The 119,467-nt window shown below is 44.8% G+C and overlaps 3 protein-coding genes and 1 non-coding gene across 10 annotated transcripts in view; 1 reads left to right on the top strand and 3 right to left on the bottom strand.

Annotated features, from left to right (window-relative positions):
- Positions 1 to 28,049: 28,049 nt before the first annotated feature.
- Positions 28,050 to 69,102, bottom strand: LOC141178647 (uncharacterized). 4 transcript variants are annotated; one of them, XM_073660540.1, is made up of 14 exons: positions 68,705 to 69,102; positions 63,264 to 63,458; positions 55,696 to 55,903; positions 55,387 to 55,566; positions 53,149 to 53,272; positions 52,968 to 53,065; positions 52,679 to 52,769; positions 38,624 to 38,781; positions 36,661 to 36,810; positions 36,355 to 36,531; positions 36,148 to 36,271; positions 35,967 to 36,064; positions 35,678 to 35,768; positions 28,050 to 32,189 (listed from the first exon to the last, which is right to left on the bottom strand). In XM_073660540.1, exons 3-14 carry the CDS (start codon positions 55,771 to 55,773, stop codon positions 31,084 to 31,086), a joined length of 2,475 nt encoding a protein of 824 aa, XP_073516641.1. In that variant the 5' UTR covers positions 55,774 to 55,903; positions 63,264 to 63,458; positions 68,705 to 69,102; the 3' UTR covers positions 28,050 to 31,083. The 4 variants fall into 4 exon arrangements, with proteins under 4 accessions (XP_073516641.1, XP_073516642.1, XP_073516640.1 ...); XM_073660541.1 differs by having other exon boundaries at positions 69,025 to 69,042; XM_073660539.1 differs by having other exon boundaries at positions 55,696 to 55,819; positions 63,264 to 69,102.
- On the bottom strand, positions 34,582 to 34,699 carry LOC141178735 (U5 spliceosomal RNA). Its single transcript, XR_012254854.1, has one exon. It is a non-coding gene; the product is annotated as a U5 spliceosomal RNA (small nuclear RNA).
- An 11,290-nt stretch (positions 69,103 to 80,392) lies between the features above and the next one.
- The window catches only part of LOC141178645 (uncharacterized), a 50,733-nt gene continuing 11,658 nt past the window's right edge, over positions 80,393 to 119,467 (top strand). The window contains exon 1 of one of the 2 annotated variants that reach the window (XM_073660536.1): positions 80,393 to 80,605. The gene's annotated coding sequence lies outside the window, so the exon portion shown is untranslated. The remainder of the gene's footprint in view (positions 80,606 to 119,467) is intronic. The other variant, XM_073660537.1, reaches the window with a different exon arrangement.
- The window catches only part of LOC141178644 (uncharacterized), a 1,052,471-nt gene continuing 1,034,332 nt past the window's right edge, over positions 101,329 to 119,467 (bottom strand). For all 3 annotated transcript variants that reach the window (XM_073660534.1, XM_073660533.1, XM_073660535.1), the window contains exon 7: positions 101,329 to 103,244. In XM_073660534.1, the coding sequence (XP_073516635.1) occupies positions 101,572 to 103,244 (1,673 nt within the window). In that variant the 3' untranslated portion in view covers positions 101,329 to 101,571. The remainder of the gene's footprint in view (positions 103,245 to 119,467) is intronic.

Below are 119,467 nucleotides of genomic sequence, written 5' to 3'. Positions count from 1 at the left end.
TGCACTCAGAGCTTCAGCGTGAGAATTTCCCCACGCTGTCAGTGACGTGCATGAGGTGAGCTCATGTCCAATGAACTCAGCTCACTTCATGTACATCACTGACAGCGTGGGAGAATTCTCACGCTGAAGCGCTGAGTGCAGGAGAATTTTCCCACGCTGTCAGTGACGTGCATGAGGTGAGCTGAGTTCATTGGACATGAACTCGGCTCATCTTTATGCCGTCACAGAGGGACGCTGAGGAGCGCAAGCATGCCTGCGCTTCTCAGTGTCTGCGGGATGACAGGCTGGATGGCAGCGTTCTGCTGCGGTCCAGCCTGTCATCTCGATGTAGCAGAGCTGAAGCCATCGTGGGATCCATGGGAAGGTAAGGATGAGGTTGGTTTATTATTTTTCTTTTATTGCAGGAGATCGTTGGCTTCAGCTGGAATGGGTGTGATGGTAAGTATAGTTTAATTTAGAACAATAAAGAATTGTGTCTTTATTTCAATTAAAGGACTTTTTCTGGGTGTTTGTGTTTTTTTTAAATACTTTACTAGAAATTCATGGTGGTCATGTCTAATATTGGCGTGACCCCATGAATTTCGGGCTTAGGGCCAGCTGATAATGCCAAGCTGGCCTTAACCCCTTTATTACCCAGTGAGCCACCGCACCAGGGCCCTGGATGAGTTGGGTACAGCGCCAGAAGATGGCGCTTCTATGAACGCGCCATTTTCCGGGGCGGCTGCGGACTGCAATTTGCAGCGGGTGGGGCCCAGAAAGCTTGGGCCTCCCTGCGCTGCGGATTCCAGCCCCCAGCTGCCTAGTTGTACCTGGCTGGACACAAAAATAGGGCGAAGCTCCACGTATTTTTTTTTTTTTAATTATTTCATGAAATTCATGAAATAATTAAGAAAAAAAGGGCTTCCCTATATTGTTGTGTCCGGCCAGGTACAAATAGGCAGCTGGTGGTTGGGGGCAGCCCGTTCCTGCCTGCTGTACCTGGCTGGACACAAATATAGGACGAAGCCCCACATCAATTTTTTTTAAATTATTTCATGAATTTGCTGAAATAATTTAAAAAAAATTGACGTGGGGCTTTGCACTATATTTGTGTCCAGCCAGGTACAGCAGGCAGGAACGGGCTGCCCCCAACCGCCAGCTGCCTATTTGTACCTGGCCGGACACAACAATATAGGGAAGCCCTTTTTTTAAAAAATTATTTCATGAAATAATTTAAAAAAAATTGACGTGGAGCTTCGCACTATATTTGGGTCCAGCCAGGTACAGCAGGCAGGAACGGGCTGCCCCCAACCACCAGCTGCCTATTTGTACCTGGCCGGACACAACAATATAGGGAAGCCCTTTTTTTCTTAATTATTCCATGAATTTCATGAAATAATTAAAAAAAAAAAATACGTGGAGCTTCGCCCTATTTTTGTGTCCAGCCAGGTACAACTAGGCAGCTGGGGGCTGGAATCCGCAGCGCAGGGAGGCCCAAGCTTTCTGGGCCCCACCCGCTGCAAATTGCAGTCCACAGCCGCCCCGGAAAATGGCGCGTTCATAGAAGCTGGATGCTGTACCTGGCTGGCATACAAAAATATGGCAAAGCCCACGTCAACATTTTTGGGAAAAATTAATTAAAAAATAAATAATAATTTAGGGACTGCATCTTTATTAACTCCGCAAATGTCATTTAGTGTTAAAATAAAGGATTTATTTAAAAAAAAAATTGGCGTGGGATCCCCCATAATTTTAGTCTCTAGCGGAGGTTAAGCAGACGGCTGGGGCAGATGTTTGAAGCCTGGGAAGGGGGTAATACCCACGGAGCTTCCCAGACTACTAATATCAGCCCCCAGCTGAATACCTAGCCTTTACTAGCTATTAAAATGGGGGACCCCCCCAAAAAAATGACGTGGGGTCCCCCCTATTTTAATAGCTAGCAAAGGCTAGGCAGACAGCTGGGGGCTGATATTAATAGCCCAGGAAGGGTGCCATGAATATTGGCCCCCTCCCAGGCTAGAAACCCCAGCTGTCAGCCGCCCCAGAAATGGCGCATCCATAGGATGCGCCAATTCTGGCACTTAGCCTCGCTCTTCCACACTGCCCTGGTGCAGTGGCAGGGGGTAATAGGGCTGGGGTTCATGTCAGCGCCAGCTGCCATGAAGCCCAGGTTAGTAATGATGGGCGTCTATAAGACACCCCCATTCCTAACCTACAAAGTGTTAAAAAGAAAAAACACACTACACCCAGAAAAAAATAATTTATTTGAAATAAAACACACCATTTTATTTAATTCTTAGTTTACTAAAAAAAAATAGTTACCTGTCCACGTTCCTGCGCTGATCTCCCATGCACAGCTGTCACATCTGGAGATGGTGACAGCTGTGCATGGCTGCTGTAAGCTCACACTGCCGGGAACACGTCCGCTCCCGGCAGCGGGAGCCACTGACTGAGGTCACCGGAGTGCATTCAGTCAGCGCTGCTCCGGAGACCTCCTTTACGGCACTGCTGTACCGTGGGAATTTCTCACGATACAGCAGGGCCGTAAAGGAGTTGACCGGAACAGCGCTGCCTGAACTCCGGTGAACCCGCTTATGCAATGACGGGGCTGCTTTACGGCCCCGTCATTCTAGCGGCGGCAGCGGTTCAGAGCGGTCACATTCTATGTGGCTGCTCTGAACTGGAGATCTTCGTGGGACACTCGTGGACTACTACGGAGGGGTAAGGATAAAGTTGTTGTTTATTATTTTATATTTTATTACAGGAGATCGATGGCTTCGGGGAATTAGGTGTCTAGGTGAGTATAGGTGTAGTTTTTTATTTTTTACTTTATTTTAGGTGGCGATCGGCGGGGACAGGTAATGTATGAACTAATTTATTGTAGGTAACCACTGGCCACCAATGACATGTATTTAAAATTTATTGGGGACACAGTAGGGCAATTTAAATAGCCGGATCAGGCTGATGGGAACTACTGCTCCCATCGAGCTGATCCTGCTGGCACGAGTGGACGGGGGACAGACATAGGCCGATGGGAGTAGTAGTGTCACATCGGCCTATGTCTGCCTGCACGCACTCACCCGCACACATCGCACAGACACAGCGCACACACCCCCAGACATCGCACAGACACCGCGCACACACACCCGCAGACATCGCACAGACACAGCGCACACCCGCACACATCGCAGACACACACACACACCAATCATGACGGGTCTGGGAGGTGAGGCTGACCTGTGCGACCGTGGGAAAGTTCATGTGAGTTCATGCAATGCAGTCAAGCATGAACTCACATGAACCCTCTGAGGGCACCGCGGCGACTTCAAATGAACAGCTGATCGGCATCACCTGATACCTCAGCTGTTCATTTGAAATAACCGGCGGGAGACCGCAGCACAGAACGGGAAAGCCCGCGGTGAAGTCTTTTCACTGCCGGCTTCCCCGCCCGGGTCCTTCGCTCCCCGCTCCTTGGTGCTGAGCTCCCCGCCCGGTCCTAACTTACGATCGGGATGGGAGGTGGCGAGGGGAGCGGAGGATCGGGGTGGGAGGCTGCGGGGAAGGAGTATGGGGCTGTGTGATTGTTTAAAAGCTGGCGGCTTTTTACCGCCCGCTGGCTTTTAAACAATCAGGAGAATTCTCCCACACTGGGATGGCATTCTGATGACAGGCTGGATCGCAGCTGAGCGCAGCCATCCAGCTTGTCATCGTTCAGAGACACTGCAGAGCGCAGCATTATGGGAACTTCCGATTCCGGTATTCGATATTGTAAAAGTATCGGAATTAAGTATCGGAATTCCGATACCGCGAATATCGGCCGATACCCGATATTTCAGTATTGGAATGCTCAACACTAGTGCTCAGTCAGTGTGCGAGCCCTGAGCTGGGAGACTCCTCACAGCCATTTCTATGGCAGCTTATTGTGGGGAGAATAATCACTTACCTTTCATATACACACATTGGCCAGTAGATGGCAGGAAAGTCCAATTTACAATGCAATGTATTATATCTCCTGACTCACAGTGCCTACACTGGAACAAGTCTACTATCACACTACAACTGTCTCATTTAGCAGCAGTAGAATGGGTACCAGGATGCCACAGAAACATATGAGGAGATATATTATTTTACAGTACTGTATTTTTCGGACTATAAGATGCACCTAGGTTTTAGAGGAAGAAAATAGGAAAAAAATGTAAGCAAAAAATGCGTTGACATTGCTGATACTGGTATAGGGGTAATGTACCCCAATTCTAACAATATCCCCCATCTTGGTATATATGCCCCCCTTCCTTTTATACGTGGCCCCCGCCCCCATCCCCATCCTGGTATGCCTGGCATCCCTCTATCCTGGTATGCATGGCACCCCTCATCCCTATCCTGGCATGCATAGCACCCCCCCATCCCTATCCTGGCATGCATAGCACCCCCCATCCCTATCCTGGTATGCATAGCACCCACCCATCCCTATCCTGGTATGCATGGCACCCACCCATCCCTATCCTGGTATGCATGGCACCCCTCATCCCTGTCCTGGTATGCATGGCACCCCTCATCCCTGTCCTGGCATGCATAGCACCCCCCATCCCTGTCCTGGCATGCATGGCACCCCCCATCCCTGTCCTGGCATGCATGGCACCCCCCATCCCTGTCCTGGCATGCATGGCACCCCCCTCATCCCTGTCCTGGCATGCATGGCACCCCCCTCATCCCTGTCTTGGCATGCATGGCACCCCCCTCATCCCTGTCTTGGCATGCATGGCACCCCCCTCATCCCTGTCTTGGCATGCATGGCACCCCCCTCATCCCTGTCTTGGCATGCATGGCACCCCCCTCATCCCTGTCTTGGCATGCATGGCACCCCCCTCATCCCTGTCTTGGCATGCATGGCACCCCCCTCATCCCTGTCTTGGCATGCATGGCACCCCCCTCATCCCTGTCTTGGCATGCATGGCACCCCCCTCATCCCTGTCTTGGCATGCATGGCACCCCCCTCATCCCTGTCTTGGCATGCATGGCACCCCCCTCATCCCTGTCCTGCCATGCATGGCACCCCTCATCCCTGTCCTGCCATGCATGGCACCCCTCATCCCTGTCCTGCCATGCATGGCACCCCTCATCCCTGTCCTGCCATGCATGGCACCCCTCATCCCTGTCCTGCCATGCATGGCACCCCTCATCCCTGTCCTGCCATGCATGACACCCCTCATCCCTGTCCTGCCATGCATGACACCCCCCCATTCCATTCCTGCCATTCATGGCACCCCTCATCCTTATCCTGGAATGTACGGCCCCCTCATCTTTATCCTGTTATGTACGGCCCCCTCATCTTTATCCTGTTATGTACGGCCCCCTCATCTTTATCCTGGTATGCATGGTCCCCCTAATCCCCATCATGCTGCACATAAAAAAAATAAAAATAACACTCCTACTCACCTTTCTTCTCTCCTCCAGCGCTGCGTCCTGTCTGCCCCACTGATCTTGCCATGTGAGCCACGCCTGGCGTCACTACCATGCGCAGCTCACAAGGAGAGATCAGATGCCGGAAGTCACTGCTCCCCACGCCAGGACTGTGTGAGCGAGGAGCAGTGACTTCATGCTCCTTAATAGCCGACGCACAGCTGCAGCGCGGCTCCTGCTGGGAGATCGCGTGTGCCCGCTATTAAAGGGCATGCATATTCACCCCCTCCCCACGACCATGAGCATAGAGAGAGGTTAAATATTCATTCATGCTCCCATGGGTGTGGGGTGTGGGGAGCACTGAATATTCATTTTCTTTAGCAGCGGGGATAGTGTAGGCTGCAGCAGGCGGCTGCTGCCTCCTGTGCCCCACTCCTCCGCCGCTACCACTCCCCCCACACATCATATATATACCCCCTCATCCCCCAACATTCGGACTATAAGACGCACCTCCCATTTTCCTCCAAAACTTTGGAGGAAAAAAGTGTGTCTTATAGTCTGAAAAATACGGTATTTAGTTTTCTTCTTTACATCTAGTAATAAAACCTATATATTTTAGGCCACAGGCAACAAGCAGTTTCTTCCTTGGAGTCTGCAGCTGAACATGTTTCTCAAAGACTCATCTTCCATAAAGCTAATTCTCGTCTCATTTACCGACACTGGAATGGACATTATCAATACTGCAGGAGATATTCATTACACGTGACATGAGGAATAACTACTTCATCATGAGGACGACATCTTCCTTTTCTACTACAGCTCTAGAAACATATTTGGCCAGAGTCCGTCACTGACTACATCACCACTGGCCGTCTATATGAATGTTTCCCGTCTTCCCCGCACTTTAATCTTCTATCACATTAGATCTCACGTCTGATTCACACACAGAAGTTTGAGGCTTTGAAACATGGTAAGGTTTTTAATATTAGACAGAGTAGGACTATCCCGAATAGGTACACCTTGCCATGGTAGCTTTCATGCTATTTTTGATCAAAAACAGTGTTACTAAGAACCCTATTTTATTTAAATGCACTTTTGCTTTTTATTTATTTACAGCAGGGTTTATGATCATTTTTCTTCTTGTAGTTTTTTTCTGATTAATGGCCATTGTAAACATGCATTATGTGCTGAATGTATGCCAATTTAAACCAAGCTCAAATTATTGTTTTTCTCATGGGCACAATAGTGGCCGGGTGGGCTGCCGCTATGGATAATACGCCTCCAACTATCCAACTATGATGTAGTAAAAATCTCATAGGTTCTGGATTTATTAGTATCTGCACCAAGAATGGGGCAAAGTGAGTATTTATTAATCAGCCCTGGGGTAGTCGGTGGAGTGGATGAAACCATATTGTGGGTGTAGGGGGCAGTACTGTGGGAAAACCTCCCTAAAGTAAAATCTTAAACATTTATTAAATATATGCATTAAAAACTGGACTAACAGCACATATGTTCTTAAAACTAGCAAAATTACAAGCTGAATGGCTTGTTGTGGATGTATATAAACAGATGTAAATAATGATGCTGCTGAATAATTGATACAGTCACTACCTGACCCTATCCTGTACCTAAACAAAGCGGATACTGCCTAGCCGACGAGGTTGGCACCCTCAACAATGGTGACCCCGCTCACTGGTGGCTGTACCTCAGAAGCCCTTGTGACCCCTTGCTGTTTTTGTAAGTTTGCCCACTGACAAAGACATGAACAGTCTATAATTTTAAGGGTAGGTTAATTTTAACATTGAGAGATAGAATATCCAAAAAAAGTCAAGAAAATCACATTGTATAAATTAGATAAATTTATTTGCATTTTGCAGTGAGAAATAAGTATTTGATCCCCTACAAACCATTATGAGTTCTGGCTCCTACAGGCCAGTTAGGCGCTCCTAATCAACTCGTTACCGGCATTAAAAACAGCTGTCTTACGTAGACACCTGTATAAAAGACTCCTGTCCACAGACTCAATCAGTCAGACTCTAACCTCTACAACATGGGCAAGACCAAAGAGCTGTCTAAGGATGTCAGGGACAAGATCATAGACCTGCAGAAAGCTGGAATGGGCTACAAAACCGTAAGTAAGACGCCGGGTGAGAAGGAGACAACTGAGCAATAGTAAGAAAATGGAAGAAATACAAAATGACTGTCAATCGACATCTATCTGGGGTACCATTCAAAATCTCACCTTGTGGGGTATTCTTGATCATGAGGAAGGTGAGAAATCAGCCTAAAACTACACAGGTGAACTTGTTAATCTCCAAGAAAACCATTGGTAACACATTACGCCTTAAAGGTTTAAAATCTAGCAGTGCCCGCAAAGTCCCCCTGCTCAAGGAGGCACATGGCAAACTTCAGACGAACCTGCACAATGAACACCTGGATGATTCTGTGAGTTATTGGGAGAAGGTGCTGTGGTCAGATGAGACAAAAATTGAGCTCTTTGGCATTAACTCAACTCGCCGTGTTTGGAGGAAGAGAAATGCTGCCTATGACCCAAAGAACACCATCCCCACTGTCAAGCATGGAGGTGGAAACATTATGTTCTGGGGGTGTTTCTCTGCTAAGGGCACAGGACGACTTCACCGCATCAATGGGAGAATGGATGGAGCCATGTGCCTTAAAATCCTGAGTGACAACCTCTTTCCCTCTGCCAGGACATTAAAAATGGGTCGTGGCTGGGTCTTCCATCAAGACAATGACCCAAAACATACAGCCAAGGCAACAAAGGAGTGGCTTAAAAAGAAAAACATTAAGGCCATGGAGTTGACGCTCCGAGTTGCCAAGTGACAGCCTCAAAATCTGAATGATTTAGAGATGATCTGCAAAGAGGAGTGGACCAAAATTCCTCCTTACATATGAGCAAACCTCATCATCAACTACAAAAAAAGTCTGACTGCTGTGCTTGCCAACAAGGGTTTTGCCACCAAGTACTAAGTGTTGTTTGCCAGAGGAATCAAATACTTATTTGTCACTACAAAATGAAAATAAATTTATCTAATTTATACAATGTGATTTTTTTGGATATTCTATCTCTCAATGTTAAAATTAACCTACCCTTAAAATTACAGACTGTTCATGTCTTTGTCAGTGGGCAAACTTACAAAAACAGCAAGGGATCAAATAATTATTTCCTTCACTGTGTGCATGTTTTTCTCAATATCTGAAATTAAATCAGAATAAACCTTTCCCATTTTAGGTCAATTAGGATTACCATAATTTTTAATATTTGTCAAATTCCAGAATAATGAGAGAGAATGTTTTAAGGCATATTTATTACTTACTGCAAAGTCAAAAGTTTACATATACTAAGATTACTATGCCTTTAAACAATTTTGGACTGCCCATATGATCATATTGTTACGGGTCCGGGTGGTGGATCCTCTGTGCTGAGATATGAGGAGGGACTAGGGGGGCGTAACTAAGTGTCTACCCGGACGGACCCTGGCTACACGGCGGCTTAATCGACTCTGTGAACCAAGGAGGGGCCGCAAAGGTGGACCAGGAGCCACACTGGGACTGACCTCAAGTGAGAGCAGGCGACTGCCACGGGACTGATGGTCAAAGCCAAGAGGCACGACAGATGAGCATGGCTGATAGACAATGCAGGTAAACGGGCAGGCTTGGCTGGCAGACTGACAGGCGGACACGGCTGATTGACAGGCAGGCAGCACTGGGACCTGAGGGCTGGAAAGAGTGTTTAGAACACAAACCACTACTTTGCACAGGCACCTCCATTTTTGAGGAGGTGCTTTAAATAGGGGCAGTCCTCCGGCCATTGGCCGGGGACTTTTTAGGACGGCGCGCGCGGCCCCTTTAAGAGTACAGTGCCCGGGGATCTGCGAGCGGTGCACGCACCCTGGGAAGACGCTGCGGTGAGACCAGAGGAAATAGCGGGGGACGCCGAACCATAGCCGCGGTGATGAGTAGATCGACGTCTCTGCCGCGCAGGAGGCAGAGACGCTTACACTACACATATCACGTGTTTGGAAGCTTCCGATAGGTTTTTTGGCAACATCTTAGTTATTTAGAGACACACGTATGGATGTATTTTAATGCACACCTGACACACACTGCTTCTTTGTGTAGCATCATGGGAAAGTCTAAAGAAATCAGCCAAGATACCAGGAAGAGAATTGTGGACTTGCACAAGTCCAGCTCATCCTTGGGTCCAATTTCAAGATACCTGAAGGTGCCTCATTCATCTGTACAAACAATTATACGCAAGTACAAACAAGATGGGAATGTCCAGCCATCATACCGCTCAGAAAGGAGACGGGATCTGTGTCCCAGAGATGAACGTGCTTTTGGTCCAACATGTGCATATCAACCCAAGAACAAAAGCAAGAGACCTTGTGAAGATGATGGTGGAAGCTGGTAAGATTGTGTCAATATCCACAGTGAAATGAGTGCTGTATCAACATGGGCTGAAAGGCCACTCTGCCAAGAAGAAGCCATTACTCCAAAAGAAACATAAAAAAAACAGATTAATGTTGGCAAATGCACACAGGAACAAAGACCTTAATTTTTGGAGGCATGTCCTATGGTTTGATTAAACTAAAATTTTGGGCATAATTACCATTGTTACATTTGGAGGAAAAAGGGAGAAGCTTGGAAGCCTAAGAACACCATCCCAACTGTGAAACATGGGGGGTGACAGCATCATGTTGTGGAGTTGTCTTGCTGCAGGAGGGACTGATGCACTTCACAAAATAGATGGCATAATGAGAAAAGAATATTATTGGCAATACTGAAGCAACATCTCAAGACATTAGCCAGGAAGTTAAAGCTTGGGCGAAAAAGGGTCTTCCAAATGGACAATGACCCGAAGCATACTGCCAAAATGGTAACAAAGTGGATTAAGGATAACAAAGTCAATGTTTTGGAGTGGCCATCACAAAGCCCTGATCTCAGTCCTATTGAAAATTTATGGGCAAAGCTGAAAAGGCTGCGAGCAAGGCGACTTACAAACCTGGATCAGTTACACCAGTTTTGTCAGGAGGAATGGGCCCAAATTCTGACCGATATATTGTGAGAAGCTTGTGGATATCCCAAATGCTTGACCCAAATCATTCAGTTTAACCCCTTTACCCCCCAGGGTGGTTTGCACATTAATGAGCAGGACAATTTTTACAATTCTGACCACTGTCACTTTATGAGGTAAGAACTCTGGAACGCTTCAAAGGATCCCCCTGATTTCGAGAATATTTTTTTTGTGACATATTGTACTTCATGATAGTGGTAAAATTTCTTCGATATCACTTGCGTTTATTTGTGAAAAAAAATGGAAATTTGGGGAAAGTTTTGAAAATTTCACAATTTTCAAACTTTGAATTTTCATGCCCTTACATCAGAGAGATATGTCACATAAAATAGTTAATAAATAACATTTCCCATATGTCTACTTTACATCAGCACAATTTTGGAAACAATATATATTTTTTTTTAGGGAGCTATAAGGGTTAAAAGTTGACCAGCGATTTCTCATTTTTACAACAAAGTTTACAAAACATTTTTTGGGGGTCCCTGTCACATCTGAAGTCACTGTGAGGGGTCTTTATGACAGAAAATATCCAAAAGTGACACCATTCTAAAAACTGCACCCCTCAAGGTGCTCAAAACCACATTCAAGAAGTTTATTAACCCTTCATGTGCTTCACAGCAATTAATTGAACGTGAAAGGAAAAAATGAACATTTAACTTTTTTTCACTAAAATTTTACTTTAACCCTAAATTTTTTTTTATTTTTACAAGCGTACCAGGAGAAATAGGAAACCAAAAGTTATTGTGCAATTTCTCCTGAGTATGCTGATACCCCACATGTGGGGGAAAGCCATTGTTTGGGCGCACGGCAGGGCTTGGAAGGGAAGGAGCGCCATTTGACGTTTTCAATGCAAAATTCGCTGGAATTGACAGCGGACCCCATGTGCCTAAACAGTGGAAACCCCCCACAAGTGACCCCATTTTGGAAACTAGACCCCTTAAGGAACTTATTTAGAAGTGTGGTGAGCACTTTGGACCCCCAAGCGTTCCGCAAAAGTTTATGACGTAGAGTCATGAAAAAAAAATCATTTTTTTTTCCACAAAAACGATCTTTTATCCTAAATTTTTTTATTTTCCCAAGGGTACCAGGAGAAAGTGGACCTCAAAATCTGTTGTCCAATTCCTCCTGAGTACGCTGATACCCCATGTATTGGAGAAAACTACTGTTTTGGTGCACATCAGGGCTAGGAAGCGAAGGAGTGACGCTTTGGAATGCAAACTTTGATGGAATAGTCTGCGGGCATCATGTCACGTTCTCAGAGCCCCTAATGTGCCTAAACAGTGGAAATGGCCAACAAGTGCCCCCTTTTTGGAACGGATACCCGATTTGTGAATCTTATAATGTAGTGTCATACGTCAGTTGTGTAGTGTTCGTCAGGTTGTCATACGTCAGAAATTAATTTAGTAGTCCATGGAAGTATGGTACTTTTTGAAGCATTCTTTCATGCACAGGCCAGGTTTGTCGGGGCAGGTGTCACATTGATGAATGGTGTCCTTGCGTATTCACCTTTTATAAACACACTCGGCACTTCTTTTGTGACCTTTTTTTCCGCTGTGAGGCATCTGCCCTGGGAAATGCTGGTCTGGTACAATTCGAGGACCTTCAATTCCGGAAGTACTGGGGCCCGCTCAGTCACCACTGCAAAATATCAGGGCCTTGATAACTACCTCCTGGAACTGAAGGTACAACGTAGAAGTCTGGCCTGCACATTGTGATAGAAGGAAAGCGTTGTGCATTGCCATCTGTACAATGTGCACGGCCAACTTCTTGTACCACACCTTGGCCTTTCTCAAAGCACTGTACAGCTGGAGGACTTGATCAGAGAGATCAACTCCCCCCGTGTACTTGTTGTACCCCACTACACAGTCTGGTTTGATGACCTGTGTAGTGGAACCTTGTACAGTGCTGAGGGTGCTGCCATCACCATGTATGGTGGTCAAGAAAAGGACATCCCTCTTGTCCTTGTACTTGACCACCAGAAAGTGGTCGCTACATTGGGCTCTGCTCTCACCCATTCTGAGCAGCTGCCCAATTAGCGTCTTTGGGAGGCCTCTTTATTTTTGCGGACAGTATCGCAGGCTGCGGTACGTAGCGCAGAGAGGGACTAGAAAAGAGGGGCACCAGTATAAAAGTTAAAGTATAAGTGATAACCTTTATCCAGCAGTGTGTGCAACAAGTCCCACACAATTTTCCCACTCACTCCCAAAACAGGGGGGCATTCAGGGGATTTAATCCGGGAGTCCTTCCAGTCATAAACTCTAAATTTGTGAGTGTACCCTGAGGTACTCTCACAAAGTTTATACAGCTTGATTCCGTACCTGGCCTTATTATTGGGCAGGTACTGCCGGAATCCAAGCCGCTCCATAAAAGCCATTAAGGACTCCTTCACGCAGATGTCCCTTTGGAGCACGTACACTTTAGCAAACTTGTTGTTGAAGTGGTCGATGATCGGCCAAACTTTGAAAAGATGATCAAAGTTCGGGTCATCGCGTGCAGGACACCTTGCATTATCGTTGTAATGCAAGAACTTGTGGATGGCCTGAAAACATTTCCGGGTCATGACCATTTGTAACACTGGAGTGTTATACAAAACGTCAACACTCCAATATTGCCAAAGTTCTGGCTTCTTCAGGATCCCATATGAAGGACCAGGCCCCAAAACTTCATTATTTCTACTGCGTGTATAGGAGACCAGTTAGAAAATGATGAAGAGGGGTTTTGTTCCAAAAATTGATGAGCGTATAAATTAGTTTGGCCCACCATGAGGTTTACAAGATCCTCAGAGAAAAAGACTTTGAAAAAGTCTAGTTCTGTGAGGCCGGTGGTGTCAAACCTGATTCCTGATTCCGCCACAAAATCAGGAATCAGTGGCTCATAATTTTGGGGGGCAAGGTCCACATGGGGTCAGTAGTAGGGGGAGGGCGCTGGTTCATCTCTTCTCCTGGGGCGTCTGAGTGGCGGTTCAGCAGCACCTGAAGGACTCCCACTTTCCCGGCTCCATGTTTTAAAATTGTAAAGAATAAAGGATCTTCATATTCAATCGCTTGCTGGAGTGCCACCTTCTATCTGCTAACAGGATATCAAAGGAAAAATCTTTCTTTGCGCAGAGCACCTGCTGATTAGCGATCCCTGGCTATTTGTGACTGACGCTCACTGGACTGCAAAAAGGTATGCGATTGGAATAAGATCTGTGGTCACTGATCAGCGCTCGGCCGCTGCACGAAGCGCAAAGAAAAAGGAAAACGGACAACAGTCGAGCGATGAAGTGATGATCAGCACTTGGAGGCAGAAAGGGGTATGGGAAGGGGGAGAGGGGGATTGGGGTGGATGAGGAGGGATCAAAAAATCCTACTTAAAGTTGTTGTCTTTCAGATGTCGTCTATCAGATGTCTTCTGTAAGATGTCTTCTGGAGCAGGAGCATCGATTGTGGTGTCACAGGCTTCTGTGGCCCAGCACGGAGCACAATCGGACAGCGTGACCGGCCTCTAGGAAAAAAAATGGTTAGTTGAAAAAAAAAGGTAAAGTAGCGAGCACGAGTGCTGATCGGTGATTTGCGTCACCGATAAACTCTCGGTGGCTGCTGGATGTACGCACGGAGGTGGTGCAAAGTGAGGGGGGAGGAGAAAGAATTGACAGGGATGAAATAAAGTCGTGAAATGCAGCGAGCTTGGACGTTGATCAGTGAAGTAGTCACTGGTCAGCGCTCGGCCGCTGCAGGACGCACAAAAAAACAAACAAGGAGGGGTTTGGGGTGGATGAGGGGAGAACAGAGATGGACTTACCAAAGTCTTCTCTGTTCTTCTTTCAGCAGCAGGTCCAGGAGTAAGATCTGCAGCAGCAAGACACGGAGCAGGAGACCCAGGACGCAGCAGCAGGACGCCAGCGCAGCAGCGACTGGAGCAGGTGAGAAGGTCTTGTGGTGTCACAGGTGCTTCTGTGGCAACACAATGCCCAGCACAGAGGTGATCATACGTGACCGCTCCGTAGAAATCCTCACCAAGTGTGAGGAACTGCAGGGCGGTCAAAGGGGGAATGATAGGGTAGTGACAGCCAGGTCACAGGCCAGTCACCTCCCGGTCAGGAACTCTGATTGGTGCGATCGATGATGGCATCGATCGCACCAGAGATGGCTGGGGCCTGGGCAGCATCACAGGGGGTCACAGGGAGGTGACAAGTCGGTCACCGCCCTGTGACCGCCTTGTCACCTGTGTTCAGGTACTCTGATTGGAGCGATCGATGTCATCATCGATCGCTCCAATCAGAGCTGTCTGGGGCCTCTGCTGACATCACAAGGGGTTATGGGGCGGTGACAGGTAGGTCTCAAGCCGGTCACCGCCCCGTGACCGCCCAGTCACCGCGCGGTGGCGCTATGATCGGTGCGATCGATGTGATTGGCGATCACACCGATCATAGCGGGTTGGGGAGAGGGCTGGGGTTTCTTAGCAACAGCCTAGGATCGATGCTCTTATGAGCACCGATCCCAGGCTGCACATCACTGTTTCCGGCAATCTGATTGCCAGAAACAGTGAGAAATGCTGTGATTGGCTGTTCAGAATTGTAAACTAAACGGTCCCTAATTGACCGACACTTTCTGAAAGTTATTGTGGTAGTAGATCACACGGCACTCCCAGGTCCGAGTTGACTACAAGTACACCCTAGTGTTTTCTGAGGATATTAAAGATATGGTCACTCTGATTGTCCAAAGTTCCTATTTCTCGTGTTATCCCATCTTTTTCTTGGTTAGGTATGAAGGAGTATCTGTACCCTTGTTCCATGAATCTGGTGTTCATGTCTATTGGCCGTATATTAAAATCTGTGATATTAGAGCAGCTTCTTCTCAACCATAAAAATTGGCCCTTGGATATTGTTTGTTTTTTTTTGTTGTTTTTTTTTAGGGGGATGGGGTGGCGGCTATCCCACTTCAATAGTTTACTAGTGCTTGTAAGTATTTTGTAGATAAGTGTCGCTAGGGTCCCATCCCGCTATATCTTATTTAGAACATCCAGGAAAGGCAACTGGTAATAATTAACCTCTGATGTAAATCTAAGGCCGACTCTATTGATGTTGAGTTCCCTGACAAATTCAAGAAACTTTTCACTCGTCCCTGAGTAGATAATAAGAATGTCGTCAATATATCTATACTATGTCCCAGTATATGGATGCCACCACTTATGATCATTATGAATATTGTGATTTCCTCCCACTAGTCCAGGAATAGGTTAGCATACGAGGGGGCACAGGGGCTCCCCATCACAGTACCGCTGAGCTCGGGGGAAGTACTTCCTGTCAAAAAGGAAGAAGTTATGAGTAAAAGTGAATTTTAGAAGATCCTCTATGAAGTCATTATGTCTGCTACACTTTATTGATCTCAATTTCAAGAAACGTCTTACACCTCTGATGCCATCCTCATGCTGTATATTACTGTACAAAGCCTCAATATCTAGTAAGGCCTGCTCCCCTACATGCATGTATACATGCTCGAGGGTATACATGTAGGGGAGCAGGGAAAGGGAAGACCATTTTCCAGAAAGTTTATTCCAACCTCAGGCAGTACTGTGGGAACATTATACTGTGTGGGGGGCATCATACATACTGCATAAGGGGCATAATGGGGGCATTACACTGTGTGGGGGCATCATACATACTGCATAAGGGGCATAATGGGGGCATTACACTGTGTGGCAGCATCATACATACTGCATAAGGGGCATTACACTGTGTGGCAGCATCATACATACTGCATAAGGGGCATAATGGGGGCATTACACTGTGTGGGGGCATCATACATACTGCATAAGGGGCATAATGGGGACATTACACTGTGTGGGGGCATCATACACCCTGCATAAAGGGCATAATGGGGACATTACACTGTGTGGGGGCATCATACACCCTGCATAAGGAGCATAATGGGGGCATTACACTGTGTGGGGGCATCATACACCCTGCATAAGGACCATAATGGGGGCATTACACTGTGTGGGGGCATCATACATACTGCATAAGGGGCATAATGGGGACATTACACTGTGTGGGGGCATCATACATCCGGCATAAGGGGCATTACACTGTGTGGGGGTATCATTTATCCGGCATAAGGGGCATAATGGGGGCATTACACTGTGTGGGGGCATCATACATCCAGCATAAGGGGCATAATGGGGGCATTACACTGTTTGGGGGCATCATACACACTGCATAAGGGGCATAATGGGGGCATTACACTGTGTGGGAGCATCATACATCCTGCATAAGGGGCATAATGGGGGCATTACACTGTGTGGGGGCATCATACACCCTGCATAAGGAGCATAATGGGGGCATTACACTGTGTGAGGGCATCATACATCCTGCATAAGGGGCATTACACTGTGTGGGGGCATCATACACCCTGCATAAAGAGCATAATGGGGGCATTACACTGTGTGGGGGTATCATACATCCTGCATAAGGGGCATAATGGGGGCATTACACTGTGTGGGGGCATCATACATACTGCATAAGGGGCATAATGGGGGCATTACACTGTGTGGGGGCATCATACATACTGCATAAGGGGCATAATGGAGGGCATTACACTGTGGGGGGCATCATGCATCCTGCATAAGGGGCATAATGGGGGCATTACACTCTGTGGGGGCATCATACATACTGCATAAGGGGCATAATGGGGGGCATTACACTGTGTGGGGGCATCATACATACTGCATAAGGGGCATTACACTGTGGGGGCATCATGCATCCTGCATAAGGGGCATAATGGGGGCATTACACTGTGTGGGGGCATCATACATACTACATAAGGGGCATAATGGGGGCATCATACATACTGCATAAGGGGCATAATGGGGGCATTACACTGTGGGGGGCATCATGCATCCTGCATAAGGGGCATAATGGGGGCATTACACTGTGTGGGGGCATCATACATCCTGCATAAGGGGCATAATGGGGGCATTACACTGTGTGGGGGCATCATACATACTGCATAAGGGGCATAATGGGGGCATTACACTGTGTGGGGGCATCATACATACTGCATAAGGGGCATAATGGGAGTATTACACTGTGTGGGGGCATCATACATACTGCATAAGGGGCATAATGGGGGCATTATGTAGCACCCTGAGGATTCGGCTGCTACAGGAGTATTGCACCTCAGCCAGAGGTGTGATATTCCACTCCCGGGTAGGGAAGGAGTGTGGAACTGAGCTCGGTAGGCTGCATGCACTACACACATCCCATTTCCGGAGGGCAGACCAACGGTACTCCCACTTAGAAATGTGCAGGTACGACCGAGTCTGTCCTTGGCTGGAGTGGGAGGGGGGTGGAACATCCCAAGTAGTATAGGGGCAGATAGGGGGAGCAGCCTGGGTAAAGTTAGGAGCTCATTGGGTGCTGGTCACCTGAGCTCACACATAGAGGGATATATAAGGTGGGCATCAACTAAGAACAGGGTCAGTTGCAGAGAGCAAGTCAGCGAGCAGAGGAGAAGAGAGACCCAGAGTGAGAGAGGAGAAAGAGAAGGAAAGACCCAGAGGGGGAAACAGAAAAGAGGACTCCAAGAACCCAAATTAAATCCCCGGGTGAAGAGTCGGCACAGGGTACCGGATCCCAAACTGGTGGGGGCAGAAGCACACCCTAGCCAGAGACCGGAGGCCGTGGGCAGCATCTGCCACGGCCACCCACCACATCCACCCCGAAGGCATACCGCGTGGAGGGTCAGGGAACCCAAGGCCAAGGGTCTCCCAACAGAAGGCCCGAGGGAGCTGGACCTAGGTGGATCACTGGTGGGGACGGCCAGAGGAAAGGACAGAAGGAGAGCTCAGGGTCACGCTCCGGACTTATTTGGGGGTTGGCTGAATCCAGGACCTGGTGGACGCAGCACGGCTCGGGTGGTCACTTGAAGCTAGAGTGACCGGGAAAATCAGCAGTAAGTAAATACCCTAAACTGCACAACCCGACTCTGTCTCTGATTGCCGTCTACACTGCACCACCACAACCCCCATCCTCTGCACCTGATCCCCCTGAGGCTATACCCCTCCCGTTGGGGGTTATCCTATCAAGCTGCACCAACACCATCAGCCTCAGCGGACCCTGCTGCAGCGGCGGCCACAGTGACCGCAACACAACGGGTGGCGTAGTCGACAATAAAGAACTTAATAACATCTGTAGGACTGCCACATACAACTGAGTTTGACACCCTGGGCACGGACCGGGTCACAGCCACTCGGAGACTACAACCCCCATCTGATCCGGCTCCGGGTATTCCCCTGAAAGAAAGGAATATGTCCCAGGGGGCGCGTCAATTACACTGTGGGGGCATCATACATACTGCATAAGGGGCATAATGGGGGGCATTACACTGTGTGGGGGCATCATACATACTGCATAAGGGGCATTACACTGTGGGGGCATCATGCATCCTGCATAAGGGGCATAATGGGGGCATTACACTGTGTGGGGGCATCATACATACTGCATAAGGGGCATAATGGGGGCATCATACATACTGCATAAGGGGCATAATGGGGGCATTACACTGTGGGGGGCATCATGCATCCTGCATAAGGGGCATAATGGGGGCATTACACTGTGTGGGGGCATCATACATCCTGCATAAGGGGCATAATGGGGGCATTACACTGTGTGGGGGCATCATACATACTGCATAAGGGGCATAATGGGGGCATTACACTGTGTGGGGGCATCATACATACTGCATAAGGGGCATAATGGGAGTATTACACTGTGTGGGGGCATCATACATACTGCATAAGGGGCATAATGGGGGCATTACACTGTGGGGGCATCATACATACTGCATAAGGGGCATAATGGGGGCATTACACTGTGTGGGGGCATCATACATCCTGCATAAGGGGCATAATGGGGGCATTACACTGTGGGGGGCATCATACATACTGCATAAGGGGCATAATGGGGGCATTACACTGTGGGGGGCATCATACATCCTGCATAAGGGGCATAATGGGGGCATTACACTGTGGGGGGCATCATACATCCTGCATAAGGGGCATAATGGGGGCATTACACTGTGGGGCCAGTAAAGGGGTCCTGTACTATGAGAACAATACGTTTCCTCCCTTCCTGTCTCCATAGTTGGGTCGTATGTATCTATTACAGGAAACAGAACAAAAACCTTATGATTCTTATAAAGGGGCAACACAAGACCCCAAAAGAGTCTCCGTGGTGAAGGGGTTAATGCCCCCTGCGCCCAGTAATGGGGTCTCCACATACCTCCACCTGCAGAGCCACCACCACATATATGGCTGCTCTGTGCGCACAGGAGCTGTGATGAGGTCACAGGAGGGGAGGAGTCAGGGGTCACATGATCAGGGGCCTCAGTGGATGCAGGACTCTGCTGTGCTGGTTGTCATGGTGCTGGATGAGCTGAAGTTTATGTGTGGGGTCAGGAGGGGTTTACAGTGTGGATGTAGCAGAGCCGTGTGTGTACGAGGTGTACGGAGCAGAGCCGTGTGTGTACGAGGTGTACGGAGCAGAGCCACGCGTGTACGAGGCGTACGGAGCAGAGCCGCGCGTGTACGAGGTGTACGGAGCAGAGCCGCGTGTGTATGAGGTGTATGGAGCGGAGCCGGGCGTGTACGAGGCGTACGGAGCGGAGCCGCGTGTGTACGAGGTGTACGGAGCAGAGCCGCGCATGTACGAGGTGTATGGAGCGGAGCCGGGCGTGTACGAGGCGTACGGAGCGGAGCCGCGTGTGTACGAGGTGTACGGAGCGGAGCCGCGTTTGTACGAGGTGTACGGAGCGGAGCCGCGTGTGTACCAGGTGTACGGAGCGGAGCCGCGCGTGTACCAGGTGTACGGAGCGGAGCCGCGCGTGTACCAGGTGTACGGAGCGGAGCCGCGCGTGTACCAGGTGTACGGAGCGGAGCCGCGTGTGTACGAGGTGTACAGATCGGAACTGTGTGTACGGAGCGGAGCCATGTGTGTACGAGGTGTACGGAGCGGAGCCGCGTGTGTACGAGGTGTACAGATCGGAGCTGTGTATACGGAGCGGAGCCATGTGTGTACGAGGTGTACGGAGCGGCCAATAGCAAAGCCCTTGAGGTGTGATGAACATACGACCCCCTAAAATAACCCCATTTCGGACACTGTGCCCACGAGGGAAGTCATCTGAGGGTGTAATGGGCGTTCTTACTTTCTTATCCCACAAGTTTCTCACTGATTTCTTTACCACTCGGTTGGGTATAAATAATATTACATTTGCTCAGAGCCGCAGCGAGGGGCGGACATACCGCCGATGCAGCCGCACCCGGGCCCAGAGGTGGAGGAGGGCCCATGCAGGAAGGGGCGTACTGCTCAGGCAGTAGACCACGCAGCTGCTATGGAGCCCCTTGACTGAGGGCTGATGCTGCTTAACCCTGTCCACTCCCACCCGTAATGATTTTTGACACCCTGGGCAAAGTGCGGCCATTGAAAAATGGGGCATGTCATGCAGGAGAGAGGCTGGTGGCCAATGAACGCTTCCCCATCAGACTGATAAGAGCGCTCATTGGCTGCTGTGTCTGTCCTCCTGCGTGGACTTACAGTGGGTCTTCTGTCTCCTGCTGTTCCTTTCCCAGTAGAATTTCCTCTAAGAGTAGGGGGTTGGGCGAGGAGAGTCCACAGCATCGGACAGCACGTAGGGGCAGGAAGCTGAAATCAGTCCTGTCTGCTGTGTTCCCTCCTCCACAGTGCGTTCTGCAGCCCTCTCCAGAAGACCCCAATATCATAAAAGATTAGTATATGAGTGTATGTATATGTGTGCAGGGCTGCCACCAGGAATTTCAGGCCCCATACTGGCAAAAACTTTTTAGGCACCCTGGAGACTCCGCCCCAGCTCCACCTCCACTCATCGATCCTTCCACAGTCACACCGCCCACTCTTGGAAAAACTCCACTTCTACACCACATCCTTATCAATCACACATTACGGGTATGTGCCCACGCTCAGGAGGCGTCTGCGGCCCCGAAGCTGCGGGATAGCCGTGCGGCTTCTGCCCTCATTTTATGCAATTGAGTGGTGCAATTTTTTTTTGGGACATGTGGAGTTTCCTCATAGAAGTTAGACTGTGGAGAAAGTCCACATGTGGACCCGCAAGAGAAATTGACATGATGCGGGTCTGAAAGACGCGACGCATGCCAGTTTTCGTGGGTGATCCATTGGTGCACAGAGTCGCATAGTGGACATGGGATTTCTAGAAATCCTATACACTATGCTGTAACACCTGGCCGCTGCAGGTTTGTTGCTGCATAAGCTGCAGTGTCAAACCCACAACAGCTCCTGACCATGTGCACATACCCTAACAGTTCCCATAGAACACCAGATCACATACAGTACCTTATGAAAGTATTTGGCCCCCTTGAACTTTTCTACCTTTTGCCACATTTCTGGCTTCAAACATAAAGATATAAAATTCAAATTTTTTTCGGAACAATCAACATCAAATGGGACGAAATTTATTGGATATTTTAAACTTTTTAAAAAAATTTAAAAAGTGGGGCGTGTAATGTTATTCGGCCCCTATACTTTCAGTGCAGCAAACTCACTCCAGAAGTTCAGTGAGTATCTCTGAATGATCCAATGTTGTCCTAAATGACTGGTAATGATAAATAGAATCCACCTTGTGTAATCAAGTCTCCGTATAAATGCACCTGCTCTGTGATAGTCTCAGGGTACTGTTTCAAGTGCAGAGAGCATCATGAAGACCAAGGAACACACCAGGCAGGTCCGAGATACTGTTGTGGCGAAGTTTAAAGCCGGATTTGGATACAAAAAGATTTCCCAAGTTTTAAACATCTCAAGGAGCACTGTGCAAGCGATCATATTGAAATGGAAAGAGTACCAGACCACTGCAAATCTACCAAGACCCGGCCGTCCCTCTAAACTTTCATCTCGAACAAGGAGAAGACTGATCAGAGATGCAGCCAAAAGGCCCATGATTACTCTGGATGAAATGCAGAGATCTACAGCTGAGGTGGGAGAGTCTGTCCATAGGACAACAATTAGTCGTACACTGCACAAATCTGGCCTTTATGGAAGAGTGGCAAGAAGAAAGCCATTTCTCAAAGATATCCATAAAAGTCTTGTTTGAAGTTTGCCACAAGCCACCTGGGAGACACACCAAACATGTGGAATAAGGTGCTCTGGTCAGATGAAACCAAAATCAAACTTTTTGGCCACAATGCAAAACGATATGTTTGGCGTAAAAGCAACACAGCTCATCACCTTCAAAACACCATCCTCACTGTCAAACATGGTGGTGGCAGGATCATGGTTTGGGCCTGCTTTTCTTCAGCAGGGATAGGGAAGATGGTTAAAATTGATGGGAAGATGGACGGAGCCAAATACAGGACCATTCTGGAAGAAAACCTGTTGGAGTCTGCAAAAGACCTGAGACTGGGAGGGAGATTTATCTTCCAACAATACAATGATCCCAAACATAAAGGAAAATCTACAATGGAATGGTTCAAAAATAAACGTATCTAGGTGTTCGAATGGCCAAGTCAAAGTCCAGACCTGAATCCAATCGAGAATCTGTGGAAAGAGCTGAAAACTGCTGTTCATAAACGCCCTCCATCCAACCGCAATGAGCTCGAGCTGATTTGCAAGGAAGAATGGGCAAGAATTTCAGCCTCTCGATGTACAAAACTCCTCTTCCCTCATCCCCTATAGTAATTGTCCACGGGAGAAGAGCTGACACTTTGGCCAGTTGCCTCTATGCAAATCAACACACACATGAGAAGGGCCTTGTAAGCAAATGCTGGCCCAAAAGGTGCTACCAAACCCAATTGACACAGCCTTGTGATAGATTTACAGCTAACTGAGAAGGTTGTATTCTCAGTGCTTCAAAGGGAATGTAACAAAGGCCTGCAAAGCGCCCAAAGCTGATATGGAATAACTAAAGTTCCATATGTCCGATAATAATGGGGCCTATATTTTGGGTGGCAGGGTCAGCTAAGGAACAATATGGATATTTTCCCGTCTCTGTAAGCCCCTCTGTGGCGCAAAAGCAACAAAATAGCAGACGGTAGGTATACCGTCTGTGGTCTCTGGAGAAAGGTAAAATCATAACGGAAAATATGGTATCACTTTCGGGCCTCTATGATCAACCCATGATAAGTTATCGCAAAAAACAGATATCTAATAAAAATATGAAGGCTGGAGACCAGCCCCCGTGATGTCATCACAGGGGGTATGTGGGCAGGTCTCCCCTTAGGCATAAAAGAATCCACGGAGGATGGATCAGCACTTATGTTGGAAGTTACATCTTTTGTGTAGCACGGGTCACATTCGCTGAACAGCATCGGAGTGCTTACCTCCAACTATACGGAGTCGCCCCTGCGAACTGTATAGAGTAAGTTGAGAATTGGAAGACAACTGTAATGTGTTACCTGAGAAAGGTTTTCTATAGAGTGTGGTGTCCACTTTATGAGATGTTACTATATTTATTTAAATGGTGTTGAACAGCAATGATGGCCAATGCGTGAGGGATGGAGGAATACAGGTTGACAACATTGCTGGTGACAAACCTATATTCTTCCTGCCACACGAACCTGTCAAAAACCCTCACGACAGACGTAGTATCTTTCACATAGCCTGGTGTTTGAATAACCAGAGGATACAAATGTTCACCAGCCATTGGCTTAAATTCTCATTCAATGAACCCATACCCAAGATAATAGGGCGAAGGGGGGGGGGGGGAGAGATACCCTTGTGTGTTTTGGGGAGCCCATGAAAATTGGGTAAAATGGGATAATCAGGTAACAGCCAGCGCTGAATTTTGTTATTAAACACCGACAAATAAATGCCTTCCTCCAGAATACTGGACAACATTGTTTTATACAAATTGGTAGGATTCATAGAGAGCACCGGAGCAGATTTCATATATCAACAGTTCTAATAGCACATACTCTGGGGCATCAGAACATGTCGTGTCCATACATAATAATGATCTCACACATTTTTCTTTCTTTGGTCTTGAAAAAGTTAATTATCCGGTAATGGGTGGAAACAGACAGAAACACCTTAATATGCGTGAAGCCTTCTGGATTTGATGTGTACATTCTAAATACCCTTCGGGTAATGAATTTCCGCAATGACCTGTTTTACATCTATTGATGAAATTCATACTGGTTTATTCCCAGCAGCCATCTATATGGTGACATTCCAGGTTTTCTGAATTTATTTTGTGTTTTTCCGGTTATTATTTGCCGGTGTACTTATTTGCCTTTCTGTATATTGCGCTATCATCGCTGATTCATCTTCGCAGAACGCACATAAATGATGCAAATATCTTAAAGATTTTTCAGCAATGACGGAGTATTTCCATTGCAATGTTCTGCAGCTTATTTATTTTCCATTTCTCATATATTTATTTTTGTCAGTTTTCTCGCAATATAATTCAATTATTTGTTTTTCGTTGATACAGATAGAAATTCCCGCTACATCCACAGCTTCACGATTCAGTTCTGCATCAGATATTTGTTTTTGTCAGTTTTATTATAATGTAATTACCTGTTTTTCGTTGATACAGATAGAAATGCTTCCTCCATCTATAGCCTCATGATCAGGTTTTCCATCAGACTCTATGCAGACGTCTCCCATTGCCATTGATCTGTTATACATTCAGCTCTTGGATATCATGGATTTGTACGCTCCATCTAATCTGATTCGCCATTACAATGCTCCACAGTAATCTGATTCGCCATTACAATGCTCCACAGTAATCTGATTCGCCATTTCAATGCTCCACAGTATTCTGATTCGCCATTACAATGCTCCACAGTAATCTGATTCGCCATTACAATGCTCCACAGTAATCTCACCAGTGTTCTGTATTTGTTCTCGTCTGTTTTACAATGATGCATCTATTTGCCTCCCGTTGATATGACAGATAATGCTCGGTATATCTGCGGCTCTATGATCCTTTGCCAGGATATTATACTTTGCACCAGATCAGATGTGGGTGGATTTCCTTGTAAATCTTCTACTATGTAATCAATTTTGATTTGCATAATTTTTTCCCCTCTATATGTTCATTGTTATAGGTTTATAGTTTCTCCATATTGGTTATTGTGCATATTATTTTATATTATATTTTTACGTGTGTCAGATCGATAAGAACAATATTTCTATTCACAATTTAGACATTGATATGCTTTTTCTCTGTTTATTGGACATTGTTATTGCGATGCTCTATACTGAATCTATCATCCATCTCATGCATACATGTTCCTGTCTCTCTATAATCAGTATATCCTCCCACCTTCCGTTGCTATAGTTGATGGCATTTGAGATGTTCTGACCCGGTGATCTCACACCTGTACACTTAATCCCGGTGTTGTGTTCCTATATGGGATAATCCCTGGCAGCTAACACCGGAGGTCTTCACACAAATGTCCTGCAATAAACAGTTTATATACAGAGGGGGATACGGATATGCATGAATAAGAGGATGAGGTCTAATTCTATCTTATTTTTCACCATCATGGTGTTTTGCATTTCTGGCTTGTTGTGTGACGCTTGTAATAATCACCTTGTCTGTATTTGATCTCGTTGCCTTCAATGTGAACTGTGGCTGGGATTTTCTTCACACCTTTTGCAAGTCTAATTGATTTCTCATTTTGTATTATGTGACTCCATTGTGCTTGTATATATATATGACTTCATTGTCCTTTTCTCATCTGCTATGACTAAGGGCGCAACCCTAGCGCCAGAAACGTGTAAGAATTTTAAATTTTTAGTTTTTTTTTTAAATGATCCAATATATTTTTCTCATATTTTACCTGTTGGAGTGCCGATTTTCTCCTTTTCGTTTTCTTCATATGGCTGTGCTCACCAGCCGGACCGGCACCCTTCAGTGGACTATCTTCACCCTGTTTGGATTCAGCGTTGCAGCTCCCTAACCCTCCCTCCTGTTTCTTTACAATATTTTAACACGTATCCTAGGCCTCGATGTTCCCCATACAAACTTGCTCTTAGAATTGTTGAGACGGGAGAAATCTGAGGAACGCAAACCGGAACGGTCTGAAATATATAAAGAAGATCTGGTAAAATGTCCATTTTGATCACACTAATACAACCAAACCAGGACAAGGGTTTCAAGTTATAATTCATTAAATTTTTAACCATTTGTTCAAGGACGGGGGATATAATTTAAACAATACAGATCATCCAAGTTCCCCAGAATTTGTATACCCAGGTACTTAATTGTGTCTTTTTGCCACTTAAAGGGAAAGTTAGAAATGAGTTATTGTGTCAGTTCAGCGTTAAAAGTTATGTTCATGGCTTCTGTTTTAGAGTAGTTGACTTTAAAATTCCTTACATGGCCGAGTTATTCAAATTCCTTTATTATAGAGGGAAATGAGATCATTGGGTTTGAAACATAGAGCAACAGGTCGTCTGCATGTAGAGCTAGTTTATAGTGATGTGAGTCTATAGTAACTCCACTAATATCTGGATTTGTGTGTAATGCTACCGCTAAATGTTCCATCACCAATGTGTATAGGAGAGGTGATAAGGGACACCCTTGTCTCGTCCCCTTTTTAATAGAAAATGTGTCATATAGAAGGCCGTTTACCCTATCGCTTTAGGATCAGTGTAGAAGGAGAGAATTTTAGATAACAAGAAAGAGTCCAACCTAATTTGTGGTAGGGTGCTCTTCAAGAAAGTCCAATTCACTGTGTCAAACGCTTTTTTAGCGTAGGCAGAAACAAGGCACATTGGGATCCCCTGTTTTTTTGCATGTGAAATTAATGTTTTATTTTTATTATCACGAGCTTCTCTGTCCTTAATGAAGCCAACCTGATCGTTGCTGACAATTGAGGGTAGATTGTGGGAGAGCCGTGTTGTAATTACTTTAGAGAATATTTTGACGTCTACATTATTTAATGATATTGGATGAATATTAGGGCAGGTATTTGGTCCTTTTCCAGGCTTTGATAAAACCGTTATTTGAGCCTTAAGTGATTGGGGGGCAAAAGGGGGAGTCTTCTGAGATATTATTGAACACTTTGGCTAAAAATGGTAATAACTGGGGGGAAAACATCTTATAAAATCTATTATTGAATCCATCTGCCCCAGGGCTCTTCCCGATAGGGAATGATTTATTGGCCTGTCCTATCTCTTGTTCAGTGAAAGCTTTGTCTAGTATCTCCTCCTCAGGGGTCTGTAAGGAAGGAACGGCAGTGTCCATAATATATTTGTCATTTTTAGTTTCAAGAATATTAGGTGGTATGTCGTGGTATTGTCCATGAATATTATATAGCGAACTATAAAAGCAACTAAATGCTTTAGCTAGGTCAGTGGGGTTATGAATTTGTTGTCCGGGGGCCCCTTTTATTTTGGATACGTATGTCCTTTACACGTGTGGATGTAACCTCCTTGCCACTGAGCGACCACATTTATTTGTGAATTCGTACGAGTATCTTCACATGTGATCTTGGCATTTTGTATACGTTTGATCTAGTAAAGACCTTCGCTCCTTTCTTTTTTTTCAATCAGATCATTTTTATTTAACAAAACAAAGAATTACCAACATTTGTTTTTTTTAAATAAACTTTGTGACAAAAAAAAATAAAGAGAAAAACCAGTAAACAATACGACAACCGGTTTACAATGATATAAATCCCAATATCGCTCTATAGTACAATGGTTTGGAACAGTAATTTGCACATAAATATCTGAATACTTCATGACTGCTTATTTTTTTCCCTATTGAGACAGCAAAAGAAAAAGAATATATCTAAGAAGGGACAATTGTGTGGACTGAGACAATTATTATTTGCTGACACCTTGGGTATAAGGATATAAATTCCTGGTTTACTATAAGGAAATGGACAAACGATCCAGTATAGTATTTCTGTGAAGGTTCTTTGAAGCAATACCTGGTGTATTTAACCATTGTTCCCATATTTGTATGGATTTCTTGAGAGCGTTCCTTTAATATAAGCTCCACTTTCCAAGCATAGAGTGTTATTTTTCCTGGATTTTAGTTCTGTTATCGTTTGGGGAGAATTGTCTATCCAATGTAGTGCCAACAACTTTCTGGCTTGGAATAATATTCCTGAGCTAGCTATTGCCATATGGGAGTCTGGATCTACGTCCTCTCCCAGGAGTCCTAGGATACAGATTTTAGGTTCCAACTGAAGTTGTATCCCAAATACAGATAGTACAAGAGCGATCACCCCCTTCCAGGGGGGTGAGGTGGCCACACATATCAGGATTGGGGGATGAGGGGAACCAAGCATACCAGGATTGGGGGATGAGGGGTACCATGCATACCAGGATTGGGGGATGAGGGGTACCATGAATACCAGGATGAGGAATGGGGTGCCATGCATACCAGGATGAGGGGTACCACACATACCAGGATTGGGGGGGTGAGGGGTGCCATACATACCAGTATAGGGATGAGGAGTGCCATGCATACAAGGATTAGTGGGTGAGGGGACCATGCATACCAGTATTGGGGGGTGTGGGGTGCCATGCATATCAGAATAGGGATGAGGGGTACCATACATACCAGATAGGGACCAAGGGTACCCTACATACCAGGATAGGAATGCGGGGTACCATGTAGACCAGGATAGGAATGCGGGGTACCATGAATACCAGGATAGGGATGAGGGGTACCATACATACCAGGATAGGAATGCGGGGTACCATGCATACCAGGATGAAGGGTACCATGCATACTAGAATAAGGATGAGGGGTACCATGCATACCAGTATAGGGATGAGGGGTGCCATGCATACCAGTATAGGGATGAGGGGTGCCATGCATACCAGTATAGGGATGAGGGGTGCCATGCATACCAGGATAGGGGATGGGGTGCCATGCATACCAGGATAGGGATGAGGGCGCCATATATACCATGATTGGGGATGAGGCGTGCCATGCATATCAGGATGAGGGATTGGGTGCCATGCATACCAAGTTTCTGGGATGAGGAGGCCATACATACCAGAATTGGGATGAGAGGTGCCATGTATACCAGGATGAGGGATGAGGTGTCATGCATACCAGGATAGGGATGAGGGGTACCATGCATACCAGGATAGGGATGAGGGGTACCATACATACGAGGATAGGAATGCGGGGTACCATTCATACCAGGATGAGGGGTACCATGCATAGCAGAATAGGAATGAGGGGTACCATGCATACCAGAATAGGGATGAGTGGTGCCATACGTACCAGGATAGGGGATGGGGTGCCATGCATACCAGGATAGGGATGAGGGAGCCATATATACCAGGATTGGGGATGAGGCGTGCATTGCATACCAGAATGAGGGATTGGGTGCCATGCATACCAGGTTTCTGGGATGAGGAGGCCATACATGCCAGATTTGGAATGAGGGGTGCCATGCATACCAGGATTGGGGATGAGGGGTGCCATGCATACCAGGATTGGGGATGAGGGGTGCCATGCATACCAGGATTGGGGATGAGGGGTGCCATGCATACCAGGATTGGGGATGAGGGGTGCCATGCATACCAGGATAGGATGGTGGGGACAGGATGGGGGCAGCAGAAATACCAGGAGGGGGGCAGCACATACCAGCATGGGAGACCATATACCAATAAAAATGCTCGCCACCCGGGCGTAGAATGGGTTCAATAGCTAGTTACAATATACAGGAGCATGATCTGACCAAACAGCAGTTCCTACCTGAGATGTAGGTTGCCATGTAGGCAAGTGACAGCTAATTAAGAAAAGGACTATATGGCTATGCATAATATGTAAAGGAGAATAATAGGTATAATCCTTTACGTCTGGATGTAGTATCTTCCATACATCGACCGGTTGAGACCAAAGCACAATTAGCAAAGCTTTTGTTTGTGTTTTAGATTGGTGACTCCAGCTCAGGGACGTGTCTAAAGAAGGATCCAAGACAAAATTAAAGTCACCTCCAGTGATAAGGTCCTCCGCAAAATATTTTAGTTTGTTTAAGTAATGACGACTTGTCTTAATTTGGTCACTTACAGGCTGGAGCTGTCTGGCATCATGAGGGTTTAGACTGCTTCTTTTTCCATGCTGAGGTGAGGCAGTAATAGCTCCGGAGCAGGAAGATAAGACCTTCCATAAGAAACTCTGCATACCAGACATGCTGACAGAGGTGGAGGACCTCAGATTAACCTCTGATCTCTTCTTTCTTTCCCATATCGAAAGTCATGTTTGAGGCTGTAAATTGCTTATAATTCCGCCAAGAACACGGTCTGAAGAGAGTACTCTCAGTGTGTGCATTCTCTTGGTGATATGTCCAGGCCATGTCCTTCCTGTTGATGTACAATACGTCTGAAGGTGGCGTTGATTGGCAGCAGGATTGTGTGATGTAACAGCCTTACAGAAACGCAAGTTGTGACACCAATGGAACGGCGCCAGAACAGGAAGTGCGTATGAGTGTTTTTATTTTAACAAGGCCAAACATGAGGAATGAGAAGGAGTTGTCCTAGTAGCGGACAACCCCTTTATGAGGATACAATATTCGGTTAAAAATGAAAAAGGCTTCTCCCCTGTATGACTTCTCTGAAGTTTGTTAAGAGTTGATTTCCGTGTAAAACTTTTCCCATATTAAGAACATGAAAATGGCTTCTCGTCTGTGTGAGTTCTCTGGTGACTAAGAAGTGATGATTTCTTCACAAAACATTTCCCACATTCTGAACAGCAAAAAGGCTTCTCCCCTGTGTGACTTCTCTGGTGATTAACCAAACTTGATTTCCGGCTAAAACATTTCCCACATTCTGAACAGGAAAAAGGCTTCTCCCCTGTGTGAGTTCTCTGGTGCTCAACCAATTCCGTTTTCCGGGTAAAACATTTTCCACATTCTGAACAGGAATAAGGCTTCTCCCCTGTGTGAATTCTTTTGTGCGTAACAAAACCTGATTTCCAGCTAAAATATTTTCCACATTCTGAACAGAAAAAAGGCTTCTCCCCTGTGTGAGTTCTCTGGTGCTCAACCAATTCTGTTTTCCGGCTAAAACATTTTCCACATTCTGAACAGGAAAAAGGCTTCTCCCCTGTGTGAGTTCTCTGGTGCTTAACCAAATCTGATTTCCAGCTACAACATTTTCCACATTCTGAACAGGAAAAAGGTTTCTCCCCTGTGTGAGTTCTCTGGTGCTTAAACAAATCTGATTTATCTTTAAAACATTTCCCACATTCTGAACAGCAAAAAGGCTTCTCCCCTGTGTGAGTTCTCTGGTGATTAACCAAATCTGATTTCTGGTTAAAACATTTCTCACATTCTGAACAGGAAAAAGGCTTCTCCCCTGTGTGAGTTCTCTTGTGCTTAACCAAACACGATTTCCGGCTAAAACACTTTCCACATTCTGAACAGGAAAAAGGCTTCTCCGCTGTGTGAGTTCTCTGATGTCTGATTAAACTTGATTTCTCTGTAAAACATTTTCCACTTTCTGAACATGAAAATGGCTTCTTTGTTTTAGGATCAATTTCTTTTTTATTGCTTATTTTGTGACTTTGATTTTCCTTAGTAGTCGATAATGAATCAGAAGACAGGACCTGTTTCAAATGATCAGATGACAGATCTTTGCTGTGAAGGGATGATTGTAAATCTGGAGAAATGTCATTCACTTCAATTGTATCTTGTGTGATCTCAAGATCATCTGATTTAAAAATTGAAGATGTCAGCTGTCCCTCTGATCTCCTGGTACAGTCATCTGCCAAGGATAAAACCAATTATTATTTATGAATAACATATCCTTAAAATTTATATTGTTGAATATTTCTACTTAAAGTCTACGTAAAAATGTACTTTATGTAAAAGTATCATTATTTACCAAGAAAACATATCACAGAAAAATCAGCCTTACCAACACCAAATCAGATAACAAATGCATTAGCATTTTAGTGTTGGTTGGGTGTACTGGGGTGTCTGTCCATGTGGGGTGCACTTATATAGTGCTGGGCAGCCTTCCTACCCAGTATGGACATCATCAGTATCCTAAGCCAGACACTGTGCATCAAACCTACCTGTGTGACTGGCGTCCTATGCAAGCTTCATCTGTGTGCATCTTTAATACTAGGCAACCACCCCCTCCATGAATTGGTACGATTATTGGTGTTAGTAAGGCTGTATCTTTTTCTGTGATTTTTTTTAATTTTGCCCTATGTTAGCCGTCATTATTCACCAAGACAATAACAGTTCACAGTCTAATAGAAAACCTCATAGCATGAACCAGTAGAGCATGGTGTTCATTCTGCCTCCCAAATATGGAATAAAAAGCCACAAAACAATGTTATGTAGGCAAAACTAATATCAATAAAAACTTCTACTCATCTCACAAAAAACAAGTCCCCACTCAGGTCCATCACCTGTCAATGGAAAACCAGAGGTTTCCACATTATTAGTGGCTCAAAGGCTTTTGAAAAGCAACATGGCTTCCATAAACCAATCCAGCAATATCCGCACCCCCAAAGTCAGATCTCCCCCTCACTTCTGAGCCTTGCAGTGTGCCCAAACCACATTCAGCATCCATGTATTTGGCAATACTATAGTGAGAAGAACCCACTTAATTGATGTTGTGTGTCTCCTTTAGCACAATATGGGCACTATGTGTTGGGTAATGAAATTATATATTTGTAATTTTCACTCTCCAACATCCACTGCGTGCTAATGTCCGGAAAGTGCCTGTGGAGTCAAAATAGTCACTACTCCTATAGATTAATTCACTGAGGGTTATAATTTCCAAAATGGAGTCACTATGGGGATTTCTACTGCTCTGGTTTTCTGCCATTTTGTCATATTAGGGCTTCTGCAAATGGTGTGTCCCATCTCCTCTGGGATCTGCTCCTGTGACGTCTGCTTCTGTCACCAGGAGCCGCCTTATTCATCCTGCAGGTGGCGCTGGTGATGGAGGAGACATCAGAACCAGAAGCTCTGGGCGGCGCAGGCTCTGTCCAGCCTCTAAGATTAGGGTGCCTGGGACCTGTAGCACCATCCAGTCTGGCAGTATGGGTGTGTGTGCTGTCCAGCTGGAGTAATCTGCTCCTTACTTCAGCCATTTAGAAAGCACTACACCCTACTAAAGCTGGAAGCATATTGCTGGAAGCTGCCAGATACAGACAGCCTTGTCCTCCTCTGGTTCAGTCCTCTGTGCTCAGCTCCCAGCTTGTGTATTTGTTTCCTCTTATAGCCTCAGCCCGTTTACTGACTACTCTTGTGTGATTTTGTATTTTCTCTGACCTCCATGTTCTGACCCGGCTATCTGACTATTCTTCTTGCCATCTCACACCACAGAACATTAGGTAACACTGTGGCCCAAGCTTAGGGGGGTCTCTGTCTAAGTCCAAATCCATGTAGAGGGGGTAAAAGGATGATGAGCAAGGCAAACCCTGGGATCTGGAAAATGGAGTAGATAGCGCTAAGCCTGTTTGTGGTAGCCATCTTTTGAGCTGTCAGGTGACAACGAACAGTGTCCCCAATACATTGTGTCTGCACACCATCCCAGCAAAATCTGCATTCAAATAGCTAAATGGCGCTCCTTCCCTTCTTAACCTGCCATGTGCCCAGACAGTAGTGTACAATTGCATACAAGGTATTGTCAGATTCAAGAGAAGTTGGAATATTATTTGTAAGGTCCATTTGTTTCCTATTATCCTTTGTGAAGAATTCCAAAGTTATCACCACATAAAGTGACACACGTCAGATTTGAAAAATGTCAGAGATAGGTGCTGGGAAAGGAAGTTGTTTCTGCGCTCTCTGGAGTCACGACAAAGCATTATTATGGATAAAAATGTAGGTTAATTGTCTACGCGTTTCAGAGACCACCGACTCCTTCCTCAGGACAAACCGTACATAACCTCTTTAACGGGTTTAGTGGTTTAATAACATAGCGGGTTTGGGGGAGCAGATGAAGCTCTCCATTTTTCAGCTCTTTGTGGTTGTTTTTTTCTTTCCATTTTTGGAGCATCCTTCAGTTAAGGGTAAAAAAAAAAGCAAAAGCATTTAGTCAACGCCCAGAATATAAATACCCCGATACCACAAACCATTCAGCAGTTTTGCAGACATTGTGTAAAATCAAAGTAAAATTCCCGGCAATCTTTCAATTTGTGTTTAAAAAAAAAAAAATTGAAAAAATATCTTCACAAAACTCAGTTTTGCTTCTCTCCATGGAAATCTTTAGCAAAAGGCGAAAGATTTTTACATTCTGAAGAGAAGCCAGAGTATTTTTCCATAGATTTGAAAAATGGGCCCAGATAGGAACACAAAATTGGCTGCAGGAAGGGGTTAAATCAGAGTATTTTGGGCACTAACTACTAAAGTAAAAACTGTGAGTATAGACAATAACACATCTACTGAAATGATCAAACTCAACAGTCTTCATCAGAGAAAAATGAGTAAGTAGTGGTGAAACCTCTCTGGGGTAATTAGAGTATGGGGCTCGGTGGCTCTTGGCAATCTAAACTATCGTAAGGGCCAATATTTTCTGTCAGAGGAGTTTCAAGAAGAAATATTAGACGTTCAAAGAGAACTTTTTATAATAGTGCAGAGCTGAGGTGTCTTAAATTTAGCTTAGAGATATATCATGGCACAGGTGTAATGTTTTGGTTTTTTTTGTTTAGTTTATCACAATCTGGTTTGAAGTTAGTCGGTTTTAAAAGAAACTGAAAAGTCAGGATAAAGGGAAACTCTGTTGTTATTGTACAGAAATTCACACTTGGCCCTCACTGCACATTTAATGTTGTAGATCATAAATGTGAAGTTTGGCCAGAAAGACTGGACCTGGTCTTGTAGGAACCATATGAGGACATTCAGCAGCACAGAATGGAGAGAAGGTAGATTCATCCAATAAGATATCAGGGATCTAGGAAGCCAACAGCATCATTACCCTCCGCTTTCTCTTACAGGCCCATCATAATATTATTCTTCAAATGATTTTCTGGCTTTGTGGTTTACAGATCTGGGCAGGTAACGTCTCCTAATCACAGGGAGTAGGTGGATCCTCCAGGTTGTAAGTTCTATGGAAAAGGGTTTCAATGCCCAAAATCATTTGAACAGTTTTGGGTGGAAGAGAATGTTGTGGTCTAGAGGCAAAATGGTGATCACACGATTGTGATACGGCCGGACTACACAACCGATAAAGCAGCCACAGCCGGTGACTGAGAAGAATCTGTAACTTCTCAGCAATTAGTGGTTACTACTCACCTGGGTAGTCATATGTAGGAATCTCCTCTTTACACCACTTATCACCCCTCACATATGTCTCTGTAGTATTAATATGGGTCAGATCTTCACCCTGAAACAAATATTGTAAAAGTCACAAACAGATGCAGAAGTCCCATCTATGATCAGCTCTAATCCTGCCATCTTCACCGTTCTCATTACACAAAAGGAAAACACATAATACTGGTGGGTAAAACAAGACTGAGCACAAGACCTTCACAGCCATCTACACATCATAGGGGAGATCTCATGACACCTTCTCTCCATCTACCTGATGATCCTGAGGAACACTGTGATCTTCTTGTTTATAGTCCTGTGGAAGAAGAGGATGGGGACATCTCTCTGGTGTTGTCCTCTTACTGGATAGATCTGGAAGAAACACATACAGGGACTGAATTTATTCTTTACATACAGATAATTATAGGCCGTGTGTATTTAGTCCTGTCCATTACCTGGTGATGTGAGGGGCTGGGGAACCTCCATCATGACGTCTTTGTACAAATCTTTGTGTCCTTCTAAATACTCCCACTCCTCCATGGAGAAATAGACAGTAACATCCTCACATCTTATAGGAACCTGACACATACAATGATACCGTCATCCCCCCGATCCTTTCATAGCGTTACTGTATAATGTCCCAGCATTCCCAGCACGGTCACCTCTCCAGTCAGCAGCTCAATCATCTTGTAGGGGAGTTCTACGATCTTCCGGTCATTGATGTCATCATGTATGAAGGGGTGAGATGGAGGCCCTGTGATTGGGCTCAGGGGTCTTTCCCATCCCTCAGACACATGGACCTGACAGCGCTCACTAGAGGTCTTCACTAATATGTAATCCTGGTTATGGAAAGACATATAAATAAATCTCACTACAGACATTTCCAGAGTCCTCACCTCTCCAGTTCTGTTCATCTGTTATTCCCATAGATAAGAATGATGTAATGGGACGTCATCAGAATCTCTCACCTCTCCAGTAAGACGGAAGAGGATCTTTAGGGTGAGGTGTAATATCCCCTCCGCCATCTTGTCTCTGTCCAAATCCATCTTTGATGGGTCCATTAGGAAAATTCTCTTAAATAGAAGATCTTCACTGAGAGGATCTGATATTGTAGGGACCTGAATGAGAAGATGATGAGCAGATGTAACATCATAAAAATCCTGTGTAATAATACAATTACTGGAGATAATAAGGGAAACATATGAGATTTATTATTTTACAGTATTTAGTTTTCTTCTTTACATATACTAATAAAACCTATATATTTTAGGACACAGACAACACGCAGTTTCTTCCTTGGAGTCTGTAGCTGAACACATTTCTCAAAGACTCATCTGCCATAAAGCTAATTCTCCTCTCATTTACAGACACTGCAATCGGCATTTGCAATACTGCAGGAAATATTCATTACACGTGACATGAGAAATAACTACTTCATGAGGAGGACATCTTCATCTTCTACTACGGCTCTTGAAACATATTTAGCCAGAGTTCTTCACTGACTACATCTCCACCAGCCGTCTATATGAATGTTTCCCGTCTTCCCCGGACTGTAATCTTCTATCACATTAGATCTCATGTTTGAACAGAAAAAAGGCTTCTCCCCTGTGTGAATTCTCTTGTGCTTAACCAAACCTGATTTCCGGCTAAAACATTTTCCACATTCTGAACAGGAAAAAGGCTTCTCCCCTGTGTGATTTCTCTGATGTTTGATTAAACTTGATTTCTCTGTAAAACATTTTCCCCATTCTGAACAAGTAAATGGCTTCTCCTCTGTGTGACTGCTCTGGTGATTAACAAGATTTGATTACTGGTTAAAAAACTTCCCACACTTGGAACAAAAAAATCTATTTTCTGCTGTGTGAATGTTTTCATGCTTAAGGCTATGTGCCCACGATGCAGAAATGCTGCATATTTTTTACGCTTCTCCCTGGCAGGAAAAACGCATGCATTTTTTACATGCGTTTTTCCCGCCAGGTAGAAGCGTTTGTCAAGCGTCTTTGCATGCATTTCTGCATGCGGGTTATCAAGCGCTTTTCCGAGCGATTTTAGCATCACTTGGAAAAGTGCTTGACAACTTGTTCACACTATATAAATCCATGCAACCAGCATGGATTTATAGTAGTGTGACCAAGTTAGTTAAAAAAAAAAGAATAAGAATGTTAAAAAATAAAAAAAATAAGTTTATACTCACCTTCCGATGTCCTCCCGGTGTTATCTCCGTTGCGTCCGGTGTGTTGGGCAGCTCGCTCTGTTGTGAAGGACCTGCGGTGATGTCATTGAGCCATGTGATGGGTCACATGACTCTGACGTCATGGCAGGTCCTTCACAACAGCGCGAGCATTGCAAGAGACGGGACGGAGCAGACAAAACACCGGGAGGACATCGGAAGGTGAGTATAAACTTCATTTTTTATTTTAAATTCTTTCTTTTACAGTTTCTATGGTACCCAGGTCTGGATGAGAGTCTCCTCTTCTCCAGACTTGGGTACCATCCGCACATAGAAACGCATAATATCCGTGTGTACAAATGTACTGACACGGATATTATGCGTTTCAATGCAAGTCAATGGCGGCGATTACGCTGCGTGTCCGCAAAATGAATGGACATGCTGCGGATTTTTGAGCGCAGCATCAACGCTGCGGAAAAATCCGCAGCATGGGCATTGACATTGCGGCTTGTCATTGGGGACCCTGGGGGGCGGATTACCAAGCATTTCCCAAGCGTTTATGCTGCGGAAATTTCGCAGCATAAACGCTTGGAAAACGCATAGTGGGCACACAGCCCAAGAAAAGACTTTTCGAGGGAAAAACTTTTTCCATATTCTTAACATGAAAATGGCTTCTTTGTTTTAGGAGCAATTTGTTTTTTAATGCTTATTTTGTGACTTTGATTTTCCTTAGTAGTTGGTAATGAATTAGAAGACAGAACCTGTTTCAAATGACCAGATGACAGATCTTTGCTGTGAAGGGATGATGGTATATCTGGGTTAATGGCATTCACTTCAATTGTATTTTGTGTGATCTCAAGATCATCTGATTTAAAAATTGAAGATGTCAGCTGTTCCTCTGATCTCCTGGTACAGTCATCTGCCAAGAAGAAAACCAATTATTATTTATAAATAACATATCCTTAAAATTTATATTGTTGAATATTCCTAATTAAACTCTCCATAAAAATGTACTTTATGTAAAAGTATCATTATTTACCAAGAAAACATATCACAGAAAAAAATCAGCCTTACCAACACCAAATCAGATAACAAATGCATTAGCATTTTAGTGTTGGTTGGGTGTACTGGGGTGTCTTTCTATGTGGGGGGCACTTATATAGTGCTGGGCAGCCTTCCTGATGTAATAGTATGGGCATCATCACTATCCTAAGCCAGACACTGCATCACACCTACCTGTGTGACTGGCGTCCTATGCAAGCTTCATCTGTGTGCATCTTTAATACTAGGCAACCACCCCCTCCATGAATTGGTAGGTTTGTGAGTGGTTGCTTCATCAGTATTTTGCACCTGCGCTGCCCCCCCCCCCCCACACCTTTATCATTAGGGTCTTCTGCATCCTGCTAGTGCATTTGTTATATGATTTGGTGTTGGTAAGGCTGTATCTTTTTCTGTGATTTTTTTTAATTTTGCCCTATGTTAGCCGTCATTATTCACCAAGACAATAACAGTTCACAGACTAATAGAAAACCTCATAGGATGAACCAGTGGATCGTGGTGTCCAACTGTTTGTTAATTCTGCCTCCCAAATATGCAATAAAAAGCCACCAAACAATGTTATGTAGGTGAAATAATACCAATAAAAACTTCTACTCATCTCACAAAAAACAAGTCCCCACTCAGATCCATCATCTGTCAATGGAAAACCAGAGGTTTCCACATTATTAGTGGCTCAAAGGCTTTTGAAAAGCAACATGGCTTCCATAAACCAATCCAGCAATATCCACTCTCCCAAAGTCAAATCTCACCCTCACTTCAAAGCCTTGCAGTGCCCCCAAGCCACATTTAGCATCCATGTATTTGACAATACTATAGTGAGAAGAACCCACTTAATTGATGCTGTGTGTCTCCTGGAGCACAATCTGGGCACTATGTGTTGGGTAATGAAATTATATATTTGTAATTTTCACTCTCCAACATCCACTGCGTGCTAATTTCCGGAAAGTGCCTGTGGAGTCAAAATAGTCACTACTCTATAATTTCCAAAATGGTGTCCCTTTATGAGGATTTCTACTGTTCTTGTTTTCTGCAATTTGGTCACATTAGGGCTTCTGCAAATGGTGTGTCCCATCTCCTCTGGGATCTGCTCCTGCGATGTCTGCTTCTCTCTCCAGAAGCCGCCTTATTCATCCTGCAGGCGGCACTGGTGATGGAGGAGACGTCAGAACCAGAAGCCCTGGGCGGCGCAGGCTCTGTCAAGCCACTAAGATTAGGGTGCCTGGGACCATTAGTACTATCCAGTCTGGCAGTACGGGTGTGTGTGCTGTCCAGTTGGAGTAATCTGCTCCCTGCTTCAGCCAACTGGAAAGCACCACACCCTACTAAAGCTGGAAGCATATTGCCGGAAGCTGCCAGATACAGCCTTGTTCTCCTCTGGTTCAGTCCTCTGTGCTCAGCTCCCGGCTTGTGTATTTGTTTCCTGTTCGGAGAATCTCTAATCCCGTTTATTTTACTTAGCATTATATATTGTTTTGAGTATATCAATAGCCAATCACCTACAGCCGTACTACAGGCTTAAACCAATGTTAGTACGATTATTACAGAAACACACATATGGTCATATTATCGTTAGTTCGGCACATGATGGAAAGTTGCAAGGTTATACATCCCGGCTCAGACTAGATAGATAACAGGAGCAGGGTGTTTCATAGAATGTTCTTGAGAGAAAAGGTTCTTGTGAGAAAATTGCATGTGAAGCAGGAGAAAAGAATGTAAGAATGTATGCTATGCAAGGTGTAATAATAACATCATTTTAGAAGCTAGCACAAAATGAAGTAACTATAGCATGAATATCGATATGTCCTTTACATCAACCTTGTAACATAATAATTTGACACTCACTTGGTCAACCGTGAAGGGTCATTGCTGCCCTCCCTCAACAGCTTGGTGCCGTGACTCGGATCCCTAACCAGGGACGCCCCACCACCTCTGGACGTCCACAAAGAGAGACTTGCTTTCGGCCTCCCCCACTGGAATTGGGACTGATCATCCCCCACAAAAGCCACAGTAAGTGCCCGAGTTCTTTACTAGTGATACTGACCATTTGGCGTGGTTTCCACGTGGTGCGTGGTTGTTTGCAGTATGTCTGGATATCTTGGTTGGATATAGTCAAAGGTGAGACTATAGGGGTGTAGTCCCATTAGGGGTCTGATATTGATAACTTTTAAAGTAGTACCACCTCGGATTGACAAGTGAATATTGTATGAATCTTCCTTAACTTCTGACAAAGATTCTTAGGAGACTGAACACTATTAGTATCAGTCGCGGCAGGTGATCGAAGATTGGGTAGGACACGCACACAGATATAAGTATATTGAGTGTCCGGAGGGCTGCAGACGCGAGCTCTCCTCCTTTCACCTAGTACCGTACGTGACTTCCCCGAAGGGAGGGGCGAGTCAGTGGAACAGTTGAGGCCGGCCGGACTCATACTGTGCACAAATCAAGGATCTTTGTCAGTCGAAAGGCAGCAGTGCAGTGATTAATCAATGTTTCTGTGGAGCAGAAAGAAAGTGTCTCCCCCTCAGGAGGGAGAGGATGTGATGACTATCATGGTCGGTTGAGAGGGGAAAAGATCATTTAAGAATGAACCAAAAGTGTTTAAGTTGTTAAACTTTCCCGTGGAGGGGAGACTTCAGCCTTCATTGTGGGACGAAGGAATCCGGCAGAAAAGGGGAAGATTAGTTGACTGTGGATTGTTGGAAGATGCTGAAAAGTTTAAGAAAGTTGCACATGAGATTTGTGGTGATGGATATGTTGAAATAGAGGAGGAGCCTGGTTATTTCAATTATCTTTATGTCAAGAAAGTAAAATTATCTAGCACTGTGACAAAGACTGGCTGTTTTGTGCTACAAAATGAAGCTGATGGGGTAAAGGTAGAGGAGGAAGTAGATTCCCCTTCCCAACTTATGTGTCCACAAACTGAATCTGAAGCCCCTAAAGAAGCATCCCCTACCCCCACAAATGTAGCCGTACCCCAGCCCCTGAATCCGGAAACTGAGCAATTTATACCTAAGTAGATTAAATACCCTGCACTTCCCACTGGTGGCCAGCCACCACCATATAACCCAGATGGCTGGCTTTGTAAAGTGTGTTGGGTCACCAATCCGGGATGGCGCGAGATGTGTTATAATTGTGGAACACGCAGACCCAGTGTTGTAGCACCAACCTTCCCATTACTTAACGCTGACGGTGGGTATTATGAACCATTGCCCCCACCTGCTCCCGCCATGGTCCACACTCCATTCGGGGAGACCCAGGGACCTCTGAACTCTACCCTATTCACCCTCTCCCGAACTGGGGAAATAGAACATGGACACGAGTACCAGGAGGTGGCGTCTGTTTTGCTGAATGGTCCTTCGGAATTTTCCACTATACTGAGAATAGGCATGGGGAGTACACCGCAACAGCAAGTTGGGATCATTGTAAACGCAGCAAATGCAAAACTACAGCATGGGGGGGGGGGGGAGGGCTAGCTGCAGAAATATGTCGTATTGGGGGGCCTACAATACAAACTACATCCAACGATTACAAAATATGATCCCCTGGATGTACCCAGGTCACAACACCTGCTTACAGAAACAATTCAAAACACCATAGCATATGCATCACAGCTTCATGCGGTCCCAACCCTAGCCCTGCCATTTATTTCCACCGGTATTTTTGGATATCCAAAACAAGACGCAGCCAAAATAATAGTCGGGGGTATAAAGTAATACATCGCCACGCATCCAACTAAATTGAGAGAGATAAGACTCTTGGCCATCGACAGGGATCTCGTTTATTATGCCGCTCAACTAATCAAACCCGATATCTGGTCTCCCCCAGTGTTCCCCTACCTCCAAGATCTCCCAACAATCAGTACTCATGCTGATTTCCCTCCAGCTCCACCCCCTCTCACAAAGATGGAGGAAATGGAGGAAGCGGACCACAATACCAGCCCACCCAAATATACCCCGTTTACCCCAGTACAGACAGATACTCTGTGTAACCGTCTCCCGGATCCCGAACATTCCCCAGTGGCTTTTTACAGGGGCATGGCCGCAAATAGAGAGATATATTCAACAACAAGGCAAGATCTTTTACACCTGCTCCGTGTAAAAGCCGGTGAAGGATATTATCCCATGGTAGAGGCAGCTGTCCCATATAATAGAGCATTAGACACCAATACGTATGAGAGTGGGGTTGACTTCTGTCAAGCCCTTAAAATATGGGCTCAGGATAAGTTGGCTGATCAATCCACTACCCTCACAGATGTCACTCAAGAGAAGGGAGAGTCGGCTGAGAAGTTTTATGGGCGCCTTATGCAGGTCTATAAGGACCTTGGGTTCTCCTTACATACTAAAACTCATTGCCAGCTGTTAGTATCCGCCTTTATCCAGGGGTTACGGACTGAAATCAAGGATGCGATATTGGCTGTATGACCAGATGTTGAGTCAGCCACCCCAGGAGATGTCCTAAAGGTAGCAAAAAGCTTCCAGAAAAGTGTCGCCCGGACCGCTTCTGCGGTTAAGCCCAAATCTAAACCCGCTGCAGTGGCAGTTGCGGCACCTGCAGTACCCGCAACACAGTATCCTCCCTTACAGCCCCACTATTACCCCATGGCGGTACCTGATCAGCGAGTAATGTATCCCGGGAAAAGGCCACTAGTGAATTCCTGTCTTCAGTGTTGGATGTGTGGCCGGACGGGACATTTCCAAAGGGACTGTCACACCCCTGCTAGCCAGTGCACCGCCCAAGCCCCCTATCTAGAAATAGGATGCCCGGCCCACGAGACTCACGAGAAAATGTCCTCCAAGACCATCCATTCTGAAATTGAGGCCAACCAGAGTCTGCCATCGTGATGCCCGTAACCACCCCTGGGCTCTGTTCATCTGTAGTTATCCCAATAGGAGGGAATCCGGTGAAGTTCATGGTAGACACTGAGGCGGCCAACTCCATTTTAAAATCCACTGAACTGCCCCAGGGTCTCCCAGTCCAATTTTCTAACGACAATCTAATATTGATCGGTGTAGATGGCAGACCTAACAAACACACTCTCACTAAACCTATTCCGATTGGCCCATTTCCAGAAGTAATGGCACAATTTGTCATATCCCTGATCTGCCCGGTAAATCTTTTAGGAGCAGACCTCTTGTCTAAATTCCGATCCCGAATTCAATACCAGGACAATGGTCAGATGATCCTTACTTTAAAGGATCCAAACTCTGATGCACACAGAGGAGGTCTGCATCTTACGGGCGCTACCCACGGTTATGATTAACATATCAGATACGATTGGAAATCTCCCAAAAGATCCCAGGTTAGCTCCATACACAGAGGAAATCCCTTCTCATCTGTGGTCACAAGGCCCAGACGACATTGGGTGATTGCCGGTAGAACCAATACAGGTGTACCTCAAGCCCGGAGCGCCCTTTCCCAAGGTTCGCCAGTACCCGCTCACACATGCACAAGAACAAGGTCTACACCAGCAAATTCACACCTTGTTAGAGAAAGGGGCACTAATCCCCTGCGTCTCCCCGTGTAATACGCCGTTGTTCCCCGTAAGGAATAAATCCCAACCGGGGCAGCCGCCCGCTTATCGATTGGTGCAGGATTTGAGGGCAGTAAATGCAGCGACAGTCTTGGAAACTCCTGTGGTGCCTAACCCACATACACTTCTCTCACAAATACCATCTACCGCAGCCTGGTTTACAGTAATTGATTTAGCAAACACCTTTTTCAGCATTCCACTACATAAAAACTGTCAGTTTCTGTTTACATTTACATATCAGGGCAGGCAATTGACTTGGACGGTGATGCCGCAGGGAGCGCAGAATAGCCCTAATCAGTTTGCAAAGAACATGTCTAGCTGTCTGCTGCCGTGGCAGCTGGACAACTCTGAGGTAGTACTATTACAATACGTTGATGATCTTCTTTTGTGTGCCCCCACGGAGCAAGTGTCCATCAGGGCCAGTGTTAGCCTCCTCAAGCATCTAGCAAAACTGAATTGTCGAGTCTCAGCCTCGAAACTTCAGTTTTGCCTCGGTCAAGTGGTTTTCTTAGGCCACTGCCTTACTCAGGGTGCCAGACATCTCACAGAAGAAAGAAAGACCATCTACCTACTACCATTCCCAAAAGATCCCATAGAGCTGCAATGGTTCCTCGGACTATGTACATATTGCAGACAATGGATCCCAGGCGCTTCACGTCTGATGGAACCCCTATATGATGCATTAAAAGAAAACACTCTGGCTGGTGTAAACAACAAGGACCACCAAGAACTGCTGCAACAAGCCTTTGAGCAACTAAAATCAAGGATAATGACAGCCACTGCCCTTGGAAACCCGGATTATGTTCAACCTTTCCATTTGTATGTCTCCGTGACAGGAGGGCATGCAGCCGGAGTACTCACGCAGAGACACTGTACAAAGCAGCGCCCGGTCGGTTATTACTCAGCGCTTCTGGACCCGGTAGCCAGGGCCTCCCCCAGCTGTCTACGAGCGGTTCACGCCACACAGCAGTTACTTGAAAAAATGGCGGACATCATCCTTGGACATGAGACTCACATTTATGCTCCACACAATATTGCGGCTGTTTTGGGTTTACAGCAACCTAAACATCGGTGCACACTGAGACACCTACGGCTGCAGTGTACGTTGATTTTGACAGAAAATGTGAAATTACATTGGTGCACCACCATCAACCCGGCCACCCTGCTACCAGCACCTGAAGGAGAGGGGAAAGATGCTCCACCACATGATTGTCTGGAACAAATTACTGCGGAGTCAACTCCACTTGTTTTAGTGGGGGAAGTACCCTTTGATGACCCAGGACTTACGTTATATACGGATGGATCCAGATATGCTGACACCTCTGGCAGGTTTCATACTGGATATGCTGTCACAACTGAAGATACATTGGTAGAGCCTGCAGCCTTACCTCCCAGTATGTCAGCACAGGAAGCAGAGCTCAAAGCTCTGATTGCTGCTTGTCAACAGGCTGAAGGAAAACGTGTGAATATATTTACTTACTCGAGATACGCCTTCGGGATTGCACACGACTTTGGGGAGATCTGGGCAAGGAGAGGCTTTGTCACGACTGCAGGTTCTCCTGTGAAAAATGCTGAAAGCGTCAGACAATTGATGGAAGCGGTACAACTACCAAGACAGTTGGCTGTTGTAAAGGTAAAAGCTCATACCCGACCAGATGCCCCTGAAGCAAGAGGTAATGCACTTGCTGATCTCCATGCTATGCAAGCAGCTCTTCTTCCAACATCCATGTCCATGGCTGTTACGCGGCAGCAAACCAAACAGCTAAATTCCGTGCCAACCCAGGATCAACCTGCAGAAAATCATCAACCGGTCCCTCCAATCACAAAGCTACGCTGCACATAGCAAAAAGTCTCTAAAGAAGAACACCAGTCATGGAAGGAGGCGGGTGCTAAATTGATAGATGGGCTATGGAAAAAGGGACAACTGTATTGTTTGCCTCGACTCCTATATCAGGCCGTTGCAGCCTGGGCCCATGGACCGGTGCATCGAGGGAAGAATCAAGCTTTGCTACTGGTACAGAAACTCTATTGGGCCCCAGGAATTTCCACCGTGTTGAGCGCACAAAAGAAAGGTTGCTCAATATGCCAAAGCTGCAACCCAGGCAGATTACAGAATGTACCGACAAAACACATTGCTAAACCAGAGTATCCGTTCCAACGATTACAAGTTGATCATATCACTCTCCCTAAAGCAGGACGATATGAATACTGCTTAGTGGTAGTGGATATGTTTTCCAGCTGGCCAGAAGCATTCGCCGTTCCAAACATGACTGCCAAGAAGCTGGTCTCTGAAGATGTTTGCCGGTATGGAGTCGCAGAAGTTATCGAAAGTGATCAGGGACCAGCCTTTTCCTCATGCGCATATCAAGAAATACTTACCATGATCGGATCAACAGTGGCGCTGCATACTCTTTACCATCCTCAGTCAAGCGGCAAGGTGGAGAGATTGAATAGCACACTGAAAAGGCAATTGACCAAAATGATGCAGGAGGATACGGCCCAGTGGCCTGAACTCCTTCCCATTGCACTATACCACATACGCACCACCCCCATAGGGAAACAAACTGTCACCCTATGAGATACTATTTGGGTCACAACCAGCTATAGCTCGATTTACCCCACAACAATTATCAGAAGAAACAGATCATGTTGTGCAATATGTGATTCAGCTTGCCAAAGCCTTAACTAACACCCATGCGTTAGTATCATCTTCTATTCCAGATCCAGCTGATGCAGAAGGTTATCATAACCCTCAAGTCCGGAGATTATGTGTATGTGAAGAGACATGTACGGAAACACAGACTAGAACCATTGTATGACGGACCATACCAAGTGCTCCTTACAACCCCAACAGCAGTAAAACTTGAAGGGAGGTCAACATGGATCCATGCTTCACATTGCAAACGTCAACCATCCTGAGATGTTTTATGATAATATGTATGGTTAGATTAATCAATACCTGGAATAGCCTACAACAGAGTACTGACCCTTTTAATAACAAGTTCATTACTCACCACCAGATTTTGGTACAAGAATTGAGTCAATTAGAGAACAACCCGATCAGTGACTGTTGGATATGTACTCACTCACCAGTTTCAGCCACTAGTATGCCTTTTCTTGCGGTCCCAGTCACTCTGGAAGAAATACTAAACTGGCCCAATTGTAGCGACGCCCTTGCTAATAACGCTACTAAGTTTAGTAGATTATGGAACACCACTGTATCTCCCCTGGTGGCAAGGAAATCTTACTGCCACCAGTAGACACCTACAATGTCTTGCCCTTAAAGGAAACAAATGGGTGCCCAGAAACAAGTCTTCCTTGACTAATTTAGGCTTCATACCAACTGAAGGTCTACAAATCAGTTTTAATGCTACTCCTAGTACGGCAGATGCTTTTAAACCGTCATTGTTGGAAAGATACATTCATAATCACTCATGGGTACATGCAAATCTGTTTATAAAAGGTACCAATGATACATGTTATAAAATATCTGGTAACATCCCTTGCAATGAATCTTCTGAATATAAGCCTAGTGATCCAACATGTGGCAATCCGGATATTGGATACTGTAGCCCCCTGGGACAAATGCCTTCATGGTGTATGTTATCAAATAACACAGTTTTTATCGATTTGGTACATAAATTAGTATTACTGCACTCTGCTTTATGGGATCTGCCATCAGCCACAAATTGGGTCTGTGGGAATAATGCGTATAAATGGCTCCTAGTCAGAGTAGGGGGGACTTGTACGTTGGCCCGGCTAACTCCAGCCATTTATCTTATTCCCCATAGTAAAGTAGATATGAGAACCATCCCTCTTCATACCATCTATAAATGTGCCAAGGACAACACTCCACGCCCATCAGTAAGACCTCATTTAGTACAAATGAGTATGCCCAATAAGATAGCCAGTACTGTCTTCCTCTACCCTATAGTAACACAAATGTGGGACAAATTAGTGGAAGTCACTGACTACTTAGATGACCAGATTTGGAGTGTGCTGGAAGTAATTAATACTACTGTTGAGGTGCAGAATCAACTTATTATAGAGGCTAATCAACATACTTTAGTGCTGGACTATTTGACAGCAGCTCAAGGAGGGATGTGTCAGGTTATAGGCCCAGCCTGTTGTCACTATATTGACCCCGGCTCTACCATACGGTTAAAGACTAAAATGGAAGACATTAGGAAACTCAGGGAAGAATATAACAAACATAACGAATTGACCAAAGACAGTTGGTGGTCTGATATGTTCTCCTTTTTAAATCCTGCTAATTGGTTTAAAGCAGGTCCCCAACCTTTTTTGCACCAGGGACCGGCTTTAAGCAAGACCAGTTTTCCATGGCCCGGTGGGGGTGGGGGCGGGGCTTTGGTCATATGGGGGTGGGGTTATGGAGGGGTGGAGCTGTATGGGGAGGATGCTGGCGGGACCTCGGTGTACAGCGCTGCTAAGTAGCAGCATTGTACATTGAGCGTCAGTGTATACAGCGCTGCTGCTTAGCAGCGCTACACACTGAACACCGGAACCGGGAGCCGAGTCACTGAAGCCAGTCTGCTGCCCCAGCACGCCCCACATAACATGTTCTGCCGGGGGCGTGTCAGTGAGGAGAGCCTGCCGCCCCACCCCGTCAGGAACACACCATGCTGTGCAGGAGGGCCGCGTCACTAAGACCCGCCCCGTGACGTACAACAGGTACCATGCTGTGCTGTGGAGGGCTGCGTCACTAAGACCCGCCCGACGCCCCACCCCGTCCTGCATAATGTTCTCTGCCGGGAGCTGCGAGCTGTCACGGCTATGGCAGAAAACATTATAAATCCACACAGAGCGAGTTCTGACCAGGCGCAGGGCCGCGGAGCTAGCTGTCAGCGGCAGGGCCGGCTCCAGGTTTTTCTGGGCCCCGGGCGAAAGAGTCTCAGTGGGCCCCTTTAACACATACACGATTCATGATGCAGAGATACAGCGGAGAAATATATATATATAGTACAATGCAAAGATTTCACTTCATGAGTGATATCTATTGTAAATTCAACAATAGCTCAGAAACCGGTGAATCGCTCCACACAGAATAGTGGCCCCCATATAAGGCTCCATACGGAATACTTGCCCCCATATAAGGCCCCATACGGAATACTGGCCCCCATATAAGACCCCATACGGAATACTGGCTCCCATATAAGGCTCCATACAGAATACTGGCCCCCATATAACGCTCCATACAGGATACTGGCCCCCATATAACGCTCCATACAGGATACCGGTCCCCATATAATGCTGCATGCAGGCTGTTACCCCCCACATAATGCCCCATACAGGCTGTCCCCCCCCTTATAATGCTCCATGCAGGCTGTTACCCCCCACATAATGCCCCATACAGGCCCCTCCCTTTTAATGCTCCATGCAGGCTGTTACCCCCACATAATGCCCCATACAGGCTGCCCCCCCCCTTATAATGCTCCATGCAGGCTGTTCCCCCCCACATAATGCCCCATACAGCCCCCCCCCTTTTAATGCTCCATGCAGGCTGTTACCCCCCACATAATGCCCCATACAGGCTGCCCCCCCTCTTTATAATGCCCCATGCAGGCTGTCACCCCTCCTCTTTATACTGCCCCATGCAGGCTGTCACCCCTCCTCTTTATACTGCCCCATGCAGGCTGTCACCCCCCTCTTTATAATGCCCCATGCAGGCTGTCACCCCTCCTCTTTATAATGCTCCATGCAGGCTGTCACCCCTCCTCTTTATACTGCCCCATGCAGGCTGTCACCCCTCCTCTTTATACTGCCCCATGCAGGATGTCCCCCCCTCTCTTTATAATGCCCCGTGCAGGCTGTTCCCCACCTTATAATGCCCCATGCAGGCTGGTCCCCACCTTATAATGCCCCATGCAGGCTGTCACCCCTCCTCATTATAATGCCCCAAGCAGGAATCCCCCCCTCTTTATAATGCCCCATGCAGGCTGTTCCCCACCTTATAATGCCCCATGCAGGCTGTCACCCCTCCTCTTTATAATGCCCCAAGCAGGATGCCCCCCCTCCCCTCTTTATACTGCCCCATGCCTCCATACATTAAAAAAAAAAAAAAAATCAAATACTCACCTCCCTTCTCCTCACCTGCTGCCCGCCGCTCGCTGCTCGGCTCCGAACTCCAGCGTTGTCGTTTCTTCCCGCTCAGCGCTCCCTGTGACGGCTCAGGGGAGGGCGCGGTGGAAAGACGTCACCGCGCCCTCTGACCTGAGACGTCACAGGGAGCGCAGAGCAGGAAGACAGCTGATCTGCGGAGGCACGGGGAGAGGTAAGTATCGGGCTGCCGGGGCCCTGAGCAAGCGGCGGAGAAGGGCGGGCGCTGACACCGCTCTCCTCCGCCCATAGCCCAGCGGGGTGCGCGACCGCCAGTGGGCCCCTCTGCCTGCTCAGAGCCCCGGCATTTGCCCGGGTGCTGACGCCGGCCCTGGTCAGCGGCGCCGCGGACCGGCTGAAAAACCCCAACGGCCCGGTCCTGGTCCGCGGACCGGCGGTTGGGGACCTCTGGTTTAAAGGGATTGGTGGATGGATTGTTGGAATATTACAAGGAGTGTTGCATATTGCTGCTTGCATCTTGTTAATATATGTCTTACTAAAACTAGTCTTTTATTGTATCCCATTTTGCATGAGGAAAACCTGCCAGTCATCAGAGAGCAAGGAGAACGCTGTTAACAGACATCCAGTGCTACTGTACACGGACCTCCCAGATGTGACCAGCATTGAGGACCTGGACGGCAAGGGAATGATGACCTTCACCCGCACGCCCCGACCAACCTCACGTCTGAAGATCAGAGCTTTATGATTATATCAACCAACAAGGGGGGATGGACATGCCGCGATAGCCTCGATTGGTAACAAGGGCACTAATTGAGTGAAGACCAATGTCCCTCAGGCTCAAAGCATGACCCTGGGAAAGCACCTCTAATGTTGATAATAACATAATTTTTAGGGGGGAAAATGTAAAGGACATATTGATATTCATGCTATAGCAACTCCATTTTGTCTGCTTGTTTTAAAATCATTTATTATCACTCCTTGCATAACATACATTCTTTCCTTCTTTTCTCTCGCCTCATCTTTCCCACACTAACTTTTCTCACAATAACATTTTGTATTTTGTCAGACATTCCGCTCCTGTTATCTAACTAGTTTAGGCCAGGATTGACCTTGTAAAATTCCATCGTGCTTCGAACTAATATGACCATATATGTGTTTCCGTAATAATTGTACTAACATTGGTCAGCCTGTAGTACTGTAGTATGACTGTAGGTGATTGGCTATTGATATGCTCAAAACAATATAAAATGCTAAGCAAAATAAACGGGATCAGAGATTCTTTGAATCCTCCCAATACACAACATTGTTTTCGTATGGTTTTCTGTGGATTGCAATCAACATAATAATTTGACACTCACTTGGTCAACCGTGAAGGGTTATTGCCCTCCCTCAACAAATCCATGAAACCAGGGCTCGAGCCATGGCCACACATCTCCTGCAGACGTGAATAAATGTATATTACAGCCATCAGCCACGCACAGCTTAGAGATATATCATGGCACAGGTGTAATGTTTTCTGTATAGTTTATCACAATCTGGTTTGAAGTTAGTCGGTTTTAAAAGAAATTGAAAAGTCAGGATTAAGGGTAAATCAGCTGTTATTGTACAGAAATTCACACTTGGCCCTCACTGCACATTTAATATTTTCAATCATAAAAGTTAAGTTAGGTCAGGGAGACTGGACCTGGTCTTGTAGGGACCATATGAGCACATTCAGCAGCACAGAAGGGAGAGAAGGTAGATTCATCCAATAAGATATCAGGGATCTAGGAAGCCAACAGCATCATTACCCTCCGCTTTCTCTTACAGGCCCATCATAATATTTTTCTTCAAGTGATTTTCTCACTTGTCAGCACATTCTACATACGCTGTCATTTTACTTTGTAGTTTACAGATCTGGGCAGGTAACGGTCAGCATCTCCTAATCCCAGGGGGTAGGTGGATCCTCCAGGTTGTAAGTTCTATGGAAAAGGTCTTTCAATGTTCAAAGCCATTCAAACAGTTTTGGGTGGAAGAGAATGTTGTGGTCTAGAGGCAAAATGGTGATCACACGATTGTGATACGGCCGGACTACACCACTGATAAAGCAGCCACAGACGGTGACTGAGAAGAATCTGTGACTTCTCTGCATTTAGTGGTTACTACTCACCTGGGTAGTCATATGTAGGAATCTCCTCCTTACACCGCTTATCACCCCTCATGTATGTCTCTGTAGTATTAATATGGGTCAGATCTTCACCCTGAAACAAATATTATAAAAGTCACAGACAGATGGAGAAGTCACATCTATGATCAGCTCTAATCCTGCCATCTCCACCGTTCTCATTACACAAGTATAAAACATATAATACTGGTGGATAAAACAAGACTGAGCACAAGACCTTCACAACCGTCTACACATCATAGGGGAGATCACATGACACCTTCTCTCCATCTACCTGATGATCCTGAGGAAAATTGGGATCTTCTTGTTTACAGTCCCGTGGAAGAAGAGGATGGGGACAACTCTCTGGTGTTGTCCTCTTACTGGATAGATCTGGAGGAAACACATACAGGGACTGAATTCATTCTTTACATACAGATAATTATAGGCTGTGTGTATTTAGTCCTGTCTATTACCTGGTGATGTGAGGGGCTGGGGAACCTCCATCATGACGTCCTTGTACAGATCTTTGTGTCCTTCTAAATACTCCCACTCCTCCATGGAGAAATAGACAGCGACATCCTGACACCTTATAGGAACCTGACACATACAATGATACCTATCAAAAAACCCGGCACTCAGAGAGATAAGTAAGATAATGTATTTTTAATCAAGTGAGTACAAAATAAATATCAGACGTTTCGGTCCCTTAGGACCTTCATCAGTGTACTACAAAGTAAAATGACAAACAAAAACAAAATTAGATACAAAAAGTGGTCAAATTTCAGTAGTATATATATAAAGACAAAGTTTACATGGATACGTTTGTTTCATCCGAAATATAAATCTACCTTCTTGAGATACGACATGGAGGGAGGGAGAGATTTGGGAGGGAGTTTGGTTGGATGTCCCGTGAGAGATAAAAGAGGAAAAAGTAACATACCGGAGTAGAGGTCATGCGAGTGGACGATTTCCACTAAGGAGCTGTAAGGGAGAGGTGACTGGATTAATAGTGACCCATGTGAAGTTGAAGTAAGACGTATATAAACTAGAGCAAACCTGAAATGGAAGCTGTAACAGTAAAGCTGTAATGTCCAAGAGGTATGGAGAGTCTTGTAAAGGAGACTAAAGAAGAAGAAAGGACACAATGATGAAGGAGGTATGTATATAGCTTCCCCCAAGAAAGAAGTATATGGTGGGAAGCAAGTACCTGTGGCTCTCAGTCATGTGGAGTGTCCTCAGGAGACGCGGAATCCACCGCTAGTCAGGGGGGGAGGAGATCTCCAAGGTATACCCCTTGTATTTATATAGGAGAGGGAGAAGTGGTGAGAATCGCCGCAGGCGTGTGCGTACGAGAGGAGACCCGAAACCGGAAGTGACGCGACGTGTGCGTCATGGGGTCCGTGGTCAGCACCTGACCACGGACCCCATGACGCACACGTCGCGTCACTTCCGGTTTCGGGTCTCCTCTCGTACGCACACGCCTGCGGCGATTCTCACCACTTGATGATGAAGGAGGTATGTATATAGCTTCCCCCAAGAAAGAAGTATATGGTGGGAAGCAAGTACCTGTGGCTCTCAGTCATGTGGAGTGTCCTCAGGAGACGCGGAATCCACCGCTAGTCAGGGGGGGAGGAGATCTCCAAGGTATACCCCTTGTATTTATATAGGAGAGGGAGAAGTGGTGAGAATCGCCGCAGGCGTGTGCGTACGAGAGGAGACCCGAAACCGGAAGTGACGCGACGTGTGCGTCATGGGGTCCGTGGTCAGCACCTGACCACGGACCCCATGACGCACACGTCGCGTCACTTCCGGTTTCGGGTCTCCTCTCGTACGCACACGCCTGCGGCGATTCTCACCACTTCTCCCTCTCCTATATAAATACAAGGGGTATACCTTGGAGATCTCCTCCCCCCCTGACTAGCGGTGGATTCCGCGTCTCCTGAGGACACTCCACATGACTGAGAGCCACAGGTACTTGCTTCCCACCATATACTTCTTTCTTGGGGGAAGCTATATACATAGCTCCTTCATCATTGTGTCCTTTCTTCTTCTTTAGTCTCCTTTACAAGACTCTCCATACCTCTTGGACATTACAGCTTTACTGTTACAGCTTCCATTTCAGGTTTGCTCTAGTTTATATATGTCTTACTTCAACTTCACATGGGTCACTATTAATCCAGTCACCTCTCCCTTACAGCTCCTTAGTGGAAATCGTCCACTCGCATGACCTCTACTCCGGTATGTTACTTTTTCCTCTTTTATCTCTCACGGGACATCCAACCAAACTCCCTCCCAAATCTCTCCCTCCCTCCATGTCGTATCTCAAGAAGGTAGATTTATATTTCGGATGAAACAAACGTATCCATGTAAACTTTGTCTTTATATATATACTACTGAAATTTGACCACTTTTTGTATCTAATTTTGTTTTTGTTTGTCATTTTACTTTGTAGTACACTGATGAAGGTCCTAAGGGACCGAAACGTCTGATATTTATTTTGTACTCACTTGATTAAAAATACATTATCTTACTTATCTCTCTGAGTGCCGGGTTTTTTGATAGACTTCATTCTGGTTTGGTACCTTACCCGTAGCACCTATAACAATCAGGAGGTGCGATAGTTTTTTGTATAGACATACAATGATACCGTCATCCCCCCGATCCCTTCATAGCGTTACTGTATAATGTCCCAGCATTCCCAGCAGTGTCACCTCTCCAGTCAGCAGCTCAATCATCTTGTAGGTGAGTTCTAGGATCTTCTGGTCATTGATGTCCTCATGTATCAGGGGGTGAGGTGGAGGCTCTGTGATTGGGCTCAGGGATCTTCCCCATCCCTCAGACACAGGGTCCTGACAGCGCTCTCTGGAGGTCTTCTTCACTACTGTGTAATTCTGGTTATAGAGAGACACATTAATAAATCTCACTACAGACATTTCCAGAGTCCTCACCTCTCCAGTTCTGTCCATCTGTTATTCCCATAGATAAGAATGATGTAATGTGACGTCATCAGAATCTCTCACCTCTCCAGTAAGCCGGAAGAGGATCTCTAGGGTGAGGTGTAATATTTTCTCAGCCATCTTGTCTCTGTCCATATCCATCTTTGATGCGTAATTCAGGAAAATTCTCTTATATAGAAGATATTCACTAAGAGGATCCGATATTGTAGAGACCAGAATGAGAAGATGATGAGCCGATGTAACATCATAAAAATCCTGTGTAATACAGTTACTGGGAATAATAAGGGGAACACATGAAGAGATTATTGTACAGTATTTAGATTCCTTTACATCTACTAATAAAACCAACAGTGGTGTGAAAAAGTGTTCGCCCCTTTCCTGATTTCTTATTCTTTCACACTTAAATGTTTCAGATCACAAAAGAAATTTAAATATTAGACAAAGATAACACAAGTAAACACAAAATGCAGTTTTTAAATGAAGGTCTTTATTATTAAGGGAAAAAGAAATCCAAACCTACAGAGCCCTGTGTGAAAAAGTGATTGCCCCCCCAACTCCCCATTAATCTTTGGGAAGCGGAGTTCAATTTCGCTAGCCATATAGAGGCCTGATTACTGCCACACTTGTTCTCAATCAAGGAATCACTTAAATAGAACCTGCCTAAAAAAGTAAAGTAGACTAAAAGATCCTCAAAAGCTAGCCATCATGCTGCGATCCAAAGAAATTCAGGAACAAATGAGAAACAAAGTAATTGGGATCTGTCAGTCTGGAAAAGGTTATAAAGCCATTTCTAAAGCTTTGACACGCCAGCGAACCACAGTGAGAGCCATTATTCACAAATAGCAAAAAACATGGAACAGTGGTGAATGTTCCCAGTAGTGGCCTGCCGATCAAAATTACCCCAAGAGTGCAGCGACGACTCATCCAAGAGCTCACAAAAGACCCCACAACAACATCCAAAAAACTACAGACCTCACTTGCCTCAGTTAAGGTCAATGTTCATGACTCCACCATAAGAAAGAGATTGGGCAAAAATGGAAACTCCCAGAACTGGAAGTTGACCCGACATCACCGATGTCCCAGTCTCAATGATTGACTGGGCTGTGGGCGAAGTTTCATCACTTCATAGCCCAGCATCTCGTGGGCTTGCGGCACTCTGTTAATGAAAGCAGTGAAGAGAGAGCGCACACGATGCTGGGCTGTGACATGTGGTGAAACGCTGCCCACAGCCCAGTCAATCAATTCCGGAACTTGACGTGAAGTCACCAGACATCAGAGGCAACTGCAGCCGGGGGTCACATGATGGTGCTAAGAGGACAACGATAGCGCCGCTCACAGGCACATTTGGAAACACAAGGTATTTGAAGAAAGCCTTATTTCCTAGGTTTAAATCCATCTGACAACTACACATTGCAGTGGATAACCTCTTTAATGTGACCATCTCTTAATGTTTTGATACACATGTCCAACTGTTCAATGTTTCAGTACTGTAAGATGGCCGCCGGACAGGTGTGACGTGCAGAAGTAGTGCTGTTGCTTTAAAAGCATTCAGCAACTATTAGAAGTAACAGAATCACAGGAGACAGGAAGTGTTGTGCTCCAGAAGCATCCAGCAACTAGAGGGGTTAACACAGTCACAGGAGAAGGGGAGTGTTTTAGCAGAGCCCCAGGGGGATTGTGGGGAAGTTGTTTACTGTCTGTCCAGAGCCAAAGAGAAAGGTGGCTTATGATCTGTATCTGTATCTGTATCTCACAGAAGGCAAGAAAACAGAATTCAGGTCAGGAGGGAAGCTAAACACAGGTCAGATAGACTCCCTGAGCTAACAGTGTGGAGTATTGTCGACCAGGAAGATAAGGACTGGAAGGAATCCTGTCATAGGGATCGTCTCCCTCATCAAACCCCCCCCCCCCCCGCTCCATGCAGGATAAAGAATGCTGTGTACAATTGAGTCCTTGTGAAGGAAAAGCCTGTGGTTGTGTATGCATTTAAACTGTGCTGTACTGTGCTACAGGATAATAGACTGTGTACTGCTGTGCTGCAAAGAAGATTGTACTGTTATTACTGGAGCCTGTTGCTCAAAGAGACATGTACATTGCATTGGCCATGCCTCATTAAATGTTACTGTTCTACCGTTTATGAGGACTCTTTCAAATGTGTCTGGTCAGCAATTTAATCTGTCCTGTGCCTCAGAGAAGCTGCAGCCTATGGTCGCCCGGAATAACTGTTCCCCCAGAATTCCAACGAATTCATTTAATCGGTCTCGCCCCTATCTGAGCTTAGGCGGCGTGCATGTAACACAGGTGCTTGAGGGGAGATATATATCATCGAGGTTGGTAGCTTTGGTGATGTAAGCCTTGGAAAGCAGACTCAAGGACAGATAGTGCTGAGGGTTAATAGGGCATATCAGGGCCGAGTTTACGAGCAGTCAAAGAGTGGGGCTCACATAGTCCCAGCTGGGGGTGTGGCAGATAAAATGAAGACCAAGTGTCTCATTCAGTATCTGTGACTGGAACTGTGGAGACCTCCAGGCTGTTTGCTAAAGGACACTGACCCGAGTAGGCGAACCCACAGCACTGTCTGAACTATTTACTTTCTGTTTTTCACTGTGTCGGAAAAGGGCGTCTTTTTGTTAGCTTATGCTGAGTGGTTTATGAAGTTCTAATAAACTAGCCTGGACATTTTAATGAAACTGGTGCCTTCCTCAACCGCAGCTGAGTGAGTAGAAACCCTACAGAACTTTTTGCACAACTTGCTGTTCTCTAACAAGGAGCTTAATGGCAAAATTCACAACAAGTGTTTGATCCATGAATCGCCCAAAAAATTTAGGCGTTAGAATTGAAGCAGGATGTTTTTAGATGAAAGTGGTCACTGAGCTTTGAGTGTCACAGAGTGTCATCATCAGCAGGTTGCAATAGAGATACAGAGAGAGTGGAAAAGTCACAGAAAGGCAGAGAAGTGGACATTCTTTGGCCACACTCCACACTGATGACTGCTTCATTGTGAACAATGCCTTTCGGAACTGGATGATGAACGCCACACAACTGCAGGCACATTTAAGGGAGGTGAGAGGCACCCAAGTGTCATGTCAGACCATTCGAAACAGTTTACATCAGTGTGGTCTGCTAGGGTACCTGACCACACCACCAGGCACAGGCGTCATCGACTTGCATGGACCAGGTAGCATCTACGCTGGACGAGGGAACAGTGGACTTCAGTGCTGTTCATTGGTTAAAATCGATTCATGCTGAGCAGAAATGATGGCTGTCAACGATGTTGGAGACATCAAAGAGAGTGCTATCCATCAGCGACTGTTGTCGCCAGTGAGGGTTTTGTTACAGTGTGGGCAGGTGTGTCTAGTCAATACAGAACTGCCCTACCAAACCAAACAGCCAAAGAATAGGTGGAAAAGATCTATAAATGCCCTAGCGTTTCCCTCTCTATCAGCACACCTACCTAACGTGGAGGTTGGCACCCTGTCCTGCGCAATGGCGCCCCCACTCATCGGCGGCGGTCCCTGACTATATGTCCCTATGACACCTCTATTTCAAAGAAAGGAGTTAAGGACATATGCTTATTCAGGCCATTCGGGTGTACCGTTCTGAGGTTGAAAATCCAACGGGTCTACCTCTGTAAAATCGACCTATCCCAGTTACCTCCTTTCACGGGAGATGTAATTTTCTTGACCCCCATAAATAGGATCTTCCTTACATCCCCGTGATGCAGTAGGTTGATGTGATTAGCGACCAGTGTGTCTCTTTTATTCCATATATCTCGTATATGTTTCCCCACCTTCCTACGAAATTCTCTTCTTGTTTTTCAACATACGCCACCACACACTCACATGTGCCGTTATAGATGATGCCTTTAGTGCGACAATTTATGAAGTGCCGAATGGAGTACCTGATACCAGTAACATTGCTTCTGAACTCTGCCTGACTGGATCGATTCACACATCTTACATCTTACCCCACATGTGAAACACCCTTTGATTCCTCTGTCCAACCAAGTTGGGGTGGTTCTCAGCTGATACTGGCTACGCACTAGTCTATCCCTCAAAGATTTACCTTTTCGGTATGTGATTTGTGGGTAAGGTGTGATCTCATTATCCATGTCTGTGTCCATCTTTAATGCTCCTTTGGAGGATTGATCTAATCTCCTCCTCTCTATTGCAATATCTCATGACGAATCGTGTAGTTTCACTTTGATCGGGTTTTTTAAGGCCTCGTTGTATGCCTCCCTCAAGGCTATTTCGGGGTAACCTCTGTCTTTAAACCTTATCTTGAGGTCATCTGCCTGCTTCTTGAAGGACCGCAAGGTAGAGCAATTCTGGTGCATTCTTAAATATTGTCTCTTGGGGATTTCCCTCCTGAGGGGCGCCGGATGGTTGCTCTCCCACTTCAGGAGGGAATTTGTGGCCGCTTCTTTCCTAAGGGTCTTAGTGATAATTTCACCCTTGGAATTGATCTCAATTTTAATGTCCAAAAAGGCCAGGCTAGATGAATTCAACTCATACATAAAATGTAACCCAATATTGTTGACATTGAGTTTCTTGACAAAATCCTTGAACGTCTCCTCAGTGCCCTTCCAGATGACAAAGATATCATCAATGTAGCGGAGCCACATGATAATACTCTCCTCAGGGCACTGCGAAGTGTCACCAAAAACAATAGTTTCCTCCCACTAGCCCAGGAGCAGGTTGGCATACGATGGTGCACACGGACTGCCTATCGCGGTGCCACTGAGCTGGTGGAAGTACTCCTTATTGAATAAAAATAAATTTTTGATCAGGCAGAATTCCAGTGCTTTCATCACGGACTGGTTATGTCTCTCGTACTGTCACCCCCTGGTACTCAAATACCGCGTCCAGAACGATCTGATCTATAAAACTGTCACACTAGTTAACCCCTTCAGTGAACAGTGTAAAAAATAAAAAAGGTGGCAAAAAACTATGGTTTTTCATGAAGCCGCCAAAAAAGTGAAATAAAACACCATCAAAAAGTTAAATTTAAATTAAAATTGTATCACAAAAAACATCATCTTGTCACGCAAAAAGCAAGCTGTAATACAGCTCCGTCAGCAGAGAAGAAAAAAAATATAGCTGTCAAAATATAGCGATGCAAAAATGATTAATTTTCTATAAAATTGTTATTATTGTGTAAAAGCGCCAAAACATAAAAATGATATAATTGTAGTATCGCTGTAATCATACTGAACAGAAGAATAAAGCTGCCTTTTAGCACACGCGGAACAAGATAAAAAAATCCAAACAATTGCTTGTTTTTGTTCATTCTGCCTCCCAAAAATCGGAATAGAAAGCGATCAAAAAATGTTATGTGCCCGAAAATGGTACCAATAAAAACATCAACTCGTCCCGCAAAAAGCAAGCCCTTAAATGACTCTGTAGGCAGAGATAATGAAAAATTATAGCTCTAAAAAAAAAAAGGATCTTTTAGTGTGTGACAGCAGCCAAACATAAAAAACAATATAAATCTGGTATCGCTGTAATCGCACCGACCCATAGAATAAAGTCGTCTAATCATTTATACCACATGAGGAATGGCATAAAAAATAAATAAAAACTATTCTTCACCTGCTGTTGATTTGTTCATTCTTCCTCCCAAAGATCGCAATAAGGCTTGGCGCACATTTATCCTGCGCTCTACGCTGAGCGCTTACATCAGGGTTTCCGTGTAGATCTCTGAAATATGTGATTCAGATGGAACCCCCGGTGGAAGATTCCCTATAATAGGGCAGATTAAGACACTGTGGACTCAATTCTGTCCTATGATTTGGCAGTGTCCATATTTTTAAGCGTGCATAAAAGCGCAATAGACCAAAGTTTTGTGTACTTCTGAAAAAAAGACAACGCTAAACACAGACGAGATGGAGTCCACAGTAACTCTGCTGCCTCATTATAGTGAATGGGTTTTATCTGAATCATGTCACTCAGAGATTTACAGTGGGGGGAAATAATTATTTGATCCCTTGCTGTTTTTGTAAGCTTGCCCACTGACAAAGACATGAACAGTCTATAATTTTAAGGGTAGGTTAATTTTAACATTGAGAGATAGAGTATCCATAAAAAATCCAAGAAAATCACATTGTATAAATTAGATAAATTTATTTGCATTTTGCAGTGAGAAATAAGTATTTGATCTCCTACAAACCATTATGAGTTCTGATTCCTACAGACCAGTTAGACGCTCCTAATCAACTCATTACCTGCATTAAAGACAGCTGTCTTATATAGTCACCTGAAAAAGACTACTATCCACAGACTTAATTAATCAGTCAGACTCTAACCTCTACAAAATGGGCAAGACCAAAGAGCTTTCTGAGGATGTCAGGGACAAGATTATAGACCTGCACAAAGCTGGAATGGGCTACAAAACCATAAGTAAGACGCTGGGTGAGAACGAGACAACTGTTGGTGCAATAGTAAGACAATGTAAGAAATACAAAATGACTGTCAATCGACATCGATCTGGGGCACCATGCAAAATCTCACCTCGTGGGGTATCTTTGATCATGAGGAAGGTGAGAGATCAGGCTATACACTACACGAGCTGGAACTTGTTAATGATCTCAAGGCACCTGGGACTACAGTCACCAAGAAAACCATTTGTAACAGATTACACCTTAAAGGTTTAAAATCCTGCAGTGCCCTCAAGGTCCCCCTGCTCAGCAAGGCACATGTGCAGGCTTGTCTGAATTTTGTCAATGAACACCTGGATGATTCTGTGAGTTATTGGGATAAGGTGCTATGGTCAGATGAGACAAAAATTGAGCTCTTTGGCATTAACTCAACTCGCCATGTTTGGAGGAAGAAGAAGAATGAGTAAAACCCTAAGAACATCGTCCCAACCGTGAAGCATGGTGGGGGAAACATTATAGTTTGAGGGTGCTTTTCTGCAAAGGGGACAAGATGACTTCACCTTACTGAAAGGAAGATAGATGGGTTCATGTCCCATAGAAAACTTATGGAGGGAGTTGAAGCTCTGAGTTGCCAAGCAACAGCCTCAAAATCTTAATGATTTAGAGATGACCTGCAAAGAGGAGTGGACCAAAATTCCTCCTGACATGTGCGCAAACCTCATCATCAACTACAAACAACGTCTGACTGCTGTGCTTGCCAACAAGGGTTTTTCACCAAGTATTAAGTGTTGTTTGCCAGAGGGATCAAATACTTATTTCTCACTGCCAAATGCAAAAAAATATCTAATTTATACAATGTGATTTTCTTGATTTTTTTGTATATTCCATTTCTTAATGTTAAAATTAACCTACCCTTAAAATTATAGACTGTTCATGTCTCTGTCAGTGGGCAAACTTGCAAAAACAGCAAGGGATCAAATAATTATTTCCCCCACTGTAGATGGAAACCCCAATGTAAGTGCTCAGCGTAGAGCGCAGGATAAATGTGATCGAAAATGTTATGTAAAATGTTTTCAAAAAATGCTTCAATTCAATCTACAAAAAATGCAAGTCCCCGCTCAGGTGCGTCTTCTGTCAATGGAAATATATGGGGCTTCCACGTTACTGGTAGTACAAAGACTCTGCAAAAGCCTGTGCTAAACAATTATAGATGGCTCTGTAGGAGTTATAATATATATGTGAATACATTGTGTACCTCTTGTTACCCTATCACAGCACTAGTTGTATTTTGTCGACTTGGATTTAGTCTCTACCAACCATATATGTGGTGGCGGCTCTAGAGGTGGAGGTTAATCGCCTCCAAGATTTCGTCCGAATATCCCTCATCCTATGAAATTCTGTGCCTCAACACGTCCGATTATCCACCACACTTTTATCCTTCAGATGGAACCTGAAAATACATCTCTTTAACCACTTCGCGCCAGAGCCTGTTTTTGCCTTCGTGACCGGGCCAATTTTTTCAATTCTGACCACTGCCAGTTTATGAAGTAATTACCCTGGAACGCTTCAACGTATTCCCCTGATTCTGAGATTGTTTTTTCGTGACATATTGTACTTCATGATAGTGGTAAAATTTCTTCGATATCACTTGTGTTTATTTGTGAAAAAATCGGAAATTTGGCGAAAATTTTGAAAATTTTGCAATTTTCAAACTTTGAATTTTCATGCCCTTAAATCAGAGAGATATGTCACACAAAATAGTTAATAAATAACATTTCCCACATGTCTACTTTACATCAGCACAATTTTGGAACCCAAATTTTTTTTTGTTAGGGAGCTATAAGGGTTAAAAGTTGACCAGCGATTTCTCATTTTTCCAACAAAATTTACAAAACCATTTTTTTAGGGACCACATCACATTTGAAGTCACTTTGAGGGGTCTTTATGACAGAAAATACCCAAAAGTGACACCATTCTAAAAACTGCACCCCTCAAGGTGCTCAAAACCACATTCAAGAACTTTATTAACCCTTCAGGTGATTCACAGGAATTTTTGGAATGTGGAAGAAAAAAATTAACATTTAACTTTTTTCACAAAAATGTTACTTTAGACCCAATTTTTTTATTTTTACAGGGGTAACATGAAAAAATGGACCCCAAATTTTTTTGTGCAATTTCTCTTGAGCGTGCTGATACCCCATATGTGAGGGAAAACCACTGTTTGGGTGCACGGCAGGGTTCGGAAGGGAAGGAGCGCCATTAGACTTTTTGAATGTAAAATTTGTCTGAATAATTAGCGGACGCCATGTTGCGTTTGGAGAGCTCCTGATGTGCCTAAACAGTGGAAACCCCCCACAAGTGCCACCATTTTGGAAACTAGACCCCTTAGGGAACTTATCTAGATGTGTGGTGAGCACCTTGAACCCCAAGGTGCTTCACAGAAGTTTATAATATTGAGCTGTAAAAATAAAATTTTCACATTTTTCCCACAAAACCGTTTTTCATCCCTTAATTTTGCATTATCATAAGGGTAATAGGATAAATTGCACCATGAAATTTGTTATGCAATTTCTCCTGAACACGCTGATACCCCATATGTGGAGGCAAATTACTGTTTGGGCACATGGCAGGGTTTGAAAGGGAAGGAGCGCCATTTGACTTTTTGAATGTAAAATTTGTTTGAATAATTAGCGGACGCCGTGTCACATTTGGGGAGCCCCTAATGTGCCTAAACTGTGGAAACCCCCCACAAGTGCCACCATTTTGGAAACTATACCCCTTAGGGAACTTATCTAGATGTGTGGTGAGCACCTTGCACCCCCAGCTGCTTCACAGAAGTTTATAATATTGAGCCGTAAAAATAAAATTTTCACATTTTTCCCATAAAAAATGTTTTTCATTCCCTAATTTTGCATTATCATAAGGGTAACAGGATAAATTGCACCATGAAATTTGTTGTACAATTTCTCCTGAGTACGCCGATACCCCATATGTGGGGGAAAACCACTGCTTTGGTGTACGGCAGGGTTCGGAAGAGAAAGAAGCGCTATGTTGGCTGGGATAGGCAGCAGACACCATGTCACATTTGAAGAGTCGCTGACATGCCAAAACAGCAGAAACCCCCACAAGTGACCCCATTTTGTAAACTACACCTCTCAAGGAATTCATCTAGGGAAGTAGTGAGCATTTTTTAATTTTTAAATTTATACCATTGGGCAGTGAAAAAAGCATAATTATATTTTTACCACAAAAAAATGTTTTACCCTCAGATTTTACATTTTCACACAGGGTAATGGGTAAAAATGGTGCCAAAATGTGTCACACAATTTCTTCTAAAAGTGTCAATACCCCATATGTGGCTGTATCGTACCACTTAGCCATACGGTGAGATTTGAGGGGGAAGGAGCGCTATTTGACAATTGGAGAACAAATTATTGTAGAAAAGGCATTTGGATTTGGGAGCACAAAATTTTCTGAATTTCTTTTGGGGGGCAAGGACCATTTTGCTTTTCCAGAGCCTTTCTGCTACCAGTAACTTGGAAGTCCCTTATATTTTTAACAGATGATGGACCTGAGTGGGGACTAGCTTTTTTTGAGGACTGAGTTGAAGCTTTTATTGGGAACATTTTACGTAACATTTATCCGGCGCTCTAGGCTGAGCACTTACATCGGGGTTTCCATCTAATTTTCCAAGTGATGTAATTCAGATGAAACCCCTGCAGGATCCATTCACTGTAATGAGGCAGCAGAGTTACTCTGGACACCGTCTGGCCTCTGTGTAGCGGTGTCCTTTTTTTCAGAAGTGCACAAAACTGTGGCCAACCGCACTTTTATGCACGCCTAAAACAAATGACACCGTGGGATCCCAGGCTAGACGGCATCCACAGTGGCCTATATCTGCCTCATTACAGGGAATCTTCCATCATGGGTTCTGGCTGAATCACGTATTTCAGAGATTTACACGGAAACTCTGGTGTAAGTGCTCAGCGCAGAGCACAGGATAAATGTGAGCAGAGCCTTACTGGGATCTTTGGGAGACATAATAAACAAATCAGTAGCAGGTGAATAATATTTGTTTTATTTATTTTTTATGCCGTTCCTAGTGTGATATAACTGATTAGATTACTTTATTCTTCGGGTCGGTGCGATTACAGAGATACCAGATTTATATCGGGTTTTTATGACTGACAGCTGTCACACACTAAAATACGCTTTTTTTGCAAAATCTAGTTTTTGCATCACCATATTTTGAGAGCTATAATTTTTCGATAGAGTCATGTGATGGCTTGTTTTTTGCGGGACGAGTTGAAATTTTTATTGGAACCATTTTTGGGCACGTGACATTTTTTGATCGCTTTCTATTCCGTTTTTTGGGAGGTAAAGTTAACAAAAACAAACACTTCAGGAATTGTTTTTTGAGTTTTTTTTTATGCCGTTCTGCGTGTGGTAAAAGTGATCAGGCAGCGTTATTCTTCGGGTCAGTACGTTTACAGCGATACTACACTTACTGTATTTTTTTCATGTTTTGGCGCTTTTACACAATGAAACAATTTTATAGAAAAAAAATATTTTTTTTGCATTGCTTTATTCTGAGCGCTATAACTTTTTTATTTTTTGGCTGATGGAGCTGTATGGCGGCTTTTTTTTGCGGAACAAGATGACGTTTTCAGTGGTACCATTTTTATTTCTATTCTGCTTTTTGATCGCATTTTTTTCCACTTTTTGTTTGGCGATATGATGAAAAAGCATATTTTTTTGCTTCGTTTTTTATTTATTTTTATTACGGTGTGCACAGAAGGAGTTAATTAGTGAGACAGTTTTATAGCTCGGGTTGTTTCGGACGCGGCGATACCAAATATGTGTACTTTTTTTGGTTTTGTAATAATTTACGGATTTATTGGTTTAATATTTTATTTATTTATTTTTATTTATTTTGTGATTTTTTTTTTTAATAGTTTAAAAACTTTTTTTTTACTTTTTTTTACATTTTTACTTAGTCCCTGTATGGGACATTAATTTTTATTTTTCTGATCACTGATCTCATGTAATGTAATACACATATATTACATTATATGAGATCTTCACTGACTGTTTCAGTCAGAGTCTCCTGTCTGACTTCAGCTACATACAGGCTGAAGTCAGACAGGAAGGACACCATATATGGCAGAGCTGGAGGCGGTCATGTGACCTCCAGCTGCCATAGCAACCCCAGGTCCTCAAACGAAACGGAGGTCTTCGGAGGTAAGTAAGACGACCCCCTCTCTTCCTGCTGTCTCCTATATGCCGTGATCACTATAGATCACAGCATATAGAAGACAGCAAAGGGTTAACATCACTGGGACCTGATCTAATCAGGTCCCGATGATGTACCCTGTCAGAGTTAACGCTCTGCACCGGAATCGCAGTGCTTGCAGGACCCTGGGGGTCCTGAGCACTGCGAGACCACCCACCGTTTTTAAACGTCGGCACTGCACAGAGCCCGGCAAGCGCCGACGTTTATCTACAGTGGGCGGTCGGGAACCGGTTAAACAAGCTTACAGCCTGCCATGACCTTGCTTGCTGCCACCTCAACAACACCGGAGCTACTGCAATCCCCCCAACCTACTGTCTCCTTCCCCACCATCCAGTAAAATGTAAGCCCACAAGGGCAGGGTCCTCTTCCCTCCGTACCAGTCTATCATTGTTAGTTTGTTTACTGTAAGTGATATCTGTATTTTGTATGTAACCCCTCCTTATGTACAGCACCATGGAATCAATGGAGCTATATAAATAATAATAATAATAATTTTGTATTTGTGTAGCATAACCTTAGCAACTAGCCGTGATGGATTTTGAATGAGACCAAATATCTTTATTTCTGGAGTCTTCATAAGATTCCATATGGTCCCACTCGGGGGAGACATTAAAAAATGAACTGACCCTACTAACAGATATGTGGTGCTCATACATGCACTATGCACTTTATATTTATATGTATGAAGTAATCATATAGTTAGTGTTTATTAGATATTTCTCCATATGGATCTATATATGTATTTTCACATCTGGCATAAACTACAAGTAAAACTTTTTTACCTGTTACTTGTTCATTTGCAGTAGATTTCCCTTTTTTAATTCTGGTTTTGTTTTTAATTGTTGTCTTTTTAATATATGTTCAATAACATAATTATTATAGTTTGTGTATGGGAGTTGTTCGTCTTCGGCTTTTTATAACATTATGTGAAGCACCTGTGTGTTCCAGGTGCTCACCACAAAACTAGATAAATTCCTTGAGGGGTCTAGCTTCAAAAATGGTGTCCCTTGTGGGGGGTTGCCACTGTATAGGCACATCAGGGGATCTGGAAACCCGACATGGGGTACGCTCTCGAGTCCAGACATTTTTGCATACAAAAAGTCAAGTGATCTCCTTCCCTTCCGAGCCCTGCCGTACACCCAAACAGAAGTTTCCCTACAACAAATGGGATATCGGCTTACTCAGGAAAAATTGCACAACAAATTGTATGATGCACTTTCTCCTGTTACCCTTTTGAAAATGCAAAATTTGGGGGTAAAGTAAGATTTTTGTGGGAAAAAGTAACATTTTAATTTTTTCCCTTTGCCATTGCTTTAATTCTTCACACACTGGTCAGAATTGAAAAAAGTGACCTGTAAGGAAGGTGAAACAGACTCTGGGGTGAAAGGGTTAATAAGACTTACAAGTGGAACCGGTCCAGAAAGCAGAAGATCCAGCAAGTATCTGCCACATATTCCTGCAAATCCCCCGAATGTCATCACTAGCATCTACATTACTGTGCTGGAGCTAGGAGAGGAATAATGGCGTTGTGTGAGGACTTCTCTGGGCTTCTGTCCTTCATCCTGCAGTCGTCTGAATGGATCTAATGTGGACGGGAACCAGCTAAGCCGCATTCTGTCCACAACTGTTACCTCACTGTTCACACCACACAGAGACCCCAAAAGAGTCTCCGTGCTGAAGGGGTTAATGCCCCCTGCACCCAGTAATGGGGGTCTCCACATACCTCCACCTGCAGAGCCGCCACCACATATATGGCTGTTCTGTGCACACAGGACCTGTGATGAGGTCACAGGAGGGGAGGAGTCAGGGGTCACATGATCAGGGGCCTCAGTGGATGCACAGTGTGAACAGTGCGGCTCCTGTACAGTGATATCCGGAGTGAAGACGCTACATGGAGACGTCTCCGCAGTCAGTGACATTTCCGGCATTATTTGCCCCTCACTACTGGCACAATTACCCCGCGCCGCCTTTTCTACAGTTTTATGTGTGAATGTAACGTGGGATTTTCCTGCTTGGAGACAAATAGACGACACATGAGGTGATTATCACCAGTTACCGGACGTCTACTATATGGCAGCATATGATTGTGCTATCCACCTCATACCAGGAGCTAAAAGGCCGAAATCTAGTTTGTTTAACCCTTTCCAGGGAGGGCGGCCTTGATAGACTATATTCAGAAGAGTCCGGCTGAGGGCAGAGACAGATGGCCGTACTTCTCCTGCGAGGATCGCCTCGAACCTCATACTGGCCGACACCTCTCCTGACCTGAGCTTGACAGCTGCAAAGAAATCCATCATGCTGTCATGTTCAGGTCAGGAGAGGTGCGGGCCAGTCAATTCAGTGCGATGCGATCCTCGCACGAGTTATACGGCAGTGTGTCTCTGCCCTAAGGGTCATATACGGCCATCCACCTCTCCAGTTGTAGTGGGGGTTTTTACTTGTTAAAAAAAGGATGGAGAGTAGCATCCGTGCTTGAATTTTAGAGAGATTAATAAAATCACGGTTCACAATCCCTGTCCTTTGCCCCTTATACCGGACCTGTTTAAGCAATTATCTGGAGCTAAATGGTTTTCCAAACTTGACTTGAGAGGGGCATATAACTTTATACTCATACATCAGGGTGACGAACGGAAGACCGCATTCATTAGGCCCAGTGTCATTTTAAAAATTTGGTGATGCCATTTGGGTTAAGCAATGCACCTTCAGTCTTTTAAAATATCATAATATTTTTTGCTCACTAGTGGGTAGACTTGTGGTGATTTACCTGTATGACATATTGATTTATTCACATACTCTGGAGGAGCATCACAAGCATGTCAGAGAGTTTCTTCAGGCTCTACGTGACAACCATTTATTTGCTAAACTGGAGAAATGTCAATTTGAGGTCCAGCAGATAAGGTGACTGTCTTGACCGATCATAAGAACCTGTTGTACGTTGACGGTGCTAAGTGCTTAAACACCAGACAGGCTTGGTGGGCCTTGTATTTTTTGCCCGGTTTGATTTTGCCGTTATGTGGCACCCCAGGGATCTGGTTTCCACAGTAACAGCAATGTTATGTCTGAGAGCAGGTGGGAGGTCTCTTGGTCAGGAATCCTATGCATGCCACACCTCCTGCCCAGTCCTGGGAGGGGAAGAACTTCCCCTATATAAACCTAGGGCTGAGTCAGGGTTAGGGAGTAGAGAAGAAGTAGAGACAGAGAAAAGAAGCAAATATAGGAACAGAACATCAGGAGCTCTGTGGGAGCAGTGTTACAAGGAGTCAGGGGCTGGCAGCTGCAGAGCTCGCCCTGACTGAGAAGATTTCTTACCGGACCCGGAGTCCGAGGCTGTGGGGACTAACTCCTACCCAGCAGCAGAATCCGTCAGGCAGGGGATTCCAGGTCCTCTGGCCAAGAAACCCGAAGGCACGGTCACACGCATGGGACCAGCACCGCCGTCGTGAAGCGGAAGCTACTAGAAGGCCCCGAGTCACCGGCCATACGGGTGAGCACCACACGGTACACTCAGGGACGTGGGCTACTTATACCCGCCTCTAGCAAGGTAGCCAGAAGAGTACAGTTAGTCTGGGAGGCCTACAACTCCGCCTGGCCAGGGGAGATCCCATCTGCTCAAGGACTGACCAGGCCCCAATCGCTAGCCAGTACTCCGGGAGGGTCTATCTTTGTCACCAGTAAAGACCCTGAACTACACCGTACCGTCTCCGAGTGGTTCCTGCTACCCCCATCATCCACGTCGGCTGCCCTGAGGCCATACCCCTCCCGTTGGGGGTTATACTATCACGCTGCACAATCCTACCACCGGCCTCAGCGGTCTGCCCTGCAGCAGCAGCTCCTTAGCTGTACTCAATGGGTGGCGTAGTCGTCCAACATCTACCGCTGATACATCGCCGCTCAGTTTGACTCCCTGGGCACGGACCGGGTCACCGCCACGAGACTACAACCCTCAACAGATCCGGCTCCGGGTAAGCTCCCGCGTGCGCAACGCAGCGCGACACAGGCCCAGGGGCGCGTCAGTTACTTATCTCCCTGGCTCTACGAATGTCAACACGAAATTCAAGTCAAGATTCTTAGTGAAGGGGTGGGGAAGATCTCAGGCAGCGCATTTGACTAGCCCAGGGGGAGATGGGGATGAATAGGTACCCGGGCCTTTAGCCTGGCCTTTAGGGATGTCGCGGTGGTCGGCTCCCGGGCCCGTACCCTGGGCCTCTCCTTTAAAAAAGGGTTAGTGATTTGTTAAGTTTATAAAAGAGTTTGTGACGCCACCTATGGTTTCTGATGATATTCACCAGCGCTGCGCAGTCCACTGAGGCCGGTGATCAGGCAGCTAGATGGTATGGCTCCCCATAGGTGGAGCTAGGCCTCAGGGCAGGGTACGGACGGGGTATGCAGGACGGAGAGACTCAGCCGGGTCAGAGCAAGAACAGGGATGGACGCAATAGTCACTTCAGTACCTTTTACTGATGGAAATTCAGGCACTCCCCGGAGCACTGTAGGGTGAAGGGTGTATGTCCGGATCTTCCCCAATGAGCAGGTTTTGGGCCTCATGCTTCTTGACTCTGCGTAGTAAGTTTCTGACCTGCCTGGAGCTAGGCCTAACTTTGTCTCTGTCCTGCGCTGGCTGACCTTGTGGTAGGGCCTTCTCTTGGAGTGCACGCTCCCGACCTACGGGGCCTATGTGTCTCCTGGCTCTGGTACGTATCAGCACTTTAGCGATCCTGGGACTTGTAGTTCTCCAGGGATTCCGGTTTATCTTACTGGGTCATGGAGATCCCGGTAAGCTTCGGACCCGGTGTCCGGTAACTGCTTCTTCGGGGTGAGCTAGTTAAGCTCCTCTGCCCCCTATGAACTAACTCTGTCTACTCGCCTTCGGCCTACTTGGGCCCTCTCTAGGCTACTCACACTAAAGGCAGCTTGCCGCGCTTCACCGATCTTATGGCGCCGGCACACCTGAAGCTCACCTCTCTGAGCTACACGGAGTCTTGATCTGGATAAGCTCCACTGCAGGTTAGCAATTGCAGGAGCTGGAACAGGCTTTTGTCCTCTGAGGTAACTCCTCTCAGACTGCACTGGATTCACTGCTAAACCAGACTGAACTAGACTCTGACTCAAACCAACTGCTGCCTAGCTCCACCTTCCCTTTTATATCCCTAACGGTCTCCCTCTGGTGGTCTGAGGTGGAAGGTGGAGATGTGTGAATGGTTATGGGGGCCTCTTGTGGAGGAATCCTTCAACACACCCTTCTAGGATTTGTGATACCAAGCACAGCTGGGCTTCACACATTCAGGATGCTCAGGACAGTGCGCAGGAAGGTTTACCTATAAATAAGCTTTATGTACTGCCCTCTTTAGTCATAGATCTTCTTAACCACTTCGCACCAGAGCCTGTTTTTGCCTTCGTGACCGGGCCAATTTTTTCAATTCTGACCACTGTCACTTTATGAAGCAATTACTCTGGAACGCTTCAACGGATCCCCCTGATTCTGAGATTGTTTTTTCGTGACATATTGTACTTCATGATAGTGGTAAAATTTCTTTGATATCACATGCGTTTATTTGTGAAAAAATCGGAAATTTGGCGAAAATTTTGAAAATTTTGCAATTTTCAAACTTTGAATTTTTAAGCCCTTAAATCAGAGAAATATGTCACACAAAATACTTAATAAATAACATTTCCCACATGTCTACTTTACATCAGCACAATTTTGGAACCAAAATTTTTTTTTGTTAGGGAGCTATAAGGGTTAAAAGTTGACCAGCGATTTCTCATTTTTCCAACAAAATTTACAAAAACATTTTTTTAGGGACCACATCATATTTGAAGTCACTTTGAGGGGTCTTTATGACAGAAAATACCCAAAAGTGACACCGTTCTAAAAACTGCACCCCTCAAGGTGCTCAAAACCACATTCAAGAACTTTATTAACCCTTCAGGTGCTTCACAGAAATTTTTGGAATGTGGAAGAAAAAAATTAACATTTAACTTTTTTCACAAAAATGTTACTTTAGACCCAATTTTTTTTATTTTCACAGGGGTAACAGGAAAAAAATGGACCCCAAAATTTTTTGTGCAATTTCTCTTGAGCGTGCTGATACCCCATATGTGAGGGAAAACCACTGTTTGGGCGCACGGCAGGGCTCGGAAAGGAAGGAGCGCCATTAGACTTTTTGAATGTAAAATTTGTCTGAATAATTAGCAGACGCCATGTTGCGTTTGGAGAGCTCCTGATGTGCCTAAACAGTGGAAACCCCCCACAAGTGACACCATTTTGGAAACTAGACCCCTTAGGGAACTTATCTAGATGTGTGGTGAGCACCTTGAACCCCAAGGTGCTTCACAGAAGTTTATAATATTGAGCTGTAAAAATAAAATTTTCACATTTTTCCCACAAAACCGTTTTTCATCCCTTAATTTTGCATTATCATAAGGGTAATAGGATAAATTGCACCATGAAATTTGTTGTGCAATTTCTCCTGAACACGCTGATACCCCATATGCGGAGGCAAATTACTGTTTGGGCGCATGGCAGGGTTTGAAAGGGAAGGAGCGCCATTTGACTTTTTGAATGTAAAATTTGTTTGAATAATTAGCAGACGCCATGTCGCATTTAGGGAGCCCCTAATGTGACTAAACAGTGGAAACCCCCCACAAGTGCCACCATTTTGGAAACTAGACCCCTTAGGGAACTTATCTAGATGTGTGGTGAGCACCTCGCACCCCCAGCTGCTTCACAGAAGTTTATAATATTGAGCCGTAAAAATAAAATTTTCACATTTTTCCCACAAAAAATCTTTTTCATTCTCTAATTTTGTATTATCATAAGGGTAACAGGATAAATTGCACCATGAAGTTTGTTGTGCAATTTCTCCTGAACACGCCGATACCCCATATGTGAGGGGAAAACCACTGTTTGGGCGCACGGCAGGGTTTGAAAGGGAAGGAGCGCCATTTGACTTTTTGAATGTAAAATTTATTTGAATAATTAGCGGACGCCATGTCACATTTGTGGAGCCCCTAATGTGTCTAAACAGCGGAAACCCCCCACAAGTGCCACCATTTTGGAAACTAGACCCCTTAGGGAACTTATCTAGATGTGTGGTGAGCACCTTGCACCCCCAGCTGCTTCACAGAAGTTTATAATATTGAGCCGTGAAAATAAAATTTTCACATTTTTCCCATAAAAAATGTTTTTCATCCCCTAATTTTGCATTATCATAAGGATAACCGGAGAAATTGCACCATGAAATTTGTTGTACAATTTCTCCTGAGTACGCCGATACCCCATATGTGGGGGAAAACCACTGCTTTGGTGTACGGCAGGGTTCGGAAGAGAAAGGAGCGCTATGTTGGCTGGGATAGGCAGCAGACACCATGTCACATTTGAAGAGTCGCTGACATGCCAAAACAGCAGAAACCTCCACAAATGACCCCATTTTGTAAACTACACCTCTCAAGGAATTCATCTAGGGAAGTAGTGAGTATTTTTTAATTTTTAAATTTATACCATTGGGCAGTGAAAAAATCATAATTATATTTTTACCACAAAAAAATGTTTTACCCTCAGATTTTACATTTTCACACAGGGCAATGGGTAAAAATGGTGCCGAAATGTGTCACACAATTTCTTCTAAAAGTGTCAATACCCCATATGTGGCTGTATCGTACCGCTTAGCCATACGGTGAGATCTGGGGGGGACGGAGTGCTATTTGACAATTGGAGAACAAATTATTGTAGAATAGGCATTTGGATTTGGGAGCACAAAATTTTCTGAATTTCTTTTGGGGGGCAAGGGTCATTTTGCTTTTCCAGAGCCTTTCTACTACCAGTAACTTGGAAGTCCCTTATATTTTTAACAGATGACGGACCTGAGTGGGGACTAGCTTTTTTTGAGGACTGAGTTGAAGCTTTTATTGGGAACATTTTACGTAACATTTATCCGGCGCTCTAGGCTGAGCACTTACATCGGGGTCTCCATCTAAATTTCCAAGTGATGTAATTCAGATGAAACCCCTGCAGGATCCATTCACTGTAATGAGGCAGCAGAGTTACTCTGGACACCGTCTGGCCTCTGTGTAGCGGTGTCCTTTTTTTCAGAAGTGCACAAAACTGTGGCCAACCGCACTTTTATGCACGCCTAAAACAAATGACACCGTGGGATCCCAGGCTAGACGGCGTCCACAGTGGCCTATATCTGTCTCATTACAGGGAATCTTCCGTCATGGGTTCCGGCTGAATCATGTATTTCAGAGATTTACACGGAAACTCTGGTGTAAGTGCTCAGCGCAGAGCGCAGGATAAATGTGGGCAGTGTTATGTTCTGCTACCAAAGCTAAGGAAAGAGAGGAGATCTGTCCCTACTATAGGACTCAGCTGAATCCCTACGATGTAACAGGGAACCTGATCCTGCGATCAGACCTGCTAAAGTCCTAATCTAGTCTGTACGGAGACCTATAGATGTGGGGAGGGAATCCCTACAAGTACTAAGGACTGGGAGGAATATGGGACACCTCCTAACAGAAATAGTAGCAGACAGACGAACAAACAAAATAGATAGAACATAGAGGTCCGTAGACCAAGCAAACTAACAGAGTTAGATACAGAGCACAGGCTAGCTAGAAAGTAGATATACAATGAAGTCCAGCAAAGCCAGAAGGGCGGAGCAGGATTAAATAGGCCAACAAGGTCATGTGACCAGCAAAGGAAAAAAAAACCTAACAGCAAGGTTCTAACAGTACCCCCCCTTCTAAGAGGATCCTCCGGATCCCCTAGGACCAGGCTTATCAGGAAATCTCCTGTGAAACGCTCTGATAAGTCTGGACGCGGAAACATCATCTGACCTCACCCAAGAGTTATCCTCGGGTCCGAAACCTTTCCAGGCCACAAGATACTGCAAACTACCTCTATACCGTCTAGAGTCAAGGATGCGAGAAATTTCATATTCCCCGTCCTCCACCACCGGAGGAACAGAGGCAGAGGCGTCACCATCCGACACAACAGCTTTTTTTAACAGAGAGACATGAAAGACCGGATTAATTCTCCAGGAGGTAGGAACCTCCAACCTAACAGCAGATTGGTTGACAACCTGAAGCACCTTAAAGGGCCCTACAAACTTGGCCCCCAATAACTGGTTAAACAGATCAGGAATCAATGGCAGTGGGTAAGGATTGCGTACCGTAATTTTGTTAATCTCACGAAAATCCAGACAAGGACGTAAACCGCCGTCCTTTTTTTTTACAAAAAAAAATCCAACCGCCACAGGAGACTTAGAGGGCCTAATGTGACCGGCGGCCAAACTTGTCTGTATGTATTCCTCCAAAGCCTTCCTCTCAGGAATAGTAAGGTTAAATAAACGACTTTTAGGCTGAGTTCACACGATGCGTTTTTCATGCGTTTCCGCGGCGTTTTTGCAGTTGCGTAAACGCCGCGGAAACGCATGAAAAACGCATGGTAGAAGGGAAGCAATGTTCCCCAATGGAAATCCGCATGTGCTGTGCCCATGATGCGGATTTTTCCGCAGCGTTAACGCTGCGGTCAAAAATCCGCAGCATGTCAATTAATTTTGCGGAAACGCGGCGATTTCGCCGCCATTGACTTGCATTAGACCGCATGAAATCCGCATCACTGTATATGTTGATGCGCTTTTCATGCGGTCTAATGTGCGGATGGTACCCGGGTGTGGAGGAGAGGACTCTCATCCAGACCCAGGTACCATTAAAAAAAAAAGAATAAAACAAAAAATATATATATTCTCACCTTCTGACGGCCCGCGCTGCGTCCTGCCGGCTTCCCGCGCACTTCGCGGTTGAATGAAGAAGGACCTTCGCTGACGTCAGAGTCATGTGACGGGTCACGTGACGCTGACGTCGGAAGGTCCTACAGTCTTCACTGCCGGCAGCCGGGACCGATGAAGCCGGACACCGGGGGCCATCAGAGGGTAACGTATAGATTTATTTTTTATTTTTTGACATCACACACTATATAAATCCATGCCGGTTGCATGGATTTATATAGTGTGAAGTTGACAAGCACTTTCCAAGTGATGCTAAAATCGCTTGGGAAGCGCTTGTCAACCCGCATGCGGAAATGAAAGTGAAGACCGCTTCATTTCCGCATGTCCCTGGCAGGAAACCGCATGTACAATCCGCATGCGTTTTTTCCTGCCAGAGAGATGCAGAAACGCTCAGGAAAAAATCCTGAGCATTTCTGCATCGTGTGCACATACCCTTAGGAAGAGTCGCTCCAGGGACAAATTCAATAGAACAATCATAGTCTCTATGGGGAGGCAAAACCTGCGATTCTTTCTCAGAAAAAACTCTCCAAAAATCCTGAATAGGAACAGGCAATTCTCCCCTATCCAAAGCTGCAATACGCCCGTTACAACACTTGTCATAACATTTATGGCTCCAGGATTTAATTTCACTGGTAGACCAATCCAGTACAGGATTGTGAAATTTTAACCAGGGCAAACCCAATATTACTGGAGAAGGCAAGTTATTCAACACTACCAAATCCAATTTCTCATGGTGAACACCATTAATAGTGAGAGGAAATTCACTGACTTTGAGAGTAATATTCTTCAAAGGGGAGCCATCCACAGAAACCACAGCAATGGGGGATGATAAAGGTTCAGGTTTTAAATTGAGTTTTTCCACGAATCCCCCATCAATTACATTCAGTGTAGACCCGCAATCAACAAACACCCGAAATTCCATTAATTTTTCCTGAGCAATCGTGGAAGCAGCTAAAAATATACCCTTGGAATTTAAACAGGCAATACGGGCGTGACTGACCATTTTTTTTTCTTTCTTCATACGAAGCTCACAGCCTTTAATCAAATGACCAGATTTCCCGCAATAGAAACACAAGCCTTCCGAAAAACGACGGTCTTTTTCTTGAGAGCGAGGTGCCACCGATCCAATCTCCATCGGTTCACCACTGTTAGTACACACATTATCATAACCAGAAACTGACATAGCAGAGGATTTGCTCTCATTAACCCTAGCACGCAGTCTTCTATCCACCCGTATAGCTAATTGCATAGCCTGTTGCAAATCCTCAGGTGTAGGATAAGCAATTAGCAGGTCTTTAACCCTTTCACTGAGCCCAGCAAGAAATAGACTTTTCAGAGCAGAATCGTTCCACCCTGTTTGAGTCGACCAACGACGGAAATGTGTACAATATTTTTCCACATTACCTGATCCCTGTTTCAAACGTCTCAACTCAGTCTCAGCTGATGCCACACGGTCAGGATCATCATATAATAGTCCTAAAGCAGAAAAAAAACTATCCACTGATCTGAAGCATGTATCACTAGGTTGCAAAGAAAAGGCCCACTCCTGAGGCTCTTTGAGCAAAAGTGACATTATGAACCCTACGCGCTGGGATTCATCCCCAGAGGACTTGGGTCTCAAACGAAAATACAATAAGCAAGCATTTTTAAATGAAAAAAATTCTCGATGTTCACCAAAAAATAAATCCGGCAAACATACCTTAGGCTCCAAGAAATATGCTCCAGGACAGTTACTCACGTGCTGACGGAGCTCGGCCACTTCCAGAGAGAGTCCCTGCAGGTGTTTAGCCAAATCCTGAACCGACACCATGATGGAACAAAAAAAAATCTTTCCTTAGAGAATTTGCAGGCTGGACTTACTGTTATGTTCTGCTACCAAAGCTAAGGAAAGAGAGGAGATCTGTCCCTACTATAGGACTCAGCTGAATCCCTACGATGTAACAGGGAACCTGATCCTGCGATCAGACCTGCTAAAGTCCTAATCTAGTCTGTACGGAGACCTATAGATGTGGGGAGGGAATCCCTACAAGTACTAAGGACTGGGAGGAATATGGGACACCTCCTAACAGAAATAGTAGCAGACAGACGAACAAACAAAATAGATAGAACATAGAGGTCCGTAGACCAAGCAAACTAACAGAGTTAGATACAGAGCACAGGCTAGCTAGAAAGTAGATATACAATGAAGTCCAGCAAAGCCAGAAGGGCGGAGCAGGATTAAATAGGCCAACAAGGTCATGTGACCAGCAAAGGAAAAAAAAACCTAACAGCAAGGTTCTAACAGGCAGAGCCTTACTGGGATCTTTGGGGACATAATAAACAAATCAGTAGCAGGTGAAGAATTGGTTTTATTTATTTTTTACGCCGTTCCTAGTGTGATATAACTGATTAGATTACTTTATTCTTCGGGTCGGTGTGATTACAGAGATACCAGATTGATATCGGGTTTTTATGATTGACAGCTGTCACACACTAAAAGACGCTTTTTTTGCAAAATCTAGTTTTTGCATCACCATATTTTGAGAGCTATAATTTTTCCATATTTCGGCCGACAGAGTCATGTGATGGCTTGTTTTTTGCGGGACGAGTTGACATTTTTATTGGTACCATTTTTGGGGACGTGACATTTTTTGATCGCTTTCTATTCCGTTTTTTGGGAGGTAAAATTAACAAAAACAAACAATTCAGGAATTGTTTTTTGAGTTTTTTTTTTATGCCGTTCTGCGTGTGGTAAAAGTGATCAGGCAGCGTTATTCTTCGGGTCAGTACGTTTACAGCGATACTACACTTACTGTATTTTTTTTATGTTTTGGCGTTTTTACACAATAAAACTATTTTATAGAAAAAAATATTTTTTTTGCATTGCTTTATTCTGAGCGCTATAACTTTTTTATTTTTCGGCTGATGGAGCTGTATGGCGGCTTTTTTTTTGCGTAACAAGATGACGTTTTCAGTGGTACCATTTTTATTTCTATTTTGTTTTTTGATCGCATTTTTTTCCACTTTTTGTTTGGCAATATGATGAAAAAGCATATTTTTTTGCTCCGTTTTTTATTTATTTTTATTACGGTGTGCACAGAAGGAGTTAATTAGTGTGACAGTTTTATAGCTCGGGTTGTTTCGGACGCGGCGATACCAAATATGTGTACTTTTTTTGGTTTTGTAAAAATATACGGATTTATTGGTTTAATATTTTATTTATTTATTTTTATTTATTTTGTGATTTTTTTATTAATAGTTTAAAAACTTTTTTTTTACTTTTTTTCACATTTTTTCTTAGTCCCTGTATGGGACATTAATTTTTATTTTTCTGATCTCTGATCTCATGTAATGTAATAGACATATATTACATTACATGAGATCTTCCCTGACTGTTACAGTCAGAGTCTCCTGTCTGGCTACAGCTGCAGCTGAGCCAGACAGGACACCATATATGGCAGAGCTGGAGGCGGTCATGTGACCTCCAGCTGCCATAGCAACCCCAGGTCCTGGAAGGACACGGAGGTCTTCGGAGAGGTAAGTTGACGACCCCCTCTCCTCCTGCTGTCTCCTATATGCCGTGATCACTATAGATCACAGCATATAGAAGACAGCTAAGGGTTAACATCACTGGGACCTGATCTAATCAGGTCCCGATGATGTACCCTGTCAGAGCTAACGCTCTGCACCGGAATCGCAGCGCTTGCAGGACCCTGGGGGTCCTGAGCGCTGCGAGACCACCCACCGTTTTTAAACGTCGGCGCTGCACAGAGCCCAGCAAGCGCCGACGTTTATCTACAGTGGGCGGTCGGGAACCGGTTAATGAAGTACATGATTCCTTTTTCGCTGGCCATGTGGGTTCTTCTGCCTCTTCAAGATCACTTTCTAGGTCTTTTTAGTGGCAGAATGCTCTTAAGGATATTGAAGAGTATGTCTGAAAATGCAAAGTCTGAAAGTCTGTGCCAGGGCTAAAGCCTCTAGTTATCTCTTCCCTAACGATGTTCCATTACAAACCTGGACCCACTTGTCTATGGACTTTGTCACTGATTTGCTTAACTGGTGGTATTACTGTCATGTGGGTGGTGGTAGACCGTTTTAGCAAAATCATTCTTTTGGTCCCACTTCAAAACATGCAAACTGCTAGGATCTTAGCAACTTTGTTAATTTCTCAAATCGTTAAACTTCATGGTGTTCCCAAAAACATAATTTTCGATTGAGGAGTTCAATTTCTGGCTAGTTTTTGGCTTAGTTTTTGCTCCAGATTGGGTATCAATCTGTTTTTTCTCTTAGTGTATCATCCCGAGACTAACAGTCAAACAGAAAAGGATGATCCTGGAAATAGAGCAGTATTAGGGATGTTTTGTCTCCTCTAATCAGAAAGACTGGGTGGAATTTTTGTCCCATACCAAGTGTGCTCTAAATAACCATTCCTCTAAGACTACCGGGACCTTGCTTTTTTTTTAGCTGCTGTAGTTTGTAGTGTTTGGGAATTTTTCAGGATTACAATCCTCCATGTCAGAGGAGGAGAGATTTTGTCCCCAATTAATTAAGGTCTGGAGGGAGGTCAAAAGGGATCTTTAAGTAGCTAGTGACCAGGCCAAAAGTGGTGCTAACCACAGAGGTAGGAAGGCTTCTATCTTTAGGGAGGGAGATTTTGTGTGGTTGTCTTCAAAATATCTGCACTTAAAGATCACATCTAGAAAGTTTGTGCCTAAATTTGTAGGTCCTTATAAAATTATAAAAATGTTAAATCCTGTAAGTTAAGTTGCAACTTCCTATTGCCTGGAAAATCATAATTCTTTCTATTCTTCTCTTTTAAAAAAAAAATTGATGGGGCCTCAAGACATAATTGAGGTGGATTTGGAAGGGTATCAGTAGTATGAGGTAGGGCGAGTGCTTTGTTCCAGGTGGGTCAGGTGCCGTCTGCATTATCTCGTTAAGTGGAAAGATTATGGTCCTTAAGATAGCTCCTAAGTTAATTTGGGGATCTTCATGTGATCAGATAGACAGATTATTGGGTGGGGCTGGGGAAAATCCAGCAGTCATGGTACACATGGGTACCAATGACAAAGTTAGAGGGAGGTGGAGGGTCTTTGAAAATGATTACAGGGAATTAGGAGAGAAGCTGAAGTACAGGGCCTCCAAGGAAGTGTCTTCAGAAATACTGCAGATTCCACTATCATCACTAGAAAGTTAACTGGATCTTAAAGAGTTAAATAAGTGGCAGGAAGAAAGGGTTTGGATTCATGGAGAACTGGGCCAGCTTCTCTGTCAGCTACAGGCGCTACGATAGGGACAGGCTGCACCTTAACGGGGAGGGTGCAGCTGTGCTGCGGGAAAAAATGGTCAGATGGATGAAGGAGCTTTTAAACTAGGATCTGGGGGGAGGGAGGGTACTTGTGTAAATAAGGACATACAGTAGACAGAGAGACAGTAGGGGTCAATGAGGATTTATGGGGGCTAGGACATGCAAGGAAATTAAGTAGGCGAGTAGGAGTAATAAATGTCTGCTGGCAAATGCAATAAGACTTGCAAACAAAATGAATGAATTAGAGGCTCTTGTGTCAGCCACAGATTACAATGTGGTGGGCATTACGGAAACCTGGCTAGAAAGCCATGACTGGGTGACAAACAGAGGGTTACACTACACTTAAAAAGTTAGGAAAGAAACAAAAGATAGAGGGATGGGTATTTTCGTTAAATCCAATTTATAACCTGTGCTCAATGACGACAATGAAGAGCCAGTATGGGTAAATGTACATGGAAATGGCAATAATGGAAAGCTGCTAATTTGCGATTGCTGCAAGCCTCCTAATATAGCTGAACACGTAGAGGATGATATGCTGCAACACATTTAAAAGGCAACAAAAACAAGTCATGGCCATAGTGTTGGCTCCCTTGAAATTGTTCCAGAAAATTATTACAATCACACATGTTTTGTTATACACGTTTATTTCCTTTGTGTGTATTGGAACAACACAATAAAAAAAAGAGAAAAAAAGGCAAATTGAACATAATTTCACACAAAACCACCAAAAATGCGCCGGACAAAATTGTTGGCACCTTGTCAAAATTGTGGGGTATGGGTAAACAACTTTATTTCATGCATGTGAAGCTCGTTCAAACTCAATTGTGGCAACATGAAAATTACACCTGAAACCAGATAAAAAAGAGAGAAGTTGATTCAATCTTTGCATTGTGTGCATGTGTGTGCCACACTAAGTATGGAGAACGAAAGAGAAGAAGAGAACTGTTTGAGGACTTGAGAACCAAAATTGTTGTAACCTTGAAATTGTTGATATTTTTCAAGTCCATCTCCAGAGATCTGGATGTTCCTTTGTCCATGGTGCGCAACATAATCAACACATTTACAACCCATGGAACTGTAGCTAATCTCTCTGGATGTGGACAGAAGAGAGAAACTGACGAAAGGTTGCAATGCAGGATAGTCCAGATGGTGGATAAGCAGCCCCACTAAAGTGACACAGAGACATAAAGAAGCTACACTGCAGTTTGCCAAAATGTACATGAATAAGCCAAAATCCTTCTGGGGAAGCGTCTTGTGGACAGATGAGACCAATATAGAGTTTTTGGTAAAGCACATCATTCTACTGTTTAAACAAAATGAAGCCTACAAAGAAAAGAACAGAACACAGTAACTACAGTCAAATATGGTGGAGGTTCAAAGATGTTCTTGAGTTCTTTTGCTGCCTCTGGCACTGGGTGCCTTGACTGTGTGCAAGGCATCCTGAAATCTGAAGATTAAGAAAGGATTTTGTGTGGCAATGAAGTGCATAGTGTCAAAAAGCTGGGTTTATGTTCTAGGTAATGAGTCTTCCAGAATGACAATGACCCCAAGCATACATCAAGAAGCACCCAGAAATGGATGGAAACAAAGTGCTGTAGAGTTGTGAAGTGACCAGCAATGAGTCCGGATCTAAATCCCATTGAACACCTGTGTATAGATCTTAAAATTGATGTTTGGAAAAAAATATTAAAATTTGAGAGTCTTCAGTGGTTGATACCTTTGGTTAACTGAAAATATGGTAACAAATTACAAGCTTTCGAGACTACTCAGATCTCTTCAGTAGACATAGTATAACACAAAATCTGAAGAGTCACATATTTATACACAACAGGGCACAGGAATAATGCAATAGATAAGACAAGTGATGTGAAGCAGAACTATTAGTATGGGAGAGGGAGAAGCAGTTGTGGCTGTGAATATTGGAACAGTTCATTGATAAGGAGTATGAAAGTTTTATTGTCCTGTGATTGAGGTCTGGTCCATGATTGTGATGCCCCCAAACGGTCTGAGGAGCACATTCCTTAGTTGATGTAGAAAGACATAAATCCATGCGACACATTCATTCCTGCTCTGTGAGTGTGTCAAAGATTGTCATAAGTTTGTAATTCCAAATTTTTCTGTCTGAGATTTGAAGTTACCTTTTAATACAAGTAATTTCATGTCCATGATGCTGTGATCAGGGATAAAAAAATGTTAGGCCACAGGTAGATCTAATCTTTTTCTTTTATTGTGTGGCGATAACAATTCATCCTTGTTCTAAGTTTTTGCCCTGTCTCCCCTACATACAGACCCCCAAGCTGGACATTTATTACATATAATTAAAGTACACTACATTAGATGTGATGCAGCTGAAAGTACTTGGGATCTTGTGGTTGTCTCCTGATTTGAGTTGGGAATCTTTATCTTGTCTGTGTTCATTATAAATGGACAGATTTTACATTTTTTTCTGGTTGCAGGGAAAGGTTCCTGTAGCTAGGACATGGAGCTTCTGACAATGATGCTTTTTAGTTTTGGGGGCTGCCTAAAACACAGAAGTGGGGGATCTGGAAATATAGATTGTAAGCGGGCATCTTTTTGTAATAATGGTTGCAATTTCCATGTAGCTCTACTTAGCACCTCCAGATTTGGATTTTAGGGGACTATTAGAGGCACCAGATTGCTTTCTTGTTTAGTTTTGTAATGTAGGAGATGATTCCTTGATATTCTGTTGGCTCTTGCAATCTGGTTTTCAATTCTTCTTGTATGGTATCCCTCGTTCAAAAAAGTCCTTCTGAGGTCACCAAGGTGTTGTCTCTGTCCATAGGGTTGGAACATATCCGATTGTATCTGGTCACAGGGTCCTTCTCCAACATCACACAATCAACAGAGCAAGAGAAGATTGAACAATTCCAAGACCTTTATTATAGGCAATACTGAAAGGTCCATATACAATCCACCACACAGAGGATAAAAATAGTCCAGAAACATGAATGCAGTCCGATAATGGTACAAATGTCCTGGGAGATGAGAGTCCAACAGTCCAGCAGACAGAGGATAAAATAGTCCATATGTTTCTCCATATATATTCCTTCAAGAAATATTTCCAAAGTCATCCAGGCTTCTCCCATTCTCTCTGGCATGCTGTCCTCACATCCTCGTCCCATACAGAATCTCACCAGTGTCTCTCCTGGCTGTGATATTTAAAAGTCCATTCTCCTCATTCACAGGTCAGGGGGGGAAGGTCCCATTGTTGGTCCTTCCATTGCTTTGCAAAATCAACAAGCTAGCCTGGTTCAATATGTCATTAGTGTTAGGAGGGCGGTTGCAGACAACTTTATTTTAATGGAACGCAACCGAACCTGGGGTCCGCAATGCAGCCTGGTGGACTGCTGCCGAACACTTTCCGGGTGGAAAGGAAAGCGACAACTAAACTGATAACCCGTCCGTGTTAACAGCACACCGGACCGGGTAAAGCGATGCGCTCTATCTCCGTTAACTGCACGGAGGGAGAGCGACCGGCGACGCACCTATCAACTATCTTAGCCCTTCGTGTTAATGCACACAGAAGGGTAAGACGGTTCGCACAATCTCCAAGAACCGCAGGGAGACGTGCGACCGTGGGAGAAGCAGTAGCCCTGTCTTCGATACAGGCGCTACGCTATAGGAGTTGGCGCTAGCGTGCGGGTGTGATTCCCGCCGGGTATTCTTGCACTCAGCCGGCGTGCTACCGGACTGAGCAGACCCGCTCTATATGGCTCAAAGGCGGTACAGGGAGAACGGCTACTGCAGACGGCTCGGGGTGTAAGGCGAACCCCCTGGTCAGAGCCAGTCTGCAAGGCGAAGCTACCTGCCTACTTTTTCTAGCCTGCCTAACTAAAGCTATGGCTCTTCGAGGAGCCCAAGAGTAAGTGTGCACACCACAAACAGCCAGCTCAAATGATCTGAGCGCGTCGCCATCTTTGTGGGCGGGCCTTTTAAAGACTAAGCCCTGCCCACCGACGCGCCATTGGTGACGTTACCCGTGGACCAATCAGGCGGTGCCAGGTCACCGGGTCAGGTGGGTGCCAACCCACCAATCATGATCCGCCAGGTCACGGACATGCTCAGTGCGGCAAATCCTGGACTTAGATTTCACAAGCCCTGTCTCCCTCTGCAACCCAGGCTTAACATTGCTAGGCACAACTACCTGGGAGACAAACAGTGCTGGCGGACCAGCTAGGTGTTGGGGCTGATGGTGATGCTGAGCAGCATCAGTCCTGGCTGGACTGAAATGGGAGACCACAGAAGGTCCTGGACCCATTTCGAATCCAGCACCAGACCGACGCCTAACATTATCCCCACCTTTAACATCCCCCTCCACTTGACGCTCATTTTCGTCCATGAGCCAGGGGGCAAGGAAGTGGTCCAACGGGTCACAGAGAGGATTCACAAAAAAGTGACCCCTCCGGTGTACAGGGTACCCTCTTTTAGGACAGGAAGCAGTGACAACTGGTCCTCTATGTGTAGAATCCTTCACGGGTGACAGGAAGGAAGAACCCGCCGGTCTCTGGCGAAAAGATTTATCTCTCGCACAGACGGGACACGCGAGGACAAAGTCCTTGACGTCCTGGCGCCACCGGGGCCACCAATAGGACCGTAGAAGGGACTTAGTGGTACGTTTGACCCCCAGGTGAGCTCCGATCTTAGGGGCATGAGCCCAGGAGAGCACCATACTCCGTAGATTAGGGGAAACAAACGTCCTCCCTGACGGAACCGGGTTGGAGGACACTGCAGTCACCCTCTCTTCCTGAGAGTTCTTTGCGACATAATCTGACAAGGACAGGGTCCTGGAAACAGACAAGGAATCTGTACTGGATGTCGCAATGATAGAAGGATCAGAGGCTACCCTCCGGGTGACTTTGCCCAAACACTGAGATGCACAATTCCCACTCCAGGAAGAAATTCTCCCCAAATTCCAGTCAATGTGTGGAGAATGACAACGTAACCAGGGGAGACCCAACAACACCTCGTCTAATCCACCGGGAATAATAAGAAAAGAGATAACCTCCCGGTGGCCCTGAGGAAATGACATGGTGAGAGGAATAGACTGATGGGTGATTTGCACATCCAGGAGTGAACCATTGGCAACACTAATGTTCATTGGACTAGAGAGTAGCTCAGTAGAGATGGCATGTCTCTGGGCAAACGTGGATGATAAAAAATTGCCCTCAGCACCAGAGTCCACCCACGCCTTGGCAGTAACTGCAGATTTACCAAAGGACAAAGTCACATTATATGATAACTTGGAGGAAGAGGTCCCGGAATTTAATGTACCTCCACCAACGGTGGTAAGACCTACTCGTTTTACCGACTGCTTGGAACCCTTATTTACAGGGTGCTCCAAGAGATGTGCAGAACGGGAACGAGAGGGACTAGACTCAGTCCGGGATACATCCATAGCCTCGGGCTCCGGGTCGGAGGTCTTGGATTTGGGTCTAAAGACGCCTGGTGCCAACAGATACTGGGGACTGCCAACCTCTAGCTCTAACCTGTGTTCTGCATGACGCAAGTCTATACGGTCAGCGAGAGATATTAACTCCTCCAGGGAGGTTGGAATCTCTCTGGTAGATAAAGCATCTTTAATATGCCCAGCCAGACCCTTCCAGAACACCGGGATAAGCGACCGCTCAGACCAATCCAGTTCAGCTGCGAAGGTTCTGAACAGGACGGCATAGTGACTGGCGGTGACAGAACCCTGGACCAACGCAAGGAGCTTAAGAGCCGTATCATGCGTGACCTGAGGACCCAGGAAAACACTTTTTAGAGTCTTAAGGAAGACACCCGCATTTGCTACCACCGGGTCGTTCCGCTCCCATAGAGGAGTAGCCCACTCCAGAGCCCTGTGAGAAAGCAATGAGATGATAAATCCCACTTTGGCTCTTTCGAAGGGGAACCATGCCTCCATCATCTCCAAATGAATGGAGCATACATTAATAAAACCCCTGCAGAGTTTACTATCCCCAGAAAATTTCTCCGGGAGAGCAAACCGGGGTAATGGGGCAGTAAAATATAACTATACACAAAAAGATACCCACATATCATATCACACCATCACATATCTAATGGGTTGGTTGTAGACAATAGAGTTTTATTATGTGTTTTGGATGGAAACTGACCCATGTAGAGGGTCAGGGACATCTCTATTTCATTGTTCAATAGCTTGAAGGTGTCTAAAAAGTTAATTTCAGTACAGGAGTGATGAGTTGATGGTGGGGTGAAATTTATTAAAGTGTTGTGAGGGGTCTGCTCTGTGGTAAGCGCTGGTTCACACAGGGATGCAGTCCGCAGGTTCAAACAAACTGGTGTGTTATTAAATGTCCATAAACCAGCCAGGAAACAAAACATAACAGCCTATTTCAGGTTCCAAAAAGGTATAATAGAACAAAACACAAAATAACTAGTCCATACAGCACGGCCTCAGTCGTTTAAATGCAAATGCCATTCTCTGCCTTCAGCAAGGTCTGAGCAGCACATGCAAGGTCTGCTCACCGTGCACAACACACAGACAGACTGAGGCAAGCCCAGCTGTCTTAAATCAGGCCTTCCAAGACCTGGACTAATGGTAAGTGAGCAGCTGATCACCCCAGCTCTTTCAGCTGCTCGTAAAACACGGCCCTATAATCCGAGCCATTAAATACCTCTCAGCACTGTGTGTGCTGCAGCCTACTTTTCCGAGTCTTACATTATTATTATTATTTATTATTACAGCACCATTTATTCCATGGCGCTTTATATGTGAAAAAGGGGTATACATACATGAACTATTACAAAAGATCTTTAACAAAACGTGACGACAACTGGTACAGGAGGAACGAGGACCATGCCCGCGAGGGCTCACAATCTACAAGGGATAGTTGAGCATACAGTAAGTGAGGGTAGAGCTGGTCGTGCACCAGTATGGTGGAGCAATGGTTACTGCAGGTTGTAGGCTTGTCGGAAGAGGTGAGTCTTCAGTTTCCTTTTGAAAGTTTCCATGGTAGGTGAGAGTCTGATATGTTGGGGTAGAGAATTCCAGAGTAGGGGGGATGCACGGGAGAAATCTTGTATGCGATTGTGAGAAGAGGAGATAAGAGGGGAGTAGAGAAGGAGATCTTGTGAGGATCGGAGGTTGCGTACGGGTATGTACCAGGAGACTAGGTCAAAGATATAAGGAGACAGGTTGTGGATGGCTATGTATGTCAGGGTTAGGGTTTTGAACTGGATTCTATGGGCAATGGGGAGCCAGTGAAGGGATTGACAGAGGGGAGAGGCCAGGGAATAGAGTGGGGACAGGTGGATTAGTCGGGCAGCGAGCTTGAGGGACTGGGGAGAGTGGGCAGCCATTGACGTTGATAGATAGATCAGGTGGGGGGGGTGAATGAGATGGTGGAAAGACAATGAATTCTGTTTTATCCATGTTAAGTTTTAGAAATCTGTCAGAGAAGGATGAGATAGTGGACAGACATTGTGGGATTTTGGTTAGTAGGGAGGAGATATCGGGTCCTGAAAGGTAGATCTGTGTGTCGTCAGCATAGAGGTGGTACTGAAAGCCATGAGATTCTATGAGTTGTCCCAGGCCAAAGGTGTAGATGGAGAAGAGCAGGGGTCTTAGGTCTGAACCTTTGGGGACATCGACAGATAGGGGGTGAGATGAGGAGGTGATGTGTGAGTGGGAGACACTGAATGTCCTGTCTGTTAAGCATGAGGAGATCCAAGATACGGCCAACAGATGAGAGAATCTGTAGTAAGAGGGAATGGTCCACTGTGTCGAAGGCAGATGACAGGTCTAGGAGGAGGAGGACCTAGTAGTGTCGCTTGGATTTGGCGGTTAGTTGGTCGTTGGTGACTTTAGTCAGAGCAGTCTCAGTAGAATGGTGCGGTCGGAAGCCAGATTGGAGGCGGTCAAAGAGAGAGCAGGAGGAGAGGTGGGAAGACAGTTCAGAATTGATGTGTTGTTCCAGTAGTTTTGAGACGTAAGGGAGAAGTGATATGGGGCAATAGCTAGTCAGAGAGGATGGGTCAAGGGAGGGCTTTTTGAGGATGGGTGTGATCGAGGCATGTTTGAAGCATGAGGGGAAGACACCAGTTGTTAGTGACAGGTTGAAAAGGTGGGTAAGGGTTGGGATGAAGACTGTGTTAAGGTTGGGGATGAGATGGGACGGGATTGGGTCAAGTTCACAGGTGGTGGGGTGTGATTTGGAGAGTAAAGAGGAAAATTAGTCTTCCGTACATCACCAAAGCTTGGCACCTTGAGTACACATACCTCCCGTCCATGACATGTCCAGCTGCAACCTTACATACCCCCCCTCTGCCCAAAGCCGGTGGGCTTGGCACCTTCTGCCACCATACAAAGACCCTTGATAAGGCATCATCATTCCCATGTTTTTTTCCCAGGCCTATGCTCCACCTGGAAAATAAAAATAAATAAAAAGGGGAGCGCAAATAGCGCTGTTACCAGATTAAGTCATGAGAAAACAGAAATTTCTCACCTTTTTGGGTTGTTAAATGCATAACACATGTGGTATGTATAATGGAGGGCTGCAGGCAGCACTGAATCCACAGAGGGATAAACAACAGAAAGCCAGAAAGAATAGTAATGGTGCCAAATAACTCTGCGCTCCTCCACACATGGATAAGGAATCAAAGGTTCAATTAAAGTCCAAAATAAATAAAGCCTTAAATAAAAGATGGACTTTAATTGAACCTTTGATTCCTTATCCATGTGTGGAGGAGTGCGGATTTAATTGGCACCACGCCTATCCTTTCTGGCTACCTGGAAACTAAATCTTGTAGGGCTAGGAACCACCTAGCTACTCGGGCATTGTTTCCCTTCTTTTCTCGCATCCACCTTAGTGGGGATGGTCCGACACTAACCTGAACCTTCTACCTAACAGGTGATACCTCAGAGAGTCTAACGCCCACTTGATGGCTAAACATTCTTTTTCTACTATGGAGTAGTTCTTCTCACACATGGACAGTTTCCAACTGAGGTACATTATTGGGTGTTCCTCTCCTTTAATATCCTGGGACAAGACTGCTCCAAGTCTGACATCCAATGCGTCCGTCTGGACCACAGACTCTTTGGAGAAATTTTGCACCACCAAGACAGGCTGTTTACAGAGGGTCAGTTTTAAATCCTGGAAGGCCGCTTCAGCTTCCGGGGCCACTTAGCCATAGCCGACTTCGTCCCTTTGGCTATGTGCCCACGATGCAGAAATGAAGCAGAAAATTTCTGCAGCATTTCTGAATCTCCCTGGCAGAAAAAACGCATGCAGATTGTGCATGCGTTTTTCCTGCAGAATACATGCGGATCCACATGCGGATTCACATGCGTTTCCGCATGCAGATTGACAAGCGCTTTCCAGGCGATAGCATCACTTGGAAAGTGCTTGACAACTAGGTCACACTGTATAAATCCATGAAAACAGCATGGATTTATACAGTGTGAACCGTAAAAATTAAAACAAATAAAGCTATACTCACCCCCGATGCCCGGCGTGGCTGCAGCTCTGCTTCCTGGCTTGTTCCCGGCTGCCGGCATATCGCGAGACAGAGCGGTGAAGGGCCTGCGGTCACATGACTGTGACGTCACCGCAGGTCCTCAAGCGATGCCGGCATTCAGAGAGAAGCCTTCGGTAAGGTGAGTATAAACTTTATTTGTTATTTTATTCTTTATTTACAGGTACAATGGTACCCAGGTCTAGATGAGAGTCTCCTCTCCTCCAGAACTGGGTACCATCCGCACATAGAGACGCATAGAAGCCGCTTGTAAAAATGTACAGTCGCGGTTTCTATGCGTCTCAATGCAAGTCAATGGCGGGAGTTACGCTGCGCTTCCGCAAAATTAAATGACATGCTGCGGATTTTTGTACGCAGCATAAACGCTGCGGAAAAATCCGCAGCATGTACATAGAACATGCGGAATCCCCTTGGGGACCATGGGGTGCGGATTACCTAGCGTTTCACAAGCGTTTATGCTGCGGAAATTCCGCAGCATAAACGCTTGAAAAACGCTACGTGGGCACCCAGCCTTTCAGAAGATCCATCAGCGGGGCTGCTATCAGGGCAAAGTTATGGACATCCTTCGATAGTCGCCACAATGCCTAGAAATGCCCTGACCTGCTTCTTCGTGAGGGGCTGTGGCCAGTTCAGAATCGCCTCAACCTTATTTATTTATGGTTTTATTTCCCCTCTATCAACCACGTAGTCCAGATACCTGGCTTCCTCCATCCCCATAGCACATTTCTTCAGGTTGATGGTAAAGCCCACCTTCCTTAGGGCGTCAAGTATTGCTTGAACTTTGCCAAGATGACTTTCCTAGTCCTGGCTGAATATGACGATGTCAACTAGGAAGGCTACTGCGTACTTATTATGGGGTGCTAAGATCCGGTCCATGGCTCTCTGTAAAGTGGCCGGATCTCCCTGAAACCCAAACGGCATCCTGACATATTGATAACATCCATCTGGCGTCGAGAAGGCTGTCTTCTCCTTGGCCTCTTTGGACCGGGGAATTTGCCAGTATCCTTTGGTGAGGTCCAGGGTGGTGATGTACCGAGTGGGTCCTAGCCTTTCGATAAGCTCATATACCTTAGGCATTGGGTAGGCGTCGAACTTCGAGACCTTGTTCAGCTTCCTATAGTCATTGCAAGTATCTCATTATTTCTCTGTAGCACCCAGGCCAGCAGAACCTCTTGAGAATCCGTTCCTAAGTCTTATCTGCGCCAGGTGACCACCCAACACATGGGAATGAGCCATGTCAAGTGCCCTGCGTCTAAAGGGCCCTGGCACTAGCAACTGCTCTATTACCTCACCCCTTGACTTGGTTACTATGTACAGCAGTTCCCCATTCACAGCAAAATGAGGGAACCCACTGTCGGCCCCCTGGCTCCTGAGGCACTCCATTTAACACGGTAACATTTTTGAACGCCCCTTTCAAAGTTAAATCCATGAGTTGGGCAGTTCCAAATTTTCCCTCGGACACCCCCTGCTCAGGGATATTGACCTCAGGGGATGCTACCTCATCCTCATCGCCCACAAACACACACATGGGAAACTCGTCCATTACAGCCTGCGGCGAGGTGTCTTCAGGGATGATCTGGCTGACGTCCGAGCAACCAGGTGTCCCCGCTTTCCCCCACATATCCCAGAATAAAGCAAAGTCCTGTCTGATTATTATCGGGTGCATCAAGTCTTTAACGACCCCCACTTCCTGAGATGAGGTGCCACAGTCCATGTTTACATCCACCCAGGCCACAGGATAGTTTTTAGCGTCCCCATGGATACACCAGACACCCACCACCTTCCCAGAAACCAGCTGATGAGGGAGTTTGGCGCTTATCAGGGTTACCAAACTTCCTGAGTCCAACAGTCCAGACACTTGCACCCCGTTTATGGACAATGAGCATGCCTGAGCACCCTCGCCATGCTGAGGAACCGCGCTACAGGCGGGGTAGGCAAAATAAGAGCAACGCCAGCCCAAGTTGCAGTCCATTTGCTCAGAGTACATGGGACACCGAGTGGCTATATGGCCAGGGGCATGACACCTCCAGCAGAGGATAGAATGGGACTGATTTCCCAGCTGCGATTCAGCTGCCTCCTGGGACTTTGGATGCCCACCCAGTGAAGATTTAGTCCTCTTCTTCTGGGAGCCCTAGAAAGGTGACATAACCACTGCTTAACCACCCAGGGAACCCTTTACCGCCTGGTACCTCTACTAGGCCCACCGGGTAGTCTGCATTTTGGAGATCTCCCTGGGCAGCCCAGGACTAAATTGGCTTAGGCAGTGAGTGGATAAACCGATCCATGACCACTCTCTCGACCATCTGGGCTGGGGAACAAGTCTCTGGCTGCAGCCACTTCTGTACCAGGTGCAAAAGATCAAACATTTGTGACCGAGGAGGTTTGCCCCTGTGGAAGTTCCAGATGTGAACTTGTTGTGCCCTGACTGCGAGGGTTACTCCCAGTCGCGCCAGGCTCTCAGCCTTAAGCTTGCTATACTCCTTAGCGTCCTATAGGGCCAGATCAAAATACGCCTTCTGTGGTTTCATTGGTCAGATATGGAGCTAGAACCTCCGCCCACTTCTCCGGTAGTAGTCGCTCACAGTCCGCCACCCTCTCAAACACGGCCAGGAACGCCTCGACGTCATCCCCTTGAGTCATCTTTTGCAACACCCGTTTCACGGTTTTCCTTACCTGGGTCTTGTCGTTTTGGCCTCGAGGTGGTGCGGCTTCTCTGATACGGACGGCCTCCGCCAGGAGCGTCATCAGTTCCTGCTGCTGTCGCTGCTGCATCTGTTGCTGTTGAACCTGGAATTGCTGTATCAACAATTTGTTGGTCTCCTGCTGAGCTTACTGCTGATGTATATTTGCCTGCACCAGTTGCTTAATCAGCTCCTCCATGCTTGCTGCCAGACGAAACTTGCTGGCTGGCAGCCTTCACCCAGGACATACTGTTAGAACTATCCTGTTAGGTTTTTTTTAGTTTGCTGGTCACATGACCATTTTTGCCTATTTAATCTGGCTCTACCCTCCTGGCCTTGCTGGACTTCATTGTATTTACTACTCTTGAGCTAGCTTGGTGCTCTGTTGCCGCTCTCTGTTAGTTTTGCTAGGTCTTCTGACCTCTATGCTTTTTGTTGTGTGTTTGTCTTTGACTGCTACTATTTCTGCTAGGAGGTGTCCAACTTATCCCAGTCCCTAGTTCTTGTAGGGATCCCTCCCTCACATCTATAGGTCTTCGTACAGACTAGCCGAGGACTTTAGCGGGTCTGATCGCAGGATCAGGTTCCCCGTTACATTGTAGGGATCTAGTTTAGTTCTATTGTAGGGACAGATCTCCTGTCTTTCCTTAGTCCCTGTAGCAGATCATAACAGTAAGTCCAGCCCTAAAAGAAAAAAAAAAAATTTTCTCTAAGGAAAGACCTCCAGTTTTCCATCATGGTCTCAGTTCAAGATTTGGCTCAACGCTTGCAGGGACTCTCTCTGGAGGTGGCCAAGCTCCAACAACACGTGAGTAGCTGTTCTGGAGCACATTTTGTGGAACCAAAGGTACGTTTGCCTGATTTAATTTTTGGCGAACAACAAGATTTTTTTTCTTTTAAAAATGCTTGTTTATTGTATTTTCGTTTGAGACCCGGATCCTCTGGTGATGAATCACAGTGCATAGGGTTCATAATGTCACTTTTGCGCAAAGATCCTCAAGGATGGGCCTTCTCTCTCCAACCTAGTGATCCGTGCTTTAGATCAGTGGATAGTTTTTTTTCTGCTTTGGGTTTGTTGTACGATGATCCTGATCGTGTCTCATCTGCTGAGTCTGAATTGAGACGTTTGAGGCAGGGATCAGGTAATGTGGAAAAATATTGTTCTCACTTCCGTCGGTGGTCTGCCCAGGTGGGGTGGAACGATTCAGCTTTGAAAAGCTTGTTTCTTGCAGGGTTAGGTGAAAGGGTTAAGGATTTACTGATTGCTTATCCCACACCTGGAAACTTGCAGGAGGCAATGCAATTAGCTATACGGGTGGACAGGAGACTGCGTGCAAGGGTTAATGAGAGCAAATCCTCTGCTATGTCAGCTCCGAGTCCTGAGAGGGTCTGTGCTGACAATGGAGAGCCGATGGAGATTGGGGCGATGGCACCCCGCTCTCAGGAAAAAGACCGCAGGCTTTCTGAAGGCTTGTGCTTCTATTGCGGAAATTCTGGTCATTTTATTAAGAACTGTGTGCTTCGTATGAAGAAAGAAAAAAAAATGGTCAGTCATGCACGTATTGCCTGTTTAAATTCTAAGGGAGTATTCCTATCTGCCACTACTGCTGCTCAGGATGAATTAATTGAATTTTGGGTATTTGTGGATTGTGGTTCTACTCTGAATGTGATTGATGGGGGATTCTTGGAAAAACTTAGATTAGAACCTAAAACTTTGTCATCCCCTATTGCTGTGGTTTCTGTTGATGGCTCTCCCTTGAAGAGTGTTACTCATAAGGTCTGTGAATTTCCCCTCACTATTAATGGTATTCATCAAGAGAATTTGGATTTGGTGGTATTGGATAATTTGCCTTCTCCAGTAATATTGAGGTTACCCTGGTTAAAATTGCACAATCCTGTACTGGATTGGTCTACCAATGAAATTAAGTCCTGGAGCCCTAAGTGTTATGACAAGTGTTGTAACGGACGTATTGCTGCGGTGGAAAAAGGGGAATTACCTGTACCTATTCAGGATTTTTGGAGAGTTTTTTCTGAGGATGAGTCACAAATTTTGCCTCCCCATAGAGACTATGATTGTACCATTGAATTTGTCCCTGGAGTGACTCTTCCTAAAAGTCGTTTATTTAATCTTACTATTCCTGAGAGAAAGGCTTTGGAGGAATACATACAGACAAGCTTGGCCGCCGGTCACATTAGGCCTTCCAAGTCTCCTGTGGCTGTTGGATTTTTTTTTGTAAAAAAAAAAAAGATGGCGGTTTACGTCCTTGTTTGGACTTTCGTGAGATTAATAAAATTACTGTACGCAATCCTTACCCACTGCCATTGATTCCTGATTTATTTAACCGGTTAGTGGGGGCCAAGTGGTTCTCTAAAATTGATCTCCGGGGGGCATACAATTTGTTGCGCATGAAGGAGGGTGATGAATGGAAGACTGCTTTTAACACTCCTGTGGGTCATTTTGAGAATCTGGTGATGCCTTTTGGTCTTACCAATGCTCCAGCATTTTTTCAGAATCTTATTAATGACATCCTTAGACCTTTAATCGGCAAAAATGTGGTTGTGTATTTGGATGACATTCTGATTTATTCGCCTGATCTGGAGTCTCATTGGCGGAGCGTACGTGAGGTATTACAGTTATTAATGGACAATTCGCTTTTTGCTAAGCTGGAGAAATGTGAGTTCGCTGTACAGAGAATTAGTTTTTTGGGCTACATTATCTCCAGTGAAGGTTTTGAGATGGACCCGGTTAAAGTTCAAGCTGTGCAGGAATGGCCTAGGCCTATTGGTTTGAAATCGATACAGAGGTTTTTGGGTTTCGCCAATTATTACAGAAAATTCATAAAAAAAATTTCTATTATTGTCAAACCGCTGACCGATCTCACCAGGAAAGGTGCTAATGCGGTTCAGTGGACTTCTGAGGCCATTGAAGCTTTTGTGTTTCTAAAGGAGAGGTTCACCTCTGCTCCCATCCTTATGCAGCCTGTTGTGACTAAGCCGTTTTTGGTTGAGGTTGATGCTTCTTCGGTGGGGGTCGGTGCAGTGTTGTCTCAGGAAAACAAGGATGGAGTACATCCCTGTGCCTTTTTTTCAAAAAAATTTTCTGAGACTGAACTTAATTACGATATTGGTAATCGGGAATTGCTGGCGATTAAACTCGCATTTGAACACTGGCGTCACCTCTTGGAAGGTGCTGAATTTCCCATTCAGGTTTTCACTGATCATAAAAATCTGATCTATCTTGATGCTGCCAAGCGCTTGAATGCCCGTCAGGCTAGGTGGGCACTTTTTTTCTCGCGGTTTAATTTTTCCGTTACTTACATCCCGGGTACCAAGAATGTTAAAGCGGATGCTTTGTCTCGCAGCTTTTCTCCCATGGTCGGTGTTGAGGAGGAAGAGGAGAGCATTTTACAAGAAGGTGTTGTGATTGCTGCTTTGGACTCCGTTTTGGAGGATGAGATTCTTAAAGCTCAGGAGAATGCCCCATCTAACACTCCCCATGGGAGGTTGTTTGTGCCTAGGACCTTTAGGAGAGATTTGTTTGTTGAGTGTCATGAGTCTCGGTTGGCAGGTCATCCAGGAATTTCTGAGACCAAGAGACTTGTGGGTCGCAGTTTTTGGTGGCCTGGATGGCAGAAGGAAGTCATTAAGTGGGTGCGCCAATGTACTGTGTGTGCTAGATCCAAGTCTTCGCATGCTCCTGCTGCGGGGTTGCTTTGCCCTCTGGAGGTTCCTAGTGCACCTTGGACACATCTGGCTATGGACTTTATTACTGACCTTCCCCCCTCTGAAGGTTTCACGGTCATCTGGGTGATCGTGGACCGTTTTAGCAAGATGTGTTACTTGGTTCCCTTCATCAAACTGCCTTGCGCTAAGACACTCGCTAAGGCCTTTGTCAAGGAAATTGTCAGACTACATGGTGTTCCTACTGACATTGTTTCTGATAGGGGACCTCAGTTCGTGGCTCGTTTTTGGCGTGCCTTTTGTGACAGGTTGGGAGTTCATTTGTCGTTTTCATCCGGATATCATCCTGAGTCTAATGGCCAGACAGAAAGGAAGAACCAGGATGTTGAGCAGTTCTTGCGTTGTTTTGTGGCAGACAAGAGGGGTGGTCTGAGTTTCTGCCACTTGCTGAATTTGCTCTTAACAACCATACATCCTCTTCTGCTGGGTGTTCGCCTTTTTTTTGTTGTTCTGGGAGACATCCGTCTTTTGGGTCATTCTCCAAATTGGTTTCGGCTGTGCCTGAGGAGGAGAGTTTTTCCGGTAATTTGGAGAGAGTTTGGACGGATGTGCGTGGTAATCTTCAGGAGGCTAACAAAAAATCTAAGAGGTACTTTGATAGGAAACGGCAAGAGGTTTTGTTTGCTGTTGGTGACATGGTTTGGTTGTCCTCTAAGAATCTGCGATTGAGGATTCCTTCTAAAAAATTGGGTCCCAAGTTCGTAGGGCCCTTTAAGGTGCTTCAGATAGTTAACCAATCTGCTGTTAGGTTGGAGGTTCCTACGTCCTGGAAGATTAACCCGGTGTTTCATGTTTCTCTGTTGAAAAAAGCTGATGTGTCGGATGGTGACGCCTCTGCCACTGTTCCTCCGGTGGTGGAGGACGGGGAATATGAAATTTCCCGCATCCTAAATTCTAGACGGTATAGAGGGAGTTTGCAGTATCTCGTCGCTTGGAAGGGTTTCGGACCTGAGGATAACTCATGGGTGAGGGCGGATGATGTTTCTGCTTCCAGACTTGTCAGAGCGTTTCACAGGAGGTTTCCTGGTAAGCCTGGGCCTAGGGGATCCGGAGGATCCTCTTAGAAGAGGGGGTACTGTTAGAACTCTCCTGTTATTTTTTTTTTAGTTTGCTGGTCACATGACCATTTTTGCCTATTTAATCTGGCTCCGCCCTCCTGGCCTTGCTGGACTTCATTGTATTTACTACTCTTGAGCTAGCTTGGTGCTCTGTTGCCGTTCTCTGTTAGTTTTGCTAGGTCTTCTGACCTCTATGCGTTTTGTTGTGTGTTTGTCTTTGACTGCTACTATTTCTGCTAGGAGGCGTCCAACTTATCCCAGTCCCTAGTTCTTGTAGGGATCCCTCCCTCACATCTATAGGTCTTCGTACAGACTAGCCGAGGACTTTAGCGGGTCTGATCGCAGGATCAGGTTCCCCGTTACATCGTAGGGATCTAGTTTAGTTCTATTGTAGGGACAGATCTCCTGTCTTTCCTTAGTCCCTGTAGCAGATCATAACACATATACAGTTTCCTATAGCAATCATACTGCCCCTTGGGATTCATGCCCACACTTCTAGCACCAATTTGTGAGGGGTCAACTCTGTGGTAGGAGCTGGTTCACACAGGGATGCAGTCCGCAGGTTCAAACAAACTGGTGGTTTATTAAATGTCCATAAACCAGGAAGGAAACAAAAATATCTCAGCCTCTTTCAGGTTCCAAACAGAACAAAACATAAAATAACCAGTCCATACAGCACGCCCTCAATCGTTTAAATGCAGATGCCTTTCTCTGCCTTCAGCAAGATCTGAGCAGCACATGTAAGCCTGCTCACCTTGTACAACACACACAGACAGCCAGACTGAGACAGGCGCAGCTGTCTTAAATCAGGCCTTCCAAGACCTAAACTGGAGGTAAGTGAGCAGCTGATCCCACCTAGCTCTTTCAGCTGCTCGTAAAACCCGGCCCTCTAATCCGAGTACATTAAATACCTTTCAGCACTATGTGTGCTGGAGCCTGCTTTTCCGAGTCCTACATCACCAAGGCTTGGCATGTCGGGGACACATACCTCCCGTCCATGACCTGTTCGGCTGCAACCTTACAGTATTCATGGAATGTCTTAAGCTGTTGCTCAGATTCCATCCAGATTATTAAAATATTGTCAATGTAATAGTAGTAGGCAAGAGGCCTGATGGTACATGAGGACAAGAAGTCACTTTCAAGCTTGGCCATGAAAAGATTTGCATACTGTGGAGCCATTTTACTTCCCATTGCTGTACCAGTCTCATGTAGATATATGTTGTTATCAAATTCAAATAATTGTGGGTGAGGATGAATTTTGTAAGTTTCAAGACAAATGTGAAACAATCCTCCTTGTCTGTTTGCTTTCCCTCCCAATACCTTTTCTTTCTACCACTGTTAGGTTTCTGGGAAGTTCTACTTATTCCTTTTATTTTTGGTTCTCATTAGCTTGCCTTCTTTGCCCTATATGAATGTGTTTCTCACTAAGGGTTTTTCATATCTTACTTCACACTTTTCTTTCCCTTTATTGACAGTGTGTTGCGGCCTCCTCTCTGATACGAGAAACTCCTCAAATGCCTATTTAAGAGTTAGGTCCTAGTTTGTGTTTTTAGTTGTGCAGCTATGGCCTTTCTAGTCTGTACAGAGACCAGTAGGGTGTAGTCGCTGCATTCTCCTCTATGTGGGTTCTCCCGTGGCTATCAAGATGCACTTTCTAGTTAAAACATTTCTCACATTTTGAACATGAAAAAGGCTTCTCCCCTGTGTGACTTCACTGATGTTTCTTAAGAGATGATTTCCATGTAATATATTTCCCACACTCTGAACATGAAAAAGTTTCACCACTGTGTGACTTTTCTGATGTGTATTAAGAGTTGATTTCCGTGTAAAATGACGTGAGCCACAACACTGCTGGAACAGCACCAGCACGGGACCTGAGTATGAGTTTTTTTATTTTATCAAGGCCAAACATGAAGAAAGGGTTGTTCTAGTAGTGAACAACCCCTTTAACAAGATCCAATTTTCGGTTAAAACGTTTTCAACATTCTGAACATGAAAAAAGCTTCTCCTCTGTGTGATTTCTTTGAAGTTTATTAAGAATTGATTTCCAAGTAAAACATTTCCCACATTAAGAACAGGAAAAAAGCTTCTCACCTGTGTGACAGCTCAGTCTGGTGCTGAACAAAATTTGATTTCTGTATGAAATATTTCCTACATTCTGAACAATAAGAATATAATTTAAGGAAATAAAAAAGGCTTTTACCCTGTGTAACTTCTCTGGTGACTAATAAGAGATAATTTATCTACAAAACATTTCCCACATTCTGAACATGAAAAAGGCTTCTCCCCTGTGTGACTTATCTGATGTTTCTTAAGAGATGATTTCCGTGTAAAATATTTCCCACATTCTGAACATGAAAAAGGCTTCTCCCCTGTGTGACGTCTCTGATGTATAACAAGAGTTGATTTATCTGCAAAACATTTCCCACATTTTGAACATGAAAAAGGCTTCTCCCCTGTGTGACTTCTCTGATGTTTCTTAAGAGATGATTTCCGTGTAAAATATTTCTCACATTCTGAACATGAAAAACGCTTCACCCCTGTGTGACTTTTCTGATGTGTTTTAAGAGTTGATTTCCGTGTAAAATATATCTCACATTCTGAACATGAAAAAGGCTTCTTACCTGTGTGAGTTCTCTGATGTACATTAAGATGTGATTTCTGTACAAAACTTTTCCCACAATCTGAACATGAAAAAGGCTTCTCCCCTGTGTGGGTTCTCTGGTGCTTAACAAAATCTGATTTCTGGTTAAAACATTTCCCACATTCTGAACATGAAAAAGGCTTCTCCCCTGTGTGGATTCTCTGGTGCTTAACAAAATCTGATTTCTGGTTAAAACATTTCCCACATTCTGAACATGAAAAAGGCTTCTCCCCTGTGTGAGTTCTTTGATGTGTAAAAAGAGTTGATTTATCTAGAAAACATTTTCCACATTCTGAACATGAAAAAGGCATCTTCCCTGTGTGAGTTATCTGATGTCTGATAAGCTTTGATTTCTCTGTAAAACATTTTCCACATTCTGAACATGAAAATGGCTTCTCCCCTGTGTGAGTCCTCTGATGTGTATTAAGAGTTGATTTCTTTGCAAAACATTTCCCACATTCTGAACATGAAAATGGCTTCTCCCCTGTGTGAGTTCTCTGATGTGTGATGAGATGTGTTTTCTCTGTAAAAGATTTCTCACATTCTGAACATGAAAATGGCTTCCCGCTTCTGTGGATTCTCTGGTGGCTATCAAGATTTGTTTTCCATTTAAAACATTTCCCACATTCTGAACATGAAAAAGGCTTCTCCCCTGTGTGGGTTCTCTGGTGGCTATCAAGATTTGTTTTCCATTTAAAACATTTCCCACATTCTGAACATGAAAAAGGCTTCTCCCCTGTGTGGACTCTCTGGTGATTGAGAAGAGATATATTCTTCACAAAACATTTCCCACATTCTGAACATGAAAATGGCTTCTCCCCTGTGTGAATTCTCTGGTGACTAACAAGATCTGATTTCTGGTTAAAACATCTCCCACACTTGGAACAAGAAAATCTATTCTCTGCTGTGTGAATTTTTTGATGTTTAAGAAAAGACTTTTCGAGGGGAAAACGATTTCCATATTCTGAATGTGGAAATGGCTTTTTTGCTTTAGAAGCAATTAGTTTTTTAAAGCATATTTTGTGACTTTGATTTTCCTTAGTAGTCGGTAATGAATCAGAAGACAGGACCTGTTTCAAAGGATCAGATGACAGATCTTTGCTGTGAAGGGATGATGGTATATCTGGAGTAATGGCATTCACTTCAACTGTATAATGTGGGATCTCAAAATCATCTGATTTGAAAATTGAAGATGTCAGCTGTCCCTCTGATCTCCTGTTACAATCATCTGCCAAGAAGAAAGCAAATTATTATTTTTTAATAAAATATCCTTGACTTTTATATTTTTGAACATTTCTACTTAAACTGTCCGTAAAAATGGTAAGTTATGTAAAAAAAATTTAATTATTCACCAAGACACTGATAGTTCACAGTCTAATAGAAAACCTCATAGCATGAAGCAGTAGACCGTGGTTTTCAACTGATTGTTCATTCTGCCTGCCAAATATGGAATAAAAAGCCACCAAACAATGTTATGTAGGCAAAAATAATACCAATAAAAACTTCTATTCATCCCGCAAAAAACAAGCCCCCACTCAGATCCATCATCTGTCAATGGAAAAACAGAGGTTTCCACATTATTAGTGGCTCAAAGACTTTTGAAAAGCAACATGGCTTCCATAAACCAATCCAACAATATCTGCTCTCCCAAAGTCAAATCTCCCCCTCACTTCTGAGCCTTGCAGTGCGCCCAAACCACATTTAGCCTCCATGTATTTGGCATTACTATAGTGAGAAGAACTCACTTAATTGATGGTGTGTGTCTCCTGGAGCACAATCTGGACACTATGTGTTGGGTAATAAAATGGCAAATGTGCAATTTTCACTCTCTAACATCCACTGCGTGCTAATTTCTGGAAAGTGTCTGTGGAGTCAAAATAGTCACTACTCCTATAGATTAATTCACTGAGGGTTATAATTTCCAAAATTGAGTCACTTTATGGGGATTTCTACTGCTCTGGTTTTATGCCATTTTGTTATATTAGGGCTTCTGTAATTGTGTCCCATCTCCTCCGGGATCTGCTCCTGTGACGTCACTAGGAGCCGCCTTATTCATTCTGCAGGTGGCGCTGGTGATGGAGGAGACGTCAGAACCAGAAGCTCTGGGCGGCGCAGGCTCTGTCCAGCCACTAAGATTAGGGTGCCTGGGACCAGTAGTACCATCCAGTCTGGCAGTATGGGTGTGTGCTGTCCAGCTGGAGTAATCTGCTTCCTACTTCAGCCAATTGGAAAGCACCGCACCCTACTAAAGCTGGAAGCATATTGCCTCACCTCCCGGCTTGTGTATTTGTTTCCTGTTGTGACCCCGGCCTGTTTACTGACTACTGGTGTCTTATGATTTTGTATTTTCTCGGCCCTGCTGGTTCTGACCCGGCTACCTGACTATTCTTCTTGCCGTCTCACTCCACAGAACTGCAGGTAAGGCCACGGCTCCACTATCAGTATTTGTTCAGTATTCGGTCAGTATTTTTTCTCAGGAGTGGGAGCCAAAACAAGGTGAGGAACAATCAGAGAAAAGGTATAATAGAAACAAGTCACCAATTCTGCATTTATCACCCACTCCTGGTTTTGGCTCCCACTCCTGAGAAAATACTGACCAACTAATGATAGTGGGGCCGTGGCCTTACACCGTGGCCCAAGCCTTGAGGTCTCTGTGTAAGTCCAGATATATGTGTAGGGGTTAACTCCTTTACCCCCCCAAAGCCTGTTTTCACCTTCATGACCAGTCCAAATTTTACAATTCTGACAAGTATTACTTTATGAGGTAATAACTGTGGAACTGACAAATAAAAACTGGAAAATGCCACTGCTCCTTCACACGCGGCAAGTTCAGTCGCAGGCAAGCCACCGGCCGGGGCTCCCTGCGTGCTCATGCCGCCAGCTCCACATCCAAGTAATCAGCACTGACAGCTTCAAGCATCGGACATCAAAACGCCGACGCAACGAGTTATTGCGGACCTTCTCACATAGATCCCGCTGCTCGTCTCTCGTGGACTGTCAGTCAGGAATGTTAATGGACGGTAATTAACTTCTAACTTGCATACAAGCATCGGGCAATAAAACGCTGACACAGTGAGTTATTGCGGACCTTCTCACATAGGTCCCACTGCTCGTCTCTCGTGGACTGTCAGTCAGGAATGTTAATGGACGGTAAGTAACTTCTAAATTGCATACAAGCTCTAAACACATGGTGTGTATGGTGTATATGCAAAATCGTCTATGTCCATGTAAACCTCATTGGTTATATATATATATATATATATATATATATATATATATTTTTTATCGGTTTATATGCAAATTTTTCTTCATTTGTGCGGTCACTGGATTGATTATATATGATATAGCATAACCAGTGAGGTATTGTTTTTTGATATACAGATTGCTATTATATGGCTATTAAACTGCATTGATGTCATTTATACAGTCTAGATTGACCAATACGGATCAGACTGCAGGATCCTCCACAACATATATCTGGATCACTTTTTGTTAGTAAAATATTAGTTGTGGACACTTTAGGTTTGCTCCTAATTGGTCATCATTTATGGTACACTGAAGTGGGTATTTTTTGGGCATTTTCCAGTTTTTATTTGGCAATTCAAGTATTCATCAATCCAGGGATGTTGGTTGTCACTAGCTGCTGACATACTTGATACAATGACACACTAGTTAGCGCGGGTGTCTCTCTCGTTTACCCTTTTTTCCATTGGTAAATATCTCTGGAACGCTTCCAAGGATCCCACTGATTCTGAGATTTTTTTTCGTAACATATTATACTTCATGATTGTGGTAAAATTTCTTCAATATGACTTGTGTTTATTTGTTTAAAAAAAATGGAAATTTAACGTAAATTTTGTAAATTTAGCAATTTTCAAACTTAATTTTTATGCCCTTAAATCACAGTTGTAAACAAAATTTTCCATATGTCTACATTACATCAGCACAATTTTTGATTTTTTTTTTTGTAAGCAAGTTATAAGGATTAAAAGTTGTCCAGCGATTTCTCATTTTTCCAACAAAATTTACAAAACCATTTTTTTTAGTGACCACATCACATTTGAAGTGACTTTGGGGGTCTATATGACAGAAAATACCTAATAGTGACACCATTCTAAAAACTGCAACCCTCAAGGTGCTCAAAACCACATTCAAGAAATTTAGTAACCCTTCCGATGCTTCACAGGAATTAATGGAATGGAAAGAAAAAATTAACATTTAACTTTTTTTCACAAAAATTTAAATTTAGACCCAATTTTTTTTATTTTCACAAAGGTATCAGGAGAAAATGGACCCCAAAATTTGTTGTGCATTTCCTCCTGAGCACGCTTGTGGAGACACTGGGTCTTCCGTGGGCATAATACTACTCAAACCACACAGGGTGAAGGTTAAACTGTGTGGCAATACTTTATTGAACAGTCCCAGCAAACACACAAGATGGTGCAAAATTACGCAGTCTCACCCATTCGCTGGCTCACTGGGAATAGAGCAACTGCGACTTTGGGACTTCCAGAGACAACTACCTCAACCAGTGGCCCCCGCTTTTTTGCGGGCACCCACAGAGCGGAGGTAGCAGCAAGTTTAGGAAGCTGACAGTCCATTGAGGTACGTTGCAAGGAGGCCCGAAGATCCCACCCTGGCTTTCTCCAAACATATCCATGGATCCAGGTGACCGGATGGTCCCAATCTGGGTTTCTCCGGGTGTATCCATGAGTTCCAGGTGACCGGATGGTCCCAACCTGGCTAACCCAAACATATCCATTGGACCAGGTGACCGGAGGGTCACAATCCTGGCCTTCCCCAAACGTCTCCATGGGACCAGGCGATCAGATGGTCCCAACCTGGCGTCTCAGAACATATCCACGGGACCAGGTGACCGGATGGTCACAAACCTGGTTACCTCAAACATTTCCATAGGGTCAGTGATGGTCAATGGAGCAGATCTGTATCCTTACAGCCAGGGCAGTGTTCCCTTAGGCTAGATTCCTGAAGAATCTAAATCTGTGTCCCTCTGGATGGAGCCATGCTACCAAGCTGCTGCCCTGAAGAGTCTCTCTGATACTTCCTGCAGCACCATAGAAATAGCTTTTTATTTATACATCTGTGGCTCAGGTCATCATTCACAGGTCAGGGGGGAAGGTGCAGGGCTCATGTCTCATTGTTTGAGCATTTAATCAATTTCCATAACTTATACATTTGTGCTCTGTGAGTCAACAAGCCACAGGGTCCACACAAAGGTTAATCAACATATTTAGCAAATATTCATTGTTCACAGATCAAGAGAAGTCAACATTCAGACTTATGACAAAAGTCCATGTTTCTTGTTCCACCCGAAGAAAGAAAAACACATTTCTTCAAAAGTCAACGCACACACACACAATAGTGTAGTTCTTCTGGCCCAACAAATCTAGTCGTCTTGCTAATTAAAATAAGAAGCTGTGTCCTCACAACGCCCATACCCCATTTGTGGAGGAGAACCACTGTTTGGGCTCGGAAGGGAAGGAGCGCTATTTGACTTTTTAAATGTAAAATTTGTTGGAATAATTAGCAGATGCCATGTTGTGTTTGGAGAGCCCCTAAAGTGCCTAAACAGTGGAAACCCCCACAAGTGACACCATTCTGGAACCTAGACCCTCAGGGGAATTTATCTAGAAGTATGGTAAGAACCTTGGACTCCCAAGGACTTCACAGAAAAATCTAATTTTTCCCCACAAAAATGTTTTTTAGCCCCAAATTTTGCATTTTCACAAGGGTAAGAGGAAAAATGCAACCATACAATTTGTTTTGCAATTTCTTCTGAGTATGCAGACACCCCATATGTGGATAAAAACTACCGTTTGGGCGCACGGCAGGGCTCAGAAAGGAAGAGTGACTTTTGGAACGCAGACTTTGATGGGAATGGTCCTCAGGTGTAATATTGCGTTTGGAAAGCCCCTGATGTGCCTAAACGGAGGAAAACCACCACAAGTGACCCCATGTTGGAAACTAGACCCCCTCAAGGAATTTATCAGATGTGTGGTGAGCACCTTCAACCCACAGGTGCTTCACAGAAGTTTATAATCTTGAGCCGTAAAAATAAAAAAAAATCAAATTTTTCCCACAAAAATGTTTTTTTTAGCCATACAATTTGTTGAACAATTTCTTCTGAGTAAATCGATACCCAATATGTGGACGAAATCTCCCGTTTGGGCGCACGGCAGGGCTTGGAAGGGAAGGAGTGCCATTTGACTTTTTGAATGCAAAATTTGCTGGATTAGTGGACGCTATGTCGCGTTTGGAGAGCCCCTGATGTGTCTAAACAGTGGAAACCCCACAAGTGACCCCATTTTGGAAACTAGACCCCTCAAGAAATGTATCTAAATATGTGGGGAGCACCTTGAACCCCCAGGTGCTTCACAGAAGTTTATACCGTTGCGTTTTTTTAAAATTTTAGCCCCCAATTTTTATTTTCAGAAAGGGTAACAGGAGAAAAAGGACCCCAAATTTGTTGTGCAATTTCTTCTGAGTACAATTATACCCCATATGTGGTCGAAAACTACTTTTAAGACACAGTGTAAGGCCATGGCCCCACTATCAGTATTCGGTCAGTATTTTTTCTCAGGAGTGGGAGCCAAACCAGGAGAGGGTGATAAATGCAGAATTGGTGACTTGTTTTTCTATTATACCTTTTCTATAATTGTTCCTCACCTGGTTTTGGATCCCACTCCTGAGAAAAATACTGACTGAATACTGACCGAATACTGATAATGGGGCCGTGGCTCAGAAGGGAAGAAGCGCCATATTGGAGTTCAGATTTTGTTGGACTGGTTTGAGGGCACATTGGCAGAACCCCTGCGGTGCCAGAACAACAGAACCCCAGCTTAAGAGACCCCATGTTACAAATGACGCCACTCAATGAATTCATCTAGGGGTGCAGTTGTTAATATGATCACTGCACCCCTATATAGGGGTGCCTACATTGGGCAGAGAAGAAAAACAATTACATTTTTACCACCCAAATTTTGTTTTAGTAGCAGATATTACATTTTCACACTAGGAATTGGGTAAAAATGGCACCAATATTTATCCCACAATTTCTGCTTAACCCCTTAAGCCCCGCGGGTGGTTTGCACGTTAATGACCGGGCCAATTTTTACAATTCTGACCACTGTCACTTTATGAGGTAATTACTCTGGAACGCTTCAACGGATCCCCCTGATTCTGAGATTGTTTTTTCGTGACATATTGTACTTCATGATTGTGGAAAAATTTCTTCGATATCACTTGCGTTTATTTGTGAAAAAAACGGAAATTTGGCGAAAATTTTGAAAATTTTGCAATTTTCAAAATTTGAATTTTTAAGCCCTGAAATCAGAGCGATATGTCACACAAAAGAGTTAATAAATAACATTTCCCACATGTCTACTTTACATCAGCACAATTTTGGAACCAAAATTTTTTTTTGTTAGGGAGCTATAAGGGTTAAAAGTTGACCAGCGATTTCTCATTTTTCCAACAAAATTTACAAAACCATTTTTTTAGGGACCACATCACATTTGAAGTCATTTTGAGAGGTCTTTATGACAGAAAATACCCAAAAGTGACACCATTCTAAAAACTGCACCCCTCAAGGTGCTCAAAACCACATTCAAGAACTTTATTAACCCTTCAGGTGCTTCACAGGAATTTTTTGAATGTGGAAGAAAAAAATTAACATTTAACTTTTTTCACAAAAATGTTACTTTAGACCCAATTTTTTTTATTTTCACAGGGGTAACAATAAAAAATGGACCCCAAAATTTGTTGTGCAATTTCCCCTGGGCACGCAGATACCCAATATTTGGGGAAAAAACACTGTTTGGGCGCACAGCAGGGCTCGGAAGGGAAGGAGCGCCATTTGACTTTTTGATTGTAAAATTTGCTTGAATAATTAGCGGACGCCATGTTGTGTTTGAAGAGCCCATGTGTGCCCAAACTTTGGAGCTCCCCCACAAGTGACCCCATTTTGGAAACTAGACCCCCCAAGGCACCTTTCTAGATGCATAGTGAGCACTTGGAACCCCCAGGTGCTTCACAAATTGATTCGTAACAATGAAAAAGTGAAAAAAAAAAACACTTTTTCATTTTTATGAATCAATTTGTGAAGCACCTGAGGGTTCCAAGTGCTCACAATGCATCTAGATAGGTGCCTTGGGGGGTCTAGTTTCCGAAATGGGGTCACTTGTGGGGGAGCTCCAATGTTTGGGCACACAGCGGCTCTCCAAACGCAACATGGTGTCGCTAACAATTTGAGACGATTTTCCGTTAAATTTGTTAGAGGACACCATGTTGCATTTAGAGAGTCCCTGTGTGCCCAAACATTGGAGCTCCCCCACAAATGACCCCATTTTGGAAACTAGACCCCCCAAGGCACCTATCTAGATGCATAGTGAGCACTTGGAACCACCAAGTGCTTCACAAATTGATTCATAAAAATGGAAAAGTGTTTTTTTTTTCACTTTTTCATTGTTACTAATCAATTTGTGAAGCACCTGGGGGTTCCAAGTGCTCACTATGCATCTAGATAGGTGCCTTGGGTGGTCTAGTTTCCAAAATGGGGTCACTTGTGGGGGAGCTCCAATATTTGGGCACACAGCGGCTCTCTAAATGCAACATGGTGTCCGCTAACAAATTTAACGCAAAATTGGCTCAAATTGTTAGCGACACCATGTTGTGTTTGGAGAGCTGCTGTGTGCCCAAACATTGGAGCTCCCCCACAAGTGACCCCATTTTGGAAACTAGACCCCCCAAGGCACCTATCTAGATGCATAGTGAGCACTTGGAACCCCCAGGTGCTTCACAAATTGATTAGTAACAATGAAAAAGTGAAAAAAAAAACACTTTTTCATTTTTATGAATCAATTTGTGAAGCACCTGGGGGTTCCAACTGCTCACTATGCATCTAGATAGGTGCCTTGGGGGGTCTAGTTTCCAAAATGGGGTCACTTGTGGGGGAGCTCCAATGTTTGGGCACACAGGGACTCTCTAAATGCAACATGGTATCCGCTAACAAATTGAATGGAAAATCGGCTCAAATTGTTAGCGGACGCCACATTGCGTTTGGAGAGCCCCTCTGTGCCCAAACTTTGGAGCTCCCCCACAAGTGACCCCATTTTGGAAACTAGACCCCCCAAGGCACCTTTCTAGATGCATAGTGAGCACTTGGAACCCCCAGGTGCTTCACAAATTGATTCGTAATAATGAAAAAGTGAAAAAAAAAACCCTTTTTCATTTTTACGAATCAATTTGTGAAGCACCTAGGGGTTCCAAGTGCTCACTATGCATCTAGATAGGTGCCTTGGGGGGTCTAGTTTCCAAAATGGGGTCACTTGTGGGGGAGCTCCAATGTTTGGGCACACAGGGACTCTCTAAATGCAACATGGTATCCGCTAACAAATTGAATGGAAAATCGGCTCAAATTGTTAGCGGACGCCACATTGCGTTTGGAGAGCCCCTCTGTGCCCAAACTTTGGAGCTCCCCCACAAGTGACCCCATTTTGGAAACTAGACCCCCCAAGGCACCTTTCTAGATGCATAGTGAGCACTTGGAACCCCCAGGTGCTTCACAAATTGATTCGTAATAATGAAAAAGTGAAAAAAAAAACACTTTTTCATTTTTATGAATCAATTTGTGAAGCACCTGGGGTTCCAAGTGCTCACTATGCATCTAGATAGGTGCCTTGGGGGGTCTAGTTTCCAAAATGGGGTCTCTTGTGGGGGAGCTCCAATGTTTGGGCACACAGGGACTCTCCAAATGCAACATGATATCCGCTAACAATTTGAGCCGACAATTTGTTAGCGGATATCATGTTGCATTTGGAGAGTCCCTGTGTGCCCAAACATTGGAGCTCCCCCACAAGTGACCCCATTTTGGAAACTAGACCCCCCAAGGCACCTATCTAGATTCATAGTGAGCACTTGGAACCCCAGGTGCTTCACAAATTGATTCATAAAAATGAAAAAGTGTTTTTTTTTTCACTTTTTCATTTTTACGAATCAATTTGTGAAGCACCTGGGGGTTCCAAGTGCTCACTATGCATCTAGAAAGGTGCCTTGGGGGGTCTAGTTTCCAAAATGGGGTCACTTGTGGGGGAGCTCCAAAGTTTGGGCACAGAGGGGCTCTCCAAACGCAATGTGGTGTCCGCTAACAATTTGAGCCGATTTTCCATTCAATTTGTTAGCGGATACCATGTTGCATTTAGAGAGTCCCTGTGTGCCCAAACATTGGAGCTCCCCCACAAGTGACCCCATTTTGGAAACTAGACCCCCCAAGGCACCTATCTAGATTCATAGTGAGCACTTGGAACCCCAGGTGCTTCACAAATTGATTCATAAAAATGAAAAAGTGTTTTTTTTTTCACTTTTTCATTTTTACGAATCAATTTGTGAAGCACCTGAGGGTTCCAAGTGCTCACTATGCATCTAGATAGGTGCCTTGGGGGGTCTAGTTTCCAAAATGGGGTCACTTGTGGGGGAGCTCCAATGTTTGGGCACACAGGGGCTCTCCAAACGCAACATGGCGTCCGCTAACAATTTGAGCCGATTTTCCATTCAATTTGTTAGCGGACACCATGTCGCGTTTGGAGAGCCCGTGATGTGCCTAAACAGTGGAGCTCCCCCACAAGTGTCCCCATTTTGGAAACTATACCCCTCAAGGATTTTATTAAGGTGTATAGTGAACATTTTGGACCCAGAGGTACAGCACATTATTTGTTTACATTAGGTCATCATATTGAATAAGTTGTCATTATTCTTGAGCGCAAGTGCTCGCTACTTGAGTTTGCATCGGGTACTCAGGTATGCACCATGTACAGCGTGTGCTCGAGTGACATGCTCGAGTCCCTGCTCCGCATGTTTCACAGTTATTAGACACCCAAAAAAAACATGCGGGGATCGCTCGTGCATGGCAGGCAATCCCCGTAAAGTTTTTTGGCCGCGAAGCATATGGGGCAGAGACTCGAGCGTGTCACTCAAATACCCACGATACTCAATGCATACCAGAGCACCCGATGCAAACTCAAGTAGCAAGCACTTGCTCTCAACACTAGTCGCCATATCGTCATCTTTTTTTCTTACTTTTGAAAAAAATCCCAACCCCAGCCCTAACCCTAGCACAACCCTAGCCCCAGCACAACCCTAGCTCTTGCACAACCCTAGCCCCAGCACAACCCTAGCCCCAGCACAACCCTAGCCCCAAACCCAGCCCTAACCCTAGCCCAATCCTAACCCAAGAGTTTATTTTTGACGCCGTTCCTTGTGCGGTATATGTGATTAGACGACTTTATTCTTCGGGTCGGTGCGATTACAGCAATGCCAGAATCATATGGGGTTTTTATGACTGACAGCTGTCACACACTAAAAGACGCATTTTTTGTAAAATCTAGTTTTTGCATCGCCATATTTTGAGAGCTATAATTTTTCCAGATTTTGGCAGACAGTCATGTGACGGCTCGTTTTTTGCGGGATGACTTGACGTTGTTATTGGTGCCATTTTCAGGCACGTGACATTTTTTGATCGCTTTCTATTCCGATTTTTGGGAGGCAGAATAAACAAAAACCAACAATTCAGGAATTGTTTTTTTTTTTTTTTTTTTATTCTGTTCCGCGTGTGGTAAAATTGATGAGGTAGCTTTACTCTTCGGGTCAGTACGTTTACAGCGGTACCACATTTGTATCATTTTTCTATGTTTTGGCGCTTATACACAATAAAAGCTATTTTATAGAAAAAAATATTTTTTAGTATCGCTTTATTCTGAGAGCTATAACTTTTTTATTTTTCGGCTGATGGAGCTGTATGGCAGCTTGTTTTTTGCGGGACGAGATGACGTTTTCAGCGGTATCATTTTTATTTATATGCGTCTTTTTGATCGCGTGTTATTCCACTTTTTGTTCGGCGGTATGGTGATAAAGCATTGTTTGTTGCTTCGTTTTTTTTTTTTTTTTTTTACCGTGTTCACTGAAGGGGTTAACCAGTGGGACAGTTTTATAGGTCAGGTTGTTCCGGACGCGGCGATACCAAATATGTGTACTTTTATTGTTTTTTTTTAATTTTTTTTATAATAATATTTATTGATGGGTGCATTATATTTTTATTTTTGGTGTATTATTTTTTTAATTTTTTTATAATATTTTTGCACATTTTTTTTATTTTTATTTTTTCACTTTCACACAGTTTATATACTTTATTACTTTGTCCCACTCTGGGACTTTCACTTTTTTTTTTCTGATCGCCTGCATGGCACAGGAATGGAGCACCATCCCTATGCCATGAAGGCTGTCAGAAGTGCACAGTGTGAAGATTGCTTGGAGATGCACTGCGCATGTCCAAGCAATCTTCCTGCTCTCTGGTGACCCGGATGTTGTCATGACGACATCGGGTCGTCATGGCAACACCCGGGAAGCCTTTGCAGACTGCGCTGGAAGCCGGAAGAGGAGGTGAGTATCGCCGATCACCTCCCCTTGCCCCCGCAATGCCGCGATCGACTTCGATCGACTTCGATCGCAGCATCGCGGGGGTTAATGTGCTGGGAGCACATAGTACCGGGTGTCAGCTGTGACAATCAGCTGACACCCGGCGGCGATCGCGCCCGCACAGCCTGTGTGCGCGCGCGATCGCGATGACGTACTAATACGGGTCTGGCTCTTAAGTCCCAGGGCACAGACGCGTATTAGTACGTCAGATGTTATTAAGGGGTTAAGGCTATGTGCCCACGATGCAGAAATGAAGCAGAAAATTTGTGCATCTCCCTGACAGAAAAAACGCATGCGGATTGTACATGTGTTTTTCCTGCGGAATACATGCGGATTCACATGTGTTTCCGCATGCGGATTGACAAGCGCTTTCCACGCGATTTTAGCATCACTTGGAAAGTGCTTGACAACCAGGTCACACTATATAAATCCATGCAAACGGCATGGATTTATATAGTGTGACCTTTAGAATGGTTAAAAATAAAAAAATAAACCTATACTTACCTTCCGATGGCGTGGGGTGTGCTGCTGCGCTCATTCCTGGCTGCCGGGATATCGCGAGACACTGCACTGAAGAGCCTGCGGTCACATGACTGTGATGTCACCGCAGGTCCTTCAGTTCAACGCGATCTGCTCGCAAGCACAGGGAAGGAGACCGGGGGCGGTCAGAAGGTGAATATAATCTTTATTTTTTATTTTATTCTTTTTTTACAGATTCTATGGTACCCAGGTCTGGATGAGAGTGTCCTCTCCTCCAGACTTGGGTACCATCCGCACATTAGAACGCGCCAATTACCCAAGTACAGATGCAGTCTTGCGGAATTGGCGCGTTCTAATGTAAGTCAATGGCGGCGAAAACGCCGCATTTCCGCAAAATTAATGGACATGCTGCGGATTTTTGAGCGCAGCATAAACGCTGCGGAAAAATCCGCAGCATGGGCACAGCACATGCGGATTATCATTGGGGAACATTGCTGCCCTTCTACCATGTGTTTTTAATGCGTTTCCGCAGCTGCAAAAATGCAGCGGAAACGCATTAAAAACGCATCGTGGGCACACAGCCCAATGTAGAAATACCCCATATGTGGCTGTACAGTACAGCTTAGCCATACGGCGAGACTCGGGAGGGACGGAGCGCTATTTGCCTCCAATGCACCTGCTCTGTGATAGTCTCAGGGTTCTGTTTCAAGTGCAGATAGCATCATGAAGACCAAGGAACACACCAGGCAGGTCCGAGATACTGTTGTGGCGAAGTTTAAAGCCGGATTTGGATACAAAAAGATTTCCCAAGTTTTAAACATCTCAAGGAGCACTGTGCAAGCGATCATATTGAAATGGAAGGAGTATCAGACCACTGCAAATCTACCAAGACCCAGCCGTCCTTCTAAACTTTCATCTCGAACAAGGAGAAGACTGATGAAAGATGCAGCCAAAAGGCCCATGATCACTCTGGATGAACTGCAGAGATCTACAGCTGAGGTGGGAGAGTCTGTCCATAGGACAACAATCAGTCATACACTGCACAAATCTGGCCTTTATGGAAGAGTGACAAGAAGAAAGCCATTTCTCAAAGATATCCATAAAAATTCTCGTTTTAAGTTTGCCACAAGCCACCTGGGAGACACACCAAACATGTGGAATAAGGTGCTCTGGTCAGATGAAACCAAAATCGAACTTTTTGGTCACAATGCAAAACGATATGTTTGGCGTAAAAGCAACACAGCTCATCACCCTCAAAACACCATACCCACTGTCAAACATGGTGGTGGCAGCATCATGGTTTGGGCCTGCTTTAATTCAGCAGAGACAGGGAAGATGGTTAAAATTGATGAGAAGATTGAAGGAGCCAAATACAGGACCATTCTGGAAGAAAACCTGTTGGAGTCTGCAAAAGACCTGAGACTGGGACAGAGATTTATCTTCCAACAAGACAATGATCCCAAACATAAAGCAAAATCTACAATGGAATGGTTCAAAAATAAAAGTATACAGAATGGCCAAGTCAAAGTCCAGACCTGAATCCAATCGGGAATCTGTGGAAAGAGCTGAAAACTGCTGTTCACAAACGCCCTCCATCCAACCTCAATGAGCTTGAGCTGTTTTGCAAGGAAGAATGGGCAAGAATTTCAGTCTCTCAATGTGCAAAACTGATAGAGACATACCCCAAGCGACTTGCAGCTGTAATCACAGCAAAAGGTGGCACTACAAAGTATTAACTCAAGGGGGCCGGATAATATTGCACTCCCCACTTTTCAGTTTTTAATTTGTTAAAGTTTAAAATATCCAATAAATTTCGTTCCAGTCATCAAAGCAAAAGGTGGCTACTTTGAAGAACCTAGAATATAAGACATATTTTCAGTTGTTTCACACTTTTTTGTTAAGTATATAATTCCACATGTGTTAATTCATAGTTTTGATGCCTTCAGTGTGAATGTACAATTCTCATAGTCATGAAAATACAGAAAAATCTTTAAATGAGAAGGTGTGTCCAAACTTTTGGTCTGTACTGTATATATAGTGCATGTGGTTTTCTTTGTTTTTTCATAACAATATTTACGGGTACATATATATATATATATATATATATATATATATATATATATACACACACACACACACACACACACATACACACTCACACATACACACACACACACACACACACAGTGGGTGCGGAAAGTGTTCAGACCCCTTTAAATTTTTCACTCTTTGTTTCATTAAGGCCATTTGGTAAATTCTAAAAAGTTCATTTTTTTTTCCCTAGAAATTTTTGCAACTTTATTTAAAAACTGAAATATCACATGGTCATAAGTATTCAGACCCTTTGCTCAGTATTGAGTAGAAGCCCTGTTTTGATGTAGTACAGCAATGAGTCTTCTCAGGAATGATGCAACAAGTTTTTCACACTTGGATTTGGGGATCCTCTGCCATTCTTCCTTGCAGATCTTCTCCAGTTCCGTCAGGTTGGATGGTGTACGTTGGTGGACAGCCATTTTCAGGTCTCTCCAGGGATGCTCAATTGGGTTTAGGTCAGGGCTCTGGCTGGGCCAGTCAAGAATGGTCACAGAGTTGTTCTGAAGCCACTCCTTTGTTATTTTAGCTGTGTGCTTAGGGTCATTGTCTTGTTGGAAGGGGAACCTTCGGCCAAGTCTGGAAGAGGTTTTCATCCAGGATATCTCTGTACTTGGCCGCATTCATGTTTCCTTCAATTGCAACCAGTCGTCCTGTCCGTGCAGCTGGAAAAACACCCCCATAACATGATGCTGCGACCACCATGTTTCACTGTTGGGATTGTATTGGGCAGGTGATGAGCAGTGCCTGGTTTTCTCCACACATACCGCTTAGAATTATCACCAAAAAGTTCTACCTTCGCCTCATCAAACCATAGAATCTTATTTCTCATAGTCTGGGATTCCTTCATGTGTTTTTGAGCAAACTCTATGCAGGATTTCATGTCTTGCACTGAGGAGAGACTTATGTCGGTCCACTGGTGGAGGACTGCAGTGACTTTGTGGAACTTTCTCCCATCTCCCTACTGCATCTCTGGATCTCAGACACAGTGATCTTGGGGTTTTTCTTTACCTCTCTCACCAAGGTTCTTGTCCCACGATTGCTCAGTTTGGCTGGGCGGCCAGGTCTAGGAAGGCTTCTGGTGGTCCCAAACTTCTTCCATTTAAGGATTATGGAGGACATTGTGCTCTTAAGAACCTTGAGTAATGCAGAAATTCTTTTGTAACCTTGGCCAGATCTGTGCCTGCCTTGCCACGCTTCAGTATAAACAACCAAAGGTTTAGCTTTGCTTAACATGAACATCACAGCTCCAGAGCTCGTGCTTCCAGGCCCTCTCCACACTAAATGCTCTGAAAGGCCGGGAGCCCACTAGCATAAGGTATCTGATCCGATATGCTAATGACATTCAGCTCATGCTTGCTGCGAGCGGGAGCCGAATGTCAGTGCTCTGTGCTCCGATCCTCTCGCACAGAGAGGATCGCAGCACAGCTGCGGAGGGAATGGAGAAATCAATTTCTCCAACTCCTCTGTTGCTGGTGTCGGCGGGAATCGAACTGCGCTCGGGTGATATCCGAGTGCAGTGCAATGTTTCACATGCACCCAAAGTCTTATATATGTGTGTGCGATCTGAATCCAGCATGCTGCGATTTTTTTTCAGCCCGATCGTAATCTAATCAGTGCTGGAAAAAAAAACGCCACTGAGCCCACCACCGATTTTTGCAATCCGATCGGATGGCAGAGGGGGCTCTGTCCCTCTGCCTGTCTTCTAAATGCTGCGATGGATGTCAATGTATCCTTAGTGAAGAATTCCAAAGTTATCACCACATAAAGTGACACACGTCAGATTTGAAAAATGGGGCCTAATTAGGAACATAAAACTGGCTGCAAGAAGGGGTTAAATCAGAGTATTTTGGGCACTAAGTACTATAGTCAAAACTGTGAGTATAGACAATAACACATCTACTGAAATGATCAAACTCAGCAGTCTCCATCAGTAATAAATAAGTAACTAGTGGTGAAACCTCTCTGGGGTAATTGGAGTATGGGGCTCGGTGGCTCTTGGCAATCTAAACTGTCTATTTATTTTTCAAGTGATTTTTCTCGCTTGTCAGCACATTCTACGTACGCTGTCATTTGGTTTTGTAGTTTACAGATCTGGGCAGGTAACGGTCAGCGTCTTCTAATCCCAGGGGGTAGGTGGATCCTCCAGGTTGCAAGTTCTCTAGAAAAGGGCTTTCACTGCCCTAAGCCAAACCTGGGCAAAGTGCGGCCCGCACATCCGGCCCTCTGGCTGCTCGAGTCCAGCCTGCGGACTGAAATGGCCGAGGGGCTGGAAAACAGTGGCCTACGGGACGCACCACGCCCTCCCCCACCGCCTGCTCGCCGGCCGTCTGCTGTCTCCAAACTCTCCATCCGCGCCGAATACATTGGTGGAGGAGGGGCCTTTGGCCC

Source organism: Phyllobates terribilis, unplaced genomic scaffold, assembly GCF_046119375.1.
Source record: "Phyllobates terribilis strain yellow unplaced genomic scaffold, ASM4611937v1 Scaffold_29__1_contigs__length_15306474, whole genome shotgun sequence".
NCBI lineage: Eukaryota > Metazoa > Chordata > Amphibia > Anura > Dendrobatidae > Phyllobates > Phyllobates terribilis.
This window is presented reverse-complemented; position numbering and strand designations above follow the sequence as displayed.

Excerpts from the sequence above, each read along its gene's own strand:
- LOC141178647 (XM_073660538.1), bottom strand. The coding sequence starts at position 69,050 with ATGTGGTGGCGGCTCTGCAGGTGGAG. Across the intron at positions 55,567-55,695 it reads TCTTCCGGCTTACTGGAGAG|AATTACACAGTAGTGAAGAA; the intron begins GTGAGAGATTCT and ends CTCTATAACCAG. Across the intron at positions 53,066-53,148 it reads CCAGCCCCTCACATCACCAG|ATCTATCCAGTAAGAGGACA; the intron begins GTAATAGACAGG and ends TGTTTCCTCCAG.